At 38.6% G+C, this 142,009-nt stretch overlaps 13 protein-coding genes across 20 annotated transcripts in view; 8 read left to right on the top strand and 5 right to left on the bottom strand.

Annotated features, from left to right (window-relative positions):
• Nucleotides 1-1,353: 1,353 nt before the first annotated feature.
• Nucleotides 1,354-70,190, top strand: LOC135141708 (metabotropic glutamate receptor 7-like). The gene is made up of 13 exons (XM_064073038.1): nt 1,354-1,885; nt 30,268-30,399; nt 32,449-32,628; nt 41,366-41,532; nt 44,089-44,243; nt 50,584-50,826; nt 59,048-59,194; nt 59,850-59,976; nt 65,875-65,977; nt 66,036-66,540; nt 67,913-68,217; nt 68,269-68,400; nt 69,067-70,190. The coding sequence occupies exons 1-13, from the start codon at nt 1,550-1,552 to the stop codon at nt 69,238-69,240; spliced, it is 2,706 nt and encodes a 901-aa protein (XP_063929108.1). The 5' UTR covers nt 1,354-1,549; the 3' UTR covers nt 69,241-70,190.
• Nucleotides 70,191-71,741: 1,551 nt separating this feature from the next.
• Nucleotides 71,742-73,586, top strand: LOC135141713 (uncharacterized). The gene is made up of 5 exons (XM_064073049.1): nt 71,742-71,787; nt 71,842-71,938; nt 72,568-72,761; nt 72,814-73,223; nt 73,271-73,586. Exons 1-5 carry the CDS (start codon nt 71,742-71,744, stop codon nt 73,499-73,501), a joined length of 978 nt encoding a protein of 325 aa, XP_063929119.1. The 3' UTR covers nt 73,502-73,586.
• Nucleotides 73,587-74,767: 1,181 nt separating this feature from the next.
• LOC135141437 (sodium- and chloride-dependent GABA transporter 1) lies at nt 74,768-79,148 on the top strand. 2 transcript variants are annotated; one of them, XM_064072531.1, is made up of 10 exons: nt 74,768-74,883; nt 76,407-76,854; nt 76,903-77,004; nt 77,051-77,231; nt 77,279-77,650; nt 77,702-77,826; nt 77,876-78,120; nt 78,170-78,373; nt 78,424-78,591; nt 78,640-79,148. In XM_064072531.1, the coding sequence occupies exons 2-10, from the start codon at nt 76,467-76,469 to the stop codon at nt 78,724-78,726; spliced, it is 1,872 nt and encodes a 623-aa protein (XP_063928601.1). In that variant the 5' UTR covers nt 74,768-74,883; nt 76,407-76,466; the 3' UTR covers nt 78,727-79,148. The 2 variants fall into 2 exon arrangements, with proteins under 2 accessions (XP_063928601.1, XP_063928600.1); XM_064072530.1 differs by having other exon boundaries at nt 74,768-74,867.
• A 153-nt stretch (nt 79,149-79,301) lies between these two features.
• LOC135141467 (uncharacterized) lies at nt 79,302-80,446 on the top strand. Its single transcript, XM_064072584.1, has 4 exons — nt 79,302-79,660; nt 79,708-79,798; nt 79,846-79,964; nt 80,080-80,446. The coding sequence occupies exons 1-4, from the start codon at nt 79,522-79,524 to the stop codon at nt 80,220-80,222; spliced, it is 492 nt and encodes a 163-aa protein (XP_063928654.1). The 5' UTR covers nt 79,302-79,521; the 3' UTR covers nt 80,223-80,446.
• A 320-nt stretch (nt 80,447-80,766) lies between these two features.
• Nucleotides 80,767-84,054, top strand: LOC135141706 (glucose-6-phosphate 1-dehydrogenase). Of its 2 annotated transcripts, none has more exons than XM_064073035.1 (9): nt 80,767-80,920; nt 82,003-82,127; nt 82,178-82,324; nt 82,371-82,588; nt 82,645-82,803; nt 82,850-83,286; nt 83,337-83,542; nt 83,592-83,752; nt 83,827-84,054. In XM_064073035.1, exons 1-9 carry the CDS (start codon nt 80,899-80,901, stop codon nt 83,921-83,923), a joined length of 1,572 nt encoding a protein of 523 aa, XP_063929105.1. In that variant the 5' UTR covers nt 80,767-80,898; the 3' UTR covers nt 83,924-84,054. The 2 variants fall into 2 exon arrangements, with proteins under 2 accessions (XP_063929105.1, XP_063929104.1); XM_064073034.1 differs by lacking the exon at nt 80,767-80,920 and adding an exon at nt 81,827-81,954.
• LOC135141707 (isocitrate dehydrogenase [NAD] subunit gamma, mitochondrial-like) lies at nt 83,548-86,255 on the bottom strand. Of its 2 annotated transcripts, none has more exons than XM_064073036.1 (9): nt 86,079-86,255; nt 85,966-86,025; nt 85,706-85,916; nt 85,467-85,657; nt 85,241-85,374; nt 84,955-85,186; nt 84,468-84,654; nt 84,336-84,414; nt 83,548-83,746 (listed from the first exon to the last, which is right to left on the bottom strand). In XM_064073036.1, exons 1-9 carry the CDS (start codon nt 86,133-86,135, stop codon nt 83,734-83,736), a joined length of 1,164 nt encoding a protein of 387 aa, XP_063929106.1. In that variant the 5' UTR covers nt 86,136-86,255; the 3' UTR covers nt 83,548-83,733. The 2 variants fall into 2 exon arrangements, with proteins under 2 accessions (XP_063929106.1, XP_063929107.1); XM_064073037.1 differs by lacking the exon at nt 83,548-83,746 and adding an exon at nt 84,046-84,167.
• A 1,904-nt stretch (nt 86,256-88,159) lies between these two features.
• Nucleotides 88,160-96,341, top strand: LOC135141295 (dual specificity tyrosine-phosphorylation-regulated kinase 2). The gene is made up of 2 exons (XM_064072275.1): nt 88,160-89,594; nt 92,685-96,341. Exons 1-2 carry the CDS (start codon nt 88,695-88,697, stop codon nt 93,375-93,377), a joined length of 1,593 nt encoding a protein of 530 aa, XP_063928345.1. The 5' UTR covers nt 88,160-88,694; the 3' UTR covers nt 93,378-96,341.
• A 372-nt stretch (nt 96,342-96,713) lies between these two features.
• LOC135141488 (G protein alpha i subunit) lies at nt 96,714-99,203 on the bottom strand. The gene is made up of 4 exons (XM_064072621.1): nt 98,987-99,203; nt 98,593-98,777; nt 98,031-98,317; nt 96,714-97,976 (listed from the first exon to the last, which is right to left on the bottom strand). Exons 1-4 carry the CDS (start codon nt 99,105-99,107, stop codon nt 97,499-97,501), a joined length of 1,071 nt encoding a protein of 356 aa, XP_063928691.1. The 5' UTR covers nt 99,108-99,203; the 3' UTR covers nt 96,714-97,498.
• Nucleotides 99,204-99,956: 753 nt separating this feature from the next.
• LOC135141597 (SEC23-interacting protein-like) lies at nt 99,957-107,817 on the bottom strand. The gene is made up of 8 exons (XM_064072839.1): nt 107,606-107,817; nt 102,441-103,219; nt 102,265-102,391; nt 101,882-102,216; nt 101,687-101,834; nt 101,215-101,637; nt 100,805-101,167; nt 99,957-100,749 (listed from the first exon to the last, which is right to left on the bottom strand). The coding sequence occupies exons 1-8, from the start codon at nt 107,748-107,750 to the stop codon at nt 100,184-100,186; spliced, it is 2,886 nt and encodes a 961-aa protein (XP_063928909.1). The 5' UTR covers nt 107,751-107,817; the 3' UTR covers nt 99,957-100,183.
• Nucleotides 104,152-107,499, top strand: LOC135141599 (uncharacterized). 2 transcript variants are annotated; one of them, XM_064072841.1, is made up of 10 exons: nt 104,152-104,478; nt 104,529-104,785; nt 104,854-105,006; nt 105,056-105,185; nt 105,232-105,447; nt 105,917-106,186; nt 106,232-106,454; nt 106,518-106,783; nt 107,063-107,236; nt 107,286-107,499. In XM_064072841.1, exons 1-10 carry the CDS (start codon nt 104,172-104,174, stop codon nt 107,447-107,449), a joined length of 2,160 nt encoding a protein of 719 aa, XP_063928911.1. In that variant the 5' UTR covers nt 104,152-104,171; the 3' UTR covers nt 107,450-107,499. The 2 variants fall into 2 exon arrangements, with proteins under 2 accessions (XP_063928911.1, XP_063928910.1); XM_064072840.1 differs by having other exon boundaries at nt 105,917-106,454.
• A 276-nt stretch (nt 107,818-108,093) lies between the features above and the next one.
• Nucleotides 108,094-109,823, bottom strand: LOC135141601 (uncharacterized). Its single transcript, XM_064072845.1, has 5 exons — nt 109,472-109,823; nt 109,369-109,424; nt 108,894-109,098; nt 108,541-108,621; nt 108,094-108,493 (listed from the first exon to the last, which is right to left on the bottom strand). Exons 1-5 carry the CDS (start codon nt 109,556-109,558, stop codon nt 108,149-108,151), a joined length of 774 nt encoding a protein of 257 aa, XP_063928915.1. The 5' UTR covers nt 109,559-109,823; the 3' UTR covers nt 108,094-108,148.
• LOC135141602 (caveolin-2-like) overlaps nt 109,745-142,009 on the top strand; it is a 50,262-nt gene continuing 17,997 nt past the window's right edge. The window contains exon 1 of one of the 3 annotated variants that reach the window (XM_064072848.1): nt 109,745-109,786. The gene's annotated coding sequence lies outside the window, so the exon portion shown is untranslated. Of the gene's footprint in view, nt 109,787-109,829; nt 109,869-115,311; nt 115,342-142,009 lie in introns of those variants that run through there. The other 2 variants (XM_064072849.1, XM_064072846.1) reach the window with 2 other exon arrangements.
• Nucleotides 110,712-120,010, bottom strand: LOC135141600 (uncharacterized). Of its 2 annotated transcripts, none has more exons than XM_064072842.1 (2): nt 119,811-120,010; nt 110,712-112,593 (listed from the first exon to the last, which is right to left on the bottom strand). In XM_064072842.1, exons 1-2 carry the CDS (start codon nt 119,866-119,868, stop codon nt 111,386-111,388), a joined length of 1,266 nt encoding a protein of 421 aa, XP_063928912.1. In that variant the 5' UTR covers nt 119,869-120,010; the 3' UTR covers nt 110,712-111,385. The 2 variants fall into 2 exon arrangements, with proteins under 2 accessions (XP_063928912.1, XP_063928914.1); XM_064072844.1 differs by lacking the exon at nt 119,811-120,010 and adding an exon at nt 115,041-115,228.

Genomic DNA, 142,009 nt, shown 5'->3' on the forward strand with positions numbered 1-142,009 from the left:
GAACTACAATTCGACAAGCATTACGTCGTTGCGACTATTTTGATTCAGTCTGAATCCTAACATTTTTAGTTCCTGAAATAGACTAACTTAAATTGAGCGACATAAGCTTGCTTCGAGCACGAACTGAAAACTTTATTCCGTTAAATGTGTTACACTTCTCTCTAAATCTGACAGAAATATTTACTTTGATTTCCTACAAAAATGTCAGCAATAATCGTTAAAGCAGAACACGCAGTGTGAGTTTTTACGGTGCGCCGAATTCATTAATCTTTGATAACTAAAACTCCCAACTATCTAATGATCTCAGGAGATTTGTGTTAGTCTACTATTTTAACGTCACTGGAGACCTTTACAGCTTCGAAAGGAGCTTTTTCTTCCCAGTAAATTGTAGCGTAAGTTAAGCCACATAATATAACTGTCTTTAAGAAATCTGAGCTGCGATTGTCGAATCTCTTGTTGTTTTTGGTTAAAAGTTAAAAGAACCGTCGGTATATCTGTGAATGTTATTTTAGTGCTTTAAAAGATTTGTCGCTGGCGGAGTCTTAGGTTGCGTTTCGCTTTGCGGGGTAGAAAAGCCTCGTATCTCGTTTGTTGATACTATGCCAAGTTGTGCAATTTAATGATGTGGCGCAAATTCGGCGGCCGCCTGTTGAGAGCGCGTAAGTTTTCCATAAACAATAACACTCGAAGTGATCTTGACCTTCAGATTCGAGAAACCGGTTGTCCGAGAGCCTGAAGCCGGTTGCTAATCTTAATCGGACTCGATTCTTTAATTATACACAAATAATAATTTCATTTACATACAGAGAGATGTACAATTCACCAACTGATGAAACTCATAGTTATATATACATAGTCGATCGATGGATATCATATTTATAAGCAAATGAATGTTTTTCCGACTTGTCGTTAAAGTACATTTTTTTTCTTATGTTCGAGTGCACCTGAAGCCGGTTTTGTGTAAGACTAGCCGGTTTATCGGTGAGCGAATCTTAATCAGAGTGGAATCCGGTGATGGGTGTCCTGTTCTGCTCACGTGTGCTTATGCAGTTGCGGGTTTTGTGGGCAGCGTGAGGTCCGTCGATCGAAAGCCGCTTTCGGGGAAACGTAGGTGGAGTTTCAGGTCTTGAGGTGGTGATGAATCAATCTCTCGGCGGAAGTGGGGCTCTTAGCCGGTGACTCTCGTCGGCACCGGAGTCCGGGATGCAGAGCAGCGTCCGACGGCCGCCGGCGTCGCGGCTCTAGTTCCATCTCTATGACAACGGGCTGCTTCACGCAGGTGCCAGCCAACCCCTATATATCCAATCCTCCATAGAGGGAAATCCAGTCTAGCGCAACTTTCCTGCCGAGGAGCATCTCAATGAGCGCGAATTGCCGCCAAATCTGAGTCTGGACTCTTGCGCACTTGATGGCACACGCGTGGAGCCCAACATGAGACCATCTCCTGAGTGTTGCGCCTAACTGAACAATTAATTAAAACTTGATCGAGAATTAATATCGATCACTGGCCTAATTGGTGTTTAAATTAGTGGGTGTGCCGGGAGCACTCATGGGCCCGCTCGCGCTCCTCCTGCTGGTGGCGGCGGCCCGCGCGGACTTCGAAACCGACCGGAAACTGATCCGCATCAGAGGCGACGTCATCCTCGGCGGCATCTTCCCGATGCACGAGCAAGTCAGCGGCCGCCCAGACATGCCCTGCGGCGCCGTCAAAGAGGAAAAGGGCATGCAAAGACTCGAAGCGATGCTCTACGCCATCGACGAGATCAACAACAGCACCGAACTCCTGCCGAACGTCACCCTCGGCGCGCTCATCATAGACTCCTGCAGCAGCGACACGTACGCGCTCGAGCAGTCCATGGAGTTCGTGCGCTCCTACATGAACCAGGTAACGAAACGAAGCAGTTAAAAACTATAACAAAAAAAAAGGTCGGGGGATTGACGCACCCCAATCAACAATTCCATCGGTCGCTGGATTGCTCATTAAGAAATTATTTATTTAAATGAAGCATCCACGGCTTGCTCATTTACATAAGAATAATCTAGAGTCTAGTAGAGGATTTGCACTAGTGTTACGGGCTCTCATTCATAGATATTTGCATTGATTATCGTTACGGGTTTCTCTAAGCTCACAACTTTATTTTATTTGGCCACTTTTTTTTCTAATTCGAGTTTATCGCCTCCGTTTAGGGGCTACTTACCCGTACGAAAAAGAAACACGGACCTACAACAACAAAGGGTCACTACAATTAATTGATATCTCCTAAACCCAATTATTTGAAGTTCAATGGAAAAGCTTTGCCCTCTCGATTTTAGTATTATGTGCTTTAAGTATTAAGGTGATTGAGCATTTGAAGCACGTCTAGGACCCAAATAGCGAAATTGTTTAATTTCCCGTTATTTCTCGGTAGCCATTTTTTATTACCCTCCGTCTATAAAACTCCGCCTTCATTTGCCTATTTCTTTTATTAAATAAAAACAAAAGATCTTCCTTTCGCTGTTTCCGCGTTTCTTGTTTCCCTTTAAAAATGGCCGCTTTTATGTAATAAGGACAGTCGAGCTTTTAGAATAATTTCAAAACTTTACGGCAGGTTAGTAATGTTTTTAAGTATTTGAAAGCTTAACTTGCCACATTAGCTGCAAACTTAGAATTCAATAATTCAAAAGTTTTTTTGACTCAAACTTTGTCATAAGACGCCTTCTTCTGCAACTCCCGTGCTTCATCAGCTTTTTAACTTATTTGTAAACATCGTAAAACGGAAATCGAAAATTCAAGCAAACCCTCGGAATGGCCTCGTAGCTGGACACGAGAGAAACATTGTCTCTCACTAAATTTATCTTTTCGTATGCAAATACTCGTGTTGATCGCGTTTCAATGACGTAGCAATATGTAAATCGGATTTTTATTGCTATGAGACTGTTATAGTAACATTGTGTCGCATTTACTAACAAATAACGTAATAGAACCCCACACACACATTTCAGCTAAACCCAAAACCGCTTGTTTGTGAATTCGTTTCACTAATCATGGAGATAGCACCATTTCGGAATGAAGCAAATGCAGTATGCATCTGCAATCCTAAATCCGTGACGTCACATAATTAATTACCGAACACTGCGAGCGTTCATTTAATGACCGAAGCGATACATTTATATTACGTTGCATATTTTGTAGCAGCTTCATGTTTTGCATAAACGCCGAGGGCCCAATTGATAAGACTCTTAATTAACCTACACAGGTAAGTAGCAACCGCGTCACATTCAAGGTCATAGATCAAAACCGGTTTGACTGGTATTTCATCAACCGGTTTACGTTACTCGCATAAACATATCGCACCGAGATTTAAAATGATGTCGGCGGTGTTTCGCAGCAGAACCCCGCTAGTTTTGGTTGCCAATATATCGCCACAACGACGATTTAAGTGAAATTTATACAAGAAAAAAATAGTCGCGAACATTAAATCTTCCCGATTTAGGTAACAGTTAAAATCGAATGGGCTGGCATTTTGCCACAATTTTTTCCAAAGGGTGGTCTTTCCAACAACTTAAGCAATTCTGTCGCCGCGGTCTTGTTCTAACACTAACGTACGCTTGGCACGTAGTAAATTATTTTCACATGGAGGAGACGACATTCTTCATTCATCAAAAATCTCTAATCTTATCAGTATTATAGTCTAGACCGTTCTTGCTTATGTAGTTGAATAGCCGCGGGCACGGCGGAATATATCTGATAAGCCAATCGGAAAATTTTCAGCACATTGATCGACTTCTTTTATGATACCCAGTCTAACGCTCTGTCTCAGTAAATGCGAAATTGAGTACTTTCCGGTCGTCTGTATTAATCGATTGTGAGATGTGCAAACTATCCAGATTCCAATAAAAACAAAATTTTTTCCGCATCTGAGAGAATTTTACACGTGCTAACCTAGTTTTGTATCGTGGCGACGCGAATTTGTCTCAGGTGAATCAAAAACCGGTTTGGCGGAGAAAAAACCGTCCCGTCGCATGATTGCATTAATCGCAAACCGATTTGTCGCAAGAATAATCATCGCCGACGACGATTTTCAATTACGTTTCAGCCGTAATTGTTGTAATAACTAGAATTAATTAGTCTGTGTTTTGTGTCTAGCATGTCAGTTGTAAATAATGTCGTGGCAATATTTGCGAAATGTAATAGTTCAAAACGTTCTCAGTTCAGATTACTGATGCTGTAGACATGTTGATGGGGCAATTTCATGCTCCGTGAACAAGAAGATGATATTTTCAAATAATGTTATATTAAAAATAGTTTGGGAAATTTAAGCTTTCAATCACTGTCTAAAATACAATAAACTTTTCCGCTGCAGTTTACCTTTTGGCTTTCGATTCAATTAAAGTAAACCCACAATATAGAACGTCGTGTCGGAAAAGAGATTGTTTTGAAATGTAGTCGGATCGGAAATTTTGAAACATGTTGTGGTAATTATGCATAAACAAACACGGTGCTGTAATTGTTGAAAATTTTGTTTCGACGCGAAACTCACCTGCAAATCCATTCATCAAAGTTGAAACAATTACAAGTCAAGGTGAAAGGACTAACCCTCTAATCTGGCCTGTTTTTACCTCACGTAACAATGTTGGATTAGAACCAGGAACAAGAGAATGTTTTTGATCAAAACCGCGTTTTTTACTTTCTGTCGATCCTTTCGGCAGCAGCGCTTTTTCTTTAAGTCAACTAAGAAAAGCGTTCGATTTGGGTTTTTCAAATTTACTTTGTAAAGATTTACCTCTTTCGTCGACGTGAAGGATCCTCGTTTATTACGACGTCATTCTCATTTAGGAAAAATCGCAGCGAAAATTGCGTTTCAATTACAGTTTCAAACTTCCCTTATCGAACTTTAATTGTTTTTGAAAACTTTAACATTAATTAACGTTACATTATTTCAGATGCTCGGAATTAATTACTATTTGCTAATAAAACGGGCTTACATGCGGGCTTCGAATTCAATTATTAATCAAAACAGCCTGAGTAGGAAAGTTTCAGATTTTGGAAGATTTCTAAGTATTCTGTTTATTTCGGGAGAAGTCACAATCCGCTTATGACACAAAGAAAAGACGATTATTGACCGGGATCACTAATATTGAATTTATCATAAAACTGAAAAAATGAGAGTCTATTAAATCTAAATTAGGAAAAGAACTCACAAAAGATGATCCTTGGACAAAGGAAATCCTGAACAACAACCCCAAAATATCGGCCAGCCTTTACGCCGATATTATCGATTTTACTTTAAAAGTAGTTTGTCTCCGATATTACAAGAATCTCCCCGTTTTTGACACTGCTGTTTTAGTGCGCCATTTCTCCATCAATTCAAAACAAATGTGATGCAAAGGTGACGCCTCAAATTTACATAAACACGTTACTCAAAATCAACTTTATTTTGGATAACAAATTTATGACGAAAACTTTTAAACTCTAATATTCAGCTCCTGTCACGATTGTTCAACTTTACGCCGACAGACACAAAATATAAATTCAAAATGCCTGGTAATTTGTCCCCAACATTTGATACATACGTACATATTTTCTCTCAACTTTATCGCACTTTGGGGCCACATTCGCATTGTTGCGAGCTGTGCAGGCATTACCCACAGTAAAAACTGCAATAAAATTTGCTCCCGAACGAGGGGTAGATGAAGTGCTTTTAAACCGACCAGCAAACATTCGCATGATTTTCAAACAAAAAACCGCAAGTACAAACATTGCGACGAGCCATCAAAAACGAAAACCAGTTGCCCGTTCATGAAACCGTGAAACCGTTCCACCGTAATGCGTTTGTAACAACAACAACAACAACAACAACAATAAATCAGCAAATACACTGTCGATCGAGCACGAAAACCGGTTTGCGGAAGCGAAAAACCGGTTTAAGAAACCGTTCACACTTTGCGCATTGCAGTTTAAACCGGTTTGGGGTCATTGTAAATAAAAAAGAGCTCTGCCTTCGAATAATTGATTAAAATGCAGCGCGTAGAGGGAATGAAGCTCCGGGAAGATGTAAAAACGCAAACATGTCGTGTTAATCCGAGCTTGGCATTGAATCCAGTTCCAATTGAATTATCCGAAATTTAGTGCGACGAAAAAACGGTTTAAAGTAAGACTTGTGTGTTGTGTTTGCGAATCGACTTTTCAAATCAGATTTAACGGCCAGATTAAAACAGGAACGTGAGAAAAGTGTGCAGTGGGAGAAATGATGGAACAATAATTGTTGGCGCCTTGGGAGTATTGTCATGTGTTTCTGGTCGAACTAATTTATTTTCATATACGGCTTGAATAGATATCAAAGAAAAGCAATCAGAAAGTTAAAACGATTTTCGAAGTTGCAACGTTATATCGCCACGTGAGATTCAAGAGTGTTTTCCTATCTGTTTTTCTGTTTCGGCTGGAGATCTTAACGGCTGCTGCAATTATTTTAAATTTGTCTCCGCAGTTTGATAATTAAGATGTTCTACATCGTTTTTATCGGAGTAAAAGGGTGATTTGTTAAATTTTTCCGCTAAATCATGCTTAATTTCGAGGAAGTTTAACGAGTTCGAGAAAAACAAAACACGTTTCGAGTTTTTATTTGGAATATAATTTGTCAAAACTTAAACTATGGATCAAAATATTTTATTCACGAGGGAGCGAATGAGATACGGGTAGTGGCAATTTAATCTCTTATGTGTTTCGTAAAGCTTGGACTAGGAAGAAATTTTAGAAAATGATAATGGAACTAGGATAGACTTTCGCAACTGTCACGAAGTTTTAGAGTCCGGCGGTTGTAGATAGACAGAAGCTATTATACGCTCGGACGTTGGTTGACTTTATCATAAACGTGTGTATGGTGTTTGGTAACACAAATTAGGAAGTGTGACGCCCGATTAAAAAAAAGTTAGGTAAATTACTTATGAACACAGAACACAACGAATGGCACACGTCCAAACTAATGTTGAGTTATTAAAAATTTCTCAAAGTTTATCTATTTTACTATTCAAGTCCATTACTCTCCTTCCAACTTCTCCCGATTTTAAGCCAATTGAAAACTTTTGGCATAATAATCGAAACTACAATCTATAACTTGGGTAAACTTTCCAAAACTTCCAGGAGGCCGCCGAACGTGACAAAGAAACACATAACGTAATAAAAAATATGTCGAGGACGTGAAGGACCTCACAAATATTTATCGGAAGAGGTAAACGGCTACATATTTTCATTTTTGCTATTTATATCGCTGTGGTCGGAAAAAATAAATTCGCATTTATTTCGTGTACTTTACGAAGAGTGTCTGCGATCGATGCTCTTCCCCTACAACATGATCAACAATCCATCAGGAAATGTCCTACAGTCCCATTGGTCTCGGCCGTCCTTGATAATATGTAAAGTAGATTCCCTAAATATGGATTATCTGTTCTATACACGTACACCTACCCAGTTGGATTTTAAGTGTATATTCTCCCTATGGTGTATTATTAGTAGCTGCTATATTAATAGCAGACTTTATTTATAACACGTCTTAAAATATCTCCTCCAACGCCATTTATGTGTGTAACGTTCATTTCGCATTAATGTTCAGTAGAGCTTATTGCAAAGTTTCGACTCGTATTTTTGAATCTTCAAAGACTGGAATTTCAATATCTCGAACAACTTCGTTACATAAAATATACCAAAAACTTTAAACCCGCATGTACGTCATGAAATTCGAGAGATCAATACGTAGGTGGTAATTTGGCATACTTGTTACGTAAAATACAGTATTTCAAACCCTCTCTTATTTTGTATAATGTTTTATGAAACTTTCGCAGCTAATTTAAATTACATTTAAGGGCTGGAAGGGCGAGACCAAACAGAGTAATTAAGCTTTACCATAAAATAAAACGGAAACAAACAAAACTACACTTTTCCTACTATTCAAACATAACTGTGAACAACGAACCCACCATTCCTACTGTTTCTCTTCCAAACTGCAACCAATAAATCGACTTGAATAAATTTCGTGGCTTCGATTTCTAAATCTTTGTATCTATGAAGACATAGAGACTGGCGTACCTCGTGCATAATTGATGCGGCAGGTATTTTTCCAGCAAATACTGTGATAATTCAGGGCGCCTCCTTCCCGTCTAGAGTGAACTCTTACCGTTATTTTTGCGGTCGTTGAAAATTTATTGTAGGTATAATCGTTCCGTGCTGATGCTCTAAATTTGTTTGTCGGATAAACGTTCTGTGCGAATACTAAAATTTTCCCGCAAAATTAATTCAACTAATGCCGTGGATTCCGCGGAGTTAAGTACCACATTTATGTTCTATCAATAAATCTAAAAATAAAAACAATAAATTTATTCATGCTGCGCAGTTTTAAAGAGTCTTCATAAATATGGAAGAAGGGGGAGCTGGAGATCGGTTCAGTATTAAAGTGTTGTTATGGGCTATGAATAATTGCAGCGGTGGGATAAGAAACGTGTAATTCTTCGACTGCAACAGACGGATGGGTGCTAATTAAATTTATATCTAAGGCGATAAAAGTTTCCGACTTTTCTATACTTTTACTTAATAATCAAACTTTTAATGACGCGATGAGTTATTTTGACGTCTTTTTGAATGTTGGTGATAAAATTAGAACTTCGGGTTTATGAAAACGGCGTTAAGGACTTAGATAAAAATATTCCTACAAAGCAAATCGCTCTAATTAGAAAATTACAATTCGGCTTAATGTGAGGGAGAATTGTTATCTTCCATCTGAACTCGAAACTTAGTTTCAACCTTTGACAACTATAATTTTGTCTTTACGGGTTTCTATAGATCGGCTTATCTATTTAGCAATTTGTTTGATAAATATGGACGCAAAAGGAGGGCAAACTATTAAAAGGAAATTTCCGTGATGAAGCTATATTGAATTGGAATTTTATGGATACTCTTTGCCAAGCTAATAAAACTTCCAACTTTAAACACAAATGCAACTTTTCAATTTCCGATCAGACTAAATTAGGCAGAAATTGTGAAATTATTTACGCGGAACTTCCGTTACCTTGGCAAACTGTATCTTCACGTGTGTAACTTTTAACGACGTCATAACTTTTGTTAATAATGTTTTTCAAATTATAAAAGAAATCAACAAGCAGTTAACTTTACGTTCGCTCCTACATATCAAAAATATTGTTACGAAATAAACCGATACGCCGCCCCGGTACGATGCCTGTGGATTTTCTAGTATGTACTCATCGTCACAGGCAGTGAATGCCAGACAACGGGAGAAGTAGAGTCTAGTCAAATCCATTTACTATAAGAAATAAATTGTTGAGTTTTACCGACGCCGATTTTTAATCACCGAACAACGTTAGTTTCCAACAATTAGGTAGACATCGGACAAAAACGAACGGAAACTGTCATTTTTATATTCTGCCACACGCCAATAAAACGTGAAAATAAACGTTTGTTAAAATGACCGTGTCACAATGCTTGTCTGGTTATCGTAATAGCGGTACAAATCTGTAGAATTTATTGCAGGCGAAATGCTGCAGGGCCGCATTCTATAAACATGAAATATTAAGATCTCAGAAAAATCTTGGCGAGATGTGTAATATTATTAAACGTCGAGGGTGAATTGTAAACGTTTTAAGAGCAAATTTACGACGTAAATATTAGGCACCCTTAGGCTTAGAGGGACTAGAGATCCACGTACCCAAAACGCGAGCACGCTTAATCTAATTATGGCAAGAAAGTAATTACTTGAGCCTTTGCGGTTCACACCGTATTCAAATTTACACTTTAAGATCTCAAAAACTACCAAAAATTTCACTTGCAAATTCGCCTGTTTGGAGGAAATTTTGTATTTATTGGCAAATCAACTCGCAAGAATTAAAATTCATTGGGTAATTTGCAATTTGTGTGAAATATTGGCTATCGCTTAAATGAATTCGTTTAATAGAGGGAGGGAATGAAGCGTGTACGTGACAGGTCATATTTAAAAAGTACATTTTAAGTGACGGAGAGGTGGAATTATGACAATAAACGCCAGATTGCTCACTACACTCACTCGTGAAAGTTTTCGCGATTTAAAATTTTTATTTCGCGATGAAAACTTGGCACGTATATGACGAAGTACAATGCAAACTAGGAGATTAAGTGTATCGGGGTGGATTTTCGTGTCGTTAAACCGTTATAGAATTATCGATTTGCATGTGTGGCCAATTGTACACACATGAAATGTACCCGTAGCCATAATGTAGAAATTGCTCGTAAAACGATCATTTGGAAAAAATACAATTATGTTTTAATTCGACTGACATTTATTATCAAGTTTCATTAATGAGAGAGGCCGTATTCCAGTAGCCGTTTTATTTGATACAAATATATCGCCTCCCCCACAGCAAACCCACAAATGCGCCTTTTATTAGACAAACACAAAGTTCTTTATTACACTGTAAATCTTGGGGTTCAATTTAAAGTTTGTGGATTAGAGAACGATCAGTCTTACAGCAAAAGTCGCTCTGGCATGACGTAAAACCTAAACTCGTTTCAAAGATATGAAATCATACAAAAAGTTCATATTTTTTGAAACTCGCTGCTTCGGAAAATTCTAAATCTAGCATCTTTGAATTTAAAGCTTGAGGTATTAGTATGAGTCTAGACGCAAAAGCTTAAAGTTCGTCCGTCGATTTCCAAACTTCCAAGATTCAATTTTTAGAACTCGGTGCTTCGAAATCATTCGAAAAGTTTCGACATTTAAAATATCAGAGCTTCCGCAAGGTTCAATATTTCCGATCATGCACCTTTTAAAACATCTCTAAAAGTTCGGTTTTAACATGCAAAGTTACCAACTAAACTGTTAAATTAAATTCGATTACAAAAGATTTTTGTCCTAAAATTGCGCATTTTATTTTTTGAGGCATGTCGTCAACAGCTTGAGGGGCTTCCAAATGAACCCCCACGTCAGATTTTTTAAACTGGTGAAGTTAAGTAAACAAGGCGATAATGCGTGTACATCTTGCATCATAAAGATAAAATATTCACGTAAGACGCCTAACTCGATAAGCGCCCAAACCGTGTTAGTGAGAAACAATTTCCTAGCTGTCTTCAAAAATAAGCCCTAATAACCGCTGAAATATTCAGCGTGTTTTTCTCGAAAGCTCGGCTTCCGCATAACTGTTATTAATCACTACAAACTATCCCGATCCATAATAATTATTTTCGACCCTCGAGTGTACTTCACCCAGCTTTACGATGGTTTTCATCCGATTCCCACGTGAGCTGTGACGATTTCTCTATGAAAACGGAGCACTACCATAACTTCGCTTCCTCATGAATTTTCTGAAATTTGCTAGACGTTTCTATAGCCGCAGAGGAATCTTCCATTCTTCACACTCTTCTAAAATCAATAGTCCGATCCGACCAGATACACGACAATAAAAGGGTTTTTTCTTTTGGAAGGGGGGTATTGTGAGGGACGAATTTTGAAGAATGCGTAGTTTCGTGTTTTCTTGACGTTTCGTAAGCCGTGGAATGTGAAAACGCAGTTTTCGCGACTTTATTTTTATTTTTCGAAATGAGTTATTGGTTGCTAAGTATATCACAATCTTTTAATATCTGCTTTGTGGCTGGTTATGTTAACTGCCATAGAAAATGAACATATAGTTAAGACATAACATAATTAGTTAAACAAATCCTTTTAAGGCGAGTCTAACCAGAAGCTGACTAAATTCGCTTGGGCTAATAGGAAAGACGGGAATTTCAATTGCTGACTCCGTTCCATCTTAATATTCCTTCGTTCGGGGTTTGTAATTACATGAGATAATCCCACCTAACATGTTTACTTCACTACTGAGAAACCGATAAAAACGACTACAAAAATCAATAAAGTTTAATTAACTGCTGTTTCTCAGGTTGATGACACTGTCAACAGAACAGTTTACACGCTTACAGAAAAAGAACTCCTCCTCATTCTGATGCGTCTCCTACATCTCAATCCCTGTCTAAATCTCGTAATTAAACTGCAAAACACAAAAACATATATTTTTTCAAAATTTACACTTTTAAGCTTTCACATTGAAGCTTGGACTTCAAAACTCAAAATTTGAAACAATATAAAGGTCAAGTGTTGAAAATCTTTAATTGTCTCCCTTGACTTTCAAAGCTGGGGGCTTAGATTTTATTCGTGGCGCTTTTGTTTTTGACTGGTGAACATTTAAAACCTTAAACGCTGCAATGAAATAACGTGAAAGTTTTAGAGCTTTTGTTTTGTTTTAAGTCTGGAAGTTTCAATTCAAGTTCCAATATCGAATGCCCTAGAACCGAATGATGGTGTAATTCTGTCGGTTAGTTGGCGCCTATTTCAACAACATGTTAACATCGAAGTTCTAAATTTAAAAATTAAACTTTTTAGAATTGGAGCGGACGATATTCGTAAATGAAAAAGTTCATTCCTGAATTATAATCCAGCGGAGCGTTATTCTAACAAACAAATTCTGTCAAGTCCAAACTTGATCTATTTTTAGAAATAAAAGTTTGTGCTGACAACGTGGCTTTATTCGTTTTGCTGCGACCGATGTTTTTTCAGCACAAAACTCAATTAAACACGTTACTTAACAGAAAAGGGCATTTTAGAACGACAGAATCTCGTAAAGTGCTGCAACAATATTTAATTACGATCCGTTTTACTCTTGCAAGTAAACAGTCCATCTAATTAATTGCTTTGTGTGACAAGTGGGCAAGGAAGAAGCATGGATTCTGTGAATAGGCAGGACCAAACCTTTGAACATCTAACCACGTACATGGCGCTGACAAATGGAAATTAACGTGTTTGGAGGCACGCCGAACGAATCTAATTTCTACAAAAATTCGCTTTCCGTTGGTCGAAACTTAACGCGATTAAAAAAAATTAAATTTCCCGAACATAAGTGAAAATAAAGTAAACCGGCGTCGCTTAGCGCGACGCGTCAATCAAACTTCTGCCCCGCCCACTGAGAGTTCAAGTCGGAAGAGTAGGTGCGAGGGCCGGTGCAGCGTTTTCCAATCGGAGAGCTGTTTATGGGAGGGGCGGGGCTTGCCCGTAAAGAAGGCGTGATGTCACTTCATCGCATTGTAAATTTGTTGGATTTTTCTGGTCAAAGTTTCTGTATACAGGTGCGTAAAAGTAGCTTGAACGTGCCAAGCTCCTTCGATCACATTGTTTTAAGCTGTCGTAAGAGGATTTGTCGTAATTGTAAAGTTCATCTTTCGCGTTTGTTTAAAACAAGTTTTTTAATTAAAACTGTGGGCGAGACCGCTCAGCATCGATTGAGAAAAATGTAAAATTATGATGGAGTTCTAAAGTTTAAACAATGTGTTTTTGCGTCTGTCCTTTCCGTGATATTATTCGTCGGTATATTGAAAGGTCCCGTATTAAAGCAATTTCGTGTAGGCATAAAGGCTGCCAGGGTATAATTATCGAGATGAAACTTTTAGGAATTTTGACGTGTGTGAGCTGGGGTGCGTTTAGGAAAATGTATGAGTTCGTGGCTTTTTAGCGTGTTTTATGGTCCATAAAAAAGGAGTAAGAGCCTTTAATCACTTTTCTGAGCAACGACAAGATAACCAAAGGAGGTCTTAGGTAGTTTTCATTTATATGGTAATTTTTACGATTTATTTGTGGTGTTAAAAGAGGAATTTTTGGTTAGGTGGACGACCCTCGGACACGTTCAAAATAACAGACCCGTTGACTCTTCAATAAAATCATAACTTCGTATCGTTCGGAAAATATTGTTTGAATATTACAGATATCTCACATAAAATACTTCGGCTTCTATGTTGACCTTTCACGTTTGGATGCTTTGTCAAAACGCAACTTCGTCTCGCTCGATTTCGGCCGGCGATATTCTCACCAATTTTTTCGTTATGTGTTGATCGGAATCAATTAGTTGAAACTCGAAAACTAGCAATTCCTTGAATGAAACGAAACACAATATTAAGGACTTCGACATACCACTTGAGCGATCGAAGAGATTTACACTTGTAAAGTTCTGACGTCGAAAATCTGGTTGTTTGTTTCAGCTGACTCATCGAAAAACCTTTCATCTCGGATATAAGTTGCTGCCAACCTTTCAGCTCGAATTATTTTTAAAAACTGTTGTGTTCGTACATGTGAAATTAAAACCGACTGGGTTTCATCTGCGTATGGAGCGGCGCTCGCGATCCGCTTTTCTAGAGCCTGATTTAAAAACATGAAAATTTTGCCAAGCCACTGGTAATGCGGTTTATTGCCTTGTGGACCTCATGCAGTTCTTATCGATTTATGAACGCCGAAACTTTCGGCCTAGAATAAACTCCCTCGCAGCCTCGATTTTCCTTGCAAAAATATTTATGGCCGAGTATATTTTTTCTACCGCGGGAGAAACATAACAAAAATGACGGAACTTTATTGCTACAATCGATTTAGTTTTAGGACGAAAACTCAACAAGAATAAAATTAAACTAACTTTTTCACGGCGCTTTTAAAGTGCCGTACTTGAGGGAGGACATGAGACGCAACTTTATAAAAAACTTTCTCATTCGGTTAGCTCAAATTCTTTCCACTAGTTTGTTTTCGACCGATTAGACTCTAGATTTGGCGCTATTTTTCTCCCTTGACCCCGCAACGCTCCACACAAGGCCCACACGCCTAATCAGATTACGAGAGTAGAAAGTACGGCACATTAGTGCCGTACTTTCTACTCGCGACATACAAATGCTTTCAACGAAGTTGAAAAATAAGCCCCGCCTTGTGTCCAGCCATCTGTTTTAATTGGCTAACACAAGACAACCTCACATTGTAATCGTTTATGCGCAAAGTACGCATTTCAGGTGAAACGACCAATCGAACGAGTGCAAAGTGCAAGATCTTGTCGGTGTACTTTCAGTTCTAGTCGAACTCACGATACGTGTGTAAAACGCAAAGCTTGGATAAAATTGTCACTTTATGTTAAGTTTTCTCCATTTGAGGCTAAACTTTCCGACTCGCCTTATTTCTCAGCTTGTTTTATTATCTCATCATACGCCGGTGCACATGTTTAATATCCCAGTTGTCCCGGGAGGTATCCAGAGCTTTGTTTGTACAAGTATCAAATATTCATTCCGGGCTGGAAATTTGGAAAGAAAAATGATTGTTGGACTTATTAGATATTTTGTCGAATTGTTGGAGGTAGGTCTAATTTATGGCAGCGACCTTTATTAATGTCGCTTCCAGAACAATAAACCCTTAAAAATGGCTCCGATTCATTGCTGCTAGCAAGCTACTTTCAGGCTGCGTCATTTAGTTATTGGTGGAGTTGTATGGTGGAATCGTACTGACGCAAATATCAATTGCTGTGATATATGATCTCACTTTCTTATTATCCTTCGCCGTGATTATTTATAGCGGCAGTGCATCAGAGGTTATTGTATTGTCTATTCTTCTCCGGAAACAAAGCAAACAAAAACCCAACTTGTACTACATCGGATACAAAAACCAGCTCACTTAATCGGCTTAACATTGACAGTGATGCTGATTGAAATGTACACCCTTCCTTGCGTTTTATCTGCGATAATTAAGAGAAGAAGGTTAGGAAGGCAGTGACCGGAACACGAGGTTGCCACTCCGAGATAAAACTATCGAACTCGCACCATCGAAACAATTCACGTGGGATTAATTAATTAACAATATTTTTATTAAATGCGACAAACTGCATATTTGTATTCGAATACGTGTCAAACCCCACTTATCTCACCTATCGCAAAAATATACCATCGACGCTCGTTAACACGACTTTGAAATAAAATACCCTCTAAACTTAACCGTATCTTTGAAATAAAATATCTCCTCATCGAGAAAACCTCTCCTTTGTGTTGACCTGGGGCTCGTATTTGTAAGTGTTTCTAAAGACGCTTAAATCAAGATTTTTATGCGAGTCTCTGTGGACGTCGCCCACTCACAACCCCACCTCTCGCTCGACTTTTTTGCTATTTTAATCCCCACGTTCATTATTACAAATGTAAATTACGGAAGTGAGAATTTTTAATTTCGCGCTCGAAATAAAGTTATTTCGGTCGTAGGTGTATTTCACGTGCACTATCCACAAAGAATCAACAAAATATTACGCGAGAACACCCAAATAACGAGAATATTGCAGCGTGAAGAATTAACTGAGGCGGTAGAGATAATGAGAACGTTGCCAGCGAGGAGACAAATCGGTGTGAGATTTATGGTGCCGAATAGGAAAAATTTTAAATTAATGGCTAACACTAGAAATAAAGTTGAAATTAGAAATGAACTTTTACGGAAGCTTTACGTTAATTGACAGCGAATGCAAGTGACGTCAATTTAGCGATGGCGTCACACGGATACGTGTTCGACTCAGCCAACAGTGCATAGCCTAACCGATTTTTTAAATATTTCAATTAGATACAATACTAGATTTGGCGCTGTTTTTCTTCCGGAATCAGTGCGAGTAGAAAGTACGGCACTAACGTACCGTACTTTCTACTCGCGACATAGAATTTTTTTCAATTTCTTTTAATTGGCTTCTGTGACATAAATTTTTGGGAGTTTTTACATTAATCTATTCCAGGATTAAAAGTAGACCTTTGACTTTTTGAACAGCCAATCTTAAATTATTAAATTCGGAAGTTCCGCTATGAATCTGAAAACTGACTTTTGGAAGTTCGAAACTTAAACTTTTTAATCTCGTAGTTGAAAAATGTGTCTAGATACTTTAGACACTGAAACGATCGAAAGTTTTTCCTATCAGATCTCAAAAGTCTGTCTATCTGAATGTCCAGTTTTGTATAAATGTAAAGATTTTGGTTTTCTTGAAGCCTATTTGTTTGTGTATCTAGTTGGTTTAATTTTTAAATTCGAAAGTTTATGTGTTTTGTCTCGGAGGATAGATTTGAGTGTTTTAACATTTTAAATCTCGACCCTCGCTCCTCTTGTTATATTACCATCGAGAATAATAATAACGCGCAGAGACAAAACGCAAAAGGAAAGCGTGTTTTTATTACTGGTGGCCTCATATTTACACACGCCCGATTTGGAAATTGTCAACAATAATTTTGTGCTAAACAGAAATGTGCTGTTTACAATTTCGTCGAGTAAACAATGAAGGTGGCATAATTATTCTAACTCTTTTTTTCTTATTAAATGTGACAATTAATTAGCTCTTGAAATTTCCAATAAGCAATAATGAGTGTTTATTGAAAGTGTTGAATAAATTATAGAGCTCATTAAGGGCGTGTAATTGGCATAATTACTAAAGCGTTTTACGTCGAGGGAACATTAGCGAAATTAATTTAATTAGCGTGTTTATATAATCGGCGACAAGTATATTTTCGGCTAATAAATCGTGTTTTGGGAAAATTTTCATTTCTAAATTAGCACGATAGCGTTTAAAAAAGTGACGACCGGGGGCAATAATTTGCGCCAACAGTTACATTAATTCCGTAAACGCGAATATGGCGAGTAGCGACGACGGACAAAATCCGGCAGCTGTGATATGAATATTTTATTCGGAATTTAGGTGTTGTAGATTTGAGGTTGAACATAAACTCGTACCTTACGTATAGCAGTCGGATGAAAAACGAGCGAGTGATGCGAAAGTGTTATTTAGAAATTTCCACTCCTCGTACGAGACAAACAAAAAGAAATCTTGCAATTTGTCTCTTTCAAAGTGGTAGTTTAAATACATTTTTCATTAGAAACTCGCTATTATTTTGTTCTCATTTATGAGTAGGGGAAGTCAAGTCTACAATTTACGAACATATAACCGAGGAAAGTGAAGCGAGGCACCGGATGGTGGCAAGCATCCGTTCACTTGCAGAAATTTGCACAACGTTTCAACCTCTTTCTCGGCAATCGCTTCCTTTCCGGCTTATTTGCTGCGCGAGTCCAGTTGCTATTATTAACTCCAACAGGTAATAGCATCATCGCTAGGGACAAAAACTGCCGGAACGGCTTTCTTCCGAATCAAGTTCAATTAATTGCAAATTCCTTTTAAGCCACTTATCCTTTTTCCTTCATAAATCCCGTCGATAAAAGGATATACTTCATTTTTTACCGGAATGCGGCAGGTTTAGGACGTTTAATTAATGCGATAAAAACTTTCCGATTTTATTACAACAGATGCCACGATTTTTAATACTTTTTAATTAACTTTATTTACGGGGGCCCGGAAACTCCACTTCGTATTACTCGCTCGCCAAATATCAAGCCTACACGTTATTTTCGTACAGCAAACCCACAAATTTTCGCATCGCTTCGATAACCCACGAGTCCAGAAATGTGACCCCCTTTCTACTCCACCGTAATCGTCTCCATTGCAACAGTCATTCCAGCCGTGTTAATCAGCCACATCGACGCTTCTTTAAATATTTAACCTTATAAAACCGAGCCCAGTTTTAATGACCAAAGTTTGTACACACACTTTCTACTCGAATTTTTAAAATTACCATAACATTAGATTTGTGCACTTGTATCGCACTTTATACTCGGACAATCTGAAACATAATAGGAAAATTTATAAATTTGTAAACACATCCGCCGATGGCGTCTGGCGAAGAATACCATGTTTGGATTTTTGGCCTTTGTGCGATTTTATTCACATACAAAGAGGTTTTAATGTAGAATTTGCGCCATAAATCAGATCTAAATTTAAATGGCGAAACTCGGTTTTATTATTGAAGCGGCCCCTTCTTCTTCGTGCGTGTAACTGGGGTAGTTTTGCATGCTCGAGGCAATTATTTCATTTGCAGGTTCTTCTAATTACTTTCGAAAACAAACGGTGGGCCAGATTCATGCGGAAGTGCTTGTTTTCCGTGCATCCTTTTTACAAAAAGCTATTTGTTTCGGTGTTGTTTGGCCGTTTTGCGGTGTTCTACTTCAATGGGTGGGGCAGAGCCATAAATTACCCAACTTCAGAAAACATTTTATCTGTCAATGTAAGATAAAAATATTTTCTAAACATCCTTGCTGAGCAGACAGTAGGCGGACTGTTAACTTTGAAAACTAATGGAAAATAAGAATAATTACGGTCGACGCCCTGGCTTCCTTGTTTATAGTTAAACGATCGTTTGTTATCGGATTTTTCGCAAATTTTCGCCACAAGCGTGAAATTTTAACGTGGCCGATATTTATGTCTTCCTTTTATTGCTGTCTTATCCACATTGTCGTGGGGGTTAAACGTACAATAGCGAATCGAGAAGTTTCCGGGATTTATTGATTATGTTTTTAATAACTTTATTGGCAAACTAGAGCCCCTATCACTATAGAAACTCGCTCACTTTTTCAACAGCACACTTATTTTTTATCCCGCATTTCCACCCTTCAGATGTTTGCTTCGCAGCCTTAATCGTGTTTATTGGAAGTTTAAAAATTAAAAACCACGAAATTTCTCTTTCATCTTAAAAACGCAGCAATATTAAATTGTAAACAGCGAAAAATTGAACGCAATAAGACCAGAAAATTACATATTTGCTCAGTTTTATTATATTTATTCTAGTTGGTTTCACTGTGATGGGGTAACTATTTCGTCACCAAAAACAGCCGCGCTTATAGTCCCGGAATATTAACATTACGCGTTTTAAAGAATTTGATGAAACCGCCTTTTGTAAAGCCCCTGAAATTAAAATTCTTCGTTTATATAGCTGCTGGTATTCCCTGGGCATTGTTGAAGGGCCTTTTCATTCACCGCGGCTCAAACCGAAATCGACAAAACTACGCAGCTTTTCTACTAAGTTTACGACTTTCCTTTAAAGCTTCAGAGAAAACACGTGGAACTCAATCGATTTCGCGCCTTTACTTGATTAATCGCGCGACTTCTTTTGATAATTACCGACAGCTGTCGGTAAACTGTAGCGAAGACCAATCGACTGGCACATATCGACCTACGCCTTCTCATTTACGCGACCTTCCGAATGCCCAAATTGATTATAATGGGGGTCGAACTTCGACACTTTGAAGGTTTCGTAATTTTATCCAATTAGCTGTTTTCTAATCATGGCCGGCAGAGCGTTTTGCTACGGTGAATAACGACCACGACGATATAATCGCAAACACCACGAGCCATCGTCCCAAACAACTCCGCCACAATTCTTCGATTATTATCGAAGGGTTAGCGAAACGATAGCTATGCCAATAACCTTGTTATTGTAAATGAAGCGACATTTCCATTTTAAGTACAAATCCCGAAACTACTACGTCGATTATTCCAGGATCAGTAACCTTAAAAATCGGAAATCGATTGTGACCTGACTACAATGTCATCAACACGATGACATTGTAGTTAGTCTTGACCTTGGGTGATGTCGCATTTCTACTAACTAACCGAAAAATCCCTGCCACAATTCTCGGTTGTCTCAGGGGTAGGGCCAGAATAGAGCGAAGTCTGCGAAGAGGGACATCAATCCGGGTTACTATTATATCATCTGCTTTTTTAGGCCTTGACCTTGGAAAGCACAGTATATCTACCTTGCAACAGACGTATGCGGTATTCATTAGCGCCGGCAACGTGTCGGAGGAGCGATAATAGAAAATAGCCGAGTTTCGTATTCGCACCCTAATTAGAATTACCTTTAATTAACTTTAGTTAGCACCGGGCTGGTGCGCTTTTAGCAATGCATATAAATATAGCGTCGTCCGGGCCCGGATCGCCGGCTGTGAGTGAAACCGCGCCGACTTCTGTCACTTTTAATTACCTCCATTTACATGTCTATTCTCTGCCCCATTTCCAGAATAAATTGTATACATGATTAACCGTCACGTTTGCATCGAATCATTTCGAAAAATATAAATGTGCTTTGAAATATTCTACGCGTTCGCCCCGAGAGATCGACACCTCCGAAATTAAATAAAATTCTCCGCTTAAAAATCCAATTCAAACCAGGCCAACCGGGCCACAAATCCTGACCATTAAAAGGCAATTTGTCGGCTGTTTTTTGGTTATAAAAATGAGGGGTTATTATAATGTTATTTGGAGATTGCGGCCTTGAGTTGTCCAGCTGACAGGACTACGCTTTGAGGATGAACGGGCAGTTCATTAATTTCCTTTCACGTAAGGTTAGGGACGCTCGAATTGTGTTGTGAGGAATGTAGCCCGCCGGAATCTGTGCAACCCATTGTCATAATAATTAGATTTTTTCTACGAGGTTTATTCCTCTCGCCGCGTTGTTGTTGTTTTTTAAGACCGCGTCGCCTCAAATCTGCCCTCAATGGCTGTTTTTATTATACATTTTAAGCTCACTTAAAAAACAACGAAGACGCAGCTAAATTCTAAATCCGTCGATGGATAAACCGCCCACGCGGAACGCAGCCCTTTAAAGAGGAATGAAGTCTAATTAATCTAGAATTTGTCTAAAAACTACAACGTTTACCTCCAAAGTCGAGGAGGAACCAAATAATCACTAAACCTATGCTGTCGGGTGAGTTTTCAATTTACTTTTCACCACACTGTAAACATTACAATGTATAAACTCAGGCAAATTTGAGTGGTGCTGATTTAACAGGGGCACAATGTTTTGTTTAATTTACAAATGCAAAAATTTGTTTTCGTGTGTTGTTTATCGTAATTGCAAATGTGTTATATGCAAATGTACACATTTGGAAAATAATAGCGAATAAATGCAGCGATTACAAACGAAACGATAAAGCTCCATATTTCTGGAATGAACTTCCGCTCATCTTTCCTTTTAATTTAAATTTAATGAGGCCGCAAAAAATGGGACTTGGCAATTATAAATACCTTACTTGTTGCTGGGTCGAACCCGGTCTTAATGCAGAAGCACAGTCTGAAAGAAGTACACGATGTGAATAATTCATTTGAACCCATGATGCAACTACGTAAAGTGTACTTGCAGCATATGGAATTCGTGCGATGTCTACACCAATGTATGTGCAAAGCATTAATATAATTGGCATCCCTTTGTGTCATCCATTTTGAAGATAGCTGTCATCTATCAAAATGTGTGAAAGGCCGCATTTGAGAGCAATTCCATCACCCATAGGCGGCCCGTATTTACGTGAACTTCCAGCCAATTAGGAACCCCCATAACTCAACTTATATTAATGACTTTCGATTATGTTCGGCGGTCTTGACGGATTCCTGTCCATTTGTTTTTTCGGTTTGTTTTGAGATTGCGAAAGTAGATCTACGAGCGCAACTTTTTTAATTTTTCCCTTTCGTTAAAATGCAAATCAACAATTATTCTAAATCCCAGCGTAAAAACTTTATTGGTAAACGCATTATTTTTCTTCATCCTTGGGTTTCCCGTCCACTCACGTAATGCATGATAATCCACCCCGCAATGATACCCGCAATTTCCTGTTCACATTTTTACAGCCCGTTGTGAAAATTACTTTATGCCACCTATTAAACTTTAAACCGGCGTCCTTTCGCTCGAATGCATTCACGCGCTAATCCCGTGACGAGCGGTCAGCGTTTCGTTTGTCACCTAAAATTAGCAAATGAGAAAATAAAGGTGATAATAACAAACAAATAAAAAAATATGAGAGTAGAAAGCACGACGCTTTATTACCGTCCTTTCTACTCGACGGACATCTCCGACTGGTTCGTACCTAAACTTTACTATCACGGCACACAAAAACGCAGGTTTTCTTGTCAAAGATCAGTATTCTGGTGCAGCGAGGAGTATGCGGAAAGGGGCAAATAGGGCAAGATCGATGGCCTGTGAGGGACAAGTGTGGGCAATGGGCAAGGCATCGCAGGCGTGGAAGGATTAGCGCGTTTTGCAGTGAGGAGAGCCCAGGACGCAATCATCTGAAGTGGGTTGTACGCTCTGATTTATAACAGCAACTCGGTCGAATTGAAAGAGCGACGCTGCCGCACACGGGACTAAACAAAGATAAATTACTATTTGAACAGTGCGGAAGAGTCTGATCGAATATTCGAAATTATGACGCTCTTACCGCAGATCTGGAGTTTTTCGGAAAGACGGAACCCTCATCAGATTTTGATAATTACCGTCAAAGCGAAACACACGAACTAAATCAATCAGCAAGTTCGCACCAGCCGGATTAGGGTCGAGAACTCCATACATTTGTATGACGATTAATCACTCGGTTAATATACTTGCATAAAATTTTCGAACGCGAATCCTTACACACTACCCGGGAGCAACTTTTAATTCGGTCATTTCTCTCTGTCATACATTTCTCACAGCGTTCACAATAAACTATCCCCGGAGATTTATAATTAAGATAACTCGAATGCCATTTTGCTCTAGTTTTCGCGATCAACGCAAATCTGAGGTCAAATCTAGACCTATTGACCCATTGAAGGAAACGAGGCTCGACTAATCAACAGGGCAGATTTGCATATCGCCAATGGCACATTACTTAATCGGATTGTTGTTTATGAGATTAAAACCCGTCGCTTTATTTTTAAGCGTAGAAGAAGGTTCCACGGGAAATGGGTGCAATATTCGCGAATGGACTACGATTTAAATATTTTTCCATTAATATAAACGCGAGATGGAATGCGAACGAATATAATGGGATACTTGTAAATGTCATTAGATGGCATAAACTTTATTTACTGCCTTTGAAGACCTTTCTCGGTCAATAAAAATAGCACTTGGATGGATGTTATCGTAGATTTGAAAAATTATATCTTTATCAGTGCAAACAAATGTAGCAATAACTCTTATTTTCTATAAGAATCTATAAGAAATGGCCATAACTTCGGCTAAGCTTTTTAGGAGGCGTGCTTTCCACGATACGCATCGGATAAGCTCAAGAATAAAACTTTCAAGAGTGATGTGAATACACGTCAGATTTTTCACTTCGAGAAAAACTGCCCAATTTACTTGATTAACATCATAAAACTTTCGCCGCGACAAGACAAATATTAATAGCGACACTATTACTATTCTAGCACTAAAAACGAGACTCGTTATGCACAATGCGTTCTTCTTGTTTCCAAGAATCCGCAGCTTTGTTACAGTTAAAAATGTATTCTATTAAATTGTTGAACGTAGCCAAGCAATTTATAAAAAGTAGAAAGTACGACAATTTAACGTCGTACTTTCTACTCAAGTCGCGCTTTTTCTACTCGACCGTTTTAAAACAAAGTATAACAAGATGATTTTTGTGCTAACAACGACAGTATTATTCTTATTATCATTGCTCGAGCAGTGAGAAACGTTCGGTAATAAAACGTTGAATCGTCTGTGTGCATTTTGATTTTCCGTGGAACGAGGCATCATTACGCACAAAGAGTCTTTTGTGTCGTTATTTTCTTCTTATTTTTAGAAATTTGCGACTTTGTTGCCGCAGCGGAGCGAACTGGTTACAATCGAAAATAATTTCCATCGGACAATTTAAGTACAGTTAAGAGATTCTGTCGCTTCGGGGAATTATTATGAAGTCGATAAATCATCGACGATTATACGTCAAAGCGTACTTATTCAACTTTTCAGAAATTCCGTAATTAGGTGTCTGCAAAAATACCTGTTCTTATTGATAAAGCGAAGTTACGGCAAGGTAACGAGTTTATTATGCGTGATTGTTGGAAGTTTGGCGTAAGTTAGATTGAAACAGTGGCGAAGCAAACTATATGTAAAATTAATGAACTTTAATATTGAATGCCGTACGAAACAATTACCTCACCTGACACTTGCTCCGTTAGGCAGAACTGACAATATCAATAAGGATAAGATGATTATCGCTCCTTCCGAATGCTAGATATCAGATCCATGTTGGCATTACGCCAAACAGATGCTTTCCATCTCAAATATTTACTTCAAGACAATTAGTTCAGAATGGAAAGGAAAAAATACTTTCTCTTTTTGTTGACGTTAGAATCTACTCGGATGCAGCTCGTCTAACAAGGGATTATTTACTATAAAGCCCGAGTGCAAGTACGTGTAGAAAGAAACTCCAGCTGGATTAAAACAGGTGCAAATGAACTGCACAAATGAACATAAAGGAGATAAAGCGCGCGAAAATGTGCTCTAATTTAATTAGAAAGAACACCCACGACTGCAGCGCCTTCATCGTGCTTAAGCACAACATTTCTAATTAGGCAAAAATGGGATTTGTCACCGACGATTATTGATTTAATTATATCCCGACTTAGTTTTGTGGTATGTTGTTATGATACTCACTAATTATGCCCTCGAGTTTAAGTCATTAAAGTAAATTCCTTACATCGTCCGTTTTGTTTCCGCACTCCATCTAACATGGTTAAATTAGCAAAATTAAGCCCAACAAGTTCAAAACTTTTGGTAACAGTTTCTGTTTCTCAAAAAATCATCCGTTAATATATACCGAGAGGTAAGATACTCTGTTTTCATTACAATTAATATTTACTGGTAATAATTAAAGGCATTTTATGCAGTGTCATATGCGTTGGGTTATTAAAACCAGATTCATTTGAACTCTTGTTTGTCTTTTGTGCATACGCAGGCCTACTAATAACAAATTAATTGAACATAATATGCGTTATGAAAATAAAATGTGCATGTTTATTTAAAACTGGGAAACAGCATTCGTTATATGTTTGACGGCGGATTTATTTTTTATCCTAGCGACTGCGCAATTTGTATAGTAATTTTCAATAATGTAGTCGTTTTGTTTTAATATCGCTTCATTTCGTTTTCAGCCATATCCATATCCTACCGACTGCGCCGTACATACATATTGCAGTTTTAGTAGTCGAAATGTTATAGTATTTGAACGAGTTTTATCGATGGCGTAGGTCGAGTGTTTGCCAAAACATTTGACAAAGTCGTTTTCCAGTAATTCAAAACATCGGATCTATGCTAAACAGTCATCTGTACGTCCCGACGATAAACCGGCGAAGAAGCTGGCGGTATCATTAATAAGAGTGGCAGCGGTTTCAATATTGTGCCGGTTTAAAATTCATAATCAAAGTTTAATTAAAACGAACTAGACCTTTAACGGGAGAATTCATTTGTAGTTCGGCGAGTTCTATTACCGGCAAATTACAACAGTTAATAATGCGATATCGGTTGTTAGTAAATGGAATTAATAAGAGTAAACGTTTTGGTTTCATTTGCCGGATGTTTTGGAGGCCCAAATTCTATTAAAGCCCCGACATGCCGAAACGAGTGGGTCATGAGCATCATGTATGGCGAGTTAATGATGCGGACATTTTGTATGGTTGATAATGCCGCATGACCAAACAAGCTTGTAGTCAGATACGGGAATTTCTACGCGAAAATTTAATGAGTAACCAACGCAATTGCGTTTTCCTTGCATCATTTCCCACGGCAAAAGCGACTCAAAAACTCTTTTAATTAAAGTGTCATTCAAAAACACATTTTTCATCACACGTGTACATAAAAACGCCGGTTTAATATTTCAAAAATCGCTCGACTACATGTTGCGCTTTACTCTTAAATTATTCATTTTCTTAAACTTTCATGTCTCTTTAGCAGTTCTGCGACTTTCTACTTACTTCCAATTTTCCCCTGTTGATACTGCTTCTACCGTCACTCGTTTCCGTATTCTGTTTGTTTGGTCGATCGGTTTAAATTTGCATATCGAAACGTTTAGATAAAATATTTCTTACCCACACTTTAGTTCCATCCCTTCTTATTGTCTCGACGCGCTCAAAACGCGAACTTTTTTCTTTCGGCGAGTGTTTGTCTTGCGTCCAATCTCCTTTATATTTAATACATTTTTATACGCGAGCTAAATATACTGAAAAATATACATGAGCCTTACAAATCCTCGGGAATATTCAACGCGAATTTGCTCACACACCGTGCTTCCCTTTTATATTTACAAACTTATGCCGCCTAGTTGACTTGATTGCTTTACTTAGATGCCAAATTATAAAGAGATTCAATTTTTGAGGTTGTTTTTAAAGAAAACACGAAACGTGAAGGGTTTTTTAAAAACGTTAAAAATTACTCTCCGAAGTCTATAATTCGCAGTTGTTTATTTGTCTTGCGATCGCATTTTTATGTTGCGATAACAATGTCGGTTAGCTTTTATTTCGTCTTGTCTAAATACGACACACCTTGCTCTAGAGAATGTTAATTACAGTTTCGTCAGCCCTACGTTTACACGACAAAAGCAAGGAGTTAACGATGTTTGTCGTCGATATTATCAGTAATCCTTCAAAGTCGATTCCTTCAAGGACACCGCCACTTTGATGAATCTTCTCTAAAATGCAAAGGTGATGATCAAAAATCCTGACACCGGAAATCAACTGTCTTGTTTATTCAAATTCCACCGCCTTTTACATGTCCATTAGTTTCAAATTTGAGCGTTTTAGGAAAACCTTGACCATGTCCATCCGTGTTTAATTTTCCGACATTGTACAGAAACCGTAGCTAATGTAATTAATCCTGTCGGGGTTGATAGGTAGAGAGATTTAAAGCTCTGAGAATTTAGCCTTATGTTTACAGTCCGAACAAACACATCAAGAAAGATGATTTATGAAGCTCAGTCGTTCACTCCAAATTCAGACTTTGCCATACTCAAAACTTCCACTCGTGGGTATCGGCAGATATCAGTTAACTTTCCGATATCGTGTTCTTTTAACAAAGTGTCAAAATGATCCGCCCATCACTATCAACTCGAGCTAACACCTACAAATTTTATTACGGGCTTTGAACACCTACAATTTCTAGGGGTTTTATTGCTTCAAAGATACGCGCTGCTTAAAATTTAATCCGAAAGTGCGAATCCCACATTCTACCGACTGCGCCAACACCTTTTTCCAAAAATTTAATCCAATCGGGCTTAAATCCTACAACAATGACCTTATTAACTTAAAAACACGAAATAATCGACTTATTTCTGTAATTTAGAATACTAACATTGTCCAGAATGGAAAAGCCGGCAAATCGGCTTTATTTAAATATGGATAATCCCACCGACTGCGCCAATACACTTCATCTGATTTTCTTTCAAGTGTTTGGCCGATTTCGTTTGAAGTAGGTATTTGTATAGACATATTGCCGGGATTTTTGACGTCGTGTGAACGCCTAGTAATCCGAACTAATTGGGCCTGAGCTTAATTCGAACGTTGCGCTTTTAGGATTAAGCTGGTCAGATTTATAAAAGCACTGTCCACCAGAAATGATCAATGACGCTCGGCAGCGAAGACTTTGTTAACCGAAAGCGTGAATTTATTATGGGGAATAACTCAAATTGGAATTTTTTGTCGAACCGAGGGAAATTTTAATCAACCCAATTGGGTCTGCATAATTTATCGCGGTCAAATTAGTCGTCAAGAACACGAGCAAGTGGAACAACGTACAGATCGTGAGTCAATAGTGAAGAAAATCAGCAGAACCGGTCGACAATTCAGATTGAAGTATTGCCTTTAGCGGCGAGAAGCAATATAACTGTCTTAGTGGTACTCCGGGGGTTCGCTTAAACTATGTGACGCAATGTTGTCTTCTCCTGTCCTTCCTGTCCCTCACTATTATGTAATCCTTGCAGTCAACAAATGTCATAGCATACCAATTAGTTTTCCAAACATTTCGGGCGTGCCTTGGCTGCAAATAGACGGACAATTCCTTGTTTGCCTACTGCATTGTCAGGCTTTACCTGACTATAATTTCTGTATTTGAATAAATTAGCACACCAGAGGTATTTCAAGGCAATTGTTGCGTGCCGAGGAATTTTAACTTGTCGGAATGATCCGAAGGATCTCGCGTCAAGAACAAGTGTGACCGACGCCAGTTACATTAAGAGCTTTTTGTGGTGATTTATAACCTGCTTGTAATTTAAAAGTAGATACGTTTACAAAACGACACACAACCTCACAAAATATCAACAAGACAAATGAACCCCGACTCTATAAATAAAATATTTCGAATACTTTCAGACGCGAACTTTCCCGGCGCATCCATCAAAATTTAAAACCCGCAAAATTATAAACCAAACGAAATGCGATAGCGTTCCGCGAAAACCTAAATTTTATGAGAATTTTCTTGCACAATTAATTTTTTTATGGTTGGAGAAACGCAAATTGTGTTCTTTTGTGTCACATCTCACTTTAACGTCACAGTAATTTTTCTACTTTGTATGGCATCGTTTCTTTTGCTGAAATTTTTATTTAATCCGATTGAAGATAAAAAATAAGATTATATCTCGTGTGTAACCTTTTTCTGTCTCTGTGTTTAGTGAAGCGTATAAGTAAAATTTAAGGTAGAAAGAGTTTTTGTCCTTTCAAGTTCCATAACAAAGAGAAAATTGTGCGCTTGTTATATGATGAGACTAAAACGTCTTTTGTGGCGATGTTTGTGGCACAAGTTCATTTTCATAATTAAGCGGGTTGGAATTTCTACGTAAGAATTTGAGTAGCTGGTCGGGAAGAATGTTTGAAAATGGAGTTTTTGCGCTTGTTAATAGTATATGAAGCTCAGTCCATTACAAGTTACGTAGAATGTAGCTTAGCCGGGTGCATTATTTGACAAACAACTGCGACGGCTCTACCTCTAATTTAGGGAATTAGAGAATGCAGATTATGTGCGAAAGTTTTTGCCCAAATCCGCTTTTCAGTATTTAGCGAATGGACGCTCCGTGGACATGACACCACAGATTTGCATACATTTGCAAATTTAATGAATAAAATTGCAACTATTATTATAACCGAGAAGTGTGTCACAACTACAAAAAGCACACTATTCCAACCGACTGCGCCAATTATCGAACTATGCGCAATTTGATTCTACATACTTTCGATGTTTTGTGATTCTTCAAAATTGGATGTGGTTAAGTGAAGAAATAAAATGAAAGAGAGCATGAAAAAATCTCGCTCAACATTCAGTCATATTTGTTTATAACCAAAAACCGATGTCTGCAATATTGTTTTATTTTGCCTCCGAGGTTTAGAGTAAATTACCAATTTCTGTTGACTTGCCATTCGCATCGTTTTGCTCAAAACATAAAAAGTTTCATACGTAGGCGCCGTTTTAATGTCGAGTTAATCACCATTTAAGTAGAGCTCAGGTGTTCCTTCCCTCATTCATTTTTTAAGTAAAATTTTCTCTTGATGAATTACGCTCTCCTGTATTATTAACAAACTAACTGTCTCCCCAGACTAAATATAGTATTTCTCCTGACATAAAACGCGATATAAAACGAAACAAAATAAACACCATTGTAAATTTTACGGCTTTTAATATAAATACAAGCATAAACCTAAAATCTTGGTGCTTAAGCAAGTGCAACCATAACAATAAAAGTATTTATGTAGCCAAGAAACACGATTTTTTCTGCGGTTAACGCACTCGTATCGATCCTCTGACTAATGCTGAAATTATTTTTTCAGGATATGTCAGAGTACAAGTGTGAATCTGGAAAACCACCCGTCTATGTCCCACATAAACCCGTTACAGCCGTCATCGGAGCGTCTTTCAGCGTGGTTTCAATCATGGTGGCAAATATCCTGAGGTTATTTAAGGTACGTATTTATTTGCAGTGAAATTCATTCCCGTTCTATTATGTGGCGCACTTCGGCTGGATTGGAGGCGTTTGTTAATTCTACCTCATCTTTTCGCAAATTACACGGAATGTTCCTTTATAAAACTGGAAAAGAAAGCAGCTCGGCAGGTGCAGTTTGATTTTAACAAAAATTTTTCTCCCCGGCTACGCCAATATTATAATATCCTACCGACTGCGCCATTATTGATACCGTCTTTGTAAGATCCTAAAATTACTCGTTGTCGGAGTTATAAAAGTCGTAATTTGAATTAGGTTCGCGAAAGACGTCAATCCTTTTTATGCTCCCAAATATTTCGGGAATAATTGTAGCTAACTGTGGAAGTCCCAAAAGCACTCTCCTAAAGTGGACACACTTTGAAAATAAGGGTATAAAAGCGACAATAACATGGGTCGCATTAGGGATCATTTTAATTCAGTGTGAGTATCTCTAAAAGTAGAAACAGGTATTCGCTTTACTTGACAGCTCGCCGATCATTATCCTTAATGCAAATAATTTTGAGCAGAGATCCAGGAATTTATTCATTGCACAACTCTCCGTAGTATTTCACCTGTTTTAATGAATAAAGTTACGACGGCTTTATTAAATTTTGGTCTTATTTTTCGCTTAACGCTTCGAGCAAACAATTATTGCTAAAATAAATTTGAAAACGGAAGAAAATCTGTTTGTGGCAAACATAGTCATTTGGACTTGCGAGCCGAGGAGAAATGGGGATGGCAGTTTTCGCGTAAATATCTCCAACAAAAGTTGGTTAAAGTCCCGACACGATAATTCAGACTTTGTTAGCATTACATGTGGCACATTTTTATTTTCTTCTATTTTCGCACATGCTGCTAAGTACCTTCGCTAAAAGCAGAAAAGTGCTCGGTTCGGATTTCACTATCACACATTTCGGAGCCCGCCGAAACTGATTTACATTCGAAAATTTTAACTCGAAGGGAAATCAACAAATTATCGTGTTATTGGAAAAGTTTCGATAGCTTCTCCGTCATCTTCAGATAATTTTTCATCAAAGAATTTAATTAATTTACAGGCGGAGAGCGTGCGTCAGATTTATTTATTTCATTATTTATAAAACAAGACGTATCAACTTTCAGCACGTTCTGAAAGCTCTAAAAGTAAACATCTAACTTGAAAATTAATTACGCCTTAATTAAATTATTTCTTTTATTTATTGTTGTATCTCTTTTTTGTTACAGAAAACAGTGAGAAAGTTTGTTAACTTTGTCAGGGAACGACTTTATTTAAATAACAAATAATCCACTAAAATCCCGCAGCTTTTGCTCTGCGTTGTTCTTTTATTCATGTGACACATATTTCGGTGTTAGTGCGCTTCCTTTGTTTTCCGTTCTGTAAAACTTTATTTAGAGAAGTTAGAGCCCAATCTTACTAGAATAATTAACAGAATGCGAGTGGAAATTTAAATTACTTTTTACATCCTACCGACTACGCCGAAACTTAAAGTATAAATAATTCAAACCGAAAACGATCTCTGTCATACATTTCGATCAGATTCAGCGACGGCAACTAAAACCTAAATTAGTTCTCAACTGTAACGATAAAAAGTGTCAGGTTTAACTTTCGTTAACTTCTAGATCTTAAATAAGTAAATTCCTACGAGCCGAAATTAAGTCGGGTTAATTATACTTTTAATTGGGTCTGTGTTGATCAACACAGACAACTAATTATGAGTACAATACGGTGAAGTTGTAGACTTTAAATGTGCGTAAGGTCTTGCACGGAAGCTCCGAGAAGTATCTTGTAAAGCTTTAATTTCGTTAGGGCGTATAAAATTTCATATCTGTTAAGCTCGAACAAACAAAGAGGTTGTAAGGATTGCCCTTAAGACTCCCGAGTGAAAAAAAAATAATGCCCATAAAACTTATACCCGAAGCATGTAAAGTAAGTAACGGCCTATGCAAATAGAATTTCTTTGTGAGAAAATAACTTCCTTAATTTGTTTTCTTGAGTGAACAATTAGTGAAGAGGGTTGTTTACTAAATGTTTCAGATCCCCCAAGTCAGTTACGCCTCTACCAGCACCGAATTGTCCGACAAGTCTCGATTCGAATATTTCAGCCGAGTCGTACCGCCTGATAACTTTCAAGCACAAACTATGGTAGAAATCATCAAAGAATTGGGTTGGAAATATGTGTCCACGGTGGCAGTCGAAGGCGATTACGGAGAAAGGGTGAGTAAATGCTTCTATTCAGCACTCTGCATTTTTCCACCGGTAATTCCCCACACCGATATTACGAATTCTTCACGAAATGCCGAAATAGTTGAGCTTATATATTTTTTGCCGTGACTTCGGAATCGAAAAATTCTGAAGAAATATTGCCTCGAATTTATGAAGCTGTCAAATACGACGGGGATAAATTTAAATTTCTACACGAAATTAAACAGAGCTATCAGGCGAGAGCGTTGGTTTTATGTAAACAGGTGGATAAGGGTTTTCCAAAATCCACATTCGGGGTTGTTAGTTAAATTCGGCTCCCCCAAAACGAACCTTCACTACAAATAAAAACATTTCACCGAATCAAAGCTAAACGTGCCCGAATTTAAGCAAATCAAAGGGCCCGCTACCACTACAAAGCGGGAATAAAAATCATGCAAACGTCATAGCTGCGCATAAACGGACGTCGACGTGTCCAAAGGAAGCGCGCTGAGCCGGCCTAACTTGATCATGCTGATTCGGCATAATTCGATTACGCCAACTCGTCCGAAGCACCGTTTAAACAATACTGATGACGTAATGACGTGATATAATTGCATTCCGACGTGTTTAATCCCGCTTTTTGGTGTTAGACAGTCGGGCGGATGCGAGTTAGTCGGTGGTTTACTTTCGTCCGCGGCTTCCTTTGCCTTCATCCAGGGAATAAGACGATGAAATGAGCCCCTATTGTCAGGTTAAATTTGTCAGTTGGTAACCAGAGCGCGTAAAATTGATTCCCGGCAATTCTTGTTTTGGTTGGGACGCAAAAATTCCGGCCGGTTTAATTAAATCATAAAAGCGACCGACGTTTATTCCGTTTAATCGTCGAAAGAAACCTAAACCGGTTTAATCCGTTGTTTTTGCGGTGTAAAAAACATTCGAGCTGAAAATGATGTTGCATTCGATTCGGACCGAAACAAACGATTGGACTCTTATTTCCTATATGGGATTGCATGGGTCCGTAACAACCGGAAATGAACTGAAGTGACCGCTCACTAACGCAAACAACTAACTGAAAAAATCCCATTTCTGCGAAAATAAAGCGACGAATTCGGCGCTCCGTCCCGGAGGAAATTGGCGGATGCGCCGGGATAGAAAAGTTTTCCGCAATAAAATAATGCATTCTTAAGTAGGAGAGGCATAGGCGGCGATAAATCATAATAATAAAATTTCGCGTCAACTTCTTACAACACACGACATAGCTTATGTACAAGGGGAAATTTTCCGGCATAAATAACGTTATTTTGGGACGTGTCTTCCGCAACATGGAGGCATTCTAGGTATCTGTTCCATTAAAATAGCGAAAGACAAGACGTGTGGCGGGTATTAACCACGTCAAAGTTTACTATTCCCACTTCAACGAATGCACAGGATAGAAAATAGGCATCACAGGAGTGCTTTACTTTGCATTCCGCACTCCTCTTTATTCAAATTTTATTTAAATCTTAAACCTCGCCACGATTTTCGACGAATTAGGATCGAGAATTATAAAAATTTGCATAAGACACTCAAAACACGACCATCGAACGACGAAAATGGGACACCACAACGCGCCAGATGTAATGAGATTTTTTGCCAACTCTGGTAACACAAGAAACTGACCTCGAATAAGTGAAAAGATAAGAAGCAACAAAACTTGAACATCTTGCCTTTTAAACTTGGAGAGCCGCGAAATCTCGCTTTAACATTATTTCGCCCATACGACGTGTTACACTTCCAAAGATTTGTGCTAAAGCTGGAAAGATAACTTCATAATTGAAGCAATTAGTTAGTCGTACTCTCATTCGCAATTAAATTATAGCTGCGGTTTAATACGAATCTTTGATGTTTAATTCCACGTTAATATACTTAACGCACAGCATAGGCTATAATTTCACACCACTCGAACCATTGATCTTGTTATGGTTTATACGTACTACTACTTGATATCAACTATCTATACACAAGGGAGCTGTTTAATAAGCATCCCCTCAGTTTAACACAATGATGCGGTTGCTTTACTATAACTTATTTAGGCATGATCTGCTCTATTCCCGGCTTAATTATTCTCCAACCTACAGTAAACCGCCACATTTTTCACCGTTTCCTAATGCAAAACATAATTATTTAAACACAAAATCCATAACCACACCAACACCCAAACACGACTTATCCACGGCAAATGTGATAGTTATACACTTCAGATCTCGACAGCTACGAATTCGACACGCAATCAGAATTTAGACACGAGATTTCACCCCATATCGCAACATCTTCATTTATATTAATAAAATCTGAACGTAATCTATTTCTAAACACACCGAGCGAAACAAGAATTGACCAACAGCGAAAATCATTTCGACCTCAAACTTCGAGAACAAACTTAATGCAAACCCGAACTACTTGGACCCTCTTATCAATTTTTAAAAACGTTCGTAAACTCCGCAGCAAAGCAAACATCGCCCCGAATTACATTCGTTGCGTGTAGAAATCAAGTTTCACGGCCCGCCGTCAGATCAAGACGTCAGAACTTTGAAACACGATGGGGAATTTACGGCAGTTACTTTAATGCTTTATTAGATAATTGTACAATGAACGCGTAAACGATGCCGTCCTAAACGCGTCTACTGGGATCAAAAGGCAAAAATTCGGACCCAAATCCAACCTTCTTGTACACTCACAACGGATTGAAAGAAATACAGCTTTAAGTACAAAGGTTGGATGGAGGAAGCTCTAAAACGTCAAGTGAAGCTCGCGGAACGAACAAGACGTTGTATCGTACATATACCAAGATTTTTTTATCTGTTTAACACCGATTTCCAGTTTCACAGTAAAAAACGCAAACCAATTTCTACCAAACTACCCGCTCTGATAGAAAGAGCGCCGATGGCAGTAAAGGAACAACGGAAAATCTCCATAGTTAGATTCGAGATAACTGACAATCTTTTGTGTGTTGTTAACAACGTGGATTAATAAAATAGAGCACAGCACGTTTTACGAAAGTTAACTAGTTGCAATATATAAAAGAGAAATTTAGTTTTAAGCGTACCTGCGGGAAATTTCAGATAGAATTAAGCGTAAATAATGTCTTTCTTTTCTTTTCCTAATCAACGACGAGCTTACGAGAGACAAGGGAGAAAAAACGTATCACTGGCACCTACACTTTTTGTTCAACAAAATCTTTAACACGTATTGTTGGATCGTTGAAATTTTTATTATATATCAGAATGGTTGAAGTGGTCTTAATTACCGAAACAATGGGACTTTGTGGTCCCGAAAGGCGCAAGGTGGTGAGTAGACGATCATCTGAGTGAATCAATAAAACCTCTTTCTATACAAAAGCCAGCTTAAATTAGTTGAAATAAGATAAGCAAACGGAGCGATATAGAGGGATAAGCAGGAGGGATCTAAGATCCGTTGGCACGCCAGATGAAAACCCAGATATGCAGTAAAGCAGATACACAACGGATTCGGATTTAGAATCGCTTCGAAAAAGTCACGGGACCTTAACCGTGCTGACCACCCTCATTGTTAAGCCTTCCACTTTGCGAGTTTAATTGACGTCAAAATTGCTCTATGATAATTTCCCCCGAAACATAAATATTTAAAAAGTGCGATTTGTCGAAAACGTTTTCGCACCCGCAGGCACAGAACTTCGCTAATTGAATTCTTCACTGACCCGAAACTTTGTTTCTACCTAACTTAATTACTGAGTATATTGTGTGACAATAAAAAATCGACCGAGGAACAAACTGAACGCATTTTAAGGAATTTACATTCTGAACGGTAACGCTTTGTCGAAGTTAATTCTAATTAATTGCGCAATAATATTAGGCGATATTGTTGAAACACTAAGGGAAGACTTCACGTTGTGTTTAAATGAAAGGGGAACAATTTCGCGAATTTAAATTCGTACCAAGGCAATAATAGCTTCCACTCGAAAGACAATTGACGTTATGGTGATACGTTGATATTCACATCCAATCGATCCCAACTACATTACTAACGAACAGCCAAGTCGTGCTGATCTTCGACACACCACCAGACAATCGCTCTATTGAATTGTTACGGTAGATAGAGTTCGTAAGTGCACAACGTTGCTGCGCTCCTACAATAATTCATTATATTCTCGTTACACTTCAGTTTGCAAAACTTGCGGAACACGCCAAAACCTCCTCATTGCCACTTACATTCATGTACACCACGTTCAACGATCATCCAACAGAAAGTATTGCAACGTCAGCGCAAATGTAGAAGGCGTCTCATGGCTTTGTAAATAATGAAAATATGATTGTCATTATATTGTCGCAACAAGGACCGGGACTGGTTAAAAATTCATCAAAGCAAAGCAAAGCAGAGCTTCATAATGGAAATAAATTCGTGTGTCCGTGAAAGAAAATTACAAAAATATTAAATTACTCTTGAAAACGATTCATTACTCATGTGACACCTGGATGGCATACGCTAATTTTGATTGCCTTTTGTTCAACAGTCTGGATACACAAAAATATCGTATTTTTATGCTTTCCGTAAATGAAAATCACATTTTATTAACCCAAAAAGCACGGCGTTAGCTCCGTATTCCAAGTGAACAACAGCTGAGCTTGAAAACTTGTAGGTTATTTCAGACCCTCACGTAAAGCTCAGTCTAATTCGCTTAAAACTACTCAATCACCAGATAATGTTTTTTCGAGTACACACCTGTCGCTATATCGTTGCTTGAAACGCACCCGACATATTCAAAACGCATATTTTCGTGACTATTAAAGCCATATGTGCTTTTTATGAGACCGAAAATGTGAAAACAGACCTTATATTAAAAAGAATGTAAACCTCGTAGTCATTGCGACCGAAGAATAGACCATAAGCAAGAATGGAACTCGTCCAAAAAACATAATTATTATCATAAATTTTTTTCTCTGAAAGGGCTGCTCCTAGCGATTCTCTTTATTTTCAATTATCTTTTATTTTCAGGGAACTGATTTAGGAACAATAATTGTTTATCGTCCTCGTGTTCATTTCAATGATCGCGTGTCCATCGGAAGGCATTCAATTAAATTCGATTATTTCCAAGTTGGCGAATTGTGGAAACGATTGAACTGATAAGCTACAATCGAACAGCTGGAAAAGTTTTAATGCAATGCTTGGAAAATTCACACGAAAAATAAACGCTTTCCCACGATACACTTCGATGCACACACAAATTTCAACAATGGGGGATTTAGGGAGGCCATTTATCAGGAATCGATCATTTCGCAGGACGTTTTGACCCATTTGATATATGAGACGACAACGATGCATTTGTTAATTACACAAGTCGATCACTCGTATTGGATCTAAGAAAATCGCTGTTAGCTGAGTGCAAGGCCCGGCACTTCAAAAATGACAAATTTCGTGGTTTCGCAAAGCTCCGTTGCCTGTAGCATCCCGTTAGAGCGTATGCAAATTTGCAACAGATTTGGCGAATTAATTTATTGCTAACACAGCTTTCTCCAAAGGGAGCCGTTTCAGATGGCTCTTGCAAATGAGGAGGAACCATAAATCGATTACAATTACATTCTGGAGAAACTGCAAGTGTCACGGCAATCCGCCATCGATTTACATTCTAATGTAGATTAGAAATTTCTTGTATTAGGGAGGTTTAAATCCGTGGAATTTCATATAATGGAAGGTTCGGAAAATATTACATAAATTCATTTGACACCGACGGACCGATAAGAAGCCAACTAATAACGGGAGGGTGCGATAAAATTGAAACAAACCAAAGGAGAGAAAAGATAGCAAGTCATCAATTATTCCGGCTTATGTAGATGATGTGGGTTGGGCTTTATTCTAGGCAGTAAAGACAGAAAAGTGTTGATTTTGAATTGCTCTAGCTAATTTCTCAAACCGATTCTACTAAATATGCATGAAACCTCTACAAGGGGTTCTTCGGTCTCACTCTTACAAACGAAGAAAAACTCTCGTATCAAAATACTTTAATATGCACCATACTTAGCATGTACATACGTGTCAAGCTTTTACCTGGTATTTTAGTTCAAAGAGAATTCGTGATTTTGTAATTTTACTTAAAACCAAAAACCACTAGCAAACAACGACTAGTAAAAGTAAAGCAACAAAATAGGTGCACAAGTAATCCTAAAATACGGGTTGTTGTTTGTTAGCATTCGCCAAACTAACACAAAAAATATCAAATGAGAAATAATTGAATTTAGCCGTTAATCCATTACAGAGCCCACAACACGGTCAGAAGATGGAGCCTGCAACAAATATTTGTTTTTAATTTTTAACTGCTACAAACTAAACAGAATAATCAACACATCTGACCAAATTTAATTTTTACTTAAAAATCGATGCAAAAACTTTCCCTTTGATGTAAAGCGGGCCTAAATTTATTGTACCTTTTCATCATGCGAGTCTAACGGCGTGCGATTTTTTTACCAAAATCGCCTAAGACTGCCGCAATCATCTTTAGACATGATAAAAAAGCCGTCTTGACATAAATCAGACAGCTTCATCTCATACGAAAATTTCATCTTCGAGAACATAATGCTAATGCGTATTGGCGGCTCGGTAAGTTTAATTAAAAAGTTTTCACCAAAATCTGCCCGAATTCGTTCGTCTACCATCATCCGATTCATACATATTCATCTAAAATAATAGATTAGTGTGTAAACACGTGGATGAACTCCGTGTTTTTATAGACGTGGTGTTACAAATGTGCCGCGTAAATTATTTCAATTAATTAACATTTTAATTACGCGAGAATGATAAAATTTTAATTTAATTATATTAAGCCTTTAAAAATAAAATTTAACTACAAATGGATGACGCACTAAATGAAAATCGAAGTCTCACACCCTTCCGAGACTATCGTGCCATGCCCCCATAACCGGGTGTTAATATTTTGGACCCTGGAGAGACTATGGCACTTGAAGAACACACAGAAAGTGTTGACCCGAAGCAAACATACAAAAACAGTAATAATAAATATGCATAATAACTTAAGCACGTTGTTTAATGGACGACGCGAAACCGGTTTTCCGGCAGGTCCGGCACGATAAACCGGTTGTAGTGAGTCAAGACGTGGTATAATTAAGTGTGCACTAGTAATTCGCTTTATTAAATGATGTTGTGTGTTCACAAAGCGGAATAGGTTTTCAGGCGCTTTAGCTCCCGTAAACCGGTTGTCTCCTAACCGTCGCAACAGGACTCCCGTTGTCAGAAATATCCAATAATACTTTCGGTGATTGGTGGCTTGTAGGAATTCCAGACACGCACAACTGAAATCGGGATAAAAATAACTTTGATACGAGATCGCCATTAGAAAAAATTAATGCCTTTTCCGGCCATAGTGCTAGATTAACTTTTAAAAGACTTATATTTAATTACCCCGGGCTAATAATCCCTTTAATAATCGGGTTGAGCCGCAGTTTTGAAATTTTTTCGATTTTTAAGGTAATAAATATTCCATCGTGACGCAGTTCCGGAAATTCCGGTATAATATCGACTACAGTTTTGTTCAATAGCTAAATTTAAAACTGTAAGGAACCAGCACACGACTTGATTTTAAAATTAATCACGTAATTCAATATCGAACATTGAATACACCGGAAATCTCCTGGAGGGAACACTTCGTGTGGCATAAAAAGTTTGCCGAATTTATTTCAACACATGTAGGCGACCCTAAAAGGCCTGTACTTTCGTAATAAAATTATAATAATCGCAACCTTGAAGCGTTCTTTGCGTCACACGTGGAAATATGTGTTTTTCTTTGTTGATGGAAATCACGAAATATGGAGATTGCCTAATATATCAACGCTTCTCTGGGGGAAATTATTTATTTTCATACAGTTTCTACAGACGTTTGTTCAAATGAAGCGTAATCAAAGCAAAAAGCACTCTTTGACATTCAAATGTTACCGAATGCGTATTCAGAATAAGACATCTTGTGACACGTCGTGCAATAAATCGGGACAATTATCACCACTTCTTACAAAATAAATTCTTAACGATTTCTTGACGATTTCTACACTTTTTGGTTACTTGATAGTTTAGTAGACTAACACACTTTCACTTTACGGTATTGGGTTATAGGCAACCAACAGTTCACGTCCGCCTTGATTGATCGATTGATTTATAGATTTATTTCGAACAAAGATTCCTGATGTATTCTGTTGACAGTGCAACATCGAATAGGTGAAAGATTTCTGTAGCTGCGGATGCCACTAGTATATTTTAATTAAAAGTAAAATTACGCTTGAGGGTTGCAAAATGGATGTACGGCAGCGAGCGTGTATTAAAGATGAAGGTGCAATCTAAGTAAATTACAAAAAGGGGGTGTTTCTGTGTGAGGCTAAAAAATGGAACGTCAAGTTTGCCGGCGGTCTTATAGCCTCGCTCCGGAAGGACAACTAATTGTTTTAGAAAAAGCGAAGATTAGTCGGAAAGTTGCCATAAATAAATCTGCGTTTGGTAGGTGGACCGTATGAAAACTAATTAAACGAAAACTGCGTTTTATACGTGCGAAAACTCCGAGATCGAATTGCGAACAAATCGGTTCTTCGATTTAACTTTGATGAGGTGAGAATGTTAACGGGGCTTCAATTGTTTCAATTAAAAAAATCCAGAGATAAGTGTTTTATTTGTTAGGTGGAAATATCGTTCTTTACGTTTGACACTCCAACTTGAAAGATCGCGAAATAGAATCCTAAGAAATTTATTCGTATTACAGGGGATAGCGTCTTTTATATCTTATTCAGCCGATGCCGGAATCTGCATAGCAGTAACGGAAAAAATTCTCCGAAATTCGCAAAAAATAGACTTTGACAGAATTATAGAACGACTGCTTCAAAAGACAGCCCGGGCAGTCGTCCTCTTTGTTGACGAAGACAACACAAGGTAAGTTTTACGCTGATTAAAATTTTAAAATAGATTCCAGCCAACATTTCACCCATATCCCACCTAATGCATGTTGCAGTAGAAACACAAGAACATAAGTGCTTTAACGCTCATGCAAAACAATGCCGCTCGGCTAATCGATATCGTTTTTGCCCGCTTTTCTGAATCGGTCATTACTGAAATCCGATACATTTATACCCAATTCCTGAATATATCCCTTGGCTCTGAGAGGGATTAGTATATAATTTCAATATCTTCTTTCCGTTTGTTTTTCCATAAGCACGAAACCGAATTTTGACTCCGAGAAGTAGAAAAGGTCGCTCGAAACCCAAAAACCGGTTGGGTCACGCGAAACCGGTTTGTGACATTGTTGCGTCAACTACGGTAGATAATAATTTAAGACCTTTTACGTTAAAAGTATAATCTTTATTAAGGCGTTCCGCATATCCAGAAAAATCCATTATTGTTCCATTTAACTCTTTAAAAATTAATCCTCACTTCTGTAAGGGTTGAATTTTATGAGATTACTTTTAAGCTTGTGAAAACAAACCGTGCTCTAGTTCTTTTAGACTGCTTTTCCGTCCATATTTTTTCTACCGCTTAGCCACAAATGATTCAGACTTGAAATTTAATAGACGAAAACATGCACGCGAAATTATCTGTGCATTTCCGCCGTCGATGATAATGTCCGGTAATGAATTCGATAGTTTGTTACTTAAGATACGTCTGAAACGCCAACATTTAGGTTTATTTTAATCGATGACACTAACCGTTATAGGCGCATAAATACAAAATCCAAATTAAATCTCAATTACAGTCGACGTCTAACTCCGCATCCTGCGAAACTTCCATCCGAATGTAAATTGAGCGAAGTAGGAAAAAATGTTATACTTCATAAACTTCAACTGTCACTCAGACGCGATAAATATTCAGGAATTATACCCAACCTTAAAAACAGGGATTTTATTTTCAAGTTGGCAGCAGACGGAGGATTATTTGCAATATTAATATGAATGCGTATGAGAATATGCTTTTTCTCCAATAAACGCCACCGCTCTTCGGAGAGAAATAGTGCGTATAAAACTTGCCACGCCAGTTATGATTACGACGCTATCTATTACAAAAAACCGGTTTCGCGTTCACCTGTTCGCGGCAAACCGGTTTATCAAACGATGATGTTCTCCCGGTGCGCGTTATTAAACACGATTACCTATAAATAAATCAGAGTTATAAAAATTCTATTTTAAGCCACAATGTCGGCAGTCTGGGCCGCAATTTTGTAATCAAACCACTAAATTTCAGCGCGCGTAGTAAAAGTTCATGCATATTACCGCGTTTTCTTTTATAAGTGCAAAAAGCGACATATGCGACAAAATTGAAATACATATTAAATAAAATGCAGGGCGTAAGGAAAAGCATGGAAATGTCTGACATTACTTTAACGAAGGCAGTAAAGTCGCGTTTAGTGCCGCTAAATTACAGGTCGTAAAATCTAACAACAAATACGATTACTTTTCAAAGAAATCCGTTTTGATATCGAGCGAACGGAAATTTCGAATTTCCACCAGTCGATAAGAATTTACGTGACTTAAAGCGGTTTTCATGTTTTGTTTAAAATTTAATTTGACTTTTTTTGAATAATTTACCGCTTTAGGGTGTATTTTTGTAGGATAATTGTTTTTGGTTTATCGATTCGGCTCGATTTTCCCTTTTTGGCGGAACGGAAATCAAACAGAATTAAAAATAAAACCAAATAGTGATACGTAGGGTTGAACCCGGCATCCGCTTCGGTACCGTCGGGTCAATTAGGGAACGATTTTCAGACTTTAGAACGTAGTGTCTAAACCAGACCAAAAAATAACAAAATACGGCAACAAACGATAAAACAAAAGTCTCGGTTGCGTTAAAGTGGTTTAATTTTTAAAAATAAAGCGGATCGATCATCAACTGACGCAGCCGGTAGGATCGAGAAGCAATTCTAAACCAAACACAAACTAAACTATTTACCAGCCAAAGTGTAAATTCGACACAGATTTATGCACTTGTTTTAATAACGAATGGAACAATATTGGTATAGTGTCGAACAGTAAAATGTCGAGATTTCAAAAAAAATTCAAAAACGATGCGGAAAAATTTGATGACGTCTCGAATTCGTTCGTGCCTCACCTGCACTTGTTTCTCCTTTGAATCGGTTTGAGTTTGTCAATTTTTTGTTAAGTGTTCGTCCCGTGATTGAATAAAACAATTTCAAGGAGGTTCAGATGCGAGTTTGATGAGTTAAGAGTGTGTCGTGCGCGAGTAAGTGTAGAAATTTCGGCGTAAAAAGGAATCGTGCAATTCGTTTGCAATATCTCAGCATTTGATCCGTTTGCCTAGAACCGTATTTTGGCTTAATGGCGCCTCATCGAGTCGGAACGCACAAATGGTATATTCAAATAACGTTGTTTTTTGCTAAATAAAAGCTATCGATTTTATTTCGTTTTTGTTGAGCTTTAAAGTACGCAAAGATGGTTTTCGTGTAGTTGGTTGAAACAGCCTATTTGTTTATACTTTTAGAAAGCTGCTACGTGCAACAATTCGTGCGAATAAGACAGAACATTTCCTTTGGATCGGCAGTGATTCGTGGGGAGCTAAAGTACACCCCGTCAGGGATCAAGAGTTCGCTGCAGAGGGAGCAATCACCATCCTACCCCACAGGAATGCCATTCAAGGTACTAAAAGCTATATTTATACACAAACGTCAAACCGGTCACAATGCCACATCAAATACCTACACAACACCATCATTTATTAACTTTTTACCCGCCGCTCAAAAAGAAAATAAATGCGTTAGGCCACTAAACGTTCAATACGGTATTTTGTGCGATAAATGGCGCAGTCGACAGGATATAAACGCAACATTGTTAATAAAACGTAACTTACACTTTATGCAAATAGTACGAATTATTAATAAATTTTCCACACCGTCATCTTTTAACTTTTTCATCGCGCACTATTACCTGCAGCTCAAAAAAGAAAATAAATGCGAACCGAGCTAAACCACTAAATGTAGAATGCGTTATTTTATAGTCGTGTTCTTGACAGCTCGAAAAGTAATTTGAATAATTAATCTTTCGGAGAAACTTTGAATACTCGAACTTAAATCTCATTTCATAAAATCATAAAAACACAGACTTATGATAAAGTTTATTGCACTAATGCGAGTAGTTGTCGGATTGTCTTGCCTGGGACGTTTCGAACAGATACCGCTTTATTCTTATTAACTTCTTGCTGACTTAATCACAGCTGCAGTTTCTAAAGACTGCAATTTGCACCGACAACTAACTTCACTAAATTATTCATAACGGCTAAAAAGTAACAAATACAACATAATTACTCACAATTTCTCTTAATTACTGACATCATCCGCAGTGTTATGCGCGCTACTTATGAACGTATAATTACTAATAATTACACAGTTTCGTGGGGATGCAAATTCTGCTGCAATTCGTTTAACCGTTTTATTCCAGTTAATCGAACGTTGTATGTGTGACTCATACACAAGTAGTTTGATTAAAAGCCAGTCGAAAATTACATCAATTTCAATCGTCAACGAACGAAAAAGTATTTATAGTAGAGGATGCACCAGTTCATTTAATGACAAAACACTTCTCTACATAATAGAAACGTAATAATCGTTCGTAAGTGGCGTAGTCAGTAGGATATATCTAAAAATATTTCAATCTAATTTAATTTTCAGAATTAATTGGCGGAGTCGGTGGGATAGTCTAAGTACCTCGAAGACGTAATATTGAATTATAATTTCTGGTCCGAAAACAGTTCTCTAGTAGTTAGTCGGCGTAATAATAACAAAATAATATAATAATGGTTCGTTGCCGTATACAGAGAACATAGAACGGTAACACAATCGAGTTCTGATTAGAGCATAATCTGTTTCAGGTAATGACCGTAAAATGGAAGTGGCAAATCTCAACACAGTAGTCGAATTAGAAAACAATGAGCCTAGTTATGTTTACATAAAATAACAACGGCATATAATATGCTAACTATAAACGCATCATGCATAGAAATTGTGTAAACTTTGTTGAAAATGTTAAGATATCTTTAGATGTTTCTGATAGAGCATGAGAGTGTGTCAAGGATTCCATCGAGGGGAAGAATAATTAGGAAAATAATTGCGGTGTCAGTGGGCACACATGAATAATCGCGGAAAAAGTTGAGATTTATCTGTGAACGGTTGACTGAACACGAGAAGAAAAACATGCGGATTCGGCTTTTATTCAATTACGATTTGCTTGATTCACTTTACGCCAGTCGTGTCTGTTAGACAGTGAAAATGGTGTACTTTATTAAAAGTTTTATGGTACAAAAGTGAAAGATAATACAAATAGGAAAAGTCGAAAGTTGAAGAGTAGCTTAGGAAAGTAAAAAATAGCTTGAAAATCGATGAATAAGAAACATCAATAACTTTAAGTTTATAATACGCTTATTCCACGCAGTTGGTTGCAAACTTGTTCGTGTCAAAATAGAATTTTATGAATTAACTTTGAAAGCTTATTAGGTTTCACACACTTTCGAAGCTATCGATATCGGGATTCATGCTCGTCACTGACAGCTATCGTTCACAAAATGAATGACACTTTTATTATAGGTACACTAAAGTTTTCACTTTTTATTGACATTAAACTTGACGTGCTTAATGGTTTGTTTTATTGAGACCTAAGTATTTATTTCGCAGCTCTAGCAATATCCATTACGGAATACTACTTTGTCACAAATTAAGGTTTCTCTTTTAATTAAACAAAAACGTTGTTCCCTTTCCATATACTTTGCATAACATTAATTGACGTCATTTCTTTTGAAACTTTACACAGTCTTTTGTAAAAATGTCAGTGTAGACCTGCCGAGAATAAAATGTCCTCTACCCTGTCCATCAATTACTTATATCAAAATACACAAAGAGACGTAAAAAGCAAAAGGAAAAAAACAAGACTGCTTTTAAGCTACCTGTACACGTTTCTCACCGCAAATAAATAAAACGCCATAATTCCTGAAAAAGAGGATTAATACCCGTCCTTACAAATATCAAAAAACGGGTGGAAAGTGATTCAGTTTTTTCACAGAAGTGTCGGACGATTAAACTGAAATGCACAAAAATATTTTGCTTTGAAGAGACTAAACACAAACATCGCCTGAAGCCTCCCACTTTGTTGTTGTTAAGCAACATGGCCGCTTTCATGAAAGAAATATTTTTAATTAAACGCTCCATTTGAGCCTTGTCCAAAAACCTGTAAATAAATCGACCAAGAAAAGAAGCTCCGTTTGCTCAAAAATGGCGCAGTCGGTAGGATTGCATAGTAAACACTCTAAACGGATGCACCGCCGTCGCCAGCTATTTCTTGTGTTGCTCTTTCAGAACTCACTGTAGATTTTTCGCGTTATTAGTCAACACGTTCGAGCTCGTAATTGGATTTTTGGAAAATTAATAAAACTCCGTGTTTGAGTTTTGCGCAAAAACACTACGACTCGAGAAGAAAATTGGCGCTATTTTTTGCAATACTCGGCGCAGTCGGTAGGATGCGAGCGGTCGGAAGTTTGTAGACCCTCGCATCGGGCCGTACGTCTGGTTATTTGAGAAGTCCTCAAGCAACAATGTCTCGAAATAGTTGCGGTGTGTCCAGTTCTGTCTTTGATTGAAATCTGCCGCCCCTTGTGTGCGTTTGATGGGTTAGGCGTCGTGACGAGCGTGGGCGTCTGGAGTGCGGCGGGAGAAAGTTTTTAAAAGCAGGGAAATTTGCAGTAGGAAGGTAAGCAATTCCCGGGCTGTTGAAATCGCGGCGAAATTAATTTAGGCTAACAATATGTAACTAATAAGTTGAAATGTTGGAGAGTCGTTATCTCTGAGAGATCTCGTTATAGAAACGTCCTAAGATGGTAGCAGAACAACGTAAAAACATAACGAAATGACATATCACATTCGTTGGCGAGAAATATTGGGGTGGAAACGTATTAAGTTTCGTCACGATTGTACTTTCGTTTGAGCTGTTTTTGTCGCAAGCTTAAAATTCAGACTTCCACATATCTATAGGATATCTCGACTTCTTTATTGAGTCTCTCCGTGAACGAATTTCCACATTTGCTGTTCTTGTTTTTTGCCATAGGCCATAACTCTGTAATTCACATAACTTCCAACTTTGACCTTATCCGGACCGCTGAGGTACCTCGCCTATTCATTACGAACTGCCCAACGAGACCCTGATTTGTCTCGCCGAAACAATGTCGACATTTCGGCCGTAATCTCGCACGACGAAATTTAAAATGGCACAAAAGAGAGTTCGAATAATCGTTTAGTGAGTGTACAATAAAATAGCCATCAGTTATGGGAAATGTCAAGTGGGAGGAGTACCCAAGGGTAAAATGACAGAATTGCGGCTGCCGCGGTCACGGGATACGTATTATCTACCTCTAACCGCTGCAGGGACAAGGATAAACGTTTTATATGCGCCACTTCATTATTTATGCTCACTGTGTATATTTTCCGGCAGAGACAGCTCAACCATAGTCTCAAACAATCCCTATTTTCACCGCAAAAAAATAACATCGCGCACAATTACATTCCCACAAATTAAAACTAAATATTAACTACGCTCATTTCGACGGATAAAAGACGTCATTACTGTATTATGCATCGATAACCTCATCCCTCGCGAAATAAAAGCTTGAAGGCGGGATAATTATTTCATTGTAACGACTGCATGACAGTCTTGGATTAAGACAATGGAACTTGAGGAAATTCCTTACTTTTCAAATGAGCACACTCAGAAAAAGCTACAGCTCATTATTCAAATTCGCTTTCTAGTTTCTAGTTATTCGTGACAGCAGTCACTAAAGTACTTTAAAGAAATAAATCGTAATGCACGTTGCTTTTATTTGTTTGTTCGGCTAAATGGCGCAGTCGGTGGGATACCGTAAGTATGCGCGAAAAAATTACCACAAGCCGTCACTTTGCAACAGAATGTATAAATATCGCGTAAAAAATCTATTTTCAATTAAAGTAAAAGCCTTGGCGAAGCCTAAAATATTAACGACCCTCTTTAAATACAAAGTAGCGGAAATGTTTTCATTTTGCATTTGTGTGAATAATTGATAAGAGATCGTTAGTGTAAAGCAGTTATGAAACAAAATCGCACTCCGAAATGCGATAATCAAAGAGAACAATGTATGTAAATCTGAAAGAAGCTTTCATAAACGTGAAAATACGACAGAAGAGAGTCAGCAAGTTTTAGAAATATATGGGCGAGCAGCGGTCGGGAGCCCATATTTCAGTTTGAAGAATGTACCTTGGGGGCAATTAAAGGTTTCTCTGTATTGAAATCTGGAGGCTGGCTTGAATTTCATACGATAAAATATTTGAGTGTTTTTGTCACGAAAAAATACATTAAACATGAACTAATTTTGTTGAAAATGTTTTTGTGAAAGAATATGAGGCGCGGTGTATTTCCTATCCTCGGGCACTTATTTCTAACTCGTTTAAAGTAGAAATTCTTCCTAAATTAATTGTTTAAAAATACGGGCTTGAAATCAAAATAAATTTCGGTAGCGTGGAACGTCTAAAGCAAGCAAAGTTTATCCATATGCTAACAGCAATCTTGAGTTCTGACGTACAAAATAAAGCTAATTTAACTCTGGTTTGCAAATAAGCGTCAAGAGACTCACGTTTAACCAAAATATATTTAACAGACTATTACATCCGCATCATGTTAACTGAGTTGAGTGTAAACACTTTCGTTTCGGTCCAACTTTGTTTCAAGTTTTGCCACAAATATAAAGCATTTTCCTCTACCGACTGCAACTTCTTTAATTCATCTGATGTAATCAGGTCAATCAAACCATTACTGCTAACAAACTTTATTTCCTCTCCAATTTGTTAGTTTTGTCTTGAATGCATCCGAGGTAACGAAATTTACATACTAAACAATGCTCTCTATTAAAACATTTATATTCGTCGGGATCTACGTGGAATTTTATAAGCGCTATACGACGCTCCTTTTTCCGGTTTCAATTATGAAATGCTTAATCTTGAAAAATGACAGAGCAGACATTGGAAAATTGTACCTGAATTAAAAAGATAAATGATATTGGAATAAAGTAGGTTGTATTTTTGTAAAATTAAAAACTCAGTTTGATGCATCCTTGAGCGAATGTCACGATTTCACAATTAGCGCTAAAATTTTCATGAAAATAGTCTGTTTCCAGTTTATTCCAACCGACTGCGCAATTTTCGATCCAACACAAGATTAATCAAGGATCTCCAAATATTAAATATGACGTCACACACAAAAAGTATGTCTATTCAGATATCATTAGTCATGCTTTATCTAAAAAGTCAGAATAAAAATTATTTATCTTTTAACCAAGTTAAAGTTTGTTTAACCGCAACATACGAATTTCGCTACCTTTGAACAAACTCATTTAACTGAAATTTCGGTTTCCTCTGTCGTGAACAAACTGTATAAGATTAATGCTTTTATTACGGCCTACGTTTGTCGTATTTCTTATCGTAAAAAGTGTGGTCAGATCGCCTTTCTACTCTACCAGTGTCAATCACACTAAGTTGCACACGATTACAGCCATATGCGCGAATTCGCATTGACATTTCGTGTTAATCCGAAGCTTATCAAACTAACTCTCAATTTTCCGTTGCAATGTTTCGAGGGGGTTGATCTATTAGTGACCATAAACATCTGACGGAGAAGCAATAATTCACGACACTGAACGTGCAATAAATCATATTGGCTCGACTGCACCCAAGTTGGCAACTTCATGATTAGAATGACTAACTTGTGGAAATCGTGGCAAGTCAAATTAATAACATCGAGACAATTTTACACTTTGATAGGTACTGCATGTGGCGATAGTGTAAACGCCGGTTAATCGACGCTCTTCTAATGATCACAGGCGTAGGCGCTCATCTGCACCATCCGAATTTGTGACGTCATCCGCCAAAAACGAGCTCGCTTCGGTGTCTGATGTTTGATTATTTTTGTGCAGAGTTCGACGACTACTACATGTCGCTGCGTCCTCGTGTGGAAGGAGAGGGATGCAACGCGAGCATGGAAGCGAACATCCCGCACCCCAGCAAGCCGGAGCTAGTCATCAACTGTCGCAACGGCTGGTTTCGGGAGTTCTGGAGCCAACACAACAAGTGCAACTTCGACAACAGCAAGAACCGGAAGTGCACTGGCGAAGAAACCATCTCGGATTACGAACAGGAGGGTTTAGTTCCGTTCGTCGGTGAGTTTGGCTTATGCGGAACGAATGTATAGATGTCAGATGCAAATGCCGCTATTTGGTGTTGGAATAAATAGCCCGAACGCGCGTTTAATTTGTGGTTAATAAACGAGTTTCCGTATTTACGCATTGTATGTCGGTTAGTGAGATTTTAATAGGTGATTGCGATATTCATTAGATCGGAACTCGCGTTTGTCGCATAATTACACTTGTTTATGGACGTATGACTGCCGGTTCCAGGAAAATGTGCACGAATGCTCCTTTCCGCCAGATTGGACACAGAGATTCAGCACGGAACAGTTTTCACACACTTTTTAACGAGGAATTCGAGCTTTAATATCTGGAAGATTGCCACTAAAGCGAAATTGCCATCTCAGACGTCCGACTTAAACGCAAATTTATAAATCGGAAATAAAATTTCTAGGAACGAGGCGCAAAACCGCTAGTGTGTGGGCATGTTGCAACAAACAGGAATACGTTTGCATATGTAAGTTATTATTCCTGAAAACACAGTTTTCGAACAAGCGACATCAGAAAAAAAGACGCTCGAGGGAACAACTACCGTGCGAGAGAGACAGCTATATCTTATTTTACATATGTTAGTAAAACATGTTTAGCTCGCGTTTTAACGGATATTTAATATTGCGGTTTCGATGGTTTTGTTAATTAATTTCTGCTTGTGTTGTGAAATTGGTGATTCGTTTCGCTAAGCTCGAACCCGAACGACAAGTGTGGATGAGCTCATGTGCGAAATCCACACACAATCGAGCTAACGGAAAGTGGGAGACAGTTATTATCGTTGGTGCAGTTCTCGCAGGCGATTTAATTTGCTTAGAAATAACACACCTGAATCTATTAAAATTAGGAAAACATACGTCAGGTCTAATAATAACAAAAGCACGTTTAAACTTTCTCTTCTATGCGTTATGCATATGGATGTTCGACTGGTAAATGGTAAAGTGCGAGTTTCATAATGATGTTAAAGGTTATTGCTATTGTAATTTGAGAACGTGGAAGTGAATCAATACACTATTATGTTAATGAATAAAGTACTTAACGCGTCAGGCAGCGCTTATTCCAGAACGTATAATACAATAATGTCACATATTAATTAAATTCGGTAATTAAATCAATTATACACGGCGCTAACCGTCCCCACTAGTAAGGGTAATAAGCAGGCAATTACACCATTGTAAGGCGCTTAGTCTACACAGTGTAATCCTTTAAGATATGTGCCTTGGTTGTCATGAAGTATCTAATGACACACCATTTGTACACCAGCTTAAAGCTTATCGCAACGCCCCGTATGTAATACCTTTGTTACATCAGTATTACACTCCAAACAAAGCACATGCCAAAAATACATTGACAAAATTCCTCTCGCTAAATTTCTTGCAACTAAACTAACGCGACAAAAACGAGCTCGCTTTCAAACCAATTTCGCTGACCCAGCATGCATGTGGTAACATTTATGAAGTGTTTTAACTGAAAAGTTTGCCAGGTATTCAACCACTTGTGCCAAAGTGTCGACCATTTTTCCCTAGAAGCAATAAATATTTCCTAATTATGCCTTTAATTAAAATCTCAACTTTCTCTAATTTGGAACGAAGTTTGGTGGAATAATTCATGCGGTTGTACCTTGAATGGCCAAAAAACTGTTTCCAACTCCAGTGAATAATAAAGTTGGGTTTATTCGAAAGGTAAACTCCCCAGTAAGACGCCCTGTATTTTATTAATTACAGTTTAGACCAACACAAGCATTAGTACTTCTCTAACTCACTATCAACAGTTTTGTTGCATTAATTATTGCAACTGTACACAAACCGGTGTTCCAGGAAACGAAACTCTAAGCTCGGTTCAGAATCATGCCGATAGTTCCACCCAAGCCACTTTAGACGATAAATCTCCCACGCTGAATTATAGGTTTGTTTTTAATTGGTGCCGAATGAAGACGCGTGTTTCCACTTTAATTAAATCAGGTTTTACAAAAGCACAGATTACGTATTTGTCGATTAGTCCCTTGAATAGACGGACCGGCAATAGTTCGACGTTGACATCTTAACATTGAAATCGCATAATTAAAATGTAGGCGGACATCCTGACAAGAAAAAACCGCCGAGTGTCTAACATTATTAACTCATGGAGATCCGATGAGCTCTTGTAAATAGGATGTCATCACTCTTTACCAAACTCAAGAAAACTCATCGCCGCGTGCGGATAATGACAGGGCATAAAAAGTCTTTTACTCATCAGGCAAAAATTTAATCTGATCGTGGTCGACAAAAATCCCCACATCAGATTAAGTTTTCCCGGTTTACGTGACAAAAAATTGCAACGCTTACCTCAAAAATCTAAAACTTTTAGAATATGTTCGTCGATTGTGAGTTTGAGTGCAAGGTTTGAGCAACTTACTTCGAGCCAGATTGTACCCGTGTCTACGAATCAAAGCAAGTGGCGCTAATTATGGCAGACACTTAAGACTAAAATTCCCAGACGTTTCCACTTAAGTTTGATTGTTTCAAGTCTAATTCAGGTCATGTTTAATAGGTCCGTGTTCGAGCGACAAACAGGTGGCAATACAATATTTTGCTAGGAATTTTTTGACGCTTAAAATCGCCGTGTGCACTTTTTATGTGTGCCCGTCTAGACGGTTAATATATGGAGAAAATCCCTGAGCAATAATTTTCCGCTAAAACTAATGTATCACTGTACGTAGCTGAAATGTTTATATATGAGTCAGTATTGGCTCCATATATCATGGATTGCAAAGCTACAAGCAGGAAGTGATTAATGATTTGAAAAACATTAAAAGCAGTTCATCGCTGCAAAATTGTTGCATTTTACTCATCGTTATGGAGTTTATGCGATAATTTACGTAACTAGGCTTAGATTTGCCAGCTTTATGGGCCCTAATAAAATCATAAACCGGTTTGATTAAAGGTTATGGGGCAACTTTAATTGAGTTAGTGTCAATCGAAAATAAAAATTCTCACCCGTCCCGATGTGTAATTGAATGCTCGCCGAAAATCTGATGATTTATGCAAGTTATTCGTCTTGTTATTGTAGGGAAATGGAATTACGAAGCAACGGTGGTCAGCTCAATTGCCACATCTGTTAGAAACGTCCTCAGGCATTTCGAGCTAAACTCATGATTGGCCCGGCGCATATCGCACGGAAAGCGGCCTGCTTGAACTCTTTATAAAAATTATCCGCTCGCTGAAAAGCGAAACGATCCTTGTACGTGGACTCGGTTTGTCACTCGTCAAACCGGTTTGAAGTGTGCGTGAAACCGGTTTACTCCGAAGAACGCGGACGAGTTAACGCAGCAAAAACGAATATTTTGTGGTTGTTTTAATCCCTGTGAGTGACACACGATGGAGTGGCTCGAGGGCGAAAAACGTAGAATATTTTTCAATTCGTTCAGATTAGGGCGACACGGGGCGTGGATAATCCGGCAAAGACTCCATCTTTAATAATGAAGTAGGCTTCATTTACGCATCGTTGCGACACACTGTATTGACATTCATTCTCCTCTGCAGCTATTTACATAAATGAACGCCAAGAATTAGAAAATTGACAAGCAAAACTCGTCGATAATTTTAATAACACGGCAAATTTTGGAACGACGTGATTCCTCCTCTTTTCATTTGCACTTGGCAGGTGGCGATGCAAATCACGAGCTTTACGCACTAAAAATCAAAACCTGGGGTAATGTATCATATTTTCAGATCGCTCGCGAAAATCCCAGAAACGCATCCTCAAATTTATTACGATCGTGTTTACGAAGAAATTGGTTTATTTTTGGAGTGCGAACGCGACGCTTCATAAGCCGAATTTTCACAAAGGAATTATATTCGATAACCAAACACACGACTTTAATCAACTCAAAACCCTACCCCTTCACCCTGATTTACAGCCGGTTTGGAGCAATAACGCCGAGATTTACTACAAAAAGGTGACGATGTAGTTAGGAACGAAAGAACCATCAATATCGTGGTCAAATATAAAACATCCTTCTTCTATACCCAATATCTCCTTTTAATCGCGAAAGGGATTATAGCCCTAAAAATACGCTCATAAAACAAGCGATCTGCTGGTGAATCAGCGCAACAGTATAACAACGCGATTCCACATTTTTCCAACCAAGGGCTTAATCAGCTTTAGCTGAACAAGGACAAGCTTTTCCCGACGGATCTTCCGAAGGACTATGTAATTATCGAAACAATACACAGAAGAGTACAATAACTATTAGGTTATCGGAACGAACTTGCACGCGAATTATACGTCAATGCCTGAATCTGTTTTTCCATTACAAAACAAGGTGAAAGTTTTATTTAAAAAGACTAAAGAAGCGACAATTAAGAGTGAAAGCTCCAGTTGACCTAGCTCCATCTGTTCGGTAAACGAAGTGTAGTGACTCAAGATCCAGGCCACGTTGGCTTTCTTGTTATTATTCCAACAAGACCAAAAACTAACTCCAAAAATCGACTATTCCACTGCCAGACGAACAAAAAGTGATCAGTCTGGTCTATTGTAAAGCATGCAATGCGTTTTCCACTGACCCAAAATCACATTAAAATTTTCCAATTTGGGTCAATCGCTTCCGCCGCGAATCGACTGTCGTTGCGAAATAGGGGGGCAGAAGAATTTGATTTCGGTACAAACTGACCGGAAACGTTGCAAGTGGCGTGATAACGATAATGGATTTTTACTCCACTTCATACGTTCCTTGTGGGAACGTATCGGTTAATTTCCGCCAAATTTTTTCTGCCAACTAACAGATTTCCGTCGCTCAATCCAAATAAAACGTGCCTTTTCAACGCACCTCGTCGAATAATAAATATGCAGCATGATATTCCAAAATACACAATCATTCTAGCTGTGTCAATAACCACACCGCTCATAAAAATATTTGCACTTTGATCGAATATCAATACTGCCCTTGCGGTAGCCATCGTTTTGTCGGCACATGACATCCCAACTGCTTGTCACTCACACTTGCTGGACCGTTAAACATTCTACCCACTCGTACATTTTTGCGTTGGTTAAAAACTTGCCGCCATACTGGGGCTTTAAGCCTTGTTATTCATAAAAATCGGCCACGGGATTTATCCGGTGATAAAACCAACAGCGCGAACGGCAAAGGAAGCAGACTGGACGCAAAAACGACAATTTTCAGACGGATCGCCCAAAAAACGCTAGTGCCAGAATAGCAAACGCGGAGAGAATTATTCAGAAAAAGATTAGTTTTTGTTTAATGCCACCTTCGACCCTCGGTTGGCAGTTCGCGCGAAACAAAATTTTGCGGGCGCTGAGTCGGCGAAATATGCATCGGCGAGGTCGCCATTTAGTGTTAGGCAACCAGTTATTCATCTGAATCAGCCGTAAAATGTGTACTGTGTTCTGATTTGTGGTCAGATTTATTAACATAAAGCCGCACTACAACTCGGATGAGAGTTACCGCAGCAGACAGAGGTAATTATAGCGAGTAGACATTTCAAAGTCGAGGTCTGACAGAAGGTATCGCTAAATTAGCTGTCGTTATCCTCTGATCAGCTCTAGGTCTCGCCTAAGCTAGGTTAGGTTATTAATTTATCGAACGTCGAATTATCAACCCCTATTTCAAAGGTGTTCGGAAATTCGAGCAAATCCATGCCAAATACGTTGTGTATTTAATTTGGAGCCTTTGAGTCATAATTGAGGCATTATAAGTTTTAACGACTTGTTTGATTAAATACCGAAATCCCGTTGCTGGCGTCAGGTTGTTCGTGGAACAATAACAGTAAGATAGGCTGGTTGACTACAATTAGTATTGTACTCGGCTTCCAGGCATAAAAATCGTATTAATATTTTTCGGTTTCTCGACGTTCCATAACTCCTAACAAATGAAAATGTAGGTCGTCCGTTTCCGATCTTCGAAACTACTGGACTGGTTGTCGAAAATATTAATTATTTGTCTCCGTGGACCAATAATATGAAACGGACTTTCCGCGCGATTAAAAAAGAGCGATGTCTGGAGGATTGTTGATCGAATCTTTTCGTCGTAGTACAAATCAAAGCGAACCCAAACCTGTGAAGTGGCCGGGTTAAGATGTTATATTACGCCGATGGTCGATTCCCGGAAATTCGAGTACAGCTCTTGTCATTTTTTGAGCCATCTGTCAGAATTACAGATATGAATAGATGAGCAAATGTGTTTTGCGATTCCGAGCATGTTTCTGGTTGCTCTGTTACCGTATCTTTGTGTTTTCGTTGCTAAATACATCATCCACTGTGTTCATTATTTTACAAAAATTACGCAGCGCCATCTACTATGATTACGTTTGTACACGCAGCGAATCCACATTTTCAGGAATGTGTACTCAACAAACCCCAACAAGACCGTGTAATTTAAATTTGTGGCTTTTTCCATTTGGGAGTATTTTAATCTGTTCATCTTAACCGAGTCTCTTGTTAGGATTTACTTGATTACCCAATAAATTTAATTAAACTTAAGAACTCGCCCTTCTAACTACGTTATTTTTTTTTAAGTCAAATCCTGCTTGTACGCAATCTGTGCGATCACGAGAAAAGTTGCAGATGAAACGGCTGCACTAGTTTTAATTTATTTTCTCCAATATCAATATTGATTTAAAGTTGTCGGACACCTTCAGTTTCTAATCACTTTGTAAACTTGCAAGCCTTCACTAACTTGCTAAACTTCTATTGAACCAATGCATTTAACTCCTGGAACAACTCATTAAACTGAAACTTTTTGCAACGGATCAAGTTATGTAAACAAGTTTTAAAAACTTAGCACCAATATACTGAGTCGGCTAAATTTTCGCCGACTCAGCAGCTACAATTCAAAATATTTTGAATACAGGTGCTGCATTATTTCTGTTCTAAGAATAATAACGCCCGTAACGTGGCATGTAGTGGCTGGTTGCATTTAGTCTCGAGAATCAGATCAAAGCGTGCTCTTGCCATAAAACGGGAAGCCCCGCCCTCTTGACTTTTCCTTTCACTAAAAACGCTAAAATTGCCGCTGCCCTAAGCAACGACATTATCGCAACCCCTCTCATTATCATTTTCTTTAATAGCTCTTTAAAAGTACTGTTATTATATAGGCCGAAATAATTTGGATCAAGTATCCAGTTAATTAGAATTTCTGAAATTTCCTGTAATTATAAGTTTGAACATTTTTCAGGAACCTATTACAGTTCGTCCCTTTTTAATCTCGTAGGCAAGAACATGCGAAGTATGTAATTATCCGACCGATTTGTTGCAATCTTCCACATAACTTTACGTTAGCCCATCACAATTTTGTCGCGCTTAATTTAAACACGTTTAATCTCGTATGAACCATTAATAAAAGCGACAGTGCTGAATATTTCGTTCCAAGAGGTTTAAAAATGACGCTTTTATCTAGAAAACGGGTAATTCTTGTAGAGTTAAAATATTTAAGTGTGTTTAAAAAATATCGTAATTAAACTCTCGAGGTAGAGTCGGGAAACTTGATTTTTTGCTGTAAAGCAACAAAAACATAGATTCGCGTCAACGCTAGTGGAATTCATTTTCTCGGTGGTTTTCTTTCAAGTGTCCCCAGGGAGTCGCTTTTCACACTCTGAGAAGCTTCGCGCTAATTGAATAATAGGAAGTAACTTTTTCGGGAAAAATTATCGAAAATTTAATTGACTAGTCACATGCAAACCAACAATCCGTTTGACTGAGCCGATCAAGTTTTCGCTAACTCAGCAGACACAAATTTATATAGTGTCATAATCAAATTGGAAAATTTTCCCGGCACCTCCACCATTTTTCTCGTATAAAATTACGCAACACTTTTATACAAATTAAATTACACACACTATACTTTTTCTACAACGCACGTTTTTATCGGTTCGAATATTTAAAAAACGTTGAATTCCGTACGCATAGAAAACAGTCGCGTACGAATTATATATTAGGTAGCTTTATTACGGCGCTGCAGCCGATTTTTTTTCTATAATGCGCTTACGTCCGATTTGTTTCCGACGGCCTTATTAAAGCGAAAAATGTGGTTGCATTTATGTATAAAATAACGGAGTCCGTTGTTAGGGGGCAGACTGAAAGGATTTTTGTTAATCCAGTTTTATGGGGGAACAAATTTGCGCGAAAACCGAGATAAATAAATAAAGAGAACGAGATGTCCTCAAGAATAATTAGGTGGCTTAGCGAATGTCCATTTTGTTTTGTGTTCCAGTTGATGCCGTTTATGCCGCAGCTCATGCCATTCATGACATAATAGCGGACAATTGTGGCACTAACCCCTTTCATTTGTGCGAGGACCTTAAGCCTGCTCCCATGGGCACACATCTTTTGAAGTACCTCAGGAATGTCTCGTTTATAGGTAAGTTCGGGGTATTAGAGATTTTTGTGGAGAATTTTTCGTGAGAGAACTCTAAGTCACATTTGTAATTTATGAGTTTCAGGTGCTTTATGGAGTAGCAATAATCCCACGAGTTTCTTCAACAATCACGATAAATCTAATTTTAAAGTACAAAGCTGTTATAATGCGAAGGAGAAACACAATAATTCACCATCAAAGTTACTGCTAATTCGAATTAAAGAGGGGAATTAATGTAATTATGAAGGGAATTTATAGGAATTGTGTTGGATCCATAGTTACCTAAAAATCTTCCACCAAGGAAATTCATTTAGGAAATTCCGGACACGTTTTCGCTCAAATCTTTCCCGTTTCACTTAAAAAGACTATTTCTCATTGTCCTGGCAGTTAGCTTACAGAGGACTTATTAAATGAATAATTCTTATTTATTTTTGCGTAGCAAATATTCTTTCATCCAATTTTAAAATTACAAACCTCATTCAACAAAATAACCATTCTGATTTCGTTCCCTCTTTTGTCTCAACTTTGTCATTATTGTCTTTTATTTTGTTAAAAAGTTTCCGTTTCCGACGGAAATGCGTATGGAAATAACTCCGCATTTCAAACTCCGTTACGGAATCACGTTTAGACTATTTTTACGAATTATGCTGTTTTACAGGACGACAAAAAACAGAAGTTAAATTCAACAAAGACGGCGATGCATACGGCAGCTATAACATCTATCAATATCAAAGACATGAGGACGGAAAATACGATTACAACCAAATTGGCTCATGGAAAGAAAAGTAAGTTCTCCTATCTGTAATCATAGCCAAATTATCCTACACAATACACGAAAATATGCCTAAAAGGCATATTTTGTAATTTATGCTCAAACTTGTATTACAGTTTAAACTTAACTAAAACTAACTCAAAAAACTATTTTAGATCAAGTCGAATAAAAAAAAAACAAATTAGGCATTTAATAAAATGTCTTAGCCTTAAATCATTTTACATTGTTTTATTAAATTTGTCTTCCATTCGTTCTCATTTATGGTCTAATTTTGCAAACACTTCTTGAAAATTGTCATAATTGAGGTAGGAATTTTATAATATGCCCGGCTGTAATCCTGTTTAATTAAAAATGACGACAACAGCAAATCTCAATTACTAACTAATCTTTTAAGGCATTTTATATGAGTCCCTCATAGTTGTTCTTCACTTCAGGCATATAATAAGTCAACTTTTTCCGTTTTTTATAATCACGTTAGATTTACAAAGCATATAATTTGTGCGAATGTTTCGACGTTTTAAATCTTTAAAATTCCTTTGGTAATTTTCCCCTCTATCAATCGCCAGCTGAGTGGTCGGTTCAGCAGAAACGTGCTTCGCATAATCGGAGATAAGCAACACTTATCTAAAAATCGGCCATTTCACGCAAAGTTTCGAAATAAAGCTTTTGTAAAATGCCAAGTGTCTCGGAAAATTATGTTGAAGACATGCCCTGGGACCATAAAATATCGTGTCAGTTAGATACGACAATAACAAGCACAAAGCCCTCTAATTTTTATTTTCTCGAACGAACATGCAAATGCGTTTTTGATAAAAAATAATCATCAACGGCTTCGTAATTGCGTCTTATTATCTGGAGCGGTGTTTAAAAATCTCGAGCTGATTTCGTCCAATAAAATAAATCAAAGCTCAAAATAATCGGGAACTGGATCAAATAACATCGCCAAAGAGCGACAATTTTCTTCTCATTAGCTTTGTTCCAGTCTGGAGATTGGATGTCGCACGGAAAAAGCGGCTTGACGTATTATCGAAGTATTCGATTTTATTCAGATGCTCGAAATTGGCATTTTATAATTAAACACGGAGATCGGCGTTAAGACGATGCAGACAATACAATAATCGGAGATGACAAGCCACGACAAAGACAAACTGTTAAATTCCCCATGATTAATCGTCATGAATAGTTGATTTTCGCAAGTGCAATGATAAATTATAGAGAGCTTGCAGAATCCTAAGTGGTAGGAAATTAAGAATTCGGAAGGTGGAGGAAGAGGCGCGATTCAAGTTATTAATAGCAATTACACAAAACAAATGCAGGCGTTCTCTGTTGTTTAATACTCGGGCATTTTATAAGTTGCCCACATTTTTACGCGGAAACCGATAAGTCTAAAACAATCGCAGTTTTCTCGGAATGGAAGAATTAAATTTTAACTCAAGACAAAGAAGCATGCCTTATAAGCGCGGGCATTTTACTTAGTGAAATTTTTCACAAATTAATTAAGAATTATTTTGCGCACATTAAGGCATTTTATTGTACATCGACTAATTCAGCCAAGTGACACTAAATTTACAAATAGCAACCTCTTGATGTGTTCAAATTATTTGAATAAAAGCAAACAAAAACGACAGAAGAATGTATGCAGACGATAAAATAATTGAGCATAAAGATAAACATACAGTTGCCTCTATAATCCGAACCTACGATTATCCGAACATCCATTAATCGATGTCTCTTTAATCCGAACAAAAACTCTGCAATCCGAATTGAATTTTCAAACATGCACTAAAATGTATTTAGCTAAATTTCGAAAATGGTCGAAAATGGCTCGAAATTTACATAAGAGGGGTATACACAGTGGAAAATTTCATTTTTGAAAAAGTCGTCTAAACATTCTCAAAAAATTCAGATATAGATTCCAACGTGGTGAACCCAAAAATATAACGTGGTATGGTAACACAGTAATATTTTCGGAATACTCGATGTGAAGTTCGAATTTTTTGAAATGTTTAAAAATTGAGATATTTCAATGGGCGATTATGGAAAAAAAGTTGGATTTATCGAAGAAATGATCCCAGAAGTGACATTTGCGGTACGAAATCTGGAAGAAAATCGAAAATAGTCCGAAATTTCGGGAGGAATTTTGAAAATCCCAGGGCATTGGAAAAATTTCACTTTTAAAAAAATTGTCTAAAAAATTCTCAAAAAATTCAGAGAAGTAGATCTCGACGTGACGATTCCAAAAATATGGCGCATATATATTCATCGCGCAACATTTTCAAAATGTTCGGTTTTAAAAACAAATTTTCTAAAAATTTGAAAATTTCGATATTTTAACTGTCTATTCTGCAAAAACTGTTGGAGTTATCAAAGAAACGAGGCCGGAATTGAGTTCTAAGGCTCAAAATTCTACACGAAAATGTATTTAGTTAAGGTTCCAAAAAAGGTCGAAAATGGGTCGAAATTTGAAGAATTTCAGTATTGGAAAAATTTCTCTTTTGAAAAAGTGGTCTAAAAATTTTCAAAAAATTCAGGGATATAGATCCCAACGTGCTGATTCCAAAAATATGTCGCATATATGTTCATCGCGCAATATTTTTAAAATATTCGGTTTTAAAGACAAATTTTCTAAAAATTCGAAAATTTCGACATTTCACCGACCGATTCTGGAAAAACTGTTGGATTTATCAAAGAATCGAGGCCGTTCAATGGCTAGAAATCTACAAGAAAAGTCTTATCTGACGTAGTAAAATTCAGTCTTCATCTAATCAAAAAACCAATTAAATTCAAAAGCAGTGGGGGGTGCGATTAGTTTTACCTTTTTTGTCTGGATTCCATTCTTTATCTCTATAAAATCCTTTTTTGTTCGATACAATGAGTGATTAGAAAGAAAACCGGGTGGGTGGGCGGGGCCACTTTGAATTTTTTAGCCACTTGACACAGTAAAATTCAGTCTTCATCACATCGCAAAAAAAACAGTGAAATTCGAAAGCGGAGGTGGGTGGGGTTAGTTTTACCTTTTAGTCTAGATTCCAATGTTTATCATTTTATCAACATAAAACCCCGTTTTGTCCAATAAAATATGTGATTAGAAGGAAAACCCGGTAAATGGGCGGGTCCACTTCGAATTTTTTAAGCCTAGGTAGCCAATGAAATTCAAAAGCGGAGATAGGTGGGATTAGTTTTACCTTTTTTGTCTAAATTTCATTATTTATCACTATGAAATCCACTTTTTGTTCAATAAAATAAATGATTTGAAAGAAAACCGAGTGGGTCACTTTGAATTTTTCTAAGCGCTCATTTTACCACTTAACAAATTAAAATTCAGTCTTTATCCGATGAAAAAAGCCAATGAAATTCAAAAGCGGGGGTGCGTGGGGCTAGTTTTACCTTTTTGTCTAGATTCCAATGTTTATCAACATAAAACCTCCTTTTTGTCTAATAAAATTAATGATCAGAAGAAAAACCGGGTGGGTGGGCGGGGCCACTTTGAATTTTTTTAGCAAATTCAACCACTCCACAAAATAAAGTTTAATTTCCATCTAATCAAATAACCCAACGAAATTCCAAAGCGAAGTGGGTGGGGTTAGTTTTAGCTTTTTGTCTACATTTCAGATATAAAATGCCCAAAATCTACAAGAAGATGTATTTAGTTCAATTTCGAAAGTCGTCGAAAATGGGTCGAAACTTGCATAAGGGGGTGGATATACATTCAGTATTGGAAAAATTTCATTTTTGAAATAGTGGTCTAAAAATTCTCAAAAAATTCAGGGATATAGATGTCGACGTGCTGATTTCAAAAACATAGCGTATTTAGGGCCACGGAGCAACATCGAGATATTCGAAAATATTAGAAATATTTATTTTAGTTTAATAAATTAAAGTTTATTTTTTGAAATTTGTTTTTAGCAATGTATGAAGTTGTTATTCAATTCCTTTTCAGGTTTTTGGGAAATTCACTGATCCGAACAAATCGCAATTTATGTTTCCACGTTTAGGTATTTTATCTTTTCTTAATCTGGAAAAATAGTTATGATATTACTCAAATCAGCACATCGCAATTAACAACAGAGCAATTTAAAAAATGCATATCTTTTCACTGACTGAATATCTGCGTATTCAAGTTATTTTTCAAACAGTGCAACCTTTATAAAATAAAAGATGTTTACCAAGAAGCGGACACGAAGCATTTAGGGATAAAATTCTTCGAAGTCGTCCGTAGTTTTATCGGGAGTAATTCTATCTCCTTTTCCGTAAACATCTCGTTATTAGTGTTACGTTCGATCGCAATTATATCCAGTGTTATGAAAAATTTTAAAAGTTTGTAAATGAAATTAACTTAATGCAATAAGTGCATTTTTGATAGAATTTTTTTACAGCTGAGTAACTACAAACTTTATAGTGTTTATGTTATTTTTAATACTCCACGTGTATCATTTATTGATCTGCCCATAATTTGTAAACATACGGGTTGATCGTGGAAATAAGCAACGCGCTGGTGTGACTCAGGACACATAATTACGTGGAATGCATTTGGATGCTCGTTGCAACTGAAAGAAGTTCTATTCCAGCACGTAGCTGAAAATATTGCAAGGAAATGTCTCGAGTTCTTTACGACGCCACATCCTCACAATCTTGAAAGTGGTATTCGTATGAACTTCCACCAAAACACTTACAACGACTACCTTAAAAAATTTTATATATCCGCAAAACATATAAATTACGTTCAACACAACAGTTCTGCGACTCTAGTACTAGCATATAGATGATAAAGTGTTTCAAAAACGGTGAAACGTGAAAAATACTGTCAAAACAAGCACGGTTCCGTTTCCATTATTCACGTAAGTGTAAAGTGTGAAACTTGAAGCTTGACTAATTTTCTTTATTAGTTTTTCTAATGTAGGGATAAATTCGTGCAGACAGCTCCCTCCGGAGTGTGCATCCTTATTGTTATAACACCGGAAAATTACCTTATTTAACCCACCATTAGAGAATACAATATGAGCGGTTGCTTATGAACTTTAATCATCCAGCTACAACGCTTCCAAGGAACTAATTTTACAACAATCTCAATTTTATAACACTACTTATAATTGCCAAAACACGTAAACGTTTTGCTTAAAATTCAATCCGAAAATTATTAAAACTAGTTAAACGCTCTCGCGAACTCCGAGATTAAATCGTATTCAAATAAAATTAGAGGGTACATAATTTAAAGCGAAGTAGCTTGGCAATGTTTATTACATTTCGGTTAAATAATGGAGTTATTTTATTGTCGTTCCCATGCGAAAAACAGAAACCTGACAGTGTCTATTTAATTTTTAAACCAAAACGTAGGCAGGCGGTTATTCAGATTATTCCTCATTCATCGATTCTGTTTCCCTTCATTATTTGCCTCTTGTTCTCGCCTCACAACCATTCGCGCTATACTTTTTTATTTCAATTGCTCATGCGTGTGAGATTCCAATACAAATTATTTCATTTTTTTCGCTATTGTTTTTAAATGTCAGACCTCCATTGATTGCGACAACGCGCCACAATCAAGTGGCTGCTTTTTCGAAGAAAACGAGCTAGCGCAGAATGGATGATCTACAAACTGCTGTTAATTTGGAAAGACGGAGGGCTAAATCTGGCGTTTTGTAAAGATTTTGACGCTTGCGATCCTACCGACTGCGCCAATTCCACAACCGAAGAAAATCTCGTGTTGTGATTGTTCTTGCAGCTAAAACCTCTATCAGATTATAAGGGTGTAGGTCAGCAAATGCGGTCCAGAAAGCGGATTTAAAATTCCAATTTTGATTTCAATAAATTTTGAGGGAAACTACATTTCACGTATGTATAAGTTGTTTTAGCATAAGCAAAGGGTCGATGACGGAAGTGAAATTTATAATAGACATTTCTTACGGCGTTCTAGGCTAAATCTGAACTTAAGCCGGATCCAGTGGAGGGAGAGCAGCGAAATGCCCAAGTCAATTTGCAGCGAAACATGTCCATCAGGGCACATAAGGAACTATCAGGCAAGTTTGGTGTCGGTTAGATTTCCGGGCAATTCTGACATCTAATCGTCGCTTTTAGGATCAGTGTTGCTGGGTGTGCGTTTCCTGCCGGGAGGACGCTTACGTCTTCAACGACACTTGCAAATCCTGCTTGCCCGGGTACGCCCCCAACAAGGATAAAACCGACTGCGACAAACTGCAGGCGCTCGTCATCGAGTGGCTCAGCCCTTGGGCCCTCGTCCCTTTGGTCTTTTCCTCCTTCGGCATCCTCTGCACCATCTTCACCACCTGCGTCTTCATCCGCTACAACCGCACCCCGGTGATCATGGCCTCGGGCCGCGAGCTCTGCTACGTCCTCCTCAGCGGCGTCCTCTGCTGCTACTCCATGTCCTTCGTCATCCTCGCTAAACCCTCAGTCGAAACTTGCGCCGTTATGCGGATCGGCCTCGGCTTGTGCCTCAGCGTCTGCTACAGCGCCATTTTCACCAAAACCAATCGCATCTCCAGGATATTTAATCGAGGAGTGAAGAGTATCAAAAGACCCGTTTATACTTCGCCCATTTCGCAAGTCGCCATCGCTCTCGGTGAGTAAATACCGTCTTTTTCAGGGAAAGAAGCACCATCATCAATTTCAAGCGTGATTTATAAAGCGCCTTCTTCAAAACTGCATTTTTGCCCCATAAAATCACCCTTTCACTGCTTTCATCAACTCTTCTAATTGTTCCCCCGCTCTAATGGACGCCAACTTACAAAAAACAACGCAAAAAACTTCAATGTGCGCCCGAGTTAAGTTCATTTTATTACTAATTTTCAAACTTATTATTAATGACACGAATTACTCACGGTTGCCATTTTTCAACCACGACGCCACAATACGACTTCGACACAATAGTGGGCCGCTGCATTTCTATCAGTTTTTACATAAAACACCACTACGATTATCACGTCTATTCCTATGGCTATGCGCCAAAGGTTTCTACATGTATCCTGAACAAAACTTCGCTTCCTTATATTTTGAGAACCGATAAAAATATTGAAATTTTATAAACGCCGTTGTTTTTAGCTTGAAGGTGGCGCCTTAATTTAGTACAGTTACAAAAAATCGCGGATCACGTTTGAACTCTGTGTGAGACAGAACCATGACGTTTTATTATTAAAACATTTGGTGGACGAATCTATCGAAGCACGAATTTATGCAATTGGAGATCGCCCCAGCATCAAATTCACAATTCATTTCTCGTTACGTTTTCCATTTAGAGCTGCGTTGTTTTACAGCCCACTTCCATTGTTATTGTTAATTTTTATTGCCGCATGCAAATTAGCAAAATATCGATAACGAAATAATTATTATAACATAGCCGAGATCGAGCCGCATCGAAACAATAATAATTTGTATGCATATGACTTGATGTGCGCTGTTTACATATAAATCACTCTTTAGGGTAAAAAGTCTGAAACGAGGGGAAGTAGTAAACACACTAATCACCGAAATTATGAGAAAGATATTCAGAGTTACCTCGGCTTACCGACGCGGAGGCGGCACAACTTGTCGCAGATAGCTTCCTTGGAAATTTGTTTACGGATAAAAAAAGCTCGGTCCTAGTCTTTCGTTAAGTGCGTTTCGTTGAAGGGAATCCTTACTGTTTAAACAGAACGAAGAAGAGAACAAAGAACAAATTAGAGGTGCTCGGAGTGCTCCGTGTGATACTCAGGTCTTATTGTGAAACGCGTGGGTGCGAGAGAGACGGAACTATCGTGTTTTAGTTCTAACTAGAAAATGAGTATATTGTAGTATATTTTTGCGTTGGTTTAGTGCGAAGCATTGTTTTGTTTGCGTCGAGTGAAGTTATACTGAAATATGGGTTTCCCGGCGCATCCGCCGTTTTCGGCTTTGCCTGTGCCGGTTTCCGGGGCTGTCTGCTGGTGGTTTTTTGAGATTAAAGCATTTTTCAACAGGGATCGTATCAATACAACTGATTGGAGCGATAGTCTGGCTGGTGATTGAGCGCCCGGATATTCGAGAAATATACCCGTACCCGTTAACAGCCGTCTTGACCTGCCGAGTTTCAACTTTCTCCTTGATCATGTCTCTGGTTTATAATATGATACTCATTATTTTGTGCACCTGGTACGCTTTCAAAACCCGAAAAATTCCTGAGAATTTTAACGAAGCTAAGTATATTGGATTTACGATGTATTCGACCTGTATTGTCTGGCTGGCTTTTCTTCCTATTTACTTTGGAACAAATAACGACTACAAGGTAATCCGTTAAAACGTATTACCACCCAAAATAACAACCCTTTGCCGACAGATCCAGATAGTCAGCATGTGCATGTGTCTCAACATCAGCGCAACTGTTGCTCTGGGCTGTTTATTTACCCCAAAAGTTTATCTCGTTCTCTTCCAACCTTACAAGAACGTACGCCAAGGCAACGGAAACCAGGTGAGTTAACACTAAACAACCCCAAATTCTGACTGACGGATCGATTTCTTAAAACCCACCCTTTATCAAATCATCCAAATTGAATTATATCACCCCGGACGGGATAGCCCATCACAAACGATTCACTCAGCTTATCGATTCCACGGATAATTTACGCAACTATTTCAAAAACATCCAGAAATTTAAACAGCTAAATACCTGCGGTTTGTAACACAAGTGCGAAAATTTAGAAATTTAATCTAACGTCTCACAATCCGTTTGAAAATGGGTACAAATATTTCACTTTGTCGGGCGACTTTTAAATAATTCGATCCACTTGTCAGTGCACCAGTTTTGTGCGACGCCGTTGAGAATAAAGTATGTCGCTCTATTATTGATACAACACAGCTTTGTTTTCGTTTCAAAGCTGTTAACTCCAAATTAACGGCTCGTATCCGAATCGAAAACAAAATTGTGGCTAGCCCGAAATTATAAAGACGTGCCAAACAACTGATTTTATTTGTTTGTGCTTAATCACGTAGATGTGTACCATCAAAGACGTTAATAATTTGGCACACACACTATCATGCTTTAATAATATAGTTTCATTTACCGTCGAAGGAAATTTTCGAAGTCGGAAAATCGTTATTTGTCACATTTTTGTGTATGACTGGTTTGTGGTTTCAGGGTGTTGCGCAGGACCGTCCCGCTTACAGCATGAGATTTGCAGGCCCTCGCTCTCAAACGATTCAGTCAATGACAAGTAATTCAAGATCTTCTCCAAGATTGGGCCAAAAGCATGCCAATGGTGACCCGAACGCCCTTCCAAGTCCCAGCATTGAAGAAAGTTCTCTGAGTTAAACTGTGTCTTCCCTAACGTGTCAATATAAGAATCAAAGTCAAAATCCAAAACCAAAATTAGTATTTACAAGATATATGTCCTGAAATCCGTGTTAAATTTTCGATTTTCTTGTTGATATTAATGTTTAAAAATATAAATAAGTTAATTGATGTTGAGCCCTTACACGTATTGCAGTAATATTGCAGTAAAAACTAATTTTGCTAGGTGTATCTTCAAAACTGAGTATTCTTGATCTTGATGTGAGACTTAGCAGTATTTGTAGAGATGAATCAGTATTAAATATTGTGATGTATATTGCTTTGTTCGGATTTTAATTATCGATTTTATACTACTTATTGCTCATGTTTCTTTCGTCTGTGCCTCACGTGTGGTGTAAAATAGCTTCCTGTTTTATCTGTATATACGCCAGGAGCTGATTGGGTTAGCCGTAAGAATGTAAAAAGTGTGTAAATAATTATTTTCCCCATTCAAAAAAAAAAAAAAAATTATGAGACACGAAGGTGCTAAAACGAACGCAATTTTACTTCCAAGCTTTCCTTTGTATATACTCAATTTCCAGTTTTAAGTGATGTGCCAAGAAAGGAACGAATTTATTGTAAATAATCGTCTAGCATCTGTTAATCCCCACTATATCGTTAAACTTTGAAAATCAAATTTATTTCGATCGTCGTTAGAATAGTTCTATTTTTCTATACATTGTGTGTTTATTTCGAAAATCTCCATGTTCCTTAACGTCGTAATTTAAGAGACTCGTACAAAGTTGTTTAAATGTGATTTATTTATCGTAGAATAGATGAATCATATCGAATTAGTCTTAGACGTGTGTTTAAGCTAAAAATATTGTGATACTAAAAAAAATAGTTTATTTGTGTAAAATTAGAGCAGTCGTTGTAAACTAGAAACATTTATCTGTAGCTGTTAAAATTTGATGGAACTGATTAAATGGACAACCAAATCGCACTTTTATTTCTAATTCCCATTCACGCTTCTGCTATTTCCTGTTCGTGTTTACGAGAACACTATCTTTGAGTATTAAATTGCTCCTAACGGCATGAATCGACAGAAACCAAGAGTCTCTGCAATTCCAGGCTGGAAAGTGACCAAGAGATGGTGCTAGAGTTGAAACTGTAATCTCACTCGGAGCCTATTTGATTCTTATCGGGGTAGTTAAGACGGGCTATTGAGCACAGATGGAGCAGCATTTTAAGAAAACATCCACAAAAGTAATTAATCTGATTTTTACATCAGTGCACTTTACCTTGTTGTCGCTATGTACATTCCTAACATGTGATTTTCCACGATAGCTTCACAGGTGCCAGGTTTATAAATTTTTCCGATAGATAGTCGAAGCATCTGGAGATAAACTGCTTTTTCAAGAACAATGACTTATTGGAAAATCGCTCGTGATTAAGCGTCAGCAAAATTTTTACAAAGAAACCTCGAGAAGGTATTAAAAAATGCCAGACGATAAAAATAAATTACCAGATTTTTGCCGCCATGAAGTTATCACGTCTACAGATTTCTTTCAACGGATCTAACAAGCTTTCCACGACATTGATCTCCAAATTTTATGTGTCTACTCTTGTCCTTTTATGCGTCTATTGCTCTTTGTGTCGTCGTTGCTATTTTCTTTATAATAAATAAAACATTATTTCGCATTACCTTAGATAATTTTACCATCCGCAAGAATTCACAGAGAATAATTTTATCTTTTACTCTAGCTTTTTCGATCAATAACATTCGTTGTTAGAATATCAAAAATCCAGTTATTTCATAGTGTATTAACTTTTTTTTTCATGTTGAAAGAAAAAATAAAAAAAGTATCACAGGGCTCTGTCTTGGCTCCGTTTCACTTTTTATTGTTCGATAGTGACCTTGTACTTCCAAAATTTTATTAATTAAATTAAAATTAAAAAATGTCAAAAATAAATTTTTGACATTTTTCTAAAGAGACATAAAATTGTTGAAAATTTCTTTACCACCAAGTTTGTAGGAAACATTGTTACAAATGCTAACACTTAAACATTAAATTTCGTCGATTTCGTCTAGTTGGTGACCTTTGTTTGTTTATTTAAACAAAAATTTGCAGTAAGACAATCGGCCGCAACAGGAATTGAGTTTCTTTCGAGATAATTAGTTATTGTAACATTATTCCTTCAAGATGTATCATTTCAGTTTTAGCTTATCGTTATGTTGCTACAATAAATATGAATCATTGAACCTGGGAAAAATTTAGTTTCACGGTGACAGAAACCAGGTCCAAAAATTGGAAACAATTGACCTCTTAAGTTTCTTGATCGTCAAAATTTATCCAAAAATTGTACGTCAATCAAAAGAAATCAAAAATTCTTCATGTATGAATCAAAGATTACACACTAATAGTGCCTTCATGTATTCATATCGTCTTTCCTTGTCTTTAGATACGATTATGCTCTCCCCACCACTTGCGTTACTTTTTATATAGCCTCCCCGAGTGCCTTAAGCCTCAGTTGTAAGAAACATGCTTCCGATTGAATTCAAATTTAAGTATGAGCAAAAAAAATCCGGTAAGAATACTTTTTCGAAGTTAACAGTTTAACTAAATTGGTTTTGTGCAACAGCTAAAGAGAAAAAGCTTGGCTGGATCACGGACAAGCTTTTCATTGCTTTTCACTGGCTGACCATTATCTTCTTTACCGCCGCCTCCTTCTTCACTGGGTAAGTGATTTTTACATTTTTTTATCACTACTAACTTTTAATTTTCAAAATGACCAAATACAGAGTATTTGCAGTTTTGAAAATTTTCAGTTGTTTGTTAAAGGGAAAACTTATGTAAGTACTTTTGTGCATTTATTTTCATTGTTTTGCAAAATAATCAACATTTTTAACATTAAATGAAGTTGTCTAAGGTTCTTTGGCCACGCGTTACTTTTTAACTACAAGTTTTTCTTTCAGTATTTGTGATTCTGACTTTCTATTTTGTATTTTGAATGTATTTTGAAGTGTTTCAAAATTTCTTCAAAATTTGCAAGGTCAACTATAATCAATCAAAAACATTTTTAACTTGAAAAGGGTTTTTCAAAATTCTTGAAACGCCTACTTACTTTTATTTGTTCACTCATCATGCAGTTCTTGAAACATTGGTGCACTATCAAGTAAAACTTTAAAAGTTTTTCTTTTCGTGTTTGCTATTTTGATTTTCTATTTTAGGTTATGAATGTTTTAATTTGAACTATAAAAGGCTTAAATTGTTATTTTAACATTTTCTAAATTTCAAATAATAACTCAGTACGTGGTTGTATGACTACAACCCCAGCATGTACAAATTACCATTTCTCTGTTTCAAGCGCCCCCGAGATCGATGTGGACGCCTTCAACATGACCCTCTTCTGCGGTGAGCAGACTTTCGACCAAGTCCTCACCCCTGTGGACCACAAGTGGCCCATCGTCACCGTTCTTGGTGTTTCCACCATCGTGGTGCTGCTCCTTTCGCTCGAGATGTTCATCTGCGGAGCAACCACCAACAACTTCCTCAACATAAGTACGTCACTTGAGACCATTGCCCGCACTAACAAAAATTTTTATTTTTTCAGTGTACTACTTCCTGGGTTTTTTGCTCAGCTGGGATGTGACCTATGTTCTGCAAAGTTTGATCAGCTTTCCCATCCCTTCGTTCTTCCAGAATGAGGGACTCAAGTGGCTGTATTGCTGCCAGAACTGCTCTCAACCGTTGATGGAGAAGAGCGTGCACACTCTTGATTTGGAGGCTCGTGGTTCCTTCCCTTCGTTCGTAACCTGCTCCACTTCCTACGTGAGTGTGTTTTTGTTTCTGGTGACCTGTCATCTGGACAAGGGCCAGCGCTTTGCTGCGAAGTTGCTGGCGTTGGTTGTTCCTGGATCGGTGAGCTTCCTGTACGGGTGGTACCTGTGGCGTTACAACGAAAACCATCTGCAGGACGTCGTAGGGGGTGCGATTATAGGAGTTTTGATGGCGGCGTTTATAGTAAGTTGTAGGGTTTGTGGAACTTTGTTTTCATTGTTATTTTACAGGCAACGGATTTGTTCTCTGAGGATAAAAAGCAAGAAAAGTTCAAGAAGGATTTCGTTTCGGTACTTATGGCGCGGGAACTGCAACTGGCTATGAATGCAGCTGAAAATCCGAACCAAGAAGCACATGAACCCAACGAATACACAATCAACTTGTACTCAGCTGATGCAAGTTGCGAGCAACAGGAAATGGTAGCTCTAGAAGACTTACCGCCACCATATTCCAGTCTTTAATAATTTTTTTTTTTAATAATTCCAATTTGTAGTTAATTAAGTAGTTGAAATGACATTTGTTCTTTGTCATATTTTATACTTTTATAGTGTTTTATCGTGTTTTATCTTTGCTGTATTCTCCTATACGTGAATAAAGGTTTCAAGGAGTCCTGTCGTTTTAATCACAAGGCAACAGGTTATACAATAGCGTATTGTTGTTTGCAGAAGTTCGTCACAAGTTTGAGCAAAAGTAACAGACGAACGTTTTGAGCAAAAATGGTCTCTTTTTAGCTGCGAAAGTGATAGTCCTTTATTTTATGAGGAACAGTAGAATCTTATCTGCGAAACCAGAGAAGTTCAACAATTGAAGTTTGTATTTCCTTAATAGTGAGTGACAGGTCCTCGGCTTCTAACAATTGGGTTTGAAACAATGCTTCTGAGAGAAATATTTCATAATCACCCCCGACGAATCCCCGTTCGGCCCGCTCCACCTTCGCCGAAAATGCAAAAAAGTCCATCGCTGCGTCGTTTTTTTGAAAATCGGGAATTGCGCTAAGACGGGCTGGGCGGATGCTTTGGACATAAGTCAGTGTCAAATAATTAGAACGAGCCATAATATTTAAATATATGACTAGTCGCGCTGCAGAAATCATTTCCCGGTTAGGTACATCCTCTGAGGGCGACGGGAAAGGAAGTGGCAATGGCAGGATACATGTCACATGACCGGATACCTGTAAATGACTAGGGGCGCATGCATTATTTGCAACGATTCCAATAAGCTCTAAAAATTTTAGCGAAATTGGAAGTGTCGACACCCGGGAGGAAAAAATCATCCGGGGAAGAGTCCCTGTCGAAAATGTCAATAATCGTTTGAATTCGCAGCGAGCGCCTTCTTACCCCTGCTTTCACGATATTAAGCATGAATTATTTACTCAAGGCAACTACTTTATATAATAAGTCAGCAAACAATACGAAAATAAAATTAGCCAATTATTCAAATTGGTAAATTGGCGTCGCCTACGAATCCGATACAAATGAGCATCTGCATGTGGGTACACCTCGAAAAAAAAGTTTAGCCGAATTTAAAACGTCCATCGATCCATTTGAAAACACGAAAATCCATCGATCGAATTTCATCGTCGAAAGCTTACGAGGGAAAATTTTTGTAAGAGTTTGCCGAAAATATCCCTTAGCCCCTCTCCCCACGCAAGATGACAACGCGATTGGTGGATAACGTTGTTGATTAGGGCTTCCAACAGGCTGTCGATGTAGCGCGTAGCAGGAGTCAGTGGTCCAGAGTGCTCCAAGAAGACCACTCTCGGTGTTCGGTGTCGCATTTCCGCGTAGTGAAGTGTTTGTGAATTTACACACCACGTGGATTACATCGGTAAATATTGCGTAATGTGAGACCCTTATTTAGTTATCAAGTAAAATATGACCGTGCGCCCTTTCGCGACTTTTCCCTTGTCGTTCGTCCACTCGCGCCAAAAACAAGAACCGCGTCCACGAAGAAGGTGAACACGGACGGAATTTTTAATTGAACGCAAGCAAACATCTCCGATCGGCTCGATTTTCGATTTCTTTTTGTTGGTATTTACCGGGAACGCGTACGTGCCTATTCTTACCCAAACAGTAATCGCACGTCCGATGGGTGTGTGTGCGGAAAAATCGCGGCTTTTCCTAAATCGTTCGTGGGTGTCAGATTCGAGCCGCAAATCCTCCGCGACTCGTTTTGATTCTATGAATTAAAAAGTGTCGGTTTAATAATTGACGCAAGCCCCTATTAAAACAATCTGTCTGTGGACCCCCACAATATCACATTTATTTCAATTTCGCTATCATGATTTACAAGGGAACGAACACTAGATGAGCAAGCTTAGCATTGGCGGAAATACCCAGTTATATAATATTGGTGCCCTAGATATAGTATGCATAATACAACCTACAGCGATGTACTTAGTTCCAGCCCGGTTAGGTGCATCCACGATACTCCATTTTTCAAGAATTAATAACCAAATCCACCAAACCGCGAAATAATCCCGGGATTGAAGCTCGGACTCATTTCCGGCTTAATACTCAGGATTTTATCTCAATTTTTACTCTCGACTCTCGACCAAATCATCAAAGGCTACCTACTATTCTCTATTCAATACAACGCTTTACACGCTCGTGAGCATCTACCCCAAGAAATTGAGCGTAATAAGGGCCATAATTAAAATAGCAATTTGCTTTCAGTTCGGATATAATTATGTGGGACCGAACTGTTTCTCTGTTTCAAGGGAGTTTCTCGGCTTAAACGCTTCCTCAAACACGAAGGACAATTAATTCCCTTTATAGCTCCCAGCTGATTTATTTTTCGCAAAAAATCAACAACGCGCTCATTTCGAAGCTCTTGTTTATTATCCCTCGCATCGAGATATTTACCAAAGAAACTCCCGTCAACTGTCACGGCAAACACCAAGAAAAGTGGAAATGAACCCATTTCGACGTTTTGTCCGAGTCCCTTCACCTCCCAAAATAGCTACACGTAAGATAGTGGATCCAACTCCAAGACCCACTGAAATTTTTGACACCTGCCACTACGAACCCGGAAATTAAACCTCATTTAGACCTGCCACGCGATGACAGGACCACAACTTTACATATAAATATATCTAGAGCACTAATTTCGATCCGCTTGCATTCAACAAGCGCTTAATTCAATAAAACGTCAGTTCGCCGAAAACGAACTTAACCAACTCAAACGACATGTGCAATTGTGGGGATTAACCAACCTGGACACTCGCATTGTTTAACGTTCGAATCTTGACCGACAACTTGCCGACGGAAACGCGTAAACGGCCGCGAACCGTTGACCAAATTTCATGTCGCGTTCAGTTGATGCAATAACGTTTCGCATACACCGTTGATGTCGTTTTGGTGGCAGGTTCGGCCTTGGTCTGTAATGAGCTGACGTCCCGCAAAGCGTAAGAAGAATTCTGAGACAATGGCAGAGAGGAAAGAAGAAGCGCAAGATTGCTTAGAAAATACCCTTAACTTAAATCGACACGAAGAAATCGAGTTACAAACATTAACCGGTGTTCCGAATTCGGCGAATAAAATACAACCGCAAAAATACGAAAATGTACCCGAACGAGGGACGTGGGGTAGTAAACTAGACTTTATATTATCGGTAGTTGGTTTGGCTATAGGTTTAGGAAATGTATGGCGGTTTCCTTATTTGTGTTATAAAAATGGTGGTGGTGCCTTTCTTGTACCTTACTTTATAACACTTATCCTTGCTGGAATACCTATGTTCTTCATGGAGCTCGCACTAGGTCAAATGATGACGATCGGAGGCTTGGGAGTGTTCAAAATAGCCCCCATATTTAAAGGTAACCGAAAATGATTTTCCAACCCGAGACTAGGTGTGGCTTTTGCAGGAATCGGATATGCAGCTGCGGTGATGTCATGTTGGATGAACATCTACTACATAGTGATTTTAGCCTGGGCCATTTTCTACTTCTTCATGTCGTTAAGATCAGGTAAAATAAAGAAAAGTCGCTAACTAAACTAAAACTAACGATTTAGATGTTCCTTGGCGCACTTGTAATAACTACTGGAACACCAAATACTGTGTTAACCCTTACGACCGCAGTTCTCTAACATGTTGGGAGCAATTCCAAAATAACACCTTTAGCAAAATTTGCACCATTAACCAACATAACATCTCAGTAACCGAACTAACAGACCCAGTTAAAGAATTTTGGGAGTAAGTTGTAACTGTGGTCCGACGCCTCCTAACTACTCCGTTTTTAGACGACGAGCGCTTCAAATTTCCGCGGGAATAGAACATGTGGGATCAATCCGCTGGGAACTGGCAGGAACTTTGCTTCTAGTCTGGATCGTTTGCTATTTCTGCATTTGGAAGGGCGTCAAATGGACCGGCAAAGTCGTGTACTTCACCGCCCTATTCCCTTACGTATTACTGACCATCCTCCTCATTCGAGGAGTCACCTTACCCGGAGCTATGGAAGGCATCAAATTCTACGTGATGCCGAACGCCGCGAAACTTAAAGAATCGGAAGTGTGGATCGATGCCGTTACTCAAATTTTCTTCTCGTACGGTTTAGGCCTAGGAACGTTGGTAGCCCTCGGCAGCTATAATAAATTCACCAATAATGTATATAAGTAATTGCCTCACCTTCTAGTCTTTCTAACATTATAAATACGAATTTCCAGGGACGCTTTGATTGTGTGTTGCGTTAACTCGAGCACGAGCATGTTCGCCGGGTTTGTCATATTTTCAGTGGTCGGATTCATGGCACACGAACAGCAGAAACCGGTAGCAGAAGTCGCTGCTTCAGGTAGATGCAACCTCTGAGTGTAAATTTTCCACGACTATGCTCGTTTCAGGACCTGGACTTGCCTTCTTGGCATATCCCTCCGCAGTCCTCCAGCTACCCGGGTCTCCTTTATGGGCTTGCTTGTTCTTCTTCATGATTCTCCTCATAGGTCTCGACTCGCAGTTCTGCACCATGGAGGGTTTCGTCACTGCTATCATCGACGAGTGGCCCCACTTGCTCCGAAAGCGGAAAGAAATCTTCATCGCGATAGTCTGCTTCCTCTCGTACCTCGTGGGATTGTCCTGCATCTCAGAGGTACGCGCGATCTAACTTGACTTGAGCACTTCTAACGCTCCAACTCTAGGGTGGCATGTACGTGTTCCAAATCCTGGATTCCTACGCGGTCAGCGGCTTCTGTTTGCTCTTCCTCATCTTTTTCGAGTGCATCGCGATCTCGTGGGCCTTCGGTGTCAACCGATTCTACGACGGCATCAAGGAAATGATCGGCTACTACCCTATAAGTTGGTGGAAGTTCTGCTGGACCTTTACTACTCCGGTTATCTGTGTGGTACGTCAGATGTAGCGGAAAGATAAATCAATTGTAATTGTCGATTTCAGGGCGTGTTCATATTTAATTTGATACAATGGACTCCGGTGAAATACTTGAACTATGAATTTCCATTGTGGGCGCATTTGTTCGGATGGTTTACGGCGCTGACCTCCATGTTGTGTATACCGGGATACATGATCTGGCTCTGGTTTGTCACACCAGGGGATAGAGAAACCGTAAGTACGGATTTCGTGTTCTAATTGGGACTAATTGGCGATTTCTAGAAAATTCGGCTTCTCGTAAGAATAGAAGATGATGTTCCCACTGTCCGAGCGAAAATGCAGCTGGAATCGTCGTCAGTGGCAGTATAATTGTTCAATGGTATAAACTTTCAAACTTTTTTTACCGTGTCACATCTCGTCTTCCACTCAAATTTTCATTAGTGTTCAATCAGCTTTGTAATTAAGCAACTAGCATGTTTTTATTAATGTTGTATTTGTAAGTTTCTATACTTCATACAGTTATTAGTATGAATCTTTGAGAGTACCGCGTACAAAATCTTGTACTATACTTGAAATAATTTAATGCGTCAGTCATGATGTTAAAAGTGTTAAATTAATGGAGTTACTTCGTTTATTATAAATTAGCTTCATATGTCATTGTTTAATTTATTAACTTATATAGATAAGGTTTAGAATTAAATATGTAGTCGTTAAATCATATTTAATGTAGGTAATACTGTACAATAATATTTGTTGTAAAGATATATGTCGCTTCTGCAAAAATACAACAAATTTTGGAAGCTGGCGTCGTTATTTCAACTCTCGTGCCATTTACCCACACTCGCTTGAAACTCGTCACTCTTGTGTCGAACCGAAAAAAATCAATACACTGACGTTACAGGTTCCTGCGAAAATACTTTCCCTGGTTGCCTGTTGTCTCTAGTGCTGCCCCCTATTCTGCGACAAACAAATATAACCCCACTTTTACCAACACCCTGTCTTTTGAAAATGCTCTTATGATACTTTTTACATATTTAAAGCAACAATTCAAACATATCTGTTCTATTTCCTGTTAACAATGGAAGTTTGTTGAGCTAATATTAACGTGCCTTTAATGATTGTGTCTAGACGGGTCTTCAACAATCAGGAAAAAACACCCAAAAAATGGATAGAAAAATGATATATGCCTTCCGAGGGTGGATAGCCTTCGTTGCTTTCATGGATCTAGGTACGGCCGTGAGAAGTTATATAGAAAAACGGTCTTTTCTAAGCAAAGCTTTCTCAGACACAGATTTTGTCGATGGTAGGTTAGAGCTAGGTTAGGGGTGTGAAGTAATTGGTTTGTTGTAGAGGAATATACTACCTCAAGAATACTGGGTGTTTACTCAATTCTAAAAGCGTTGGCTTTGATACATTGCACCCTGTATATTCATTATAAACCGTATGGTAGAAATGAAGTTTAGCGCAATCACTCTTTTTGTTTTGTAGGGTTGTCAGCATGGGGATTTTTTCCCTCTTGGTAACAATCATCATGTACATCACGGAAACTCTATACTTCCGTGCGGCGACACTCAATTTTTATGTGGTTTTTCCGTGTGTTTTAAATTGTAAGTGCTTAAAAAAAAGTGTTTGGGATGGCCATGCGAAATGTCAAACACTGATATCTATTGATCAATAAAAGGGACAAGCATGAGTGCTGATTTTATGTGTTGCTGATTACAGGTGTCACTCTAGGGGGACTAATCTATTTGCCAAAGAGATTGAGAATCTGGGATCCATCACTGGATTGTGATGATGAAAACGTGCAGCTCCTCAAACAAGCGGGGGCCATGAAAAGAAGACGCCACATCAGAAAAAACAATTGAAATACTTTTTAATCTATGCCAAAGATGAGCTAGTCATTTTATACTCCTTTCTTTTTTAATACATATAATTTACTTCGTTAGGTACTGTAACTTGTAGTGAGAATTTTTGACTCTTGTTGATGCTTTTGCTGAATATATTCACTAGGGATTGTTTGTAGGACACTTTCAAGTTAAAAATGTTGAATGAATGAATAAAGAAAATTTTGAAATTTATCCTAAATGAACTCAGCAAGTTCTGTTTAAGCCCACCCTATAACAAATGATTGGCTATCAGCACTCCAACTGGTTGTCACCAGCAATACCTGACTGATAACTACTAAACACCTTAGTAATTACAATTACGTAATTGTGAGCAACAGTATTGTTGCTAATAGCATGAAATGGCAAAAATTCGAGATAATTTAATTTGGCGGAAACTGATGAAAATCCGACCAATCGTTGCATAGCATATGGTGTGCGTACCACCCCACGCAATCCATCAACACGATCTGCATCTCCCATCTCCTTCCTTCGCAAGTATAACTACAATAACATCTGTCGCAGCGTCGCCATATATTTCCTACCTGCATATTCAAACGCATCAAACAACTTGTTTCGTATAGTTGGGCCAAAATTTTTCGTTGTTTCGTCCCGAAAAGTGTTCGTTTTGTCGTAGTACTGTGTTAAATATTTTACAATGACCACCACAACACCAAAACGTAAGTAAAGCACTTATCTTTATTTATTAAACCTTTTTCTACCTGTAATATGCGCAGCTAATAAATTGGCGGGTTTTTTGTATCGCATAATCCAGTCAAGGTCGCGCATTTTCGAAGGGATGCCACTAGGATCTCGAACTATCCCTAAACAATGGCACCCGTTAAACACGTGGGTTTGTTTATAGTTACACAAAACCCTTGCAAATACCATTGTGTGCATATTTTTTAGCGTGTGAGTGTTTAACGCGACTATTGTTCATTCAAAATTCGCATTTTTATGGGTATACATTTTTTTGAAAAGGCGGCAGGTCAAAAGAAGGTTATCTGCTAATTTTCTCCAATAATCGTGATGGACTCAAATGCACCACGTTTTTGCGGAGTCACCGATACTTAAAAAGATAGTGGCTAATTTAAAAGATCTGTAGGCCGTGATAATTATTATTTATGTACTCGACAGTTAAGAAATGTAATATGTTCATATTTCCTCATTCCCGAATTTAACTTCACGCACTGCTTGATGAAAATATACTTCCACACATGTCCGACAGGCAATTGACGTCCGCCTTTTAATATTAATACAACAGTAACAACAAGAAATTCAATGTAAATGAACATCGGCTAACATCATAACGACAGAAAATGTACTTGAAGGATAATTTTTATTAAGTATCTTTCCCAGAATGCGAATTAATAGCCGCTTACTTACATTGTAAATTGTCCACATAAACATTTAACATAATGTAAATAAAACAAACTTTTAAAAAGCCGATTTAATTAACGTAAAAAATTCAAAGGTCTATTTTTAGTGACCGATTGAATAATAATGTGTATTTTAAATTGGCCCGGTGTGGAATTGGCGGGAAATTTTATAAATAGTCGCAATAAACATTTATTTAATAACCTTGAAAAACTGTGTTATTGAAATACAAATGAAAGTCATCTAATCGTGTATTTAAGTTAGTTCTGCGTTAATCTGACCACAATAACGTGATCGTTTCTTCACGAAATGCCGCTGTTTAAAGTAGATGACGACGGTAAATTGCCACAAAGTCTTAAACTGATTGTAATTTATATATTTGCAGATGGAGCAAATTCGGAGGTGTGTTTGGCCCTGTACCGAAAATCACTCAAGTCCAAAGAAATGGACCACGATGGGACCCATTTCGATGGACAGTATCCGCACGTCTTTGTGACCCTTGGAGCATCAGTAAGTCCTCTCATAAACGCGGTAATACTACCAAAGTAAAAAATATATAGGGTGATTTAGCTAGGAAAAAGATCTACCCGACGTTGTGGTGGCTATACAGGGACAACCTCCTCCCTGCTAATACCGTTTTCTATGGATACGCCAGAAGCAAAACCTCCATTGAAGAAATCAAAGAAAAATGCAAACCCTACATGAAGGTACCGCCACCCACTTGCCCCGCCCACACTAACTAGCTCGTTTAAGGTTAGGGCCAATGAAGAAGAGCGCTTTGAGAAGTTCTGGACCGTAAACTACTACGTTTCTGGCACGTACGATTCCAGAACGGATTTTGAGAAACTAAATCAAGAACTTTGCATTTTTGAGAAGGGCCCTACAGCAAACAGACTATTCTACCTAGCCCTTCCACCCTCAGTATTCGAGCCTGTGACGGTCCACATAAGAAACTCGTGCATGGCTCCAAAGTAAGCTAATGAGTCATCATGCAACTTGCTTGACCTTGTCCCCCTTTTTTTTGCAGAGGATGGACCAGAATCATTATAGAAAAACCTTTCGGCCGCGATTCGGCTTCTTCGCAAAAACTTTCCGATCATTTAGCCTCCCTATTCACGGAACAGCAAATTTACAGAATCGACCATTACCTAGGGAAGGAAATGGTGCAAAATCTCATGACTTTGAGGTACTGCCGTGCCAAGCGCGAAATGGTACTTATACATGTCTTCTAGGTTCGGTAACCGCATTTTCAACCCAACGTGGAACCGCGACAACATCGCCTCTATCCAGATCAGCTTCAAAGAGCCGTTTGGTACTCAAGGCCGCGGGGGGTACTTCGATGAGTTTGGTATTATACGGGATATTATGCAGAATCATCTTCTCCAAATTCTCACTCTTGTTGCTATGGAGAAACCTGCGTCCGTCCATCCTGACGATATCCGAAACGAGAAAGTCAAAGTTTTGAGGTGCATTAGAGCGATCGAACGCAAAGATGTGGTTTTGGGGCAATATATAGGTAATCCGGACGGCGAGGAAGAGGCGAAGTTGGGGTACTTGGATGATCCGACGGTGCCTGAAGGGTCCGTGACTCCCACGTACGCTTTGGCGGCTCTTCATATCAATAACGAGAGGTGGGATGGAGTGCCTTTCATCCTAAAGTGTGGCAAGGGTATTTTACATAAATATGTTGTCTAATCAACGTCTAACGATGATTTGTAGCACTAAACGAACGCAAGGCTGAGGTCCGTATTCAGTTCAAGGACGTTCCTGGAGATATCTTCGACGGTAAGCCGAAACGGAACGAGCTGGTTATCAGAGTGCAACCAGGTGAGGCTCTGTATGTGAAGTTGATGGTGAAAACACCAGGTATGGCGTTCGATATGGAAGAAACAGAACTAGATCTTACGTATGGACACAGATACTCTGTATGTTTACAATTATTGTTATTATTATTATTATATAAGTGTTTTATAGAGTGTTAAGTTACCTGACGCGTACGAGAGGTTAATTTTGGACGTGTTTTGCGGTTCGCAAATGCATTTTGTCCGTTCGGACGAGTTGAGCGAAGCTTGGAGGATCTTCACGCCATTATTGCACCAAATCGAAAACGAGAAGGTCAAACCAATTCCCTATGCGTAAGTATTATTATGACGGATAATAAACGTAACGAAGCGACTTTACATTTTAACGCAACATACACGTTTTGCAGGTACGGAAGTCGTGGACCAAAAGAAGCCGACGAAATGTTGATAAACAACAATTTTACATACACAGGTACATACACTTGGCCTGCCCCGAAAATGTGATTCCAGGACGTCACTATTTTAATTACATTCCATAATGTATGACGGTTGAGGCAAAATTTTTATATTTTTACAATTTGTAAAATTTTAATTTAACGTAACTTATGTGACAATAAAAATGGAAATTTTTAGTATTTTTTGGTTTTATTCAGCGTCATCAAAAGGTACAATTGAAGTTTTAATAAATACAGCACTTCAAGATCTATATACATTTTATACAATAGTGAGAAACAAAACGTCGCAGATTCTGTAAAACAAACAAAAAAGAAAAAATTAACACGTGAACTGGACAACTGCAAACTTACAAAGGATTAGACTTCACTTGCGGCACAAGAAAATTAGTTTTGTTAGAAAGAGACGGAAATACATTTAGCACCAAGCAAACACCAGTTTAAAAAAAAAACAAAAAAATTACCAAGGTCTAATATCGGCCTGTAAAATGTTATCGATTATTCTTTGGACAACGTCAGTGCTCTTTGCGGTACCACCCAAATCTACAAAAATATATACATATATATTGAAAAGAAAAAACACAAATTTGAATTACCAGGAGTATGTATTTTCTCTTCACAAATCGTTTTTTCAATGGCCCGTTGTATAAGTTCGGCATGTTGTGTGTGTCCTAGATGTTTCAACATGGCCACTGAAGCACTCAACATGGCGATGGGATTAGCGATGTTTTTTCCGGCGATGGCTGTGCCTGTATTTCGAGTTCCGGGTTCAAAAATAGCGTACTGAAACGATCAAAAGTAATAATTTGCCAAAAACTAGACTTCAATGCATATAGCAGAGAAAATTAACTATAGATGTTCTCATAAATAATCTACAGTACTATAATTTCTTAGAATTCCATAGTATTTTCTCCACTACATTGTTCTACATTTTGCCTATTTTGGCGCATGCGCTATGTACTACTAAACCAACTTAAGTATTAAAAATTGAACATACTGCTAATCTATTATCACTTAGAAAATAAAACGACGTGGAGCCTCTACATGGTTATATGTAAATTTCCAACTGACATAGAAACCTACATGATCTCCGTAATTTTTCCCGGATAGGAGACCAGCGCCCCCTATCAACCCACAAACCACATTTGAAACAATACTTCCGTAAAGATTTGTCATAATCATAACGTCAAACTGATGAGGTTTAGAAACCAACTGCATACAACAATTATCTATAATCATGTCATTGTGTTCAATTTCTGGATAATCCTTGGCTATCCGCTTAGATGTCTCCAAAAATAACCCGTCAGAGAGTTTCCTAAAAAAAAAACAACAAAATAGTAAACTTAACCTCACAAAAAATTGTATTTACATAATATTCGCCTTATGAATAGTGGTAACTTTCTTTCTCCCATTCTTTTTGGCATATTCAAACGCGAATCGCGCCACTCTATCAGAATTTGATGTTGTGACTACTTTCATGCTTTCAATCACTCCGTCGACACTCTACAAATCGAAAAAAATTGTGTAGGTACAGATGACGTAACAGCAAACGTGCTCAGCGCACGGGACTTTCGCCCTTATTGCACCCTCCTAACCTCATGCTCCAACATAGCGTATTCTCCTTCAGTATTTTGCCTTATGATAACAATATCAATATCTTTTTGGCGTGCAGGAACCCCAGGATAAGATTTACAATGTAAAACATTCACAAACAAGTCTAATTCGTTTCTGATCGCCACGTTTCTTGACACTACACTAGCACTTTCGCTCTTTGTTTCAATATTTCCTATAAAAATCAAAGTTAAAACCTACGCAATTAAAATTCTATATTAACCTTTTATAGCGACTCCATTTCGCTTAATTGACGTTAGAGCATACTCCAAATCAGTGTTTTCGTCCCCAATTTCCACTACTTCAAAATCAACTGGAGCCCCTGCATATTTGAATACTTCTCTCACGTAACCCATTAATTCTGGGCCGATTCCGCCCCCAGGTAACATAGTGACAGCGTGGCGGCCCCCATATAAAGCTACGGGGATTGCTGCCTAAAATTTTTCTGCAGGAATATCAGCAGAAATGGTTGGAATGACTTACGACTTTCTTAATAAGGGGTGTCTTGTGCTGAATTTCGAACGCTGACATCGTTGATTGGTTCTAAAAGTGCATAAATAAGTGTTTCGAGGTTATGCAACAGGGGGCTCTCTTACCCTAAAAAGGATCTTGCCTAGTTCTAATGGCTTTTTTAATATCACGCGGGAAGCCATTGTAACTTCTGAATTTAAGAAATACTACAAAATAATACTTTACGTTTTTTATTTATGTATTTTTAGGAAAATTTGGACAACTTAAAATGGCGCTAATGGCGCAGTACGAATGACATTTGGGGGACGTCAAGTCTCAAGACCGCGTAGCCAGCGGCGGCGCTAATTGGAGATTGGAGGGGAAAGGAATTGTTTTATTTATATAAAACCAGTCTAACAAAAGAAGATTAAAAAAACGTTTTTTAAATGTTCTTTTTTCGTGTAACTCATTCATACTACTGTCAATATTGTAAGACAAGCTACAAAATTTACGCATGTTGACAGTACTGACATTTCGAAATTTCATTTCAACAGTTGAACTGAAAGATGGCACAGAGAAAAGTGGTTATTTAATTTAAGTGTTATTTCGTTTCAATGTTTTAGAATAACTCCATTAATTCACAATCAATGTTCTGTAATTTCTTCATCAATATTTCGAATCAATGTAATTTAATAGTCGAGTTTAAATTTAATTCAGCGTTAGTGCGATACTTGCTTTCATCATCTATTGCCCAGAAAGCATGCCTCATTCATCAAACTGTCAAATTAACTTCAAAAAGTAAATATGTAATAACCAATGTTGGTTGTGTCACGAGCCGCCGCTGAAGATAGTTAAAAATAAATTAACATTCTTTCAAAAAATAGTGACGGAAATCAAACAAAAATTTATTCGGTTAGCACAGACGCAACACAAGTTTATAAAAAAATATTAACGACAAATAATGGAAGAACGAATTTGTAACGCAAATTTTGAAAATTTTTTCGAAAGCAAAATTTGCAGTTGTTGGAAATGTGTGACCGTAATGGTGCAAATTACTGTCACCTTACTAATGAAAATAAATAAAGTTAAAAAGAATTTGTGACGAGTTACCACGTTGTACCAGATGTGTTGTTTTAATAATTTATCTGCAATTTGAAACTCTTCCGGTTTTCCTCGGCCAAATTTTACCAGAATTTACTCATTCTAATATTAGGGTAATTTGCACCACAATGTACTAATGTCTTTGAATGCATAGTAATACGAAACACTCTTTACACATTTAATATGCTAATAAATATAACTTTTTTTGTTTATTATGTCACAGAAATACGTATCAGTGAAAGAAGAATGAAACCTGATCTAGAAAAATTACATTTGAAAGGAGATATTCAAAATTTTGTATCTAGAAAACTGAAAAGAGCGAGTACGGCTCTGCGTACATTTTTGAGTTGAATCGACTTGCCAAAAATTCTTTTTCAGTAGCTATTTACGACTAGTGACCTTAATGATACATGCCGTTCACAAAAGGAAAAAAATATGAAGGCAAAAGTAATAAAAGTATTTTAAGAAAATTATTTACGTTTTCAGTAATTTCTCTTTTACGACATTTTAAGATGTTATCAAGTGCATACAAAAGATGAACTCTTGTTATCGCCTTGTGTGGATACTTGTGACGCCAGTAAAACAAGTTTCGGATGAATAAGATGCGTTTATTTGTTAATAAAAATTAATGACATTTTCCATTTAATATGACTTGCATTTGTGAAGTGCAACGAGCTTTAGTTTATCGGAGTTTTAATTAGCTACATTTGTGTCATCTCTTTCTCGTAGTGAAAGTTAATTATATCTGATAAGGTCTCGAAAATAGATCGTCGTCAGATAACGGCATTCTGTTCTGGGCAATTATTATAGAAGAAAAGGCATAAATGGCGTTTTAATTAGTTGTCGTATGCAGGAAGGGAAGCTTTAATTTATTTTAAATGTGTAGTGGAAACCCGATTTTTGAAATAAAAATAAACCAACGCGGTCGAGTTTAAACAAAGCTACGTCTTGATAATTTTTAGTACGGAATTTAATTCCGGTTTAGAGAGAATAACGACCGGCGTTGAAAAGAAAAAAACGGAAGCGCGATTAATATGTAAAATTAATTTTTTACGGAGAGTCAACACAAGTGCAACGTTTTATAGTCATTTCGATTATATTGACGTAATTACGCTGGCTGGCATAACTTTTGAGGGAGTCAATGACCCTTAATTGTCGAGTCAAGGACGAACGTCGTAAATAAAATTCACAAATAGGGAATCGGAAGAGCGGGCGGTAAGAACCATCGATCAAAATGTTGGCGGCGTGAATGTCGACGTTATTGCCCGAATATTAATTGCTAATGAGCGGCGTTAAAACTAATCGTTTGAAATTCGAAAAGCGGCGCGTTTGCGCGGGCGAATGGTGAGGAAGAACGCTCGCGGGGGGAGTCGAACCGGCGCGAGGGAAACCGAGCTACGGCAGCGCCGCCAGTCGGCAGCACTCGGCGACCCATCGGAAATATGGCTGTAAAATAACCAAAATCTCTTTGTTATAGTTAAAATGTTTTTGTGTTAAAGTTGAACGGGACGAGGGAAAGCGGGCGCCTGGACGGGTAGCGAAGCATGTGCATGAGGGTCCCGCGCGGGTTCTGAGGGTGCGATCGCAGTGGCGCGTGAAGTGTTAGCAACTCGCTCTAATGGTTGGCCATCAACCTCTGGGCTGTCGGAAATGCGCTAGAGATGTCTAGCGCCGCAGTGGCCAACTCCGTGAAGATGCCGATGTCCCGCACGCAGCTGTTCTCCGTGTCGTCGCACTCGTACCTGGCCGAGGGCGGCGCGCTGCCGCCGCTCAAGCCGGCCAAGGAGCAGAGCCCGCCCGCCGCCGCCGCCGGGGGGCTGCCCGAGCTGCAGGTGGTCGGCTCGTGCGCGCTGCAGTGCATGCAGCCCGCGTTGCGCCCCGCCAAGGGCTCGCCCGGCCCGCCCGAGAAGCACAAGACGATGGTGGCCACCCCCGACCAGGTGATGAAGCTCTACATGAACAAGCTCACGCCGTACGAGCACCACGAGATATTCAACTTCTCGCAGATTTACTTCATCGGGGCCAACGCGAAGAAGCGCCCCGGCATCATCGGCAACCCCAACAACTGCGAGTACGACAACGACCAGGGCTCCTACCTGCACATTCCCCACGACCACGTCGCCTACCGGTACGAGGTGCTCAAGGTCATCGGCAAGGGCTCGTTCGGCCAGGTGGTGAAGGCCTACGACCACAAGAACCACATGCACGTGGCGCTGAAGATGGTGCGCAACGAGAAACGCTTCCACAGACAGGCCCAGGAGGAGGTGCGCATCCTGGAGCACCTGCGGAAGCAGGACAAGGACAACACAATGAACATCATCCACATGCTCGATTCGTTCACGTTTCGGAACCACATGTGCATCACATTCGAACTCTTGTCCATCAATCTTTACGAACTTATCAAGAAAAACAAATTTCAGGGCTTTAGTCTACAGTTAGTACGCAAATTTAGTCACTCGCTACTACAATGCCTCGATGCTCTTAATCGGAACAAAATTATTCACTGCGATATGAAGCCTGAAAACGTGCTCCTGAAGCAGCAGGGACGGAGCGGACTCAAGGTCAGTCCATATCTTTCTCTACGACCCCAAAAACGATACCCTTAAATCACGGCATGATGTCGCCTATCACCTAAGCACGGCATAATCGTAACCCACGTCATACAAACATCCTCTATTTAATTGCAGAGTATTGGAAAAATTCAAAAACGATATTTTAAGCCTTCAATTAGACCACCAAATCAAAATTAAAACATGTATATTTATTAGGGCTTGAATTAGTAAAACCGCACTTAACGAAAATAAGCCGCTCGTGCTTAATTTACATATACTTTATACCAAAAACATTTCTACTTTGCATTTAAATATAGTCCATTATGTCTAAAATTTGGTTGAATTTGCTTAATGAACACTAATGACAAAGAGCTTTCCATACATATACAATTGTCCAAAATTTATCCAACAAATTAGATCAAAGAACGCTTATGTAAGTTATGATGTTTATTTGGAGTGACAACTCTTATTTTTGTCTGCATGTATGGACCGTATTGTTTGTGCATATTTTGATTTAGAATTACGACTAATTAATTCAGATTCGTTAACCAAAAATTCCATCACGTCTGGTTCATTAGGTAAAATAGCACCTTGACTAAGAGAATTGGATTGCATTAAATATTATGTATGTATTATGTATATTATTTGAACATACATTTTATAACAAATTTTTTCGCTAAATTTCAGTTCAACTAAACAATTTACCGAATTTGATTATCATCTTGATTCCAGACGTGATTGAATAGGGGTCAAACCCTGTAATCCAGTGTACAAATAAAGATCGATCGGCCATAACCTAGTAATCTGTTTAAAAAAAAAAGTCACATCTTTAACAGCTAAACTCAAGTACTTTCGATATATTTTTTTTACACCATTTTAGTGTGTTTTAATTTAATTATTTGTACTTTTTGTTCCAGTTGATCCATATGAGCCAGAAAAAAGTCATCTAGCAACCTTTGAAATTATATTGACAGCTAATTATAAATTTCATGGTCTACGAGACGACTTTTTTCGATCATATATAACATTTTTCTTGTAAAAAATATTTAAAAAATACAAGCATAGCCTAACGTCATATAAACAAAATAAACCAGGTATGGCTAAACAATTTTTTAATTTCCATTTTTTTTTCACTACCATGAGTTACAGTCTTGTTTACGGAAAAAGTGTTTAGCGTTTGTATAATTGTTCGTCACTCTTGAAGAATTTGAGTTCATGACACTTTTGTTTTCAGTTTGTCGCCATTTCTGATTGCAGAATGTTGTTCAACCCATTAAAACAGCAAAACTTTAGTTTTTACCGAGATAACGGGATATTACAAATTCCCTAACTTCCAAACTATCGTTAGTTATTAACAATAAGTCAGACTTCCTGTTTCGTCTATATTTGTGTACACAGGATGGTCACGATATTTGACGCATCGTCGCGTTTTCATTATACATTAGAAAATTATACCATTGTCACTGCTTATAACAGTGAAAACAAAGAAATAACGACGTTTTGTTGAGTACTTTCTCCCATATATTTTAAACAAATTACAGATTTTACATAAGTATTTTGAAAGAATAATGTGAATACGGGGTCAACGGCTGTAAGACTGCAATCCGAAAAGAAATGAAGAAGTCAAATTCTAAATTTCTTCCCACTTCATTTTATTGAACACAAATCAAGCTCGCAGCCACTAAATGACGACCGTGCGGTTTTATGGCAACATGTGTTGTTGTTTTTGCCCCACGAGAACTTTCGTAGTCTGCGTCGTATACAACTAGCGAAGAAATCGCGTCTTCCGCTTGATTCTCCTTCGCAAAAAATGATGTCATAAATCAGAAATGGGCCAAGGAAACGCACGATCATGTTCCGCCTAATTTGAAATACGGCTTAGACAGTGCAATCGTAAATGTTGTGAAGTATTTTCAGCTCGTGTTTATTGTTTGCTACATTCTGCAATTGCAACTAAACGTTGTTTCACAATAGTGGGTATTAGCAAAAACGGTGGTTGCCTAACAACGCTCGGTTCGTGTTTATAGATTAGATAATAATAATAAATCGTTCTAATCCCAAAACAATAATTGACGCAATGGATGTCATTAACGACAAAAATCACGTAGCGTGGTTGTCCGATGATTTAATTATTAATTTCTATATATACATCCGACGAAAACGGAAAGTTTTTATAAAAATGCGGCAGTAATAACGGATCTTTTTAAAAAAACAAACATCAAGAGTAATGGTCGGGAACATATCTCATAAAACTGCTGCAAAAAATAAAAACGTCATTTACATCACAATTTGTTCCAGAAAAAGCCGAATGTTCCATCAAGTCGCAACAGATCGATAAGTGTTCTAGAGAACAGTTTACGGCTACGAATGTGCCGGTGGCGTGCTGGGATTTACATTCTATTCTCTTTGTACTGATTAATAAACATACACAAAATTATACGAAATTTTCACAACTTCATAATTCGCGTTTTGAATACAACAAAAACACGTCTGCAAGGGTGTAATTTAGTTAAAGCCCGCTTTCAAATATTTAACTTTCAAAGATTCCGCTTTTATTGTGTTACTTCGAGACTCCGGAGTTTTCGTTTTCTGTTAGCTTGTTCGGCAAATTTAATTTGCTGTTTGTTTTTGTTGTAAGGATGTGCGGGTAATATTTATTATTCCACGTCTCGCTTTAAATTGCCTCCATAATAATACTCGTGAGAACGACCGTTTTGATTTTCGCAACAATAACTCCTCGTATTGCCAGCGGATCCCATTTGTTTTGATAAACTGACAGTGCCATTTTTTAAATTGCCGGCACGAAAATATCAACGTTTATAACAACTAACTTGGCCGCTAAATTCCGAAATTATACCGATAAATTCGAACCGAACGAAACGTCAATTTACGAAAAGAATTCTAGTGTGCGTTGCATTGGACTCAATCGCGCACGCGTACGACAATTTGCAGCGATATCCACCTTTACGCCGAGTCGGTAATGTTAAATTTAGCTAAGTTAGCAGGAGCAAATTACGCTAGCTCAGCGGTCCCCTTTCTGTCCATTTCTGTTTTTAAGATTCCATAAATGCGTTAATAATTGTAAGTGTTCTGTTGCAGGTAATAGATTTTGGTTCCTCATGCTACGAACAAAACCGCGTCTACACCTACATCCAGTCTCGTTTCTACCGCGCCCCCGAAGTGATCCTCGGCGCGAAGTACGGGATGCCGATCGACATGTGGTCGCTCGGCTGCATCCTCGCCGAGCTGCTAACGGGCTTCCCCCTCCTGCCCGGCGAGGACGAGGCCGACCAACTGGCGTGCATAATGGAGCTGCTAGGTATGCCCCCCCAGAAACTCTTGGACCAATCGAAGCGCGCGAAAAACTTCATCAGCTCGAAGGGCATCCCGCGGTACTGCACGTGCTCGACGATGCCCGACGGCAAGGTGATCCTGAGCGCGGGCATCAGCCGGCGCGGCAAGCCGCGTGGCCCCCCGGGCTCGAAGGACCTGAAGCGGGCACTGAAGGGGTGCGACGACCCCCTCTTCCTGGACTTCATCCAGAGGTGCCTGCAGTGGGACCCCGAGGTGCGGATGACGCCGAGCGCGGCGCTGCGGCACGCGTGGCTGCGGCGACGGCTGCCCCGCCCTCCCAACGAGAAGGCGGAGCAGCCGTCGGGCGCGCGGTCCACGCCCACCGGCGTGCGCACGCCGAAGAGCAACACGCTCACGAGCAGCAACAAGGTCCGCGTGCAGCTCAGCGAGGAGCGCTCGGCAACGCTGCATTCGGGCAAGCTACCGCCAGTCACGTAGCCAAGCCCACTAGATTAGTTAGAATCATATCGCGTTACGCGTTATTGTGATTGCATATGTCAGCGACGCTGCCAATTCGGACTGTGAGACTGTGGAATGTGTACATTCCGCTGTGTCAATTCCTCCATCTCATAATCGTTACGTTCGTGTCATGTTATTTATTTATTGTCAACTACATCAGTGCTCATGCTCCAGTTAGACTTTCACGTGCAATATATATGAAATGGTCGAACCTCTGATACGACTTTCGAAGGGGCGGGGCTTCCTCGTCGCGGATTTGCGGGAGGCGGGGCTTCGGTGAAAGGAAGCTCGTCAAGTACGAACATCACTCATATTTATTCGCCTTTTTATTTATTTATTTTTTATTTTATTTCGACGTGTGATTTTTTTTTTACTTATTTAATAGTCCTTATTGACGATTCAACTATCTGACTGTTTTTGCTTTTTACACCGAAAAGTACATAAACAATATCAAAGCTTCTTTATTATTTTTTTTTTTTTATTATTATTATTTTCTTTTGGTAAATAACAAAAAGGTGTACATATTGAGAATTAAATTCTTCAACGTGTTTGTAAATTTACGATAGAATCTGGTGTTGAGTAGATTCACTTATTTCTTATTTCCGTAAGTGGGACGAGCATTTGTAGAACATAGATGTGACGACTTTACATTTGACTGCTTAATTCTCGACTTTTTCCTCGTTGTTTAATAGATTAATGTACTAGGCAATATTACTTGTACAGATTGCAACCATGATCAAGACTGCGAAGAAAAAGTAACTGACGCCAACGTAGAGGAAAATTTTGAAAATTAACGTGGATTTTTTGCGGGATAACGATAAAAATTTGAATTCCTTATCTTTTCGGCTTTGTGCAAGATATGTAGTTTTCAATTTTGACGTTTCGATAAATATTGAATAAAACGTGAGATGGCGATAGGGAAATAAGTAAATTGACTTTCGAATTGTCGATTATATTTCGAATATTTTCGTTGCAATTTTGTACCTACTACATTATTTTACGTTATGATTTGCTCAATATTGTTTGCATTTACCTATAAGTCTAATTTGGAAGTTATAGACCAACACAATGAAGACATATGTATTAACATCATAACTTGAGCATATGAGATGACTATTTCAGGGTATAACTAGGTAGTGTGTTTTGTTTTGAGCACAACGATGTTAATGATCTGTCAAATGGCCTTTAGTTTCTTTATATTAATTATAAACTGAATCAAGACTAAGAGCTTAATTATTTTTGTTCGATTTAAAAAACTGCTTGTTGTCTGTACAATGTTGGGTACATTTAAACCGTCAAGTGATACGTAGTTTGTATGAATTTAGACATTTTTGTACCAAAATGTTGTAAAACGCTTGCCTGATTGTTATTTAAATTATGTAAAAGTCCTTAAATTGTTGTGATTGAATTTAAGGATCATAGATTAATTGATATAAGCTCGATACTGTAGTATAAAAGAAAATATGAAAAAAGAAAATTTCGTCGGTGTATGATGTGGCAGGTATTTCATTTCTCAGTCTTTCTATTGATTTGAAGAACTTGTCCCATTGTTAACTGATTGTGTACAGATAGTGCCTATAGCAATGAAAGTAGAATGTCTTAAGTTGCACATGTAAGTAGACTTTACTGTAAATATTAATTTTTAAGGATTGACTTATTCTTGACTGTCAGTAAGCTCTGAAAGCATGCCACAAAGTCCTACAATAAGTTACAAAAAAAATTGCAATCATTCATCTATCGAATGGCAAATGGTAGCTCTCATCTCTTATTATAATTAGTTAATTCGTTTCGGTTTTTTTTTTTTATTATTATAAGTTATCGTACTTTAAATTGTTTATATGCAAGACAACAATAGAACCGGTACTGAAGTATACTTGGTGTCGTCAGTATTTTAATACATTAACATCGTTTTTGTTGTTCTCTTGCATACTTTAGTATTTTCACGCGTTTTCCGATTTTGCAGACGCACACTTCTGTTCCTTCCCTTCATTATGCTAATTTTTTATGTAATTTATTGCCACAATCATTATCGCACCATACTTGGGGTAATCTTCATTAATATAAATAGACAAAGTTATCATCATATTCAGCAACCGTTTTAATTACCAAACAAAAACTACTAACACTAGAAACGTTATTGTACGATAATTGTATAAATAAGAAGTAATTAAGTTCTTTGTTACAAAAGAAGCTTCATATTTTTCCATATTTTTATATCAAAGCGAGAATCTTAAACGCACATTTGTATTATACCTAAAAATGTGATTTATTGTTATATTAAATTAAAATAGTTTATCGTTGTGTGATATAAATTTTAACAATGCTTGACTGACACACCTCACGCTGAAACAAATTACACCAACTAGGCAAGTGCGAGGTGTTTGTTGATGCTTAATAGTCACGATGTACCAAAAATGTGATGTCAAAGAAAGAGCAATAAGTTTCCCGTGAATTCTGAATATGGTGGGTCTTACCCAGAAGTCTTTGGTGCGGTAATTCACAGTTAATATAGTTTTTTTTTACTTAATGACTTTAGTTAAAATAAATTCCTGAGTAAATAGAATGTAGTTAGTGTAAGTTGTTGTAGGGGCCCGTTGTGCTCACTTGTACATACAGACATGGCCCCTGACTGCTGCAAAGGGCTTGATCTCTTTAATGTTACTTATTTTATGTAGAAGCTCGGCGATAGTTCGTGCTCAGGCCTTATTGAACTGTAACTTGTTCCAGTGTAATTAATTGTTCATGTTCTGGTGCAAATACGAGCACCCAATTGTGTTCTTTTATTTTAACTACACAAGTCTTGCATTTTATTTTACTTCTCAAGTACACATAACTATAACTTGCTAACTAACCATTCAATTTAGCAAAGATGTGATTGTATGTAATTTAAGTCATGTTTATATATCATTAACTAATAGGATTTAAATAAATCTTTCTTTATTATTGTCGCATTTTTCTTACTACCTTCCGTTTTCGTAAAATAACTCTTGGTGTATCTTTGTAGTGAACAATTTATTTCTGTTCAATTCAATTTATCAAACATCGGCCGACCAATATAACATAAGTGTGAATATGGTTGCATAACCTATATTGACGTAAAAATACAATCTCGGCAAAAGTACATTGAGTACATTCCGAGACATACTTCGGTGGCCTTGAAAGCGTTCAGCATTTGCCGTTACTTATACGTTATTTTACCGTTAAAGTAATTATCCAACTGTGTCGCTCATGGAAAAAAATTGACAAGCACAAGCGTCAATAAAACTGTTGTCTGTCATGGATGGCGTCATATATTTGTTATTATTTTACAAAATATTAGGTACATAAACATTGTTTATTTGACCCACGATAAAGCAAACCTATTATTTATACATTTTAAAATATGCAAAAATGTATAAATAACTTACAAACATAATTAGTTACTGAATAAAGAACATACAAAAATATAAAAAATAAGTCTTTGATACAGCAATTACATTTGTGCTAACTATAAACAGTTAAACTAGTGTTGACACACTTCCAAGTACTTGATGCCAATTCTAGAATAATGACGTTTTGTCTAAATAATGTAGTGCCGCTTAATTTGACCATAAGGCAGATATGCTCGTAGAAAAAAATGTTTAGAAAAATATTGTAGGAATGTTGTTAACATCGTTATAAAAAATATCTTACTATACATATGGCATGAGCATCTTTTGGCAATTACATAGAGAGACACATATACAAGAGTTGATTCCCTTATTCATAAATAATTTGTTCATTGTTCAACACAAAACGTTGGCAGTACATTTACGCCATTTTTCGTTCATAACGTTTTAAACTCCAGAGTTGTGTTAAAATATTGCATACAAATATGTAGACTTACGTTAAAAATAAATAGACAATCTTTATAAGACAACACGAGAAGAGAAGTTGCTGCCGCGTATGCACATACACAATACTGAATCAATGAATTTATCACTTTGGAAAACGGAGGGAATGAACGAAAAGAGATCAGTGCTGTCGCAAATCGCCACCAGCTTCACTTCTTTTTATACACCGCATACTATAAATGCTTTGCATAAATTTAGACTTATTGTAACAACATACAAGGCAGACCATTACATCAGAAGGCCGCAATCTTTTAAATTATTCTTTATAATTACATCAGTTACAGCATCAAAAACAAATTGAATATTATTAGTGTCTGTGGCACACGTAAAATGGGTATAAATTTCCTTCTGGTCTTTTCTCTTATTCAAATTCTCAAACTTCATTCGAATATAAGCCGACGCATCCTCAAACGTATTAGGGCCTGTATACTCCGGAAAACATATTGTCAGCGGACTTCGCGCGATTTTCTCTTCAAACAAATCTTTCTTATTAAGAAACAAAATGATCGAAGTCGACACGAACCACTTGCTGTTGCAAATCGAATCAAACAACTTCATCGACTCCACCATTCTGTTCATTTCTTCGTCTTCGGCCAAAACCAAGTCATAGCCCGACAGAGCGACGCAAAAAATTATGGCAGTCACACCTTCAAAGCAGTGAATCCATTTCTTCCGCTCCGACCGCTGACCCCCCACGTCAAACATTCTGCGAAAAAAACAACAATCAAAAAACGGAAATCAAAACACGAGAAAAAAGTACTTGAAATGTAGCCCTTTGAAAGAAAAATGTGTTTCCACGATCCCCGTGGTCTTCACTCTAGTCCTCAAGACGTCCTGTTGCGAGGGGATGTAATTTGGTTGCGAAATTCTGTCTAGTGCGTTTAAATAATAAGCTGCTGAATCGTTCAGTTGATACTCTCTAGAGCGCGCAAAGCACAGTTGGACTCCTGGGTCTTGCCAGAGTTTCTTCATTAGCATGACGAGGTCAGTGGTCAGTTCGCCCTCCTCTGCCGCACTTGCGTATGTGAAGAACTGCCGCGCTATATCCTATTTAACAAAATTTTCAAAAAAAATCCTGTTCTGAAGAGTTAAGTTAGTAATTTAGTATCAACGTTTATACTGGAATGACACTAGATGGCGCGTCATTTCGCACAGCCTACTTAACGACTGCAAAATTATTAAACTGACAAAAAACTGTGCGAAAAGTTAGGTTATAGTCATTTATTTTAAGAATAATTTAAAAATGACCGGTTGACAGTGATTGTAATTTAAAAAAAAAACGGTGTTTTGTTTATTGATTAGCGTAAGCATCTGTTACTCACAGCGCGGCTGGGGTCTGCAAAATCGATCCGTAATTGCCCCATAGCTCTAATTATAGCCATTAAACTTTGAATGGTGTTGCTGTAAACAACCGGCCTGTATTGCTCACATTCTTCCTTCGAATAGCCCGTTTCGTGTATGATTTTCATCTGTTTGACGATTGTGCTCTTCCCTGACTCGCCGGCGCCTGAAACGTGTAAATAATTCATGAAAAAGTCATCAATAATTGACTATAGGTTTTGATATGATGAATTATAAAACGACGTGGACTATTTTTACATTGAATGAAATAGACGAACAGAGTCTTCCTGAGGAATCTCTGCCTAGTTTAGAAGCATTTCCGGGTGGCAAAGCTCTCCTAATTTGAAAATCAGTCTTCTATTACTCATTACTTACCAAGGAGCAACAGCTTGACTTCGCTCGCCGCTCTTTCTCCATCTGCTCGTAGATCTCTGTCTATTTTCTTAGATCTCTCTGTGGCTTCTTTATCACCTGTTGTACTAACCGCACAACCCATATTATATTTAAAATCAGTTTTATTTTGACACTTGTTGCTGTTAACTGATCACAAACGACTCCACCCGCTGGAGAAAAACTGTCGGTTAGGCTGTCAAACGAATCACCCTAGTTCTGCGCCATTGGCTACCCTGGCGGCGCCAGAAACGCGCGAAATTCAACTCAAAACTCTGCACACCTCAACAATTATAATACAAGGGTTAAAGGTAAAAATCATTATCTGTGTCATGAAGTTATGAACGTAAAAATTTTACTGCTTTAATTACTTGTAGCTAAATGTTTTAAAGCACAGAGAAGTTCAAGGATGTTATTTCACTAACAAAATTCAAATCTGTTGACAAAGATGAACTTGCATCAAAATCTAGAAAAAAATAAGTTATTAAAAATAGAATCAAATTTTTGTTGTTGTTTTAGAAATGGGCCTTAAAATACTACATTAAACAGCAAAAAATAGCTGAAATAAAACAAGAAGATGTCATTGTAAAGTAGTAATCCTGTATTCAAATTATAAAATAATGACATATTATTTTTATTTTGCCGTTTCATCGTGGCCTTTGAACCTAGGTATCAGGTGAACCTTGGTCTATGCACGGCACTTGAAGTCCTCTTCAATTTCTCCGGCATGATAACCTCAAAAAACCTGGTAAATCTGAATCGAAAAAAGTGCGCAATCTTTGCTAACTAGATAAAGCTGTGTTGTAGAAACCCGGTTTGCATTTAATTACACGCGTGCTGAGGATTAAAAAGTGAGTTAAAATGAATCAGAAATCACATTTACGAAGTTTTTGTGCTGTAACGGGACCAAACAAAGTTAAACGGGTGCACTTGGTCATAAATAACACTCAATACATATTAAAACCTCTCTTATATTGTTCAATAAATACGACAAAGAATAGATTCATATACAGAAAAAACAAAGTAAAAATTAATAATTATATAAAAATATATTTGTAACAAACAAAATCACAATACGTTTCACTTCCGAATTCTTTTCCTGATCCTACTATCCGTACTGTACAGTAAGTATGGTGCGTACCTCTGGGCTAGCGGTCGGTACACCCACTCAAACAACATATACTAGGTCTTCTTGACAAACCCAGTCATAGGTGGAGGTCCTAAATTAACATTACGTTGTATAGGTGCTGTGGGATCCATCCCGGTCACATCGTTCGTGTGATTGTAATTCTCCGCTCTTAGAGACTTCGGTGACGGCGGTGGTCTTTCAATACTCATAGTCTGTTGCGGAATTTTATCATCAGCCGTTACATTCATGTTGCTGTAAATCTCCTTCAAAATCAGCAACATCGTATCTTCGGATTCCCAGTAGCACACATGACTAGTCAAAGCAAAAAGATACTCGTTGAAGAACTCAAACGGGGCTTCTTGAAGAACGTAATCGATTCGTCGGTTGCTGTTCAACAGACCTAGGGGTTGATCAGTTTGTTGTTGCTCCGGCTCTTCGTCCACGTCTTCTTGTTCGAGTATCTGTTTTTGGAGAGCCTTGTCGACTTCTTCTTCTAGAGTGGCTTCATCTTGGCGATGGAACATGGCAAGTTGGTAGAACGAATTCCAAGTGTTTTTCATTGAGTCGATAACGCGTTGCTTCAAATCGGCGCCAACTCGAGCCATAGTTTCTTTCAATTCTGAAAAATAATAGTAGTGATAATAATAATCGTAATAATATTAGAGTCGCAGTACCTAAATGCATTCGTTTCCTCCCTTTGTGATGTGGAATGAGAACAGGTTTGAGTTTCGCCAACTCGGGGTTGATCAGTGACTCCACTCTATACGCAACAGGATCATACGGATGGAAAATGTTGAAGAACGCAGGGCATGTAGGAAGAGCAAATTGTTCTCCTAGTGTATCCAAACCCCTCACTGTGACAAACATGCCTATCGGTGATCCCAAAGCAAAAAATGATTTTGGTTGAAAGACCAAATTTGGGTAGTGGATTTGAGGTTGACCCGTTCCTACAGCTCCCATCATGTAACTGATTCTTTTGCTCATGCGTCGTTGCAAAGGTGGGGGTTTTTCACTCACAGGTACAACCGTCTCGTCATCTACAACACCATTAAAAAATCACGAAATTATGCAAGCTACGGTTTACCTTCAGGAAGGGTGTCCCCTTTTTCCGGTTCCGGTTGTTGGTGACAAAGAAGATCGAACAAGATCAAGGATCCTAAACTGTGTCCTCCTAGAGATACCCCACCGTTGAAATCGGGATTCCGCTGTTTAAACAGTTCATAAATTCTATTCAACTGGTTTCCCACCGTAGAAATGACCGTCTGACAATACACCGGACTAGTATAAAAAAGAACGTCAAGCAGTGTATCGTTTGTGAAGTCCCGCAAACGTGGAATGCTCTCAAGAGTTATACTTTTCAATTTGCGATCAATGCCCGTGTTTTCCGAATGAAGTTCTTCGTGCCAACTAATAGGAAGTACTTCGACACGGTTTGCAAGACCACGCTCGCACGAGGACCTGTAGTGCGACTGAACCAGTTGCAGAGAAATGCTGCGAAACTCATCGACTAAAAATGCACAATTGGAAAACGCCAAACCGGTTAATTCCCAACATACCGACTTCTTCGACCGTTCGGAATTTCAAATCGCAAACGGACCCTATACCGTGTACTAGAAACAAAAGATGGTCAACTTTCTCCGGTTCACCCTCGTCGATGTCGAATTCGTCCATGCCGCGTTTGACGACTCGTGGACGCAGCTGGTTCTGGATATTTCATGAAATTTTGCCTCAACACAAATCAGTGTACTTACGGGAGTGTTGCCCCAAGCGTCCGGGGATTGACTTGGCGGAAAGAGCACCAGAACATCGGGCGCATGAAAAACAACCGTTTCGCCATTCGGTAACTCGACTTTCCGGTGCCAATGGTTTTGTTCGAAAGCCGATTTAAACTCTTCTTCTAGTTTCGTTGCAATGTTTTCTTCGTAAGGAACGTATTTTCCGTCGGAGTTACCTTTATAGAACCACGAGCACCGGCGAACTTCCGTCGGGGCACCTTTCCAGTACACTGGAATTCGTTGTCGGCGCAAAATATTCACGTCGTAACGACCACCATCAGTGGCCACCTCTTTGTCCGGATCTAAATCATCTGAAATTTCAAATTTACACCCGTTGCGACTATCTTGGTATTATATACTTGACGTGAAGGCTTGTTCTAACGCTAGAGAGTCCACCATTGAGAATTGTTGCCATAGTACTTTCCCTTCTACTTCTCTTTTGTGGAACCAATGATGATATACCGGACGATAGATCTGGTTGATGCCCTAAAATCAACCAAATAACAACCCCTGCCAGGAAAACACACCTCATTACATTAGCTGTTATTTTATCCCCGTCAATTTCAGTCGAAAGAGGAGGAACTACATTTCCTGGTTGCAGACAATCATTCGCCGAAATGGCCGCCATCACAGGACTTTGAAGATACGAATTAGTTGAAGATACCGGTGGGAAGAAATTGTGTTGTGCAGGTACCGATATAGGAGTAAAAGTCTGTGAAGTGGTTACCGCACTCAAAAAACTACTTGGTTGTGGGGAAATCGGCTTAAAATACCCAACCCCTGTATCTTGAGTCGAAGAAACCGAAGACACAACAGGAGAAACAGAATGTGGAGGTGTGACCTCCGGTAAAACCGCCTGGGGTTGAAAATACGAGCTAGTTTGCGGTGGTGGGGGTTGTACTACAGGTTGCTGATTTGATAACCCGGGAATTTGGGCATACACCGGTCTCTTCAAACCCGATCTACGGTAGGTGTTCGCTGGACCCTGCGGAGGGTTTTTGGGAGCGCTAGAGGTAATTCCGCTAGCTGGGAAAAGAGGAATTGGGGCAACATCTACTGGTGGTTGTTCCAAAATGGTTTCGATTCCCGCCGGAGGTGGAATGAACTCCGTAGGAGGAGGGTTCTGGGGTGTCTTCAGTTTTAGTATGTTAGAAAAGGAAGAAAACACCGAAGTTAAATTTGAAGACTGGGGAAGGGATGTTTCGGGTTCGTTTGGTAACGTCTGCTCATAAGGTTGTTGGTTTTGGAAAGTGTCTATACTAGTTGGGATTGTTTCAAAGAAATCGGAACTTTCTTCAAACTGCGGTGGTTGCTCTGAAAAAGAGGCTACGATTAGGAAACAGGAACTATGCGTAATCAATAAAAAGTGAATACGTAAATGTTAAACAATCGTAAATCTGTCAATATTTGTAAGAGATAGACGATTGTTCAATGTTAATAGCTGATTATTAAAAGGTCGACAGTTGACACACCTAAAAGTATGTTTGTTCGTTGACACCTGCAAAACGTGCGAACACTTTAAATTAAGTATAGAGTGGAAATTATGCGGAAGTGGTTGTTTTTATTATTATTATTTTTACTTTTGATATTAAATTACGCTTCAAAGTTGTTAACGGGATATTTATGGAAAGCGAACGTCATATCATATCTGCATGCAGCAAAAAGCGACAAGAAACTGACGTTTCGGTAATCATTAAGATTACTATTATTAAACAAACATCAAAATCGTTAAATAACACGAGAAATTTTTAAGTATTCATCAAAATCATTGACCTTTTTTGGCGACATAATATTCATACAAATCATTTTATCAACAAATTAGAACATGTTTATCCATTTTGTTTTCACGGCCTACCGCGAGAAAAAGCTTCATCGAAAGCAACGCGTGATAATAATTATCGCTGTTATTGGAATAATATTGACCATACACGTGTTAATTTTGTTTATTACATATTATTATATAATTTGTTATCACTTTCAGATATACAGTATTATTAAAGGAAATGTTAATATTATTAGTAATGTTTTTTGGAATTTCTGAAAATGAGAAAAATAATACAACTTGTGTATGACGAGTATATGCCCGAAAGATGCAATAACACGTGTCTCGTTGCCCTAGAATATTTGTGTAGTAATAATAAGACTGATAATTGTTAACGTTGAACAATATCCGCTCCTACCCACAATTTGTCATCTACAAAAGCTAACCATTTTTTTGGAAACGTTTCAGTCAGTTTTATCATCTGGTGAATATTAGTGCGTAAAAATGATCAAATTATCAACAATTCTTATTTTAATTGCTAACGCATATGTTATTGAAAATATCACCCTACAGAATCACGGAACTGTAGTTTTAACTCCGCCTTCAGAGAACGTTCATTACTACCCCAACAAAAAAGAAGAAAGTGCAAGAACCTTCCTCAAACTATACAACTCGATCAACCCCGTAGTGATCCTAATAGACGACACACAACAAAGTTTAAATGATGCAGCTGACTTCGTCAAAAACTTGTACACAATAAATCCCAAAGTGGAAGAGTTAAACTTCATCCTCATCAAGTTCAACGTTTCTGGTAAAAATTAATAATTATTTTTTGCGTAGGTATACTAAATATGACCGTAGGGGCTAGCCCGGTTTTAGCAACCAGCAAGAATAATAGGCGCAGATTTGACGAAATTTTGAACGAGAAGGTCTCTCCCGGCCCTTTGAGTTTTTTGGGCTACGAAAATGCGACTACGAGTGCTGTGTTCTTCGGTATTCTGAATGCAGCTAACTTGCTACCTCCAAACAGCGGCCTTGTCGTTTTCGTTAAAGGGGAGATCGAAGATGAGGAGCTAACCCCACACGCGCGGGCACTGGTGGCAAGAAAGCGAATTCAGGTAAGTTACGAATTAGCGAATCCTGGTCACGGCACCAACAACACTCATGACCTTCGTACTATTTCAAGGTCTTCGTAATTTGGGGTGGCAAACACGATGAGGTTCTTTTAAAAGAACTGGCACAGTTTTCTCGTGGGGCTTTCTTGCGAGCGCCCGGGAAAGGGTTGTCCGAACTGTATTACGAACATTTTTTGGAAAATATAGGTACACTTACATCATCGGTAAGTGTATGAGTCACGTAATGAAACAAAGTTCATAGTCCGTTTCCAGTCGCTGCTTTTATCCCGGAAAAACCTCCGCGGAACTCATAACCTAGATTTTCTAATCGATTCTGATGTAACAGGTATCCACATAAGTATAACCCCAGATATACCCGACGCAACTTTAACAACACCAAGAGGTAAAACCTTCACTACCCACGACTTAATCTAAACCTACTTCTCCAGGTTACAACATCGATGTTTTGAACGCAGACCGAGTGTCCCAATTTTCTGTAGGATCATTTATTCGAGAAAACGAAATACACTTGAATACAACGGCGACGCAGGACGTCGGAGTTTGGCGTTTACGTTTAGGCAACGCGCGCACACTTTACAACATAACAATTTTTGCACATACTAAACTTACAACGAATGCTATTGTCACGGTCCAAAATCTAACAGGTAATAAACATCTGCTACCGCTCGGACAACTTTGCTACTGACGAACCCGTGCGCTGTTTGTAACGATTTATGTAGACTTTGTACGTGATGCTAGATGCGTCATGATTCTAGTTGCGTAAAAGCTACAATTATTAAAAAAATCCACAATTATATTTACAAACAAATGCAAATGTACGTATCTGGAGCACCAACACGAGGAATTTAATAATAACGAAAGCTGATCACAAATAATAAATCTGAATCATGTGTTGACACTGTAGATCATGTGAAGATTGTTGCTTGGTTAGGACGAGGACATCCGGGAGCCCTTTGCTGACCTCTTTATCTAAACGATGTTTGCATCTAAGAATAGATTAAGTTTAATGACGCAATGCGGATACGTTTGGCGGGTATTTTTAAATACACGCGGGAAATTAAATTGATATGGGCATGCGTATCTACATTTATTCAAATTAAAAAAAAATTGTAGGTTCTAATAAGAAAAACCAAACACGGCCGAAAATTGTGAAACTGGGAATAGTCGGTGACGTAAGCTCGATAAGCAACGTTAGCTTTATCGGTGAAGACGGCACACCTATCTTACGCGATGTCAAGTTTGCACCCGACAAAAACTGGGAGAATTATTTGACGGAGAACATCGACGGCACTGGAAGCAATGTAACAAAAGAACTTAATATAAGCATAAAGAACGTTCCAAAGGGTCCTTTTTACGCTGTCGTTAATGGAAAGGACGCTCAAGGTATATTGTTCCGAAGAACGACAAATTATATAGTTGGCTGTTTAGGTAATGATTTCCAACGTCTATCCTACGTGAGAAATGACATCCGGAAGGAGTTTTACCTACCACCTATAACCGTCGACGTGGGCCTCGGGTCAGAACTCATCACGCAGGCATTACGACAACCGCAATTGTTTTTTGAGGTTACCAATAACGGAGAGAGACCCACTTTAGTAAGATTTTTTGCTAGAGATGAAAAGTCACTTCTTGTGTCAATGGTTCCGCTGTAGTAAGTCGCTACACCCCCTTACAAAAAACACGATTATAACAATAATTATTATTATTACTACAGTAGGTGGATTAATCCGGGGGAAACGGCCACCGTGCGCCTAACCTTAACTACAAGACCAGGAGCGTATCAAGATGTCGTTACTTTCACGGCTGCCGGGTCTGAAACGGTAAGCAAAAGGGTCATTGTGGATGTCGGTGTTTTTAAAGAAGATAGACGTGATCCCGAATTAGACTACCACTTTACGAGTGACTGCAGCGACGTACTTTTTGGGTCTTGTGAGGATGGTACTTGGACTGTGGAGGTCAAAGCGAAGGATACTGGGTCAGGTAAATGCCGATCTAGCAAAAAACTAAATTTGAAATAGCCCGTCGTGTAGAAGTATACTGATATATGGGTACAGCAACACGAACTGTGTCTAAATTCTAGACAAGTAGGAAACGCGTCCTGTTCTCATTTACACTTTTTCAAAACAATATGTTCTGACCCACGCAACCATATTTCCTACATGACAACCTCAAATTAATATCACCAGCATGTTGGACATTTTTAGATTTAGTGTCCTCATTTACAATTCAAACACGGTTACTATCTTCGTCTTTTTTCAGGACTTTTACAAGTCATTTCTATACCTAAAGGTCTATACTTTCCTCATGGTTTCACAACCGGAACTACGGAGGAAGTGACCGGGTATTTCAGCGAATCTTGCTGTAATCCAGATCTGAAATTAGTGGCTTTTGACAGACAAAATAACAGGCGGACACGACATTTAAACGCTTATCGTGAGTATTTTCCCCGGACACGGAACGCCCCCTGATTTGGTCTTTTCAGGTGCTGGTTTAGGTCCGGGGGCTATCGCGGCGATATGTCTTGGAGTTATAGTACTCTTTCTAATACTTCTTGGACTCGGGTTCTTGATTAAACGATGTTGTAAGAAACTGAAGAAGAAGGGCAGCTACGATCTACCTATCTACCGCGGACCGCGAAGATTGTGATTCGTATTTTTGTATCAATTACATATTTTGCAATAAATATATATTCTTTACGCCTTCTTTAGTCGAAAGATGGCGCATTATGCGATAGAAACCTGCAACCTTGACTCAGGACCTAGAATACTTATCAATTTTTTGAAAGTAAGAAAACTCGCTCACCTGGAGACAAATTCAGGACTGGAGGAGGCGGTGATTTTTCTTTAGCTGGAAGTAGAAGAGCATTTTGCGAAAAATCTTCAATTGTGCCTCCGGTAACAGCAGTGTTGAATAACGGATTTTTCACTTTTCGGTTAAAATCAGTCATGGTTTTTTAAGGAAGACAAAATGTGATGCACATGCTAACAGCTGTTGCGTTACAACTGTCAACATTCCATGAATGGATTTCACGCACCTTCCACGTAGTGGTTGTGGTTAAATGAACGCGTCTGAGATAACGACCATGTAGTTTGGCTACTCGCCGGTAGATGTAGTAGAATAACGACTTACGCCAGGCGCGAGAACAAAGCTGCGGCAGGTTTAAAAACTTATCGTTTTACGATGATTCAATAGAAAAACATTTATTTGTTACGTAAAATCCTTTGTTCTCATTAATATAAAATTAAATTTTATTTCCTTTTTATCGTGGAACTGATTAGGCGGTTTCTACATTTGTGTAATTTATTTATAATTATCGTAATATCGAAAACAGGTTGTTTTTCTTTGTTAACAGGAATATTCCAACCAGGATGATTCTCGTAAATTCGGCTGAGCTGTACAGAAATAATTTTGGATGTTTGTTGTTCCAGGAAGGCGAATAATACGCAGATTTCCCTCTGGAGTGATTTGGAGGGAATTATACAAAGACACAGTAGTGGTTTTTGGTTTTCCCCATTTGTCGTACGTGGTTGTGGTTAAACTACTCGTCTGTCGTTCACCAGTTATCGGATTGATGGACGCACACCTTGCTCTGGCTAGAATACAAGACGTCACGTTTTTTACTAAGGTGATTTGGTCCTCTTCGAAAATTGCATCGTTATCAGCAGAAGCCTGTTCGTAGCACTGGGCTATCTAAAAATCTGGAAGATGTAAAACGTACTAGTCCTCGCGTGGCTTACCAATAAGTCCGAGTTTATTCTTCTGATACAACTTACGAACCTGCAGTAACCTGTAACGCATGGTCCACTTCCTGGATTCGTCTACGAATAGGAAAATTCTTAAGTTTACAGAACCGTCTGTGAGATTCTCAAAATAAAAGTGATGATACCCACTTCATTAATAAATAATCAAGCATAGATAATTGTGTTTATTTATTCTTTAATGTTTACAACATAATTCGTTATTGTTATTATGCACATTATTAAATTACGTAAATAGCGGTCGTTGATTGTTTAAATAAACAAGCAGATTGAAGGCGAGTAAATTTGATAATTCGTCTCATTTAAATCTATGCTTGTCTTTTGATGCTTACGTCTATTTGAGCGGAACATTCCTCGTATCTCGTGTCGCTCAAATAATTTTCTGCACAATCACGCAGATCTGTTAATGACGGTTGATTATTATTGGCAGTCGATGCTTGTTGGAAACAACCAATACAGGCGTCTCTGACAACATCATCTTCGGCGTTTAGTGCCACGTTATTGCACATTAAATTAAGCAGGCTTGACAGCTGAGCTCTTAAAAACAGAAAAGAGAAAACAAATAGGCACGTGTGGTATAACCGATTTTTGTCAATAATCGGTACGCTTTATCGAAAGTGTGTTCTAGATTTTTTTGAAACATCGGAAGATTTACGTCGGCTTCGATTTGACGGTGTATAAACTTTGATCTTCGAAAAAACAGTGGAAAGATCGGAGACCGAACAGAAACAACGATAGGTGCGCCGTAACCGATTTTTGACACTCGTGCTATTATCGCAAGCGGGTTCTAGATTTTTCGGAACTTACGTGTACAGTGCGCAATTCGGTGGTTTTTGAACTTTTTTGAGCAACGGCAATTCCATCTGCAAAATTCGTCTGAAATATGAGCCACGAATAAAAATCGACTCACTTTTGCTGAGGAAACTATTAGCAAAACAGCGAAAACTTGTTTACTCATGGTTAGCCGAAACGTTGACTGTATTTTTGATTTTGTCATCGATCTACTAATAATTTATAATAAAAGCCCCACTCGTTCCGTTACATAACGAATATGTATCCCAGCGCCATTTCGCAACATCCGCGTAATTCGCCCAATTGGCGCGTATTATGTCGAGTGTTAATTCGTTGTTTTGAGGCACGAAACGCGTAATTTCGCCTGTACGTGGACCTCTGGCTCTGAGGTCGCAGAACCCGACGAGGCGTTCTTTTATTTGAGCGAATTCCGGTACGTTCACCTATAGAATTTGTATAAGTAATTTCGGTCGGGCACCATCAGCCCCTGTCGTAATCATAAATGAAGATATCGGGTGAGTAATGAATGCGTTAAATTGTTGCGCGTTGCGAGAGCGAGGTGACTTTCGGCGGGCATTCGCATGAATCGCACCGGCATCGTAAATACCCATGACGCAGTGAAGCCATGTTGAGTCTCAAATCTAGAATTAAGTATTGCGCAACGTTGAGCGTGGTCATGGTCGGAGCGCGTGGAACTCGCGCCCGTCACAGATAAACAGACCGAACTCAACAACACAGAGGCCGACGAGATGTGGCCCAGCGATTTATGCAACGGCCACACGAAAAATTGCTAAACTATGCTTTCGCAGCGCCGACAAAGACGGATTAACACCAGTTAATGCCGGTTAACGCCCGACCAGGTGCCGATCGGTTAACACAACCGGAACAATGGAAATCAATCGGTTCCGCGTCGTCGTTAACGCGTGTCGGCGGCGGCGGTATCTCTCAGCCGCCGAGTTCGACGAAAAAAGCAACGCCGCCGCAGAATTAAGAAACGGTCGCACCTGGCTGCGAAAAATACAAAACAAAATACCGACCGCTTTGATTAACATTCTGAAAAACCGTAAATAAGAATCTGGGATGCCCGTTTCGGAGAAATCTAGAACTTCGGTTCGACCGTTTTGGAAACGTGTGGTGTTTGTAACGTCCGCGTCAAAAATTTGCCCCCTTTCTGTCCGCGGTCCGTTTTAAAATTGTCCGCGGACAGCAGAAGCTGGTTTTGAAGTGTCCGTGATTCATTCGGGTTCCGTTTTCGATGGTCCTCCCATGTCGTTTCTTTCGGAGCAACGTGACTCTCGCTTTCTAAATATCTGATCTGAATAACCTTGTTTTGAGGGAAGGTCGGGTAAAAAAACGAATTTGAAAAACGATGCAAATATATTTAATACATAGTTAAGAGGATACATGCTTGGTAATATGAAAATATATCGTTACTTTCTTTGCTATGAAGATATCGATGAATATTCCATGCCGGACGAAATCGGTTACAGATTCATATCAGTTGCATCAGTTGAGGTAAGGTCCAGCATTAGTCTTATTGATACATAAATATACAATAATGAGATAACATAACGTAAATCGCGGAAATCTTCCGCAGCTTGTAACAAAAATACATACATATTATACATAAATAATGGTATTTCCTTAGAGTAATAGTCTACAAAAAATCACACATTTCCAGTTAAAAATAAAAGGTACAATAATTCCCTATGAGATGAAAAAACGAAACCAGTGGTAGATATAGTACAGTTGACGTAAATAGTAACAAAGTCATAGCGATACAAGCGCTAACAATGCGTTACAATAAGGTTATGTTAAATAAATCGGGATAACCATAGGAATATATCGGCAAATGAAAGCAAGTCCACTAAGATACGAAAGTTGTGCAAGTGGAGATCAGCCTCCGAACTTACTAAATGAATAAATACTTAACCACTAGAATAAATAGCTCCCGACAGAGCGTTGATATGTCCTATCCATCACAAGTACGCGCACGACGAGCACAGTGGGTAACCCCGTGGCCCACTTCCGACTAATGCCGCACGGGCTCCTTCTCTTTGCCGATCATCATCGACTTGAGGTGCTCGACTTCGGACGACAGCCTGACGATTTCCGAATGTAGCCTGTGCTTGGTTTCGGAATCGCCGCCTGCGGCCTCCTGCATGGCCTGTAGCTGCGACTGCTTCTGGAGGGTCTGCAGAGTGGCGGCGGCCTGAGCGGCCTGCGTCGACCATTCCGCTCCTAGAGAGATCCCGGAGTCCCGCTCGTCGCTGGAGCCCTCCGCGTCCCAGGGCGGGCTGGCCCGCGGCCCGGGCTCCTGCTTGATGTTCTGCAGAGACAGCAGGGTATTCGCGGCGTCCTTATCCCCCAGATGCGACTTATGGCGGAGCTTCAGCGGGAGGCTATTGTTGGGTTCGGCGGTCAGAGCGATCGGGGCGCTCTCGTCCCCCGAGTTGCTCGAGACTTCGAAGGGGGACTGCCCCCGCGAGCGGGACCTCGACGACAAGTTGAGGGCGTCGTTCGAGTCGTAGTGGACCGCCTGGTGGTAGCTCGGGAACGGGAAGGGGTGAGGATACTCGGGGTGATCTCTGTAGGGGGGTTCGTGGTGGGACGCCGGCGGGTGCAGCATGTGGGTGGGGATCGGCTGCGGCGGCGGGGACCCAAGCACGGGCTGGTGGATCACGGGCGTAGGGATGGGACTGTGGGGGTTGAACATGAGAGGGTTCGCCGGGTGGGCGAGCTTCTGACGTTTGGTCAAGCTGAGTACTTGTTCGTTTGTTGGCAAGTTGGCTAGGACTTTTTCGACGCACACTACGTTCTCGGGGCAGATTCCGTACTCTTCCTTGATTGCTTCTAACTGAGCCTTGAGGATGGCATTTTCTTTTGTTAATTCCACGACGCGCTGTTCTAAAACCATATCATTGAAGCGTCGCTTCTCTCGAGATCTTTTCGCCGCTTCGTTATTACGGCGGCGTCTGTCCCAATAACTGTCATCTTTCTTGTTATCGGGCGTAAACTCGCGCTGTTTTCTCTGCGAGAAAAGTTCTTTATGTTTGACGGATGACATGTTGTACGCGGGATTGTAAGCGTCGGCTCCTGGGGATGTCGACGATGAGAGGAGTTCCCGGCCGTGACTGGCAGGCATGTTGGAGTTTAACTGTGGAATTTCACCATTTACGGGGGATCCACTTTGACCTCGGCCCACGAATTCGGCAACCATTATACGTTGTTTTAATACATCTGGAACAAAGGGAAGAAATTTAATAAAAACTTTACTGCCGCGATTTAGTTGTTGCTCGCGGGAATTTCGTGTTCTAAAGCATGTATTCGAACGAACTACCGCTGAGCGCTCGATTTCGAAATAATTATCGGGTGAATGAGAGTTAAGAGGGGGAGTCGCACGAGCGAGCAAAAAAGTGAGGTTAGGGAAGGTTAACACCATTCCCCCCCTTATAATAAGTAAATCACGTATAGGGAGAGGTGGAGACGCAACAAGTCAGGAAGAGCGGCGAAACGCGCCACACTTACGTGGAAAAAGGTAATAGTTTGGGGTTTTTCGTTTTGTTTGTGTATGGATGGTGGCCGTTTAATCGGATTAGTGGAAAAATGCGGACCGGTTTTTGCCACAAGTGCAGTCAAGGCCGTCGCGATTCACCTGCCACCGATGGTTATATACCTGCATAACTTAACCCTACATGTCTAGCTAATAGTTAAGCCAGTTCTTGGAGTCGCTCGGAATTAACCGCAAGAGCCTTGGAGAGGTCGTTGCCTAAATACGAATACCCTTCGTCATTACGACAGAATTCCGGAACGGAAATGATTCAGGAGCCATGTGGTAGATATAGACCAGTACGAGGAGTCTAAATTAAGTAATAGAGTATAGGCACGTGATAAAGTTCGGTGATACAGAGAGCAATGAGATTTCACAATAACACCTACATTTAAATATGCAATAGATGTCCGGAAACGTGAGCTTTCGTGACCGTAGTGAACGGAGTTGATCGAACAACGTGATCTACTTCACGTGTGAACCTTGGGGACACGTTATTAGCGAGAAGCATAGTTGGAAACAATCAACCCTCCTAAGCGGTCAAAATTCTCGGAGAAGGCGATACGCAATGTACCGTAATATTGGAATTCGGGGAAGCACGCGCGTAATTATGTATCTTGCGAAAACAAAAACAGCGTCATAAATTTGGACAAAGAATTCTGAATTGGCTTCCGGAAAAATATGACGCATCACGAAATTAGATGGTCGAATTTATGAAATCGGTGTTATTCGGTGACGTGGCCACAAATACGTCGCCAAATATCTTCCAAAACAAATTGTTATGAAACTATTCTAAATATAATCGACCGACTTATTAAATAGGTACGCCGAAAAAGACGTAAATCGGGTGTTTATTAAAAGTGATCGATAATCGGTGTCTCGACATTTCTTAACGGTAAATCAAAATAAAAGTCCGCAGAAGTCTCTCTCTATTGTGGTATTTTTAGCGACACGTGGACTTGGACCGATGAAAATAAGATCCACTTTTTCGATAGTGTATGTGACGTGTTGCAGTGCGACACCCACACTGTTCTTATTTATTGGCCGTGATAAGCCCGTTTAAAATGTTACCGCAAGATACGTATTTGATTTCGTTACGCAATTTTATTATGGTTCCGCTACAACGAGCATAATCGAGAAACAAAAAGGTTGCGCCGTTCGACAATTAGAGCGCATTATATTCCGACGATCGATCGAACAAACAGACGTCTCCGGAAAAACATTCACCGGATTTTCCTACGACTCACTCAAAAACCGCCAAAATCCGACCAAGACGCGACCCGAGTTTGTGCCGCAAGTCGAGCGTCGTTAGTAGAGAAGTAGGCTAGTGGAACTCCCGAGTTCAAGAATGCTCTGCAATGCCGAGCTCCACACTTATCTCTTATTACATAATGTAATTGCAAAATCATTATTCGAGACATGGCATCAACCGACTCTTTGTCGGTGATCGTTCGCTCATTAATCTTTGTTCACGAATTGCGCTTTGTTTGCACAAAATGTTAACGTGTTAATCGAGACCATATAATATTTCCCGAAGAACACGTCGTCGGAACGATCCTGAGTAAAAATAAGCCGCAACACAAACAAACATTGTTGCATCACACACGACAAGAAAGACGCGACGAAATCCCGGTACCTTCCTCGAAATTACAGGTGATTCATTGTCGAAACACAATTATACATACACGTATCGGACAATAAACAACTTACTCAACATTACATCATTTTTTTTTTTTAATAAAAATCAAAATTCTGAAAAACGAATATCGCGCATTGCCACATTTTGATATTACTCTATCGCGAGATAACAACCGAATTGTGTAATTTTTTAATCGCCGTCCTAAAAAAGACAAAGAATCCGTGAGGGTAAAGGTGACAGAGCTTTGGCGGGAAGACGCAGCGCGACTTTTGAATCCGGTCCAACTCTGATCACTTGATCAGGGTGCAAACGCAATGTCGTAATGAATCGATTATGGATATAGATCAAGAGTAACAAGTAACTGTACAGACGGCGCCAATAAATGATGCTTGGAATATTATTAGACCGTATCTGTCACCTAAAAGCATGCGACCGTAACCAGAAAAAACAAAGCCTTTGTACGTCCACCCGCCGTAATAAAATTAACTCCACACTCACCAACTGTCAACGTTGACGTGTAACTCCCTCGAAACGTCGAGAAAAATCAAGCACTCTTCTATCGTCTATCAACAATAACAATGTACACAAACTGTGGCACGAAACACGTCTACTTCCAACGTAAGACTGACAACGACTGAGCGACGAACGAACGCTCCTACACTAACTACACTGAACGCTTTGACAGTGGCGGCCGCGTGCTGATCATGATCAGTCGCGACGGGTGGGGAGGGGGTGGTGGGGGCTCCGGAGGACAACACCCTCAGTGACTCACCAATCAGAGCAGTGACAGGTCACCTTCGTAAGTTACGTAACCTGCTCGTGCCCTCTCGTATCTTAATATTTGGGATCGCATGTGCTTCGACGGGAATTTCGGTTATTACGTTACGCAATAAGCGGGATCTGACCAGGAGCGAGTTATTGCGCCGCAAACAAACAAAAAATTTTAACTAAATCGAGCTTTTTCGGCTACTCGACCGCGAAAGGGGCATCGATTTTACGGCTTGACGGATTTTTAAATTTGACGGCGGCGGAATCGAATTAAAATCGCATTATGCTGCAGCGGGGACGGAGACAAAGAGGACCGGTGGCGGTGGTCGTCTGAAAATTAAATATCGGCCTAATGGGCTGTTGGCGCTTAAACGTGCGGACGGATAGGGCGAGGCGGGGAAAATATTCGCCAGAATACAACCTCCGACAAAAACAAGAAACCCCAATAGCGGGTGACGCGCCACCACGATCTTCGGTTATCTAATTATCGAAAATTACCAAGATTGTCAAATTTGACTTTGCCGCCGACGAAACGACCGGGAAAAAACAAAAGTCAAAGGATCTTACCTGATTTAGCAGTCGAAAACGTAAAAACTGATAAGGCGCAGTTACAGAGCTGCAGGTTGCCAAGTCGACCTGGGCGGATAATAATTCAAGTAACCGTGTTTACCACAGGTTACGATATTGTCAACCGCAAGCTGCGTCTTCGATTACTTTCTCAGGCTGAAGCGCAATCGGCGATCAACGAAATTACAAAATTTTATCGTTTCCCAGGCTTGCTTGGCAAAGCAGCAGCTGTGCAAACGACACTTTAGGCCACAAGTTATAACAAGTGACTTACAAAAGATGAAAACAGTTGAAAAATTAAAAAGATTTAGAGGCTCTAGAAGATTTGAAACAAATGCACGTTAACATACGATGTAAAATATAGAAGACGTTTTAAAGTATTTAAGGAATTTATGACATTTGAAGAAACTGAGTCATTCAAGAGTAAGATAGATTAGAAAACATGTGACACTGAGGATATAGAAGATAAAATCATCTAAACACACGAAGCTAATTAAAAAAAAATCGTTTAGATAATTCAAACAAAGGGTCTACGCTATTTGAACCGTTGAGAGTGTCAGATATAGAAGACGTCATCACCGTTGTCACCCCTTTCGGTACTGATGAGACCATAGGATGTCTACAACGTTTCATTGTGTTGCCTCGCCTTTCAAGTTGAAAATTCTTTATTTTTTATAATTTTTAGTAATAAAAATCAGTGCAGACAAAACGAAACCGAAAAAAAATTATATATCATCATATAGAACGAGGAGAAAATATGTACTTAAAATGGACGTTCAGATCTTAGAATCCGTTGTTAAAAAAACTGGGAAAGCTAGTGAGTGCGCTTCAAAGAACTAAGAAAAGTGTAAATTACGTCCGGTTGGCAAAAATCGTGGAAGAATTCCGGTCCCCGTTTGGACGCCACTGAACGACTCATTTACGTGCGATGAGACATTTCAGCGTCGGTGAAATGATCGATTTCGCAACTTGTCATAACAACGTGTTTTGTGCTTCCCCTCCAATTAGGATAATCATGAATTTTATTTTTGAGCGAAATCCTTGAATCCTTGGCGCGACTGGTGGGGGGGCGGTTGGTAAAGACAATGACCATTATTAGTCACCATGATATTAACGAAGCGTTATTGTCGGGGAGCGATTTTGAGAGAGGAGATAATTCGTCGATCGGTAATCTCAGGTCCTGTCGGTGGGTACGAAAAGGAGCGGTCAGAGCAACTCGTGAATGATTTAAATGCAACTGCTTTCGACAATAAAGTTGAAATGAGAGCCAGACGTATCGATCGGCAGTTAGCAGTTAAATCACTATCAAATGATTGTTTTTAACGAGTTATCACGGAAAAATAAAGTTATGTAGAGGCGGCCAATGTCATCAAAAAATAACAGAAATAAGAAGAGATTACGTTGACATAGGTTAGGGATACTGCAACTGCATAAATATCATATTTATAAGTAAAGTTCATGGTTTCCTAGATAGCTCACAATTATGTTGATATTGTTTGAAAAACACGACGATTTTAAAAGGTTAATACCCTACTAAAACTCGCCATTGTTCGTATTACTTAACTCCGGCTGGGCAAAATCCAAAGTTTTTTCGAAATTGCGCAACGGACTACCTTCACTGTTATTCTACATCGAGGACCTACTTTTTCTATTGATCCGTGATGTTTTTACGTTTTGTCTTGGAGAAAGCAGTAGGAAAGTTCCCATTACTATCACTAATTATTTGCTAGAACAATTTTTGCATTTACATTACAAATCGTTGTACCGTTTCTCCGTTAACCAACCACACACTAAATTCGGTACAGTTAACCGCTCTATCGGAGTCGTTTACAACAATAAATTAGGCTATAGCAACTGCGATACTTCCACAAAATCGTTTCAATAGCAATCTTTGCTAATTTCCGCAAGTTTTCGCCGCAATACTACACAATAAAGGATGATTTTAGTAATCGAAGTGCGTTTTGCAACGCGTTACCAAACCCGAAAAAAAAGCGATCCGGGGCGGCCATGAAACCCCGACGAGTTATAACCTGAGGTTCACTCGTCATGCATGTGACGAATTACTATAAATAATCCACATAATCGTATCAGAAATTTTCAATAACAGAAATTCTGTTGCATAATAGAACAATAGCAATCTTATCTAAAGGAAGTGTTTAGAGATTAAGCGGTTATCGCTTTGTCTCAATATTCTAGAATAATATACGGATCGTAAAAAAAATAAAACGCAGAGTCAGTATTTCGTAATATTGGTCAATTACGAAGAGTTTTCCCCGTCGCATGCTATATACGTACATATAATTTCCTGTTTTCAGGTGAAACTGAGTAATATAGAAAAATTCCGAATGTGTACAACCCACCGTGCGTATTAAACGTAGTAAGAGGTTGACCTCTGAACAAGAGAAGACAAGGTCATCAAAATGACCTCTTATTCGCCCGAGTCTTTCCGGTAACGTTTTTTCACTGCAAATCAGAGTTTACGCGAAGCCTTGAATCGTGAACCACCCATGATTAATAATTATTACGAAATAACCGAATTTGCATCGAGCTTTTACCTCATAATATAACACAACCTTCCAAGAAAGTCAAGAACGTGGATTATGTCATCTAATTTCAGCAATTCTGACTAGTGACTTTCTCGCGATCTTAGAAAGTCGACATTGAAACGACCGCAAAACTATCCTTGAAGATCCTCCAGGAAACCGCGATCCTTAATTGTTTGATAAAATCTCTACACCCTCGGGCCTCTAATGATAAGTTATGACCGATAAAAAAACGACTAGGAAAACAACGGTTTTGTCGATATCATCCTTCACATTCAATAAACAATACGAGCAATAAAATTGATGAAATTATTGAAATGTAAAAAAACCCGCCATGCATTGTTTTGATGTTAATGTTCGTAGTCTGAAACGGGCTACCGAAAGGTGACAATTTGGGAAAACGGCGACCTTCACTTTCATGTCAAAACAAAACCGTTAATTCGTATGCGAAATTAATTCCATCGTTTTTAAGATGTTTGTGTAGAGGTAAAAAAGAGTATCGAATGCGGAGCCTTGAGTGACACCTTCCAACGGTTATTACCTCAAATATTCTAAGGTTAGCGCTGGAACAGAAAGTGCATTTCATTCTGCGATACATAAATTTAGAATGAGCGACCTTATGGCTCAGAAAAATCAATCTATGCAATGCCGCTATATATGTCACGTTTACATAGAATGTAGCGTTTCGGTTGCGGAGATGCTTCGACAGCCATAAAAGGTGAACAAGTATGATCAAATATAGGTAGTTATTGGCAATGCGTGACAATACGGTTACTAACATAACCTCAATGTTGAGAAAAGTGGGCCAAGTTTTCTTCCCGCGTACATTCCAAATTAGTTATGCTTTATTTGTTATGTAGTCGCGTTGTTGCTTAAGGGACTTTACTCGATCAGGTTTGATTTGGCAAAAATAGCATGCATCTGCAGAAACAATTTTAAAAATAAATCAGCTCAACGTGCAGTCGCATTTTATCATTAACCCCATTAGTCTCCCACTCTTCCTTTTTTCGTCGAAAAATTCGCGTTGCAGTTTTAAAAATAATATTTACGGCCCGTCTCGACACGCATAAAAATAAGCAGATTCAAGGCTCCCGCGGTCGCATCAATATTTGTCGCTATTGTTCTAGGTTAGTTCACAATGGAAAAAAATTTCTTATCCGTGCCAGCCGAATTACAAAGTAAAATCGCATCCGTTGTTGCATTTAGGGCAGACAAAAATACGCCCGGACTGAATCTGCGGCGAAGTGGCGACTGCATCCACCAAACAAAGCTTTATTTAAACCGCGCCATTTATCACTCGGAGAACTTTCCCTGCACTTATTTTTTAAGTTCCCGGCGTGCACACAAAAAACTTTCGTCCCGGGAGGGATTTTTGCGAAAATGCGCTTACCCGGGGGCGCTGAGAAGATTAATCCGTTATCGGGGTGCATCGCTGGCAACGTTGGCATCGTCAGGGGCCCAGGTCCGGAGGGCCTGCCGGTGTGAAGCGACGCAATGATGAGGCCTTGTTATCACCACAACACAACACATAGAGTCAGTGGAGGCACGCACGTCTTCACCGATCAGAAGTCGAGTAGGGTATAGCGCTTTGCAGCAAGTGCAAGCCGGCCGCGAGGATGTAAAAGTACGAGATAGTGACCTACATGGCCGCGAAGTAGTGGCAAAACGAAGAAAGCGGAGAAAGGGACACCAAAAGGAAATGCGGCCGTTACAAGTAATACGTAGTTACGTGAGATTACCACGACATAATATGTTTGTGGCCTCAATTAGACCGACTTTCGGCCGTACTGCATTCTCGAATAAAAATGAAATCAACTGCTTAGAAACGCTAAATAGGGTTAGCCGGTGAGAGTTACACTAATTCGCGTTATGAGACCAATTAAAAATGCAACGTGATTCGTAACCGTGACACTTCGGAGAACTATTGTTTGTTTTCTTCGGCGACCAACTCTGACGAATTACCGACCTGCTAATACAAATCGCACACAAAAAATTTACTCCCTCTGAGAATAACGCAAAATCGTACTAGCTATACCCAGATGTAGATAGATAGTTACATATTACCATCACATTTTACCAACACGATGTGACAAATTTTTACTGCAATATATACAGCTATATGTACTTGACGTTTTTAAATCACACTCGACATATCTTCAAATTATGCATTACCAGTAAGTACATTTGTCACATTTTGATTTATTAGTTGTGATGTTTTCAAACACTTTTTCATCAATTATATTATTTATTATACCTCTACAGCTAGTGTTTGTGATTAATCTACAATTTTGTATTGTAGACTTACCTGGTAACACAATGAAACAGAACTTTATAGCAAACAATGAACTATGGTGTCACATTTTTTTATCAAGCTGAGAACATATTTAAAATTTTATGACATTTTTATTAAATTTTGAGGTCGTGGGTGCGAGCGAGATGTGTTGGCGGCCGTGTAACAATGTCGTTATGTGAGCGTTTCTTATTTGTTGGTAACGTTTCACGCTGTATATTTTCCAGATTCCACAAATATGAACAGTACATTAGTCATTTACTCGAAGCTGCCTACTGAAATCATCAAATTAAATCACAAAAGCTATAAATTCTACAAATATCTACCAACCACTACAGCACACGACCACTCAACATTAATTACTCTGCAACTGATTAATAGTCAATTACAAGCAAATTAACATTTTTCGGAGTTTTATGCATGTACAAAGCACCACGCAATAAACGGTTATTGGTGATTAATACGACTTCTGAATATAGAAGCCATCTATCAAATCGAGATCCGGTTACGTAACGAAAAAAATCTGTCAAAATTTAATTAGTAAGTCGGTGTAATTAACGGCGACTATGAAAAGAATTTCATTTAACGTTAACCTCAAGAGATTTAATTGGCAGTCGCCTTGTCGTAGACTTAACATTGACTTTTTTCACGGCTAGATTTTCCGCTGTAGAAAGTGGTGTCGAAATTTTGGCACATGTCAAGATTACATCAGTCAGTTGGTAGAATTTTTGGGGCAGGAAGTGCTGCTGCACTTCTGGTGTCCAAGGCTGTTTCGCCAAGGTTGGCCAATTAATCAACCTGCTCCCGTTGCCCTACCTGTCGCCGAAATCTCGGCAGATGACGTACAAGGCGTAATTCGGTTTTCTTACCGCCAATGTTTTCCATTTCGGTTCTGTTTATTTGGTGACACAATAGAGTGATTAGCTTATCGCAGGCAAATAAAGTATACAAAACAATTTTGTTTACCGTGTCTACCGCAAATGATAATGTACTTGTACAGTCTGCTCTAATAAAATTAACCTGGTGACGATTGATTCGGTCGCTGCAAGCAAAAAGCACGAAACGAGTACTTCAAGTGCATTACTTTATTTAAAAGCCATGAACCGCGAGTTATTTGCACAACAGTGTAGTAAACAAAATCAAGGCCACCACCACATGAAATGTTGTCTGATAAAAAGCCGATGCACTTCTTTGTACGATGAATGACCCAAAAAGCAACAAATATGATGCATTGTCCGTCATGCAAGGCCATTGTTGGTGCTGGACATGGCCAGAACCGGACCTACCGCTGCTTGCATCATACGCAAATTAACCGGACGAAACGTCGGCACGTCATGCCTTCCACAGAACACAAAAAAATTGCAGACGGTTTCCGCAGACCAGACGTCAGATGCGAAAATGCCGCATCATGCACCACTCGCTCCGACTCCAGGAAGATCACGAACAGGAAAATTTCAGGGATTAACTAATACAGACGGAATTGAGATCAAGATAGTCGATTGAAACTAAGGTTCAAATAATGCTACCCAAAACGTCGCCACATCCGTAACAACGTATACTAAACTTGGCCGCAACCGGGTAATCCGTTTGGGGAAATTTCTACCATTTGAAAAATTCTGGCTACTAGAATGACCCTAAACTGGCACACTTCCTTGACTCAAGTATTTGCCACCGAAAAAATAATACCATAATCCTTAGACAAACATGTTGCAAAATTTGATACTCGTTCTTCTGATCGTGAGTGCTCAAAAGTACCTTGTTTACCGAAATGTACAATACCCGTTTTTCATTCCACTCGACCGAAAGTGAAAACACTCGAAATTGGAAAAATCGGTTAATATTTTCTTCATAGTGTGACGCTGTGACGCAAGTAAAGTATATATGTACCATGTATGTTATTCTGTGTTCGAAAAGCCAGCCGACGTTGGCAAAAGGACCAAAATGACGAAAGGCGTTGCGTGATTCATTTTTAAATACTGTCCTGCAAGATATCAGATACGTATTAGTTATATTCGTCTGGCCTTGCAGCGCGAAGGTTTTGGCCGCGCTCGGCCGTTCAACTGGCGACCTTTTCGCAGTCAACTTCTGCCGCCCCTAACCGACGGCGGCGAACAGAGACGGGCGGCGTCGCACAAAAAATTTCCATCACGACCACCCCGTTCTCTCATTATATTACGTACCGTGTCAACGCACCGACGAACATACCGGGAATACTTAATATATCTATCTTCACAGGCTTTTTTCACTTTCACCTCAAAAGCTGTTGTGACGAAGGGCTATTTTGGGTATCGAACGACCTTTTTCCACTTTCGATCTTATTTATTAACTTTAAACGATATAGGAGCTCGCTCCGCGAGCTCACGGAATTTTACTCCTATGCGGTCTATTTTGTTCACGATTTTTGCAATTTCTACACGCGTTTGCCAAATTAATAATTTTTATCGAAAATTAGTTCTCGTTCCAAACCTACGGCCCACTCTCTTTGGTCCACGGTTCCGGCGTCTTCTATAATAAATCACCCCAATTAACCCAGCAAACAACAATTTATGTTCGGTGTTTATATGAATGATTTACGCAGGAATTTATTTTTGCTTGCGACGTCGCAACAAGAAGTTGATCAGCGATCAAAAATTCATTAAAAAATCGCCGCTGCAACATTGTCTTTATCACCGATCACTGGAGGTTTTTAATGAGCTCATAAATTTCTAACGTACTAATGTAATCAATTTGCACAAGTTATAATGATAAAGATGGCAATTATGATCCCATTAAATTAATTGTCATGAAATTTTGTCTGCGTCAGCATCTGGTTTATTCAGACTGGGTAATTTTAAATTTATCAAATGGAAAGCTTCGGCACACTAGATTAAGAGTTTTTTGCTATCGACGGGGAGTCGGATTCCGACGTCGAGACAACGTGAATAGAGTTCGGAAGTGTGCATCAGATACTGAGAAATCTAGAAATCGGATTTGCGACACATTTCGGTGATTTCAGACACAGAAAATCTGATCCTATGGTGCATCGATTTGAACGATTTTAAACGTGAGGAAAAGTCAGAGTGTCAGAAAATCTGATCAAGCCGAGCCAAGAATGTCAACATATTTAAATTCCATACAGTACGTGATTAGATATATTGAAAGCAAATTATTCCATTGTAATGGACAAATTATTTTGCGCTTAAAATAAAGTGGTGGCGGTAATAAAATGGGTTTTATGTTGGCGCAAGAGATTTTCGTAACGACCGTTCACATAAAAGCAGAACATTTTTGTGTAACCAGACTGTGACTACGGAGCAATTATTCCCTATATAATTAATTTTTTCCAAGAATAATTTAATATTCGTGTAATTTTTTGTAAGATGTGTCAAAGAAATTCAATATTGCGACGATGTCACGATGAAGAAAAATAAGGAACGACTCTCTTTCGAGGTGTCGACGGTGAAAATATAATCCGCGGTAACAATAAATTTTTCCTTTTGAGTGTTGAATCTTCTTTTGTAGATTTAAATCTTCCACGAGATTATTTAGTGAGAGGACACACATGTATGCGGATCAGATGACGAGGATCTAGCAGGATATTCGATGGCGTATATGTTACTATTTTCAGACGAAAATCTCTTGGTTATCTTTTACTTTATTTTGGTACTTTGATCTAATAAATTTGTTACATATATAATAATGTGAATCAAATTATTTACGTAACCACGAAACGCCACGGTCACAGTTAATTGTGATGTTAAAAAAAAGGCGCGTCAATGTGGTGCCGACTATTAGAAAATCCGAAGTTTGTAAATATGTTTTTCCACGAAGAAGATTTATTATTTTATGGATAATAGTGTGGTGGATGTTCGCGTAGAAGCTCTGATGTGGGTCGAATAAATATTTGAAATAATTATCCGCGTTACGAAAAAAATGTCATTTTGAGGGAAGTGGGTAAAGTTTGACGAATCGGTGTCAAAAATGACGTCGATCCGTTTTTTGCGGTCACTTATTAATCGGGAATCGTTGAAACGTGTATAATATATGTGTCTGGCTGTTGTCCCGAAATATAATTAATCCTTTTTATATCTATTGCCTTACCTTGAAATAAGGTAATCGTTTCGGCTAATTTTGGGGTTAGTGAAACGGCGGAATGTTAAATGTGGGTGGTTCGCAAATAACAAAACACCGACATAGCAGACATCATAACATCCGTTACAACTAGCGACTTTAAAAATTACTCTTTAATAGAGATCGCGTTAGCACAAATAATCAAATTAAACCGCTCCGTCTGGCCCGAGGCGGTCGATTTTTTCGAAAAGCGCCGCAATCCCAAGGTCAAGGAAGGATTTTGGAAATCTTGCGTTACAAACATCACGTAATCCGTTCGAAATAATGAATGCAACAGCGCTTATCTCTTATCAGTATTAAATAACATGAGTCAGTGGTATATTGGAGTTTGATTCGACCCCACCGGGGCCCCTGCAATCGCCGGGTGCAGGACGATGCACTTGTTTTCGCGAGATTTAAAATTGCAGTCTCGAACCAAAAAAATACACCAACTAAAAATAATTTCTTTTCGAGATTATCGAACTCGCGACGCATAATATTTTCTTCGACAAACAGGATTTTTTTGTTTTCGCTGATACGTTATCGGGCTTTGTTTTATTTTTTATGCAAGCAAATGCAATTTATTATTGTATTATGCAAATGCTGCCCCATTTAGCGCGATCAGATCGCAGGAAAACAACCGGACGCTGTATAACCCACTTCAGGGGTTGCCCCCCGCTGAAATCCAGCGCTAGCGCTAGTACTATTATTGTTATTTTTAATAGATAAAGGATGATGAACCGTTTCGACAACGGAGCTATTTCAAGACAATAACCAAGATAATAGATTGACGTAATCTTACGAAATTTTTTATTATTGAAATAGGTATTGTTTTTCTTCTTTTTTTTGTTATACATGTGTTCTGTGTACAATAAGTCGCCAGACGATACATGTTTGTTCATTTGATGTTCGACCTTCGCGAAAGTGCATCGCACGGGTCCAGGGTCTGCTTCTCTTTCTATTCGATTTTCACCCATCTTTGTTTAAATACACATGCACAAAAGATGTTTATAAGTCTGATAGCTTTTCCCCGAATCGATTCTATTTTCTCACCCTTCGCAGGCCCCCGCACTCCTGGCTATCTAACATAATATAAAAACAAATCTAATTATATCTGATTGTTTTTTAATAAGTCCTTTGTGTAAAATGGGAGCATCGTTCTGATCCTTATCAGACAATAAATATATAAAATAATCGCCACCCTAATTTCGCCCCCGTGCTTCCGACAAAAACAAAGCTTACATTGTAGCGCGTATTACGCTCAAAATCCCGGTTTGACACGCTTTATGCGGTATTTTGTCTTCCAACAAAGCCGCACAGGTAGAGGAAAATGTTTTTTAATATCTACTAACGCTGACGAGTTTAAAGAACTCCGGAAAATTCTTTACAACGACGCATTATTCTCGACCGAATCACTTCCCCAACACCGTTATATTTACACACAGGTTATATTATTTTAACAAACTAAGTTTAATGACAAATTTAATAGCATACCAAAATGTAGTCAGAAGTGTTGTGGCGGTCACCCTCTACGCCGCTTTCAATACAATTTGTGTTTTTTTAATTGCATAATAAAACTCTTATGTACCACAAAAAATTTGTACTTATGATTTTTTATAATTACAAATTTACATACCAAAAAAACTGATCCCTGCTTTGTTTTAATATAATATTATCTATACATTTTTTTAATATCACATTTTTGCCACATGTACACAACGTAATGGATTTATACTTCAAAAAAAATTATCGCACTTATCAACATGACGTAGACACAAAAGAAACTATCTTGTGACTATTGTAACGGTAAATTAAAAACGCATCACATGGAAATCCCTGATTAAAAAAAAACGGTATGTGACATTTCGAACAAATATAAAACATGAATTGTGTATTTTATTCAACTTATCATTACGCTCAGCTTTTACCGCATATCGGTATCTAAGCTACTTTAAGAGTTATTGTCTTAAGAATAAATATAGTACAAAGTTCGCTAATTGTTTATTAATTTGTACGTGAGAGACCTCCAGCAGCACGTAAAAAATCTGAGGGCATCAACCAGAAAAATCCGAAACGGAACGTTAAAAACTTCTGACGTTAGTCCAACTGAGGTGCATTAAGGGGATGGGATTTTACTGGTGATGTTCGGAGAGTTCAAAGATGAACAGATTGTTATCATTATATCGAAACTATTGATTTAGTTTGAGCTTATAAAGGTCGTGGACTAGACACTGAATTCCTCTAAATAAAAACATGTACATTATTATCTTTATTATTATGATCACCTACGACGTATTTATAAAAAATTTAATCTGCAAGCATTAAGCGAGCGAAGCGAGCTTCATCTAAACTTTATAGACAACAAAGTAGTCAAAGTTTTAAAATGCCTGTTTAAACACGACTACAAAATATAAAGTTTACAATGCGAACGCGGTAAAGTCGGCGGCGCTCTACAATGTCAAAAAGTGCAAAAAACCGAGCGGCAAATAGCTGTCGCTGCGTGCCGACGAAAGGCCATTCTTCCTCGTCCCCGATTTATACATAACCTCACTTTCCGCCTAAACAACTTTCGGCAAGTCATATTTAACCCCACAAAGACTTAGGTGTTTACACAATATGAGTCAGTGGAAAAAATGCCGAATGAAAGTCTTTGTCTCTTCCTCTTCTCTTAAATCAATAGTTACTAAACGTCAAAATGACATTTTATCGCCGGCGGAAGTTCACTACACTTTGATCGCATTTTTTCATCAGTTGGAAATTCGAGGAGAATATGAATAATGGCGAGGTGATAAAATTACACAAGGGCGGATGCAAACGCAATAGCTGGTTTCGGTGTTGACACCGGGGGCTCTTTCGCCGGATTAGAAAAAGTGAAATATTGGTCTTTTCGAACGAAATCGCAGCTACAAAGACAAAGCCGCGCCGACTAGGTACACAATCGATATATTTCATACGATGTGTACTCAAATTGACGTTATTAGGAGTCGAAGTGTATGTGGAGGTTTCCACTCGTATCACAATCCCTGTCGCTGTTATTATCATTCTTATGATTATTTACAGTGATTTTCGTTCAAGTCGCAAAGTACGACGTCCACGATGCACAAGTAATATACACCACCCCGGACGCTCTATTACACATTTTTCGGCGACAATAACGTTGATACTAGAGGCGAAGGGAAAATCAAAATGATGTTATTATTATTATTGTAGGGTCGTCGGGTGCGGCGAGCGCGTCGAGCTTATGCAGGTGTAGTGTGTTGAGTGCAAATAAAGCGTTGGGCGTTTTTAGAAGGCCAAATACCCGAATTTGGGGTCACAGACATTAGACGATGCAGACGAAGTGCATGTGCAAAACCTAGGGCCAATGGACTATTCAAGGCAGTCGGCCAGTCGGCCTGTAGTCTGTAGTCTGTAAAGCCGGCGACCCGCGACCCGCGCGCTACCATCGTCCGACACAAAACCTGCGAAAAACTCTGACTATGCAATACGAGGCTGTTCCTCCCGATCCGAACGCGAAAAAAACCACCGTCAACGCCACCGACGACAAACAACCCTAACCCCGCCCACAGACACGCTTCCTGGGGAGCCGAATATCAGTTGCCGATTTCGCAGCGATTTACGCTCGATCGGACATAAAAAACGAAAAATACGACTTGTTACAAGGGCTATATAAATTTACATAACTGAAACGTCGCACCCGCAATACTCGGGGTATTACTTTGTCATATTGCGCGTTCTGAAAACAACTCAATACGCCTGGTTAAGGCTCGACCAACATTGCATAGGAATTTCTACATACTCGTGACTTTATTACGCTAGGTAAAGTCAAAACCTACCGCGCTAGTACGCGCTATATTTCGTAGAGCGGACAATGTATATATATTGCATATTAAAACAAGTAAGATTTCATATAAAAGCTACATTAACGACCGAGTATTTAAATTTTACATATATTATATACAGGGTTTTATTAATCACCCTAAGCGGAAACAATGATTTTGTACTTTAGTGCTTAATCGCAATATTTAGATGCAGCGAGATAAAGCCAAACTGAGCACAACATGTTGTGACCTAAAATTATTTCCAATAATTAGATTGTTGATCCGATAAAAATCTAATTTGATTGGTTTACAAAAAATCTGACATTAATTGCATCATCATGAACATTATAGATATTTATCGTGGAGAGAAAACCGAAAACCTCGAAAAGCAAGTCCCCTTTGATCTAAATCGACTCGGGAGGATTTTATGAAGTCCTTGACACTCGTTTTCCAGCATGTTTACTCAAAACGGTAAAAAACACCTTCGGTTTACAACACGAGAACTTATAGTTCGTTTATTTTTTAGAACAAGTAATTTAAATTTAATTATCTCTGGTTGCATGTATGATGATTCAGTTCTAAATATAGTTGCGTAAATTATCTGATTTCAGAGGTTTATCTGCAAATTTGTATTTGTGCAATATTCTCGTTAAATGGGGCAACTCCCAAACAACGTCTTAAAAAAGCACCGTAAAAATAACCAAAGAACGAAAATAATGCAAGGCAGGTGTTTTACGGGGGTTCTCGTTTTATTGTCGCATTTATTTAGAATTTGGAGCGTTCAGAATGTAAAAAACATCAGTCAGAGCAATCGTTTAAAAATTATCTGTCATCGCGCCACACAGTCTCACTATCGAATCGATTAAATCGCGTTGTCGACGATTAAACAATAGAAACAATTACATTGTTTGGTTACTTGTGGAATAGAAAAAATGATCTCGGGGTGCAAAATACGAGATATCAGTCGATTAAAAAAGTTGCATCGTTTAAATCAAGCGCTGATCGATTATAGCACTTATCATCGACTAACCCCGTCGGCCGGCGTGACCTTGTGGCGTTACATGAGCGTTGTGTAAACGCACACAGGGGCGTTATTGTGATTAGGTAATGGTAATAATGATGGTAAGGCACTGGTGCTAACGCCTGGCCAGACGGTCTATGCGATGCACCTAGTTAACCTTGACGGACATCGCGACTTGGGGGGAGGGCAAAGCACGGCCCGCTAGATGCAGCCTGCAGCCTTGCACTGGCCCTGAGCCTGAATATAGCTATCAAGTCGACGAACAGTCGAACGTCGCGATTTCGTTTCCGACGCCGTCTACGATTCGTCTTTCGCAAATAAGGCTCTCGACGCCCTTAACATTAAGGTTAGGTATTTTACAAACAATGACGGAGGAAGTGTCTCAGACAAGGACGGATAATTACCTCTACTTCCGATCTCGGCGCTTGAACTGCACAAGTTCAATTTTTTTAACACTGCAACGGCGACAGATCCTTCCCTACAAAAACAAAAAAAAAATTAAATTTTATCAGTACACTTCCAAACTTGTGCTCTGAAAAACGCTGCCGTGGGTTGTCCTCTTCCGAATAACTTCTCCGGGAGAACTAACCACTATATAATATATAAGTTTAATGAACCTAAATTGTTAATACTGTGTTAGACATTGAAAGAGGAACATTTGCGCTCAAGAGGATGAACTTTTTTTGCATTTGCCGTGTGCGGAATGGCGTTTTGCTTGCGCTACCGCTGACGAATGCAAGCGGATCGACACCCAAACATTCCAGAAATTTTGTGTATCTTGGGCGCAGAATGCACCACATTGTGTATTATTTTTACCCAACACGTCTGCAAAATTCCCAATTGTTTATTCTGTTGCAGCAGCAATAAATATTTGATGAGATAAAAAACGAGGCCAGTTAATTGCGCCTCATGTCGGGCGGATTTTTCGAAAAATTTCACGCTAGCGTCCAAGTATGCGAAGAAGATTCGTCATGTTTGAAATTATGCATCAGGTCATTGCTTGGATGAAATGTTGAAGGTACTGCTGAATCACAGGACAGATTCGCAAATTATTGCAGTGCGACTAAAATAACGTCCAAGGTGACTCCACTGCAAATATCTCAATTATTACCTCTTTATCCATTTAGCCATTGTTGTGGTGCAAAAGTCGTAATTAAGTGTGGTGAATGAGAAAATCGGGGCTTAACGGAAAACCGCCGAATTTACAGATAACTGTACGTGTTTACAGTTGTTATATAATGAAATTTGGAGTTAATTTTCGTTCGGCAACAATGGATTGATTGAAATGACTTTGTCCGAAATTGACACTAACAAGACAATAACTTTTAACGGAACGATACTTTTGAGGACCGCATTGTTTGCCGAATAAGTGCTTACCGCAAAGCTGAAAATATCCATAATTGTGATGAAATTGCTGTAGCAACAAGCTAATTTTAAAATCTGAGATTAACCGATATGACGTACGCAAGAATTAATAGATAATGCACTCCTGTATTTATTTTCCTTGACCACTAACATACACCCGACTACCAACCATCCAAAACCAAACTCGTCCTAGCGTCAGGTGGTAACAATTCATCTAATCATAATTACATTAAAAATCAATCCAAAAGTCGCACAACAGTTATCTAAAACCGAAATGGAAACTGTTCTTGGAAGCGCGCCGTCATAATCCTTGTTTGTGTTTTTCTGAATTAGTCGATTTTCGTGGAAGTGTTTTCTGTTTTGCGAAGTGAAGCACGAGGAAGACTCCCGTTGGTGCTTCCATAATTACGAAATCGCTCGATTGCGTTATCTAAGCACTAATTACGACTAACTGCTAAAAAGCGAAATTTAACGGTGTTAAGACTTGCATAGCTATGTGCATCAAGTAGGCGAGAAGTGCAGTCGGTATGACGTCATCGCCGACCTTGACGAAATAACTATTTGTCAATCAGCCGTTGACCCTGTTATTGCCGCTTATAGCAGACAACTGCGCTGCTGCCATCCACACATGCGCAACGGGCATGTACTAACCTTGCATACATGCACTTGTTCTCATATATCTAAAAATAATACATAAAGCCGGCAATTTTACGTTATTTTTTAGCCGGTGGATGATAATTGCAGTTGCAATGACCGCTGATAAAAGTGATGCAACGTGAAGAAAAAATATTACGAAAGAACGTGCATAATAGTCAAGTGCTATTAAGGCACAATTATACAGCCGGGAACACAAATGAAAGCACCCGACCAACGCCAGGAGCAAGGGTGACTCCCTCGGGATTTTTGACGTTATGTTTACAGCTAGTCTAGGAAATTATTACCATAATAGCAGATGTCGTAGCCACTTAATTGTGTGATAATATTTGCTCACTTGATTATGCTGCAGTTATGAGACACAGTGAAAACAATTAAATACACAAAATAATAAAAACATAAAAGTCTGTCCTAAGTTGTTGTTTGTTCGGTTTTCCCATTTCAAATTTTTCTTCGATTCTACCAACCCTCTAATTTTCTTTCCGAGTACTGCAACTATCCAAAACAGAGACAAAATGTTGCTAAGAATTCGATGCCCCGCCCCCCCACCCAATCTCCTCCGTTCTGAACCATTCAACAACCAATGAATTTATTCCTTGTAACGGAGACGGCTTCGTGGGCGGGGACACACGATGATCTTATTTTGCGGTGTAATCAATACGTTCTAAGAATAATTATTTAACAGAAATATTAATAAGTAAAAATCCAATATATCTGAATGACGACATCAAAAATTAAGTACACCTGTAGATACATTTTCTTTGAATGACCACCACCTTATAAAAAAACTATTATGGTAGGGGTAAAGCACGGAGGCGGAGCAAGTATGACTGTTCTGCGGATCCCGGAAACCACTTAGTACAAACGTGAAATAAATATTTAAGTATTCGTTACAATAGACATATATATTCCTTGATTCATATCTTTTGTTTAATTCGGATGCCCCGCCCACCCACCCAATTTCTTTAATCAACAATTTCATAACCAATAAGATGATTCAGGAGGTGACAAGACGAGTGGGCGCGGCAAGTATGACGACCTATTTCATGATATGGTTTACCGTTCTGGAAAACCTGTGCATGCAAATTTTGAAACCATTGAATTATTTCTTAATAATTATGCGACACAACAAATACCGTCACATGATCGAATAAAAACGTTGTCTGGCAACCTTTGGAATTTAATTTTAAAAAATTGTGTTGGCAACACCAACGCGTTCCTTGTTTAGTTTGACATTTACATGCAGTACCAGCATTATTTAAAAAAGAAATTTCATGGCCTACTCTAGACGACTTTTTTTTTCAATTTATTATGATAAATTGGGGATAGGGTGTTTTGGCTTTTACGCATTTAGCTTGAGCTTTTTATTAAAAAGTTTTAATTTTCGCTGCTATTTAGTTACTTTACTTTACCTTGTTGGGGGAATAAATATTCAGAGTGTGATAAAAGTGTTTATTACTTAGCCGCGATCGACCCTGCTTGCATAACTATAGACGAGTAAACATGTTTTTAAATTTGATAATAATAATAATAATAATGATAATAATGTTTTGTCGTGTGGGTCGGGAGCGTGAATCCGGTCCTGGCAAGGAGCAACAATGCACAATAATGTCCGTTGTGGTGATGTGCGCCTATCGTCCTAAATTTAACAATCGGGCCAAAGTCTGTAACCGTTTTTTAAAATTGGAGCGCGCGATTGAAAATGGTCTATTTTCGTGTGGACTATACCTTGTTTATGAGTGAGTCGTAGACTGTTGAACAATAAACACAAAGGATTTTTCGTAAAAAGATTGTTGATATTTTGGCGTGTTTGCTTAATGATTATTCTAGGAAAGTAGCAAACAAGCGTTGAACTTATTTTTAGAGATGCACTTTCGCTGAATGAAGGTCAGACGCATTATTCGCGGGTTCAAATGGAGCATAATTGCATTTTAGTGGTGTAATTGAAAATATAAGGTAAAAGGGCGAAAAAAGCCTATCTGGGATGCATTTGGGAGTGTTCCAGATGCAGTTTCGGCGGTCTAAAAATATCAACTGCGTTTGCAATTTCTTTGTGCAAGTTTAACGGCCTCGTATTTTTTCTGCGACGCCGGTCATATGCATACTTTCTGTTTATAATTTGCAAGCACAAAAGCTAATTCACTAACACTATTAAATAATGGCACACGTAAACAACATACGTACAACGACCTTATTAACAAACTGCAGACGGCACCATAAACAAAAATTTTAAATGCATTTTTATTATTAGCAGACGAGGTCTGATACATATTTACGACTCTAGCACCAAAACAACTGCAAAATAAAAAAAAAATCTAATTATAAGACGCGAGTGGCATACGTAAACAATTTTCATTTCATTCAACCAAGCCGGGAAAAATCAAGTTGGCACTTGGACTCCGGCTTACGTCACAGGTGTCATAAAAACCCGTATACTGTTATCGCATACATATTCAAATTTCGCGCCAATCTAGGTTAATTTCGAATTATTAATCATACAGGAAACGCAGGCTTATCACAAGTGAATTTATTTATAAAGTGACCTTTCCATACAATTGAAGAACGCGTGTTGCTTCAAGGATGGAACTTTAGTCACACTACAATTATTATTGATCATGATTTGCTACAGGTGAGCGCGAAATGGTTGCCATCATTTTTAAATTTGGACCGGGATTATATCATCGAGAAACTAGAGCGGAATATTGTACACTTTGTTTAAACTTTTAAATTTCTATTAATATTTATGGGAATAATTTAACGGTGATTACCGTTCACGTATCGTAAGTGAACTGCATTTGCCGCACCGTGAATGTTGAGTAATTACTATTATGTTTAAATTATAGCCGGTTTGTATTTTTACGGCTTTCTATGGATTTTCATTTAAGTCCACGTATTTTCTATATCTTCGTATCAACGTTGCCAACGTATCAGAATTCCCGCGATGCTATTATCGTCCTCAATTTTTCACATATTACGCAATCCAGAGATTGACTAAACCTTCGGTTTTATTATAATTGGCAAAGCGATAAGCGGCCATTTTTAAATCCCGTATTCTTGCCAACTTGTCACAATTTTGAATAATCCAATATGAACATAAACACGATCGTTATGAAATGCATAGGTCAAAATTCATCGATTACGAATTTTCGCACACAAAACGAATTCTAATCTTGGGACGTCAGCAAGTCTGATGGGAAATTTCGGAAGTTCCTCTCCTCCGTTATCAGATCGGACATATCAGCGACTAGCGATAGATACACCAAAAAGACAATTGCGGCGCGTTGGTAACTTAGGTCAGGAATAGACAGTTAGGTATTCTCTGTCTGTGACAATGAACGCTTAGTTGATTTGCCAGCCGCAGCGAGAGAAATGCATCTATCTCTATCTCTGTGACTGTGACCTAGTTTTCCTATTCAGGTCACTATTCGCTTCTTGACTCGTTCAGCTACGCTGATTTGTCCCAGAAAACCTACTCAACAATTCGCTAATTTTTCATACGTAACTATTACACTGTTCACAGCCGCTAGTTTAGGGAATTTACCCGTCATTTGTTGATACAGTTGCACACTTGATTCTTATCTAGGCAAATATTTGGGTACTCGACAAGTTGCTGTGGTGGGACCGCTGTAGCAACCCTGACGACCAGTGGCGGAGATGCGATTATGACGAACACCACTATAAATAAACACCGTATCGTCGCAAAGTTTGCACAGTCGTGGGGCTTCCACCTGCCCCTACACCAAAATATTTAAAATTATATTATATCTGTATTTGACGACATCAACGAATCAATAAATCTCTTATAAATGAATCACGTGTGTGTCACATAAGCCCAGTACAAATATTGATATTCATATGTAAATGTTACAACTAACTGATATGATAACCTAGAATTTTACGTTAATTGTCTGGTTTTAATCATAATTCAATTCACAGTATTTGTTTTAATCCATACATCGTTCGAAAACTGAACTGCCTATTGCGACGTTAATTCGACGTAGAATTGATAATAAGTAAGAATACGTCAATTTTAACGTCGATTTGACGTTTTCCAGTTAAACGTGGCTAACAAACGCTATAATGACGTCTAATAATGTTTTTCAATAAAATATGGGTTAGTTTTTAAATTTTGGACTTGGATGTGCCGCCACTGCGCTTCGTATTTCGGTTCGAATTTCGTATTCAAGTCAGCTCGTCGGCAGAACCGCTCCGAAGATCCGATTGTGACTTCTTGCGTTTTGACTTATTTAGTAGGAAGTGAATAAGGTGAAGGTTGCGTGGGATGTCCTTTGTAACCTTTAATACAGACATAAAAATGCTACACCATTGTGAGCAGATGTTCTGTCATTGCCAAAAAAGCGTCGATTTAAATTTGTTTATTATATGAAAATGAGGCAATCAATAATGGACGTTGATAATGAGGCGAAATTTGTTTTTTGTTAAATTTGACCCAGATTCGGTAATACTAACGCCTAAAATGAAGTTATTTGTATTTTAGCATTGGCCGATGTCGGTGAAAGAGGAAGGGAAGGGGGAACGGTCGAGAAAGTGCGACCGCAATTTCTGACACACATTTCACTCTATTATCTCTGTCATCGCGCGACTTTGCAATATCTCCCTCTTTCTTTCTCTTCTTTCTTTGGCCTAGTTTGCGGAGAAACTAAACAATAGTGCAGAATCACCGTATTTGTTTTGTAATTTTATTATAAAGTGAAAATAACTATTTACTACTTAGCGGATTTATTACGTTTGTTATTGGTTATTTCATTAAATTTTGTATCTTACTGTGATTAAGTCATTTTATTTGCGAGAAAGTTTTCACCAAATTTAGTACATTCTACGATTTATCGACGCAATTAAACTTCCTTCTCTCGCTCGAATACTTACATTCGACGATCATTCTTCAAATGTTAATCTGCTTTCTAAATAATTCACAAAGGCACAAAAAGTATTCCAGGAATACTCAAGCCGCTACTCTAGTCGCATACGTAAAATTAACGTGAATAATATCAAGACCAAAACGTCCAAACAACGCCAAAATTGTTCGGTTGCATTCAAACCGAATCAAAATTTTAATTGCGTTCCAACGGCCACAAAATATTTGCATTTCATTGTAAACATCTTTGTACATCGACTATACCTACAGTTGAAACAAAACAACATAAATTTTACTTAGTTCTAAAAGTAGCTACATGTCTAAACCTACACGTAAATTTTACATCCTTTCTTACATTGTAACGTGGCTCGTCAACGTTTTACAAACTGTCAATTAAAAACATTTACTGCACGTCAAAAATACGTTAATATTTAGCGTTGGCTCAACGTCGTCCACTTTTTAAACACATAAATATCGTTACGTCGTTGAATGAAGTAAACAATTACGTCTTTTCGCACTTAATGTGTCATGGTAAATACAACACAATTTCAATTATTTATCCATATACTTGACAAAAGCGCAAAAGGAAAATTAAAATTGCATCTGTTTGAATTCTCGTTGATTAAAATTTCACTATTTGAGGAGTCTTGTTTCGGAACAAAGTAAACAAAAAAATTAATTCTTACAATCGTCCTTTAGTGTTCTATCGAAAAAAATTGTTTGATTTAGCTCCAAATTAAAAAGGGGAAGTTGTTGTGTACATGGAGCGATTACATCTCTTTGTGCGCGATTTTCTTTGAACGTCCAATATTGAACATTACAATCCTTGTCAGGTACCCACGTCATCTCCATTTCCTGTTACTCCATTAGCATTAGTTTAAAATCTCCATTATTGCACTCTTATCTCACAATTTATATGAATTTTTTGTAAAGACTCGCGACCTTCGTGAGTCGATAAAGTAATATCACAAAAATAAAATAGTTACCTAATAGTTTCCTTGAGGTTCGCGTCTGATGTATACGTACAGTAATTTAATTGTCCTGATAAGTAAAAACAGTTAGAATAATAAATGAAGTCATCACAATGAATCAGATAATGATTTAATGATTTCATAACCGAGTAGAATAATCAGGTTATTTCAATATTTTTTAAACTTGAGTACGTGCGTCCGAGGATACATATTTCTGATTAACAATTTAGATTTAGGGCAGTCGTCATTTTGTTTTATTACTGATTACGATTCATCATCATGTGACTCGATTACCACATAAAATCTGTCAATAATTTAACTTCGCTAATAAACGATGAAATATTTCTCTTTTTAAACTCGATTGAGCAGATGCTCGCACATTAGCGCAAATTATTTTATGATTTATGGCGCCCCCCCACAACGCCGCCACTGAATTTTCTACAAAATACAGTTTTTTCAAGCAAGAATTTTCGATTAATAATTCAACCAGTGGCTCCAACTTCGGCGTATAAACTTTTCTTTGTCTGGCATAATATCGATTTTACTCAAAGTTGCGCATACTTGCGAAGTATTACGCGGTACGAGTTTTCCAATGTAATTTAATAAACAAATACCTGCTATAGCATAATTTATGAGTTTTTGCCGCCACAAAGAAGCTGGCATTTATGCAGCCTTTGATTCCGAGGTGTGCGGAAACCTCGGAATCGCCTCGGCCTAACGCCACCCGTGCATAAATCGTCTTTGAAATAATTTCAATGTTAATCATAGTCAAAGACACTGCAGGGTTCGGTCATAATTTTTTATATAAGATAAAAACTGAGCGATGTTCGACGATGTTTATGATATCTACAGTTGTTTGTAAACATCTATCACCGTATAGCGTCATATTCAAATTTTTGCATTTTTCAATGTTGTAAGCGCTTCGCAATGTTGTAATAATAAGTTTCCGCTAAAAAAAATCAACATTTGCGCAGCTATTTTCCAAAAAAAAAACATGGATCCAAAAACCTGGTCTCGGTAATCAGAAAAGTATTCAGCAACGTAATTTCCATTAGCAAAAGTATGACCAGAAAAGCAGGTGAGTCAGATAAAAAATGTCACCGATGAGACTAATTATTTTTCTGTGTAAAAAGAGAATAACACGTTGCGTTCTAGTTTCACGTAAACGATACTATAATTTCCATGCAACAAAAGAAACCAAACAATGTCAATATCAAAAAGCAGTTCCCACTCCTTTGTTTTTTTCCTGCGTCGAAGTTTCTCTTTTGCTAATAGCTAGCGTAACAAGGTTACGAAGAAATAATGAATGCAATATTATTAAACTTTCCCCGGATAATCTCGATTCTGTTACTTTTATTCCATGTTAACAGTTATGTCGAAGCGAAGTCACGTAAGGCTGCCAGCAAAGACAACATAACACATCTCTCGACTCTCTACTTTTACATAGGATGGTCGCACCTTTCGAAGCAGGAGCCGTTTTGCTGTAAAATGGAAATGAGAGAGAGATGGCCAGATCGCGTTTTAGTAAATATAACGTTTTCCAAAAAAAAAAAAAATCAAAATCTAGACGACGCAGATTGGTTAATAATTTAATGATGCTTTTTGATGTTTTTTGATATTTCGAAAAAAAATCTATATAGGTGGAGGAATGAATTTGGTGTCAAAAGAAATTGAACCCGGATTTGGCCGTGGTCGTGGTTCAGTGCGCCTACAGTTACAGTTTGCGTCAAAATCGCGTAGAAAAGGTGGTAACAGTGTCAGATAAAAAAACGGTCGCAAATCCGAATTTCTATTTCGCGTTAGCGATGTCAAAGGAAGTAAATTGAAAGTGTGCTTTTATGTAGACGTAGCAGAATAGAACCAGCGAGTGTGAATTTGGGTCAACCGAAGTCGATTGTATAATTGTGTATTATGAAAGTTACGACCAAAAGTCAGGGCCAAGTTTAGCGGTCAAATCGCAGTCTTCCTCATTCTTTGGGAATATTGTCTTTCCCCATTGTTTGCATAAGGTGGTTCATCGCTGGAATTACTGTTAAGAACTGACGTAATGTTTGCTCGAGTCTGGGCAGAAATAAAATCGATCGTATTTGTCCAGCAATTAACACAAATTGGGTTTAACAGTCGGATCGGACGCCCCCATTTTCTGCTATCTGAAGCCTTCACCCGCAAGATAATTGGAACAAAGATTCGCGCAAACACGATAAGTTTTTCAAAAAAGATAGCAATTAATGTAATTGTGGGTAAGAAGTGTGCGCGAATTAGAAAATCTTTCACTGTTTTCTCTTTTCAATGGTAACTCACAAAAATGTACGAACGTTCTAACCAAAACGTGTGCTGAGTACACATTGCATTATGCACTTTCGAGAGGAAAGCGAATCGGAACGAAAAGAAATTGTTCCAGTTAGCGTGGCGAGATTTTATCTGTGATCGATGACATCGACGGATAGAGGGCGCTTAGATCGCCAACAAAGGGCCAATCAGAAGGCGTCAGGGTGCCCTCTGGCCAATGAATTAGTCGGAATTTAACGCTCGCTGATTTTATTATCCACTGATATTGCTGCAATTGGGGATTAACCTTCACATTTCTTCCTACGATCAATGTCACAATGTCCATTATCTCCTTTTTAGCTGAAAACGGATAAAGCTGCATTTCCAATATTTACGAATCACTTCCGTCCCGACGTTAAAAATAAACCTGTTCACCTTATGGCACGATTTCATTAAATCCTAATTTTACTTCCGTTTTAATATTAGTCAAGGTATAAGTCAATTACTCTCAATTTCGCAAAAGCGAGCATTTTTATTTATTTTGTAAGAATATCAAGTGACCTTAACCGACAAAACATCCACTAGACCGGGAAAATTGCTGATCAATACGCGTAAAAGCTCCAGCAACCATGGCATATTCTTATTTACCTAAACAAAGGGAAAAATTTATCGAAACTTAGTCACAAATACGGCAAAAAATTCAAATCGGTCACACTACGATTTATTATTTTCGAATCAAGGATGATTTATATTGTTTGTAGCAAATCTGCGCTGTTTACGTAACCTAAGTATATTGTAACATTCGCTGTAATTTTATTGCATAATTTACACTCATTTAGATGTGTAAGTGTGGAATATAATCTTTGTTTCGTGTTATCTCGACGTTTATTTTATTTACATAGCAAGGGCAACGTTTCTCAATATACGTATGTAGAACACAATAAAAATCGCTTCGGAAAAATCAAACTCTGGGCAAGGGCGCCATTTGCATTTTTCATTGACTCGCACACTAACTCGTTAATTAGCGCGCATACATTACGGGTTACATAAAAAATCCAATTAAAATCACTGCGGACAGAATATCTTAACGCAAAACTGGCCCAAATAGGCTTTAATGATGCAGAGAGAAATGGAAACTGAATCCCGTTGGATCTGTCTCATTTATCAAGAGTATTTTTTCCAAATATGCAACATTAGATTAGTTTAATGCTGTTCTCATGTGACGTATTTCGAGTACGAAATTTCCGTTTTCTCTGTACCTGAGCCTGCCAATCGTAGTTTCCGTTTGATCTAACAGACCCTCGAGTTACCTGATGAACCATATTCGGAATTTGGCTTTTTTTGGTCTAGAACAACGGAACCGTCCAGCAGTTCTTGGGAACGACAGTTCGGAAATCCCGCAACGACTTCAAATGAACTAAAAACCGATTCCCAAATAGGTGAGCATCCTGAGAAAAATGTGGTTTGCAGACAAAAAACTGATGCCAATCATTTTTTAGAACAGTAATTATGGGTGTGGGCGATGAATTTTGTGCGCTTAATTTGGACACCACAGATTTACTACATAATTATAGAGTACAGTTCGACAAACAACAAAAGCGTCGTCATCATCATCATAATGGTTATTGATTGTCATACTTTTCACAAATAGTAAATAAACGTAAATTATATATTACGTACACGTTTGCGCTGTTCGCAGGATTTTGTAACATGGCGGCGAATTAATCACTTCAATAAATCACTAAGTCCGTGTTTGTGTGGGGAAAACCGGTTTCCTGTCGCGAGATTGCGACGGACACGTGTGAAGTGTAAACGCGCCTTTAGTGATTTTAAGGGGGCGTCCATCGTCGAAATGCGGCTGTCGCAAGTCACTAGTGAGTTCAGTTTATTCAACAGGGTTGTATAAAATGGGGAAGTACGACTATCAGTTGGCTAATTGCATTATGTCACCTGAGATGAGTAAAAATAAACAGCGGTTCCTAGTATTTGGAGATCTTAATCTCGACGAGATCTATTGTTCTCTAATTTCGTAAGGTGACGTTACGTCAGATGGCATCCGTGGATCATGGTTGGTTTTTGGCTGTGTACACTTTGCATAATTCGATGTTTGGCCGTGTTCCGGTCATGCTTTAGTGTGTCATAAACGATGATAAAGAAATAATGTCCCAACGAACGCAAAAAGACGTCGTTAGCTGGAAGAGTATGACAAATAAAGGGTAACGAACGCTGAGGTT

This window comes from Zophobas morio, unplaced genomic scaffold, assembly GCF_036711695.1.
Source record: "Zophobas morio isolate AGI-343-1 ecotype UQ-CSIRO unplaced genomic scaffold, CSIRO_AGI_Zmor_V1 ptg000044l, whole genome shotgun sequence".
NCBI lineage: Eukaryota > Metazoa > Arthropoda > Insecta > Coleoptera > Tenebrionidae > Zophobas > Zophobas morio.

What these genes read in the sequence shown, in the direction of transcription:
- LOC135141488 (XM_064072621.1), bottom strand. Translation starts at nt 99,107, where the DNA reads ATGGGTTGTGCGGTTAGTACAACAGGTGATAAAGAAGCCACAGAGAGA. An exon ending in AGTCAAGCTGTTGCTCCTTG is followed by an intron (nt 98,778 to 98,986) that starts GTAAGTAATGAG and finishes TACACGTTTCAG; the next exon opens with GCGCCGGCGAGTCAGGGAAG. An exon ending in TTGCAGACCCCAGCCGCGCT is followed by an intron (nt 98,318 to 98,592) that starts GTGAGTAACAGA and finishes TTTGTTAAATAG; the next exon opens with GATATAGCGCGGCAGTTCTT.
- LOC135141597 (XM_064072839.1), bottom strand. Translation starts at nt 107,750, where the DNA reads ATGACTGATTTTAACCGAAAAGTGAAAAATCCGTTATTCAACACTGCT. An exon ending in AGTCCTGAATTTGTCTCCAG is followed by an intron (nt 103,220 to 107,605) that starts GTGAGCGAGTTT and finishes CCTCTTTTTCAG; the next exon opens with AGCAACCACCGCAGTTTGAA. An exon ending in AGGGGACACCCTTCCTGAAG is followed by an intron (nt 101,168 to 101,214) that starts GTAAACCGTAGC and finishes ATGGTGTTGTAG; the next exon opens with ATGACGAGACGGTTGTACCT.
- LOC135141600 (XM_064072842.1), bottom strand. Translation starts at nt 119,868, where the DNA reads ATGCCAACGTTGCCAGCGATGCACCCCGATAACGGATTAATCTTCTCA. An exon ending in AATCTTCTCAGCGCCCCCGG is followed by an intron (nt 112,594 to 119,810) that starts GTAAGCGCATTT and finishes CCTTTGTTCCAG; the next exon opens with ATGTATTAAAACAACGTATA.
- LOC135141601 (XM_064072845.1), bottom strand. Translation starts at nt 109,558, where the DNA reads ATGACAAAATCAAAAATACAGTCAACGTTTCGGCTAACCATGAGTAAA. An exon ending in TAATAGTTTCCTCAGCAAAA is followed by an intron (nt 109,425 to 109,471) that starts GTGAGTCGATTT and finishes CGAATTTTGCAG; the next exon opens with ATGGAATTGCCGTTGCTCAA. An exon ending in CCGAATTGCGCACTGTACAC is followed by an intron (nt 109,099 to 109,368) that starts GTAAGTTCCGAA and finishes TCTGTTTTTAAG; the next exon opens with AGCTCAGCTGTCAAGCCTGC.
- LOC135141708 (XM_064073038.1), top strand. Translation starts at nt 1,550, where the DNA reads ATGGGCCCGCTCGCGCTCCTCCTGCTGGTGGCGGCGGCCCGCGCGGAC. An exon ending in AAGGCGATTACGGAGAAAGG is followed by an intron (nt 32,629 to 41,365) that starts GTGAGTAAATGC and finishes TTCGTATTACAG; the next exon opens with GGGATAGCGTCTTTTATATC. An exon ending in GGGTTTAGTTCCGTTCGTCG is followed by an intron (nt 50,827 to 59,047) that starts GTGAGTTTGGCT and finishes TTTGTGTTCCAG; the next exon opens with TTGATGCCGTTTATGCCGCA.
- LOC135141707 (XM_064073036.1), bottom strand. Translation starts at nt 86,135, where the DNA reads ATGGCTTCCCGCGTGATATTAAAAAAGCCATTAGAACTAGGCAAGATC. An exon ending in CACCCCTTATTAAGAAAGTC is followed by an intron (nt 85,917 to 85,965) that starts GTAAGTCATTCC and finishes GAAAAATTTTAG; the next exon opens with GCAGCAATCCCCGTAGCTTT. An exon ending in ACGCTATGTTGGAGCATGAG is followed by an intron (nt 85,375 to 85,466) that starts GTTAGGAGGGTG and finishes TTCGATTTGTAG; the next exon opens with AGTGTCGACGGAGTGATTGA.
- LOC135141713 (XM_064073049.1), top strand. Translation starts at nt 71,742, where the DNA reads ATGCTTCCGATTGAATTCAAATTTAAGTATGAGCAAAAAAAATCCG. An exon ending in GCCGCCTCCTTCTTCACTGG is followed by an intron (nt 71,939 to 72,567) that starts GTAAGTGATTTT and finishes CTCTGTTTCAAG; the next exon opens with CGCCCCCGAGATCGATGTGG. An exon ending in CAACAACTTCCTCAACATAA is followed by an intron (nt 72,762 to 72,813) that starts GTACGTCACTTG and finishes TTATTTTTTCAG; the next exon opens with TGTACTACTTCCTGGGTTTT.
- LOC135141295 (XM_064072275.1), top strand. Translation starts at nt 88,695, where the DNA reads ATGTCTAGCGCCGCAGTGGCCAACTCCGTGAAGATGCCGATGTCCCGC. An exon ending in AGGGACGGAGCGGACTCAAG is followed by an intron (nt 89,595 to 92,684) that starts GTCAGTCCATAT and finishes GTTCTGTTGCAG; the next exon opens with GTAATAGATTTTGGTTCCTC.
- LOC135141706 (XM_064073034.1), top strand. Translation starts at nt 81,927, where the DNA reads ATGCCGCTGTTTAAAGTAGATGACGACG. An exon ending in CATCCTAAAGTGTGGCAAGG is followed by an intron (nt 83,287 to 83,336) that starts GTATTTTACATA and finishes GATGATTTGTAG; the next exon opens with CACTAAACGAACGCAAGGCT. An exon ending in GTCAAACCAATTCCCTATGC is followed by an intron (nt 83,753 to 83,826) that starts GTAAGTATTATT and finishes CACGTTTTGCAG; the next exon opens with GTACGGAAGTCGTGGACCAA.
- LOC135141599 (XM_064072840.1), top strand. Translation starts at nt 104,172, where the DNA reads ATGATCAAATTATCAACAATTCTTATTTTAATTGCTAACGCATATGTT. An exon ending in TGGCAAGAAAGCGAATTCAG is followed by an intron (nt 104,786 to 104,853) that starts GTAAGTTACGAA and finishes TACTATTTCAAG; the next exon opens with GTCTTCGTAATTTGGGGTGG. An exon ending in AGCGAAGGATACTGGGTCAG is followed by an intron (nt 106,784 to 107,062) that starts GTAAATGCCGAT and finishes GTCTTTTTTCAG; the next exon opens with GACTTTTACAAGTCATTTCT.
- LOC135141467 (XM_064072584.1), top strand. Translation starts at nt 79,522, where the DNA reads ATGGATAGAAAAATGATATATGCCTTCCGAGGGTGGATAGCCTTCGTT. An exon ending in CTGTATATTCATTATAAACC is followed by an intron (nt 79,799 to 79,845) that starts GTATGGTAGAAA and finishes TTTGTTTTGTAG; the next exon opens with GGTTGTCAGCATGGGGATTT. An exon ending in TTTTCCGTGTGTTTTAAATT is followed by an intron (nt 79,965 to 80,079) that starts GTAAGTGCTTAA and finishes TGCTGATTACAG; the next exon opens with GTGTCACTCTAGGGGGACTA.
- LOC135141437 (XM_064072531.1), top strand. Translation starts at nt 76,467, where the DNA reads ATGGCAGAGAGGAAAGAAGAAGCGCAAGATTGCTTAGAAAATACCCTT. An exon ending in CTTCATGTCGTTAAGATCAG is followed by an intron (nt 77,005 to 77,050) that starts GTAAAATAAAGA and finishes CTAACGATTTAG; the next exon opens with ATGTTCCTTGGCGCACTTGT. An exon ending in CTACTCCGGTTATCTGTGTG is followed by an intron (nt 78,374 to 78,423) that starts GTACGTCAGATG and finishes TGTCGATTTCAG; the next exon opens with GGCGTGTTCATATTTAATTT.